The sequence below is a fragment of the Sphaerodactylus townsendi genome, linkage group LG03 (genome assembly GCF_021028975.2).
Source record: "Sphaerodactylus townsendi isolate TG3544 linkage group LG03, MPM_Stown_v2.3, whole genome shotgun sequence".
Classification (NCBI taxonomy): domain Eukaryota; kingdom Metazoa; phylum Chordata; class Lepidosauria; order Squamata; family Sphaerodactylidae; genus Sphaerodactylus; species Sphaerodactylus townsendi.
The window spans coordinates 71,047,123-71,175,694 of NC_059427.1; the positions used below are offsets into that span (position 1 = coordinate 71,047,123).

Below are 128,572 nucleotides of genomic sequence, written 5' to 3' on the forward strand. Positions count from 1 at the left end.
AAGCCAATTCCCTACCAAACTCACAACTGCAGAGCATCCATCTGTCCAGGGAACTGTCCAGGGTGCTGTATGCACAGGTAGTGAAAGGAGGAGAGGAAAGTCCTTGGCTTTCAAAGGAAGAACGGAGGAGACAAAATTCTGGGAAGCCATTCAAGTTATGTGAATTACCTGGGGTGTTTTGTTTGAGTTTGTGTTGTGTGGAGGGGCCCAAGAGGGAATCTTTGTGATGGGGGAGGGAGTAGTGGCTCTTAACTGCCCCATCAAAGGGTCTCTCTTGCTAGCATTAGCTTCACATTTATTCAATCAGGGAATTAAATTACTTACTGCTATTCTGGTGTAACTGCTTGGTGCTCTAGGGAAAAATATCAGATGATGTCAGAGAAAGGATTTATTCAGGGAAAGGATTTATTCTCTCTCTCTCTCTCTCTCTCTCTCTCTCTCTCTCTCTCTCTCTCTGAGACTACCCCTTCCTTGCAGGATTGTTGTGAGAGTGAAATGATGGGGAAGTCTTGTATGCCATTCTGAGTTCCTTGAAGGAAACACAGGACAATAAAACAAGATGCTTGGTGTACTCACACCCACTATATCCAAGAGACACATTTTTATATTGGCAGTTGCTACATTTATTGAGCTGAAAATGACAAAATCAAGCTTTAGACACCTGGCCTGTTACTAACATGCGACCATCAACAGGATTCTTTTTCTTTGTTTCTTCTTGCATGCAAATGACATACTTTACAGTTACATTTTCACCACAGTGCCCCCCAAAAAATGTTTTGCCATTAAACCTAATACACTTCTGATTTTTTTTATTTGTGTCACAGCCCTGTCACAGATGTTTTGCCATGGGTTTGATCATGATTGGATATTATATTGTTGTTATTGTTGTTCAATTATCCCACTCTTCCCACCAAAGCAGGCTCGGAGTGACTAACAATTTAAACAAAATACAATTATAAAAGAGATGCTGGTTCCATACAGATAAGGGCTTTAAACGTTAAAACTAGGACCTTGGAATGGAAGTGGGCTCCCCATGGTGTCCTGATAAAGACCTGAACGGGCACATTTTGGACCAGCTGGAGCTTCCGGATGAGGATCAAGGGCAACCCTGCACAGATCAAATTACAGCAATCAGGTCTGGAGGTGACTGTTGCTTGGATCACCATACCCAAGTCAGGGCAAGACAGATAAGGTATCAGTTGCCTGGCCTGGCAAAGATGGGGAAATGCCAGTTGGGTCACGTTTGTGACCTGAACCTCCACTGAAAGGGAGGAAACGAGACTCACACCCAGACTGATGGCTTCAGCGCTAACTGCACACTGTCAAGAGCCAGGAGCTGGTAACCGCTCACAGACCCTGCTCAGCCTCTGTCTTCATCAGATTTAGCTTCAGCTGGCTCTGTTTTATCTGCCTCAGCACAGCAACCAAACAACTGGTCAAGTTGTCTGGAGTGACAGTTGGTCAGCCACTGATCAACAGATATAACTGGGTGTCTTCAGCATCCTGGGCTAGAAGGCATACATAGATGTTAAATAGCATTGGGGAAAAGATTGCTCCTAGAGGCGCCCCACCCACCCATGAGTGGTGTGACAAGGTCCTCTCTCCTAAAGCCATCCCTCTGTCCCTGAGAGAGAGAGAGAAAACAACCACTGCAAGGCTGTTCCTCTTATTCCACTGCCAGCAAAGGTCACAAGATGGTAATCAACCAGGTCAAATGCTGCTGTAGATCAAGAAGACCCACCCTGACCCAGCAGTCTCCAGAGATCGTTCCCACAGGCAGCACATTCCATTGCCCTGGGACAAAAGTGCAAACAGCAAGCAGACCGAATATAATTGTATGTATTTTCTTTTATGTACACTGAGAGCATATGCACCGGAGACAAATTCCTTGTGTGTCCAATCACAATAAAGATTCTATTCTATTCTATTCTATTCTATTCTATTCTATTCTATAACTTTGGTGCTGTAAAATGATTATCAGTAGTAGATGGTGTGGATTATCTTGAACTGTCCAGAAATAATGGAGTGGGCAAATAGTAACAATGCAAATAGTTTATAGCAGGCCTTATTCATCTGGAGACAAATCAGACTCCGGAAGCCAAAAGGTGGCTCAACTTATCATCGTTTGGTCCTGAACCCGAGAAAAGTGAGCTGCATCAATTTTCAAAAGCCATGGGAGGAGCTCAAAGTTTCTGGGTGACGTCAGTTGACAGTGGCCCTACCCTTCCTGGGCGGGTCCTTGTCAGTTTCATCCTTTGTAACTTTCCCACTTGGAACTCAACTGAGATGCTCAACTTGCGAGGAGCCGCGGAGCACCGAGCGCTCTCGGCTCCAGCTTCAGCCGACGGGATCCTAAAGGCGGATTGCTACGCAGCAATTTCCCTCGCAGCCCGTTAGCCACCCAAACGCCGGAAACAACCGGAGCGTCTACCGAAGCGTCCGGATCGCCCTCGGGAAGGCACGAGCGCCGCACGGAGAGGGCGAAAAGTCATACACACGCCCCCCCCCCACCCCCGAGGTGTTCGAGGAAAACCCCCCGAGGCTCCCACACCACTGATCTCTTCCAGCGGTCGGGGCAGATCTGCAGGTGAGTGGTGGCGCGGCGCGGAGAGCACATGCTTGCTGCAGTGTGGCGAAGGGAGGAGGGCGGTTGGAGCTCGCGTCGAAGGAGTGGGCTGTGGATCGACATGTGCTGAGTCCAGCCTGGAAACTATTGGTGCCCCGAGGAGAGGGACGCAAGAAGGGGCTGCTGGCGGCGGGGAGCTTCGGGCAGGGGCCTGGCGCGCTAAGCTTGGGAGGCGGGAGGCGTCCTTCTTGCTGCGGTCCGACCTGCGAGCTTGCTGGGGCTGGGACGCGCGGGGTTGATTCCCTCCGCCTGGGCAAGGCACTCTCGGGAGCTGCAGCTTTCTCCCCCAGCGGCGACTCTCCGCTCCCTGCGCGATCCCGGCAAACTCTGCCGCTAATCGGGGCTCGAAAGCGGGCTCAGCGGGGAACCGAAGGGGCGCTGTCTGAGACGGGGAGGGAGCTCAGGATCCCCGGGGGAGTACGGGGGGCGCCCCGTGTCCGAGGAGAGTTCGAGCGGGCTCCTCAGCTGAAACTTGGTCCCCGGCGGCGGGGGCCGAAGGAAGACGCGCCAGGGCTGGAGCCGCTGCTGGTGCGCCTGAGAAGGCAGCGGCAGGCGCTGCGCTCTCTTGCAGGCAGCTGTCCCGCAGATTTCGGGCCCAGCCTTCGGGGTGCCTGGTGGCTGCCTAGACTTGCGCAAACACCCCCAGCCCTTGGAATGGGGCAGCCCCCCCCCCCCCAAGCGGCGCAGGAGGGGGGAAACTCCCCCCCCCTTTTTTTTCCCATCCCAGCCAGGCGCCGAAGAGAAAAGCAGCCGCCTGGCTCGATCATCTCCGAGGAGGCGGGCGGGGGTCCGAAGGAGACTAGTGGCTGCGGACGGGGCCATCTGTTGAACCCGAACCGGCGCGGGTGACACCAGCGGCGGCGAGCGCAGATTTCCCACACCCCCTTTCCCCCCCCCCCGCCCCGCCCGGCAGCTCCTGCTATTTTGATTTCCTCTCCCCGCCCTTTAACTCACACTCGGGCGCTCATTTCCATGACAACAGCGAATGTCACAACTCCAAGATTGGGGCTCAGTTGCGCGACGGGGGTGGGGGTGGGGGGGGGGAGAGCGGGAGGCATTTCACGCTTCCCTGCAGATCCAGGCTCCAGACTCCCGCGAAGGGCAGAGCTTTCGCCGGGCTCTTCGGCAGATCTGGGCGCCGTCCAGACAGGACGGGCGTCGAAGTGGAGGCCGGGGGAGGGACACACACGCCGGTGACTGGCCATGTGCGTGGGAGCCCCAGCCCGCGTGTTCCCGCCGCATGCGTGTCTCTCGCCTTGCCGCTGCTGCGGGCGCCTCGTGTCCTGCCCCAGGGCTGAAGCGCGTGGCGCCGGCGCCACCGCAGGCTCGCTGTGTGGCTACAAGGCGGCAGCAGCAGCAGCCCGCAGGCGTGCTTAAACAACGCCAGGAGGGAGGGGGCCCTGGGCGCCCGGCCCTGGGGGGACGGTGGGGTCGCTGCCAGCTGCAAGGGTGCCCGGAGAGGAGGATGACTCGTTGACCCCGGCCGGGGCAGTTCACTTTGGTTCGTTTGGGATGGGAGCCCGCTGGCCTTTCCGTGGCTTAAGAAAGTGAATCAAAGGGGAGGAAGCGCGGAGCAGTCGTTTAAATTAGATTTGCATCAGAAATTATTCCTTCGGAAACGGCGCGGTTTTGATCCGTTCATTCCTGCACACTTTTGCAGTCCCCGATAATCAAACGCCTTTGGTTGATCGAGAGCGGTTGTGCCCGTTTAAACCACCCTCCAAATGCCACTTTGTTGAGCCCCTCTGTTCATGTTGTTTGCACAGCAATTAAAGGCCAGGCAGTTGCTTAACTACCATGCGAAAAGCGCTAATTGGCCCCTGACCCTACTTCTCCTGCGGGCTTTCTTTCTCGGTACCTGCTGGCACTGGTTTGAAGCCATTCCTTTCGACTGAGGAAGGAACTGTTGTTTGGAGTACAATATCTGCTGGAGAACAATCAACTCGAACATCCCTACTCCCCAAAAGAGAAAAATACTCCTTGTCTGCTACTAACCCACATGGACTCGACTCTGACATTGTATTTAGCATGTTTTGACTGGGTTGGGGAACTGGGGGGAGAAAGAGTTGCATAGGTAGGAAAAACTCCACATTAGCTCACCTGGGCATCGGAGACAGATCCCGACAGCTGCGAGTGGTGAAGGGTTGTTGTTGTTTTCATTCTCATTAGAGCTGTGAACTAATTAAAGACTTTTTACTTAACTGATCACCTGCCTTTTAATTAAGTGATTAAACAGTTTTGTGTAAATAAATTTACATACTGTCAAACATCATAATAGGTGAATTTTTGAAATGTGGGTAAGATGGCTTCTACCGTACATAAAACTGCCTCTCAGTATTAGAAGGAAAGGTTGTATTTAGTATCTTCATTTTCAGTCTCTATCACAGATCCCAACATTTTCTTTAAAAATAAAGGATACTCTTAATTTGAGGTCCCACAGATTGCCCTTATTGATTAACGGTGATCCCTCAATCCCCTGGTTCTCAACATTCCTAATGCTGCAACCCTTTAATACAGTTCCTCTTGTTGTGGTGACCCGCAACCCTAACATTTATTCATTTTACAGATGGAGAACACTGATGCAGAGAGTCTTAGGCAACCCCTGTGAAAGGGTCATTCAGCCCCCAAAGGGCTCTCGACCCACAGGTTGAGAACTGCTGCCTTAATCTATCAATTAAGTGGATTAAAGCATGTAACCCAGGTTTTGTACTTCACACAGAACTACAGCCTTTAGCTCATGCTGCTTTCATAGCAATTCTGTCTACTTTGCTCCATCTCAGCAATCCTTAAACAACTATGAAACTATGTGTGGGTTACATTTTAAAAGTGAAAATAAAAGTTTTATTTTTAAAAATAAGAGTTTTATTAAGAAATGAATTTCTACTGTGACGTTTCCTTAGAGACACCCCAAAATGTTCACAATGAAATAGTAAGATGCTGTTTCCAAACACAGAACACTAGCATTTCAGATGAAAGAGACCAGGATTCAAAACTCTGTTAAGAAGCCCATTGGATGACCTGAGGCTAGCACTTTTTCTTGCCCTAGCGCCTATTTCACAGGATTGTTATGAGGATAAAATAGGGAAGGAAGAACCTGAAGTTTTTGAAGGATATGATGAAAATGTAATAGGTTACTTACTAGAGCAGTTTGATGCCTCCCTGACTTCAGTGAGTCCCACATAAGCAAGTGCAGGATTATTAAACAGCCAATCTTGCCTTGCTAGTATCACACTGGTGTGCCATGTAGTGAGTGGATTTGTCCTTTCGTAAGTAACCCTTCCTTGGAGAACTCATTACCAACATGATGGGATCATGATGCTTCCTGTGGCTCCCCCTTGAACAAGTCTGATAATCCTTTCATGAGAATGTTTAATTGTTTTAACATAATGGGCAGAACTGAGCCCTTCTATGAGCCTCTAGTTTTAAAAGAAAAGAGATTAAAATTTTACATGTGCATATATAAACATTCAAATGGACCTTTTTCCTGAGAAGTTATTTGGGTCAAAAGATGGAATCCACAATTTCACATTACTTGGGGTCCATGCCCCATAGAGATATATTGCAAGCTCTTTCATCCGACACGTTCAGCATTATGTGTGTGTTTTCTCTCTCTCTCTCTCTCTCTCTCTCACACACACACACACACACACACACACACACACACGAAATGATCTGCATATGGCTTTATCTTTTCTTTGGACCCTGCAACTAGCATATATCAGCGAATCCAGAATTCTCCATACCTGCCTCCCAGATTACGCTCTCAAAATCTAATGTTGCAGGGATAAATGTAGGAAATGGCATGCAAGTGAAAAAGCATAATATCCAGTTGCAAAATCTATGTGCATTCACAGAAAAGACCCATGAACAGGAATGCTACTTTTGAGCTGAGGATCACAACGGTGTAGTGGTTGTATTATTCAGTGGTTGAAGTTCTCATTTGGCTGCAAATCTCACTGGGTGACATTAGTCCCCCTTTTCTGTTTCTCAGTCTCACCTATACTTGCTGGATTGTTGTAGAATAAAATAGAGGGGCTGAATCATGCTCTTGGATGAAGAGTGGGATAAACAATGAATAGCTTTCAAAGTTGCGTTTTCATGTATGAGAGAAAAAATATATTACCTTGGTACTGATACTCCATTCACACCATCGCCTTTGACTGAACCATGAAGCACAGCCTTGGTACCTGGGCTTAATTTGTCCCCGGCCTTTTTCCACCAGAGCAAAGGTAGTATGGCAGTGCTGTCCTGTGCAGAGTTGCTTCAGCCAAAGCCCACTGAAAACAGTAGCTTTATGACTGAAGTAAGTCTGCATGCACAAACCCTACTCTTTCCTTGACCCAGCAACTCAAGTAGCCCCAAATACCCGATTCCATCTTTCACAGAAATGGTTCCCCTATTGTTCAGCTGCACATTCTTCTATGCCCCTGGTCCTATATTTTTTTTTTCTCACTCCATCATCCTCTGTTATGCATAGCAGCTGAGCTGCGTTCATGCGGATGGTTTGCGCTTTTGGCACATTAACATGAAGCGGGCTGAAAACACATTTTGTGTCCCCAATGACATACTACTGCAGGGAAGAAAACTTGTTCTTCTCCTTCCCATTCTCTTTAAAACCAAACCTACAGTATATTCAGTTTTACAAATCTTGGTATATTTTTCATGGCACTGAGTTTTCATTTCCTAAGGGGCTTAGACAAATACAGTATTTGTAGTCCCTTTTACACATTCACAGTTCCTCGTTCCAATGAAAGGCTGCCGTCAAAAAATAATTCCCACCACCGTCACCACCGAAGATCATTTGAAAGAGACATCTCTGCTCATGGGGTGGACTCTTCGCCTTTGGAAAAGTTTTCTCTTTCGGAAACAGGTGTTTCACGTTTCTTGAATTATTTTGAAAACCTCTCAACCCATGTGGGTCAGAGTGATTAGCAAGACAAAAGAAATGTGTCTACCCTGTGAGAAGCACTGCCTTATTCGAACCATTTCATATGCTATTTAAAAGGTATTCTCAGTTTCCAAACTTAGTTGATGGAGGATCAGAAATGATCCCACTTGGGAATAGCTCTTGGCATCTCTTTTGATCTGATAAGGGGAGTCATTTCCCTCATGGAGCCCCCAGAAGCGTTATCAGTTTAGAATGCTTGTTGGATGGGTTTGAAGGCTCAGTCAAAAAAAGTGGTCCCTTTGCAATCGAACCTTTAATTTTGGGGTTACATCACTGTGTCTCTGTCTCTGAAATTGTGACAAAATCATTACAGGTACAAAATCAATACTCAAGGCTAACTGTACTATGAGACAGGGGGAAAGCTTTTGGGAAAGCATTTGTCAGCCATTAAATGCACTGAATTTTAACCACCATAATTTGGATTTTGGGCCAGAATACATTCGGCCTACTTGACAGAAGTCAGAGGAACCCTGTGTGGAAGTATCTCATGAATTCATCACTTGGTAGCTGAAAGTTCCAGAGAATCCTAAATACAACAAGGAACACATAGGGTGTGAATTTGTACATTGATTTCATTATTTTTATTTATAGTCTGGGACTCAATAAATCCTGTTCTTCTGTACATCAGGCATTCAGTATAACAGTTCCTATGTGTAATCTTGCAGGGGCATATAAGTGAAAAATGGTTTGATAAGTCACAAGCATCATGCTCAGTTGGGCTCTGTTCCCATGGAACATGTAATTCAGGTCAGACTTCACAGGATAATTTGGAGCAGCAAAGGTCTATTTGATGTTCTTCTTTCTACAAAAATCTAGGAATTCTGGCTGCAGTGTCTGAACAGTGATGGTTAAAGAGGTCCAAAAAACGAGCATTTGCAAATCTAAGTGTGAGCTGCTTTTTGAAAAGAAATAGTCAAAGTAGCTTTTCTCTTGAGAACAGATAATTGATCAACAGTGGTAAAGATCAAACATGCCAACTACCATCTGATTTTCTAGAAAATATCACTCTAAGAACTTCATGAAACCCTTGATCATTTAAATTCAATTAAAGACAACATATCAGCGTAATACTGCTAAGTATAGATAGATTCAAGGATGTCCTGCTCCAATTATGGACATTCCTTCTATCATGTCAACTAAGGAAACTGCAGTGAGAAGACCCAGGAAACAGATAGGAACCACACAATAGATACAAACTTTTATTCAGATATCTTGTGTGCATTATGGGAAGATGGGCTCAATGGCTTGGATCCCACCGAAAATCTCCACTGATAGAAGGAATGTCCATAATTGGAGCAGGACTTCCTTGATTCTCCCACCTGCTCATCTCAGAAATCCAGCCACAATGCAGCCCTTGAAAGACCGGGGACCACAGAACAGCATGGGGGAAATCATGGGTCTGCAACAGAAGAGGGGGCCATCAGTGAAAATTGCCTACTCCCTTCCATTAGCAGAAATTACCTGTGGGCTCCAACAAGGTTGCTTGCTCAACTAATTCTCTGAAAATTGAGATTGCATTTCTTTTTATGTTTAAATGCCAGCCATGCTCTTCAAACTCAATTATCTTCCTGAGGTGCATGATTCAGATATGTACTTCAGTAGAGAGAGCTTTGCTAGGTTGTCCACTTGCTACTATTATCTGTTATTGGTAAGCTGCTCTGTGTCATGGATTTTCATAGTTTCCAGTTTTCTTATTCTACAATAGCACTGGGCTGACTCACTTTTTCAAGTGAATTAAGATTCACTGTGCCTGTTTTCATCGCATGTTGGACTTGAAATACAGGTTCAAATCTCTGAGACTCGTGATGTGATCTTGAGGTAGACAAGACTTATTTAGATGATCTCTCTGCCCTTTCTCAAGAGGCCCGCTGAAGGCAGCTAACATGAAAAAGGAACACTTAAAATAATAGGAAACACAAGTTAAACAATCAATCAAGGAAAGTATTCAATAAAACTACTCTCCCAAGCAATAAAAATCATCCCAGATTGCCCAGGTGTTTTCTCATAAAAACCACATTCCATCAAGTCAACAATATCTCAATAGCTTAAAGCAATCATAGGAGCATCAAAGGAGGTCATAAAAACATCACAAACAAGAAGCTAATGTAGACCAAATTCATAAAAATAACAAACTCTTAAAAATAGGGTAAGATATGGCTATACAGACTGTATGTTTTCGACTTAATTCTGATTTAAATATCATGCTTCCCCCAAAGAAACGAGACTATTCATAGTTTAGTGAAGGTGCTGAAAATTCCCTTATCAATCCTTAATAACAACCCACTTCATAATTACATTAATATGCATTGGTAGCGTAGATTTCCTTTGTCTTTCAGTTGAACTTACTTCACAGTGTTTTTGTGAAAATAAAATGGGGGCATCATCTTCTTGAACTCTGAGGGAGGAAATGGATGAGTAGATAGCTCTTATTCATCTCAAAATGAATAGCTAACATTTCTGAGGGAAGAACCAGCTTCGTCAATGGGAATTATGGGATATCCTCCAGTGCATAGGTCCAAGCAGAAGTAGTGATGTCATCAAAATCCATAATTACTGGCCTTAGAATGGAAATTTGCTCTCAAAGAAAACGCATCCATACTGAACCAATTCTGAATCAAGCTGAGGGCAATTCACCACCAGTAACCGGAGAGGGGTAGAAAACGAGGGATTGAGAAGTATAGTTCTTTCGCTGTGAGAAAACTTGGTGTTATAACCTGGCTGACTTTTAGCAGCTCTGTACTCTTTCTAGCCTTTGTACTTCGGCAGTTCTGGGAAAGGTGGAAGAGGCAAAGGCAAAGCTCAGATAAAATTATCTTAGCAACCATGAAAGTAAAGGGTTGTTGTGAGAGGGGTGTTTTTGTTCCACTACTAAGTGTGGAATAGCACTCTGGTTTGTGATTACTGATTATGAACTGGATAGAAGTTTACTCAGTTCACAGTATTGAGGATAGAAACCTCACTCTAGCATTTCACAGCACTGAGGACCTTTTATTAATTCAGTGATTCCAAGCATTTGGGGTGGGCAGAGGTGTATCTAGAGAAAATGTAGTCCAGGGCAAAATCTGAGTCCCCTTCACCATGGGTGGCCACCCTCCCCCACCACGACCAAACGATTGTTTGCAGCAGAAGGGGACAATATTTCAGCTTTTTCTCTCTATCTAGAGAAAGAGGGTGTGTAGAAATCCATGACCATTGTCTGAATTTGAACCCAGTCCCTGGTGTAGTGGACCGGCAGCAGCCATCTCCCCATCAACGTGGGAACTTTTTGGCCAGCGAGAGGGATGCACCCTGGCAGGGAGCAGAGAGGCCTGCAGGGGTCCATGGGCCAGAGAAGGCAGGTGAACAGGCAAGAAGTGGCCCCTCCAGGAGCCTGAGCGGCAGGAGCAGCAGCCAGACCCAGGGTCCCTGGGCAGGGCAGGATGCATCGCCTCCTGGTCCTTGGAACAGGGGGTCTTCCCTGCCAAGCCAAGCCATGGCGGGAGGCCAGGGAGGACCCAGCTGAAGCTCAGTCAACCCCAGGTAGAACACCTCATGCATGGCTGGCCAGTGCAGCACCTCCAGCCGCAGCTGTGCCATCTCCCACTTGGCCTCCAGCGCCTGCATAGCGTGCCCCCTCCACCTCAGTCAGAAGCACGCCCACCAGGCCGGTCGAGACAGGTCTGCAGCCGCTACCTTGTATTGCCGCTGATGCAAGGAGAGCCAGGCCAGGCTAGAAGTGTGTGGGGTGATTTTCCACCACCCCCAGTGACTAAATGGGGGCCACCCGGGGACATATGACACCATATGTCCCCATGGGTGGTACACCTCTATGGTGGGGCTCGTTTTTGCCTATAGTTCAGTGCCAAAATACCCTAAAGCAGGCCCTGACTAGAACCCTGGTATTCATATTCTGTATGTAATCATCTACTCACATTGCCCTGATGCCTGTCAGCACGCCTGCTACCTTTTCTCTGCCTGTTCCCCTGCTGCTTAGCCCAAGATAACAGTAACCAAATGCAGTATTTGAAGTGAGAACAAGCTGCTGATTGATAGAAGAGTGTCTTTTCTGTATCATTCTCTTTAATACAGTTCAGGATCTCACTTTCTTTGCTGTTGGTACTGCTGTGATTGATGTTGGCAATACCATTAGATTGAGAACAGGGCTATTGGAGAAGGTTTTCTGGAGCCCCAGCTTGTGCATATTTCCCTCCCTCTGGTCTTTTGAGCAAAGTGGTGTATCATATGGCTGGAAGACCTGGGACAATAGCTAGCTAGGAACATCAGTACAAAGAAGGCAGAGTGGGGGTGCTAATATGAGGCCTATGCTGATCCATATACTGTGCCACAATCCTCGCTTTCACTCTCTTCTGACCTATATATGCCAAACTCATTGCTTGCACTCATCTGAGGATACCCAGGGCCTTTCAGCATGATCACATTATGTATACACATTCTTTTTAAAAGCACAATTTTTTTTTCTTGTTTCTTCCATACAATCTGGACATCTTCCCTTGGCATTAGCCTTTTTCTCCGGGATATTTCATTTTCCTAGCATTTTTAATGGCAGCCTTTTGTATCTGGGCAAATATGTCATCCCCCATACCTTGCGATAGCATATTCATTACTATTCCAATTGTAGAACCACAGGCATCTCCTGGACATTTGTTGGTAATTTGATGAGTGCTAAATGATACTATCCCCTATACTAGTGAATTCGTGAACTTTAAAAAATTATATAATTATTTGGGGATTCTGCTTTTCTCACTGTAAAACAATGTTATATTCCCCCACCCTATGCAGGAAAGCTCAACATCTGTTACCTTTCTTTTTCAGTATAGAGTTGTTCTCTTTTTTTTTTGATGGATTTTGTGTATTACCTTTCTTTCTTGGGCTAGCCTTTTTATACTGGGGGGCCAACCTCAGCCTAGTTGTTTCCTGCAACACGACTAGCCTCCTCTGCCTGGTCTATTATGTCTAAATGAGATATCTTAGTATTGTTGATGAAGGAGAATTGGAAAGAATTATTGTACTATGAGTAACATATAGTTGGAAAACTCTCTGGCCCTGTGTACACTTACAGTTTGTGTTACAGCTCTGTGCCTTGCAGTGGGGTCTCCCACCATTTTCTCATTTACGTGCAAGGAGGTGCCCTGTTGCTTCCTCCAAACCTGGCAGCCATTTTGCCTGACCCCGTTTCTGCGTTACGAAGTCATTCACTGTCTCTTTGTTTGTTTTTTAAAAAGCCTATTTAACAATTTACTGCAGGAGTGATAGAGCAAAAGTATTTTTCAAAAATTTAAAAAGAAGCCCCACTGATCCCTCAGAAATGCTCATGGGGGGTGGGCAGAACTGCTTCTGCATGGGTAGGGGAAAGTTGGGAGAAGCAGAGAAGGTGAATGAAGCACAGCACACACTAGTGTGCTTTGCTTTCCCTGCGCAGGCAGGGAGAACATCACAATTTGCCCATTCTCAGAAACCATAGGGCTTCTCTGATCTGCAACTTGGTGAGCTCTGAAGAGAAAAAAATACATGCAGAATTAAGAATCTGACCCAAAGGTAATGTATGCTTGACTCAAAGAGACCAAACATGCACCAAAGGCCTGGAAAACTGGAAAAGGCTTTAGAATTTTCTTAATCTTTCCATAATCTGTATCTTCCCATGGGTGGTAGAAAGAGTATAACCATTCTAGGCGGTTATAGATGCGGTGAGCCTGTGGTGTTTTGAAAGTCCTTTTGGCTGCAAGAAATGATGGGATAGTACCTGTGTCTCTGCAGCGTAGAAGGCCGTGAAAGCCTTCGACAATACATTGAACATCTCTACAGGGAGAAATTGTTCCAAGACACACGGAAATTGGAAAAACTACGGCTCAGGAAAGCACACTTACTGTGTTCTCTAACCTTTCTTCTACGCTGCTCCGGCCGTGAAAGCCTTCGACAATACATAGTATAACCATTGTTTCAAATAACTACTCTGTTATTTAACCATTGTTTCAAATAACTACTCAGCTGGGGAAAGGGTCTTCTGTCATGTTAAAAGAGTAGCCAGCTGCCTTGCTAATTGTAAACCAGGTTTAGGAAACCTCAACAAATTTCAGTTCTGCTATGGAGTCAGTTGATGGCCTAAGCAAGGGACTCCCCCTCACCAACTGCTAATAGATTTTCCTGTAAGTTTTAATTAAATCGTGACCAAGATCCAAACATCTGAGCTACCATTTTCGTGATCCACCAATGTTCTGTTAAAATCCTACCAAGTCTTTGAAGAGTGGTTTGTGTTTTGGCATAAGAATCTGGTGTGGCCAGATTTTTTTTTCTAGTGGCCACCCAAAAGCCCTTGAGAACACCAAAAGCCATACTTTGGATCCTGGCTATCATATGCAAAATGCTTTGACCGCCTGAAAAGTGCTGTCTTTGTCAAGACAGTGGCAAGTGCAAACTGAGTGCCATGAGAGATTTACTGTCTGGTGTGATCCTCCCACATATGATCACAAAGATTCACTTTTTTGTGCCATCCTAAACAATCCCCCATTAGAAGTTCTCATCCATTCTACCTTTTGGACTGTAGGAAAGCTGCTTTATAAATACTTTGGTAAGATTCCCACTGCAGCAGGTCATTTTTACTGTTTTTCCCTTCCATTTGTCAGTATCTTTTAATTGAGGCAAGTCTGAGACTCAGCCTGATGGTGCAGTCACACTAGACCTGTGAACAGAGCGGGCTGCGGTTTCTCACATTTATGGTAGAATGCTTCTGAATTAGCAAAATTACACTGGCTTTTGTGTTTCTTCCCGCCACCACCCCTTCTCACATCCCTAGAAATGCAAAAAGAAGATTTAAAACAAAACCAAGAGCCTTTTTCAGACAATTAGCAGCAGGCCACTGCCAGTGAGGTAGGGGTACTGAGAGAAGGAAATGAGTGCTTGGACCAGTCTGATTCCTGCCTATTTTGGGATACTCATGTAATGTTTAAAGGGAGCAATGATAATGTTTGCATAGCACTGGAATCCTCAGGCTGTAAGCATTTGTGCCATTACTAATCATCCCTCCCACTCTTCTGCAGTTGTTGGTCACGCTCACTCCTTGTGTCTTGTTCCAAGCAAAATGGTAAATAGTTGAGGACAAGATGGCATTCTTCATGTACGAGGCCATGTGTGATTCCCTCAAGCATATTCATACATTTTTCCTGCCTCCCATAGCACACAAATTGTGCAGTTACCCCAGTGTGTTGACTGCCATTCTCCTGCAAGGTTACTTTGAAGCCCTGTCAGTCTTCCCATTTCTTTTCCCCCAGAGAGGCACTTCTGGAAATCTTGCCACCTTGCTCCTAATCTCTTTTGGCTTTTTGGACAAGTTTCTGTTTACACTGTTCCCCACCTCCTTATGTTTGATATTTGCTGTTTGATATTTGCTGTTTGATATTTGCTATATAATTAGGTTGCCATTTGCATCTGCTTCCGGATACTTTAAAAAGGTATAAATGAGACTGGGACCTAACCCTGATCTCTGCTGGGTTCCTTTTCTTTTATCTAATACATTAGTGGTAATCATTCTGCAGCCATGGCATTGTCCCTGGAAGTACATCTGAGTTCATGGAAAGAAGGAAGCATTAACTTCTCATTATAAGTGAGTTTAGATGACGGATTGCATCTACAGTAGGAACTTTCCAAGCCAACTCAGATTAATTTGACCCATGACATTCACTTTAGATGCTCTCAAAATACTGTAGTAAAATTCCAGACTGTAGCCCTGTCCAGCTTCTACTCAGCTGTAATTACAGAAAAATAAACACTGTCAAATTTTCTAGCAAGATTTATTCCCAATAATATCCTTGTATTAGTTTTGGCTCAAGGTTCTCTTATCTTCTAAAACCTTGGAACTGGTTCCTTGGTAGAGCAAATGTATTAGATTTGCAGGGAAACAATGGTCAAGGATCATTGTCCATTGCTGTCTGGAAAATCAATACTTTCCTTAATTAAATCTAGCCTTCTGATCCCCAGTACACTCTTGCTGGGGGAAAAAATTGTGCCCCATGAAAAACAGCATTTTTCTGACTAATATATCAACAACAAAATGTACATGATATACAATTTCTCTTCTGGTACTAACACATCATGGAGACCTGGGTATACAACCAGGAATGATGGTGCAAGCGGAGGATATAATATTCATTTGCGTCTGGTAATTCACTTTAATCTTTGCTCAGTTGAATGGTCAAACTAGCAAAACAAGAACCATACATATAGGGCTGTATATTTGAAGCTACTGAAAACTCAGAGCCACTTGAGGTTTCACAGGGGTACACAGGAGATGAGTGCCAGGTACACTGTGAATTCAGTAAACACATGTTTTATATATACTTGTATACAAATAATATGAAATTTTCATCCGGCAGCCTGGGCTGGCAATCATGGATACTTGAAGACAAGCCTGAGCTTAAAGCTCCAGAATGTGCGAAACGGCCCTTATGTTAAATCTGCAGAAATCCTTCACTGACTGTATTGTCTACTTCCCCCACTGCTGCATATTAGAAATACTTTAGTCCTTTTCACAACAACCTATCAAGTTTATTTTTGAATTTCCCATTTCTGTGTGATGTCAAGCCAACCCAAATTGTACATCTTCAAATGTTCACATTTTTGCCATTCTTAGAAAACTAGACCCCCCAAGGCCTGGATGCTTTATGCTTGCATGCAATCTGTTAGTCATTTGTGTTCATCATCTCCTTGTTGCACCCAATAGAGCTTTGGTTGGTTTTAAATCTGAATGGGACTTTGGAGGAAGATACAACATTTCTGAGATGCAGAGAAACAACAATGGCAGCTGCTCATTCAATTCAAAGAGTAGGTCTTTGGTTTTTCCCTTCTGGTAAAGATGGCTAAGATATAACACACTGTGTGGGATCCCTTTGGAATGTAGTTCTGGCCTCATGTCTGGTGGCTGGTCCTAAGACCGTTGAAATCAAGATGGTCAAAGTCAGTGTCTCGTGGCTTTCAACAGACTCCAAGCACAGCTAACTTGTTCCCACATTTGTTTGCTTCCAGTAAACTCGGAGTTTGAGAAATACCTGCAGTCAGCAAACCATCTTCTTTGTGCATTTTAAGTTTCAATATTGTATGGTATTTGTGTTTTGATTTCTATCCCGCCTTTCTTCTGAAGAGCGTGGGGCAAGAGCTTGGCTTTTTCCTCCTCCATTTTGTTCTCAGAATGATTCTGTGAGGTTTGGCTGGGTGAGAATGACTGTGTCAAGATGAACAAATGAGCTTTGTGGTTGAGTGGGGATTCAGATCTAGGTCTCTCTCCAGTCCTAGCCCATTGTATTTCTGGGTCTGCAGTTGTCGCATCAAAATGGTAGTTTAGAAGTGACTTCTGCCTGTAAAAGTCTGGCAGGCACTGTGTGGAGAAATGGCTCCTTCCCCCGCCCCCCTTTTTTTTCTCCTTCTCTTCTCCAATCAAGTATCATAGATTTGGAGGAATTAGAAATGCCAGAGGGACATCAGGAAGAGCTACCTGACCTAGGGGGAAAAGATATCTTAACCCAGCCTGACCAGGTCAAAAGAGGGTGGGGCCAAGGAACTTATAAATTGCTGGGAAGAGAGCGGAAAGGACTCTTTCTCATTCTGCTGGGTCACTGAAGGGAGCAAACTTCTTGCCGTGGCTGTGCAGAGAACAGCCGTTTTTGACCCATGTGCTCATCCAGGGAGCTCGCTCAGCCTGCCAGGTAATGAGAACTCTTTGAGAATTGCAACCTACTAAGCTTTAAGGGCCTATCCTATTTTCAACAACTATTAGGGTATGTTTAGCGAGAGGGACAGAGGAGTTGCATTTGTATCTCCTTTGTTTTGGAAACCCTTGCTGAATCTGGTGCAGTGCTAAAATATACTTGTAACCATTTTATTTTTAATAAATACTTTTAAACCTTAGATGTGGAGTACAGTTTTCTGTACCACGAATGCCTCACTGTTTTGGATGAGCTATCTTAATAGGAGTGGGGAGGAAGGCTGGCAGCTGGCGAGCAGCTTTTTCTCCGGGACCTCCAATCTACCCTATGGAACCCACGAGAAGGAACCAAGGGGAAACTGAGGCTAGGCTTCACGGTTGGAAATAAAGTTGGGAAGCCCTGACCCTCCCCAGGTGGTGGCAGCAGTTTACCCAGAGAGAAAGCTTGCTCCCTCCAGGAAAAGTTGGCAACCCCTGGGAAAGGCTTGGGAGTGGAATAGGACTTGCCAAGCAAAGCAAGCCCATTCCGCCATACACTGCAATAGAGAATTGACACAGTTATTTATGTGCGCATAAGGACCAAAGTTCGTGGTGGGATAAAGGTGGCTGAAAAACAATGGCTTAATTTAAAGATGTAGTTTGATCTTATGCTGCATGCCATTTCATGGTTGCATTGCATTTCATGGTCACACTAGAAAGTAACATAAAGACTTGATCCAGGAATTTTCTTATATGGTGATGGAGAAGAGGGTAGTCTGGCCAGATTAATACAGTCTTTATGCTTAGTTATTTCTGGCCTGCTTCTGTCCCTTTTACAGAGATTTGATATTGAAACTTCTCCTGAGTGGAGCTACACAATATTATCTGCTAGTTGCTGAAGACCAAAAGGACAGTTACAGAGGCCAGACAGCAATTCCATGTGTAGTTCAGTAGTAGTTACTGTGCCCACTACTGGAGATGAAGGTGCTGCAGGTATGAGCATCCAGAGGTTTGTACCTGTTCCCCAAAAGCTCCAAACAAAGCTTGTAATTATTTTCATAGGCTGCAGGTAGACACACTGGTAAAAAGCAAGATCCAAAATCAAAAGCCATGTCACATCTATAATTAAGATTATTCAAAGCATGCAAGGTTTTGAGTTCTCCAGAACTCTTCATCAGGTAAGATCTTCGGGTCTCCGATCCTCCTGTATTCAAATCCATCTGACTAGATGCAGGTTGGAGCCTTGAGGTCAGGAATGAAAGATGTTTTCACCCCCTCTTTCCCTGCCCCCATTCTTTGTTTTTTAACATTCAGTCTGTTGGACAGTTCTAGAGAATGCTGCTTTGTGTTATTTTAGTTGGTTTTAATTGAAGTTATGATGTAGTTTTGCTTGTTTTTCCCCGTTCCCTTCCAATTTTCAGTGTTTGGATAGTTATTGTCAGGGCCTCTCCATGTTTGAAGATTTGCTCTAGGGTAGCCCCATAGAAATTACCAAGCGGGATCATTGCTACTTGACTCAATCATGCAGGATTCCTGTTCTGCTGTATTCTTGCATGTTTGACTCCTCTTGAGCCCTTGTGTCCCTAACCCTCTCCTGCTGTAGCTTGAATGCCTTCGACAAGCCTTAACTTGGTGCTGCATACAGGTGCCCCAGTCTCTCTTTGCTCCTCACTTCCCATCTTTCACATTTCGGTGTCACTTTCTAACCCTGGCAGTGTTCTCAGCCCCCATGTAGCCATGCAATCTGTCTGTCTTGGTTTTCCTCTTTGGAAGAATCTGAGCTAGCTGCAGCGTAATGAGACTCTGCTCCCTCGAACAAACAGACTGCAGTTTAGCACTTCCTCCCACCCCTTTTTTTTTAATTCACACAATTTATTCTCAAAGCTTTCCAGAATTCTGGCTCACTTGCGGGATCGTTTCACGCAAAGGTCTCTCTATTCCTTCCAGCTCTGTGGGAGCTCCTCTAAAGTCAAGCTTCGTGTCCTTGCTCAAGAGGACAAAAGAAAAAGCATTCTCTTTTCGTTTTTTTTCAATTGGGGTATCATGACCAGAACACAACAAGAAATCCAATGAACATTCTGTCGAGGATCAGAGTAACTGAATCAATTTAAGGCAAAGCTTCTGGAACACAAATAGTTGCACAAAAAGAGGGATATCAGAAGCAGCAGCTAGTTTGGCAAGAGTGGAAAAGCAGCTGAAATTATTAGTGGTACGGGACCCATGTTCTCCTTTGTGTCTGGACATAGAAGAGAACAGAGATGCTGCCATTAAATTGCTGCCTCCAGCTGTTCACCTAGAGGTCATGTAGATCGTGTTCCTGACATCAGTCACAGCACTTCTTCACTTTATGGCTATTACATTTATATCTTCCTTCATGGTACTCAAAGAATTCTGGTCTTCTATCCAAGTACTGACCAGACTCAGACCTGCTCAGTGATAACAAGGCTGCCTCCATCCATTCCTAGCCACAAATGTTGCTTTTTCCAAAAAAAGACACCCTTGCTGCCTTTGCTGATGCTGGCTGCAGCCACCATAATGAGGACTAGGAGGGGATGTAGGGGAGAGGAGAAGGAAACAGAGCCAGAGCCAAGGAGAAGGAGCCAGCATATGGGTGGGCAGGAGGGAGGGAAAATGCTACTGGAGCAGTCTTGAGGGAGGGGAATAAAGAACAATCTTCAGCATACCCATTTCATGCTTAAAGGGATAAAAGGCAGACTGGATATAATAGTCACCAGGACTTTTGCTGGGGAGCTGTTGGTCTCCCCCCCCCCCCATCTCCCCGCCCCTGCATACGCACACACAGAAACGGTCTGGGCCAGCCGAGCAGCAACAAGGGCAGTGCTGGACTTGGCCAAGCCAAGCAGATTGCTAGGGAAGCAGCATGTGCCTGGCTGAACTGAACAGCTCAGTCAAGGAGAAGCAAGTTCATTCAACAAGGCAGGGAGAATGCCATGACACCTCTTTCCTTCTAGATGGTTCTTTCCCTGCCTTCTTTGGGTGGGGGAGGGCACAGGCCTCCAGTGGGGCCCTTTTCCAGGGCTGCTTTTTTCCTTTTGATTTGCTTCTGCAAGAAGAGTCACTTAAAACACAACACTTAAACAATAGTCCAAAAATTGGAAGTGGAGTCTGACCAGAACAGGAGGGGCTAGTTTTGAACAGCAGCTGATTAGAATATGTTCTGAGTGCTAGAACTCACCCCCAGAATATGTGGACTAGTGCAAAGGCCATAATCGAAATAAAATTGGAATTATGTTTAATGGGATGAGACCCACAAAGCTTGCCCTTTGCTCATGCCTATCTGGTGAGTAGAATCATCCATTTCTCATCAAATATTTTCTGCACTTACTGCTGGAAATGAAGACTGGTGGTCAGAAGGCATGTTTGGAGGTCAGACTTAACTCTTTTAAGGACCCCACTTGAGCTTTTACGTTTCTTCCTTGGCCTGACCTTTTAAATATTTTTTTCATAAGACATCTATCTGTAGATTGACCTACGATCTATAAGATGGTAATAACAATGTAATATTTCTTACTTTAACTAAATGGGCCACTTCCATGTGGATATGATGGATCCAGAAATACAATATCAATATTTTAAAGACAAGAAAACAAACTTGATCATATTCACTAGGGAGCAAGGCCCCATTTATATATGCAATAGAATCAAGCAGTAAAGAAAGGGGAGGGGGACTGATGTCTTTGGACTATAGGAGAGGAGCTGAATGTCTGCATGCCCAAACCAACTCTCCTCGCAGGTAGAAAACTAATATCTCATGATACAAAGGTTTCAAAATAGCCTTCTCCATGCTATCTTTCTGTGTGCAAGAAGCCTCTTTATAAGACAGCTTTTCAACATTCACCCCTCACATACACACATAAAGTCTGCCAGGGGGTGCAATCCAGGAAAAGCTTTCCCGCTTGCAAACCTTAATGAATAAACATGTGATCAAATGTCCACCACTTTACCTTCAAACAAGAGACTAGGCTCCCTTCATCCGCCAACTAGTACAGATAGGTTATGCTCCCTGTTTTATCAACACTCCTTTGCCTTGCCAGAATCTGCACTCTCACACAACATCAGTACCCTGGACAGAGCACTGTGGGGAAGACCAAAATAGACTACTACACTATGGTGGTGTAAAGTGCCATCAAGTTACAGCAGATTTATAATGACCACACAAAGGCCAATTATTCACAAGGTGTCTGCTGCACAATAGGGGGAGAATGTCCGTCGCAGCAAGATTTCTTGCATTGACCTATTTCAGTGGTGGCGAACCTATGGCATGGGTGCCAGAGGTGGCACTCAGAGCCCTCCCTGTGGGCACGCGCAAACAGAGTGCCCCCCCCCCCCCACATATCTAGGCTGGCCTGGGCCACTGGACTCGATTATTAGCATTAAACCTGAGACCTAGTTTTGGGGAAGCAGTGTAGGTAACCCTGCTAAGCGCTGTTAAACCCCACTGATTTTCATGCGCTGAACTAAAGTGCGATCCTTTACCTGGGAGTAAGCTCAGTTGCTGACAATAGGGCTTGCTTCTGAGTAAACCTTCCTAGGGTCTTGATTCACCCGTTGGAAGAGTTGCACGGTTGCTTCAAAGCAAAGCCACCGACTACCACCAAGCTTACTCCCGAGTAATGCCTCGGAGCCAACCATTTTTTCTAAACTCAAACCTCAGTATTCAGGTTAAATTGCCATGTTGGCACTTTGCGATAAATAAGTGGGTTTTGGGTTGCAATTTGGGCACTCGGTCTCGAAAAGGTTCGCCATCACTGACCTATTTCCTGGAACCCTGCTTTCACTATCATTCTCTTTGCGGCAGGCAAGACAACTTCTAGCATGACTTTTTATTTGCTTCACTACCTGATCAGGCAGATGTGTCAGTGAGCACAGTTTTGCCTCAGAGATCTTTCCTTTGCCTCTTTCCTTTCCTCTGCAAACCTTCCTATTCCCTTGCATTGCCATCCACACCTTCCCCCTTGCACCCCCCCTTCCATGTTGCTGACTCTTTCCTGCTTCTCTAAATGCTCATATCGATATAGTGATATATCAAAATTAAAATAATAGAGAGTTGATTTTTGCAAGGAACAGTTCCACTCCACCTCCCCTTGCTGTTCTTCTGCCTTCCCCGATAACCAGGAAGGCTTTTTAAAACTTTATTTCACACAAGACCCTAGAATAAGCCTCTTTCCTCTTGTGGCAGCTGTGGCAGGAAGAGAGAGTGAGAGAGAGCATGGGGGGGGGAATATCAGCTCTAGACTTTAGACTAGTAGGTGTGATGAGATCTGTGCAGTTGAATAGGCAAACTATGCTGTGGGCTGCTTCCTCACATGTATCAGAGAAACACAAGGAGACCCCACTAAAAGCCCACTGTGCAGTGAAGAACCCCAAGGTAAGCATTCAATGTATAATGGGCTAGAGTTTTCAAGGCAAGAGATGTTCAGAAATGATTTGCCATTGTCTGTCTCTACATTGCAACCCTGGACCTCCTTGGTGGTCTCCCATTCAAATACTAACCAAGGCCAATCCTGCTTAGCTTCTGAGATCTGATGGGATCAGGCTGGTGTGTGCTATCCAGGTTATAAAACAGACCAAAATAAAATAGAAATCCAACAAAACAGAAGTCCATAGAAATCTTAAAGGCTAATAATATGTATTCAAACATGAGCTTTCATGAGCTAGAGTCCACTTCCGCAAATGCAATATAATTTCATTGTAGTTATCAGGAAAGATTAGAAGGGAAGGTTGGAGCTGAGGAAGAGAGGAGCCTGGTTATCATAAATCAAGTGTGACTCTCTAGCCATTTATGAATGCATTACTTACTTCATGGCTGGGTGCTTCGGGGTTTTTACATGGTCTTTTGTTTGCAAAGACATTTTCCTCCTGTGAAGTATGCCTGGCTGAATTGATCCACTATTTTCCCTGCCCGCCGCTTCCTCGTTGTTTCTGTCCTGCCTCCATTTGGAAAGGTTGCCTGCTGCCTTCTTTTGAGGGTGCCAACTAGCATTAGTTTGCTAAACCATGTCAATTTCTTGTCAGTTTCACTTGGTCTAGTGCTCCAATAATAGACCTTCAGTGTGATTTTTTTTTTTGAAGTCCTTCTGATCCTTCTGAAATGGTGGCCTGAAGAGTGGGAGGAACTGCTGTGGTGCGGGCAGGAGAAGTGAGGAAGAGTGAGAAAAATTGAAGAAAGCTAAATGAATGCAGATCTCCTTCACTTTACCTGTGAAAGAAGAGGAAAAGTCACAGTTTCAGAACTTTTAGAAACTGTGGAGATTCTCTGAACTGAAGGTGGGGTGACTGCCAAAGAGGGGGAAAGTACCAAGTATCAAACCCGAAGGGAATGTAAATTTGATCTCATTTGATCTCACGTTATTTACCATAGACAACCACCCAAGAAAAAGAACATCTTTCACAGGAGACTGAGACAATGGAATCAGAACTTAAAAGCTCCAATGTGTCTAAAACATTTGATGTAAAATTATAGGAATTAGAAAAGAATGTTAGATCATTTAGGGACAAGTTCAAGGATATTAAAAGCAAAAAGTTTAATCAAGATTGCTGGGATTATGAGCAAAAAATGATCTATAAATGGTGCTGAGATGACTTTAAGTCAGGCAAGCGGGTGAGATGGGTTGACAGACAGGGTAGTTCTTCTGAGCTGGAAACAGAGGAGGCAGCTACTAGTTCTGAAGATGAACACTTTGAAAATAGAACTATGCAAAGAAGAGGTTACTTAGATTGTAACGGCAAAAGACAAGCAAAGGAACCTGGGGGTTTTCGTCCTCCCAGACGGGAACAATACAGAACATAGTTATTATTCTTTTTGACAGATCCCTTAACAAAGACCAATTGCATGTTTTGAACTTGAGCATGGGTATGTACCTGTACCACATAACAGCACATTCCCAACCAGAATAGACATTTATAAATTGATGTGCCTTGTCAAACTTAAAGCCTTCTTTGGTAAGAGAGTTCTGACCAGATTAATCCCTTTAAGATGAAGTTGTCTCCCCCCCCCACCCCCGCCTTCAATTAATAATGCCAATTTACTAACATTTGAGAAGCTCTTGTTGAGGGATATTGAGATTGCTGAGGGCACCAACATTCCCTATCCCCACAACTGTGTAAAGCTAAACTTTACAACTTTACAAAGATAAACAAACTCTGCAACAGCTTGCCACTGACTCAAAGGCTGTAATCAAGGGGGCAGACAAAGGAGGGAGAGTGGTCATCCTTAATACCTCAGACTACCTCCTCAAAGTGACAACTGAGTGATAAGTTATGTTTTCAGAAAATAGCAGAGGACCCTACTAATCACATAACAAATCTTGGGAGAATAATTATTGATGGGCATCATTGGCATCATTGATGAATCTACAACTAGGGTTTGTTTATTGCCAATACCCAAGAATCCCAATTTTTTATATTTTGCCTTAGGTCCACAAACCTGGCAAACCTCCCCTGGGTCTTTATGGTATACAGCTGCACTGTAACATCTTTATCAAGTTATATTTAATGGAGCATTTTTCATTTCATTGTAGTTGTTTTTCTTCACAAACCAGTCACTTGAGTGTAGCAGGTATTTTTTGGTTTAATTAGTTTGCTCTGCTGCACACACACACCTTTTTGGGGAGAGGGGTTGATCATAGCAGATCACCTGAAATGCTGCTGTAGCTGTTTAGAAACCGTGACTTGTATTACAGCTTTAGGAAAACATATATTCTTGGTTCACAAATTCCAGCTCTTTTTCTGGGATGTGCAGGCATGTCTACTGATGTACCTACTTCTGATTCTAGAACTGGCATGGACAGTGGAGGAGGTAGGACACCAGGATCCATGAGATTTCCTGGGAAGGAGTTATTAGTCTCTGAGACCATTAGGAACAAAACATTACTGGGGCAGTCCCTGGGGATTCATTTCCACTCATGATCTGAAGGGAAAGATTCCCAGATGGTGACTTTGTAAAGGGGCCTCCAGTCCCTGTGCCCAAGTACTGCTCCTTTGATTTGAAAAATAAATATTCACAGCTTGAGCCATGGTATAACTGCAGTGCTGACTCAACTGCAGTGCTGACCCTGTTCAGCAGTGGAAAATTTTCATTCCTTCTGGACAGGTTGCTGTTCCTTCAGCAAGACAAATGGGTGAATCTTCCTTCTTTCAACAGTCTCTGAGAAGAGCAGAGAAGGGATCCACCATATAGGTATACAAGAGGAAGGAACTGCCACCCCCATATGAGGGGCCAAAAAGAGTTTCCATAACCATGCAACAGCAGTAAAAATGCAACATCAGCTCCTGCTAATCCATCCTGGCCAAGAGCAGAGGGTAAGGCGAGAGGTACACAACCCCTGTCAGGATGCTCTCCAGCAGATGTCTTCTCAGCTGGCTGCTGGAACAAGGCTGTGAATCAGTTGGAAATGTCAAGTGTTGTAGCATGTTGTTAAGCAGTTAACCTCTTTGTGTTAGGCTAAACATGTTAACCTCTTTGTGTTAGGCTAAACATGTGCAGGAAAATGTAGTTTCAGGGAGTCTTACTCTAAAACAAGCACAAAACGAAAGATTATACACAATCTATATTGCCCACATGGTTCAAAAGCAGTGACCTTATCCTATAATTTCTGTTTTGAAAAGTATGTGAGTTCAGAAGTGCCTCAACACAAGCTTTTTATGTTGGGTTGGCAACACTGTATTTTTCCCCCTTGACTTTTCACAGAAGATCAACAGCAATCCTATTCAAGCCAAAAACAAGATTTTTCAAAAAGCTTAAAAGCTAATCATTTCTGTGCCAAAATACATGTTTAGGAAATAGCGCATGGCTGGTTATATTTGATGGAAATTTAAAACACACTATATTTTTTGCAGTATTGCACTATTTTACCCACATTCTATTTCACAATTGCACAACAAAAAGATTCCAAATAAATATTCCTATTTTAAAAACTTTTCCTTGCATTCTTTATTTTATTTCCCTCCCCCAAATAGCCAGCTCAGCTGCTGCAGTTCAGGTTGTCTTCCCTGTTTTTGGATAAGCAGGCAATCATCTTTTCCTGGTAGGATAAACGCTCTATAAAGAAGGCTTGCACTCTTTGCCTGCCCTTACTTAAATGGTTTATTTTAAAACTGGAACTCATAAATTAATAAAGTTATGAGTTCCAGTTCCAGTTCTACTATGAATTAAGGTGCATATACAACTTGGGGAATGTTTGTGAATTTCTGACAGAACAGAAGAAGAGCCTGCTGGACTAGACCAGTGGGCGATCCTTGCTGACCACACTGTTTCACACAGCAGCCAACACCAGTCACCCTAGAGGCAGAGGCAAACAAACGGGGCACAGAAGCCAAGATCCTCCCTTGTTGCTACTTCCCAACACTACTGTTTGGCGGTTTGCTGTCTTTGTAGATGGAGGCTCCCTTCAGTCACCATGTAATAGCCACTGATGGACCTCTTCTCCTTGAAACTGTCTAATGCCCTCTCAAAGCTGTCTATGCTCATGGCCATCACTGCCTCCACTAGCACTGAGTTCCACAGTTTAATAACTTATTGAGTAATTTTGCCAAGAATTTCAAGTTCTAGTATTATGGGAAAGAGAGAAAACGTGCCCTCTATTTACTTACTCCACTCTATGCATAATTTTAAAAACATATATCATGTCTCCCTTTAGCCTTCTTTTTTCTAGACTGAAAACATCTAGACTGTTTAGCCCTTCTTCATGGGAAAGATATCTCAAAACCTTTGTCACCTTTGCTTGTCCACCTTTGTATTTTTGCAGTTCTGCAATGTCCTTTTTGAGGTACAGCAACCAGAACTGCACACAGTATTCCAAATGTGGTCTCACTGTAGCTTCATAAAAGGGCATTTTGACCATTTTATTTTCAATCCCCTTTTTTGTTGATATTCTTCCCCTCCCCCAAATAAACATTTCAACTGCTGAAGTTCAGGTTGTCTTCCCCAGAGAGCCAGTGTGGTGTAGTGGCTAAGAGCAGGTAGACTCAGATCTGAAGGAACTGGGTTTGATTCCCCACTCATCCACTTCAGCAGTAGACTCTTATCTGTGTTTCTGCACTCCTACATTCCTGCTGGGTGACCTTAAGCTAGTCACACTTCTTTGGAACTCGCTCAGCCCCACCTATCTCACAAGGTGTCTGTTGTGGGGAGAGGAAGGGAAAGGAGTTTGTAAGACCCTTTAAGTCTCCTTACAGGAGAAACAGGAGATGTATAAATCCAAACTCTTCTTCTTAGTAATTCCTAGCACGAAGTTTGACTTTTTCACCCCGTCACACACAAGGTCAACATTTTCATTGAGCCTTCGACAACAACTTCAAGATCCCTTTCAATCTCAGCCCAGACCCTATTGTGTATATTCAGAATTAAGAGTTTTTGTTTCAGTATGCATTACCTTATACTTTTACCTTTCAGTATGCATTACCTTATCAACACTGAACACTTGCCGTGTTCTTGCCCACTCACTGAATCAACCTGTAGCTCTTCACAATCCACCTCAGTTTTCACCATCCTGAATAATGTGGAATTATTTGCAAGCTTGGCTACTACACTGCTCATCCCAATTCCAAATTGTTTATGAAGAAATTAAATAGTGCTGGTCCCAATACTGATCCTTGCAGGACCCCATTGCTCCCTTACCCTCTTACTGTCCATTTATTCCTGCTGTCTGCTTCCTGCCATTTAAACACCTTTTAATCCATCAGGGGATTCACCTCTTATCCCACAACTGCTAAGCTTACAACTGCTAAGCTTCCACAGGAGTCTTTGTGAAAGTCCCATTGCCTTTTGACAAGATACTTCACCAAAGATTTGCAGCCATGGAATAAGATAATGGGTCTTCTTATGGGTTTAAAGTCGGTTGAATATAAATCTGATCAAAGAAAAAATGAAGGTATATTTTAGATTCTGAAAAGTGTATCACAAACTTGTGAACCATCAAGATCAAGAGGTAGGTGAGGCTGAGAGAGTTCTGAGAGAACTGTGACTAGCCCACAATCACCCAGTAGAAATGTAGGAGTGGGGAAACAAATTTGGTTCACCAGATAAGAGTCTGCTACTCATGTGGAGATGTGGGGAAGCAAACCTTGTTCTCCAGATTAGAGTCGACCTGCTCTGAACCACTATACCACGCAGGCTTGACCAGCAGAGGAGCTATAACCTCACTACATTGGCAGGTTTGTATGGGAGTAGGCAGTCCTTTAGATAGCCTGCCCCCAATGCCATAAAGAGTTTTATTGATCATAACCAGCAGTTTGAATTCAGCTCAGAAGCCAATGTAGTTTTTGCAACAGAGAGGCCAAATGATCTCTAACTAGCTCCTATCAGCAGTCTAGCTGCAGGATTTTGTGCCAGGTGAAGCTTCTGAACACTCTTCAAAGGCAGGCTCGTGTAGAGTGTACTACAATAGTGACTTTCTTTTCTTTGTTGGAATTGTTGTTATGTTACTACATGCATTTAACATATTCATTGAATAAATATAACCAGTTTGGCAGCATTATATTGCTTCAAGTAGATTCTCTGTGCCATATCTTAGATTGATGAAACAAATTGTCTGGATTTTATAATTAATAGAATTTTCAGGCATTTTAATGGTAGATCATTGGAAACCTAATGCACCTTAACTACCGGTATACAGGAGCTCCTGCAGCTATATAATCCATACCTAAATAAGGAACCTTAAAGAACAACAATTTACTTAAGGAATACAAACTAGAACAAAACTCAGCTAATATGAAAACAAACACAATAACAACATACTAACTTTGTCTTAGCTGGTGACAGAATTTTCTACTCCAAGACCGTTCCTCATGCAGAAGGTCTTAGGTTCAATTCCTGACATCTCTCCAGTCAAAAGGATCAGGGAGTAGTTGGTGTGAAAGGTCTCCTCCTGAGATTCTGGAGAGCAACTTCCAGTCAGAGTAGACAGTTCTGACTCTGATGGTCCAATGGCCCACTTCTGCCTGAGGCAATTTTGTGTGTTGGGGGAGAAAATGTAGTTTCTGGAACAGAATGAGTTGGATGGCTCAGAACTAGCCCAAAAGAATGTCAGTTCCACTTCATATTGGGTACAAACCTATCATGTAGGTTTGATCTCAGTTAAAAGCCCAGTGAGGGGAAAAATAGGAAGAATTCAATTCTCCCTGCCAGGAAATATTGCATTGAAGGGGTAGTTGTGGATGGCTCTCACCCATGGGCACTTCAGGCTTCCTATCTCAGTCTAGGAGTTTAACTTTTTCTGGAAGAGTCAGCATGATACAAAACGGACTCATTTTAGTCATGAGAAATATTAAAATGAATGACTGTAGAGAGCAGTGCAAATCTTGTCTTGGTCATACACATTTAGGCTGAGCCTCCAAATATCTTTCCTGATGTCTTAAGACTTAGGTCTAATTAGGTCATTCATTCTTACCTTAGCATCAGTGTTACACAAGACACTGATTTTTATTATTGCCATTTCTGTGGCACATTACTTATGTAGCACCATCAGAGCTCATAATAGGCTTGCTGTTAATGGCAAAGATAAGGAGATAGGGAGATCCTAGTATGTGATGGAAAGTGTGCATTCTGCCTTTCCTTCCCCATTGCACTCCTCATAGAAACACTGTATTGTCTACCGTTCCTCCTACTCTCCAGTTCATGGTATTTACTGGATGAGTCACTTTGGATGACAAATACACCAACAGCATCTCTTAACCCTGCTTTCCAATCATCATTGTTTTGTGCAAAATGCAGCATAGCATAGCCATAACAGCTGTGGCATAGTTTACAGTATACAAATCAATTGTAGATTAAGCTCCTGTCTAAAGCATCTTAAGCCAAGGCCAGAACAATCACAATCTCAAAGGGACTACTGTGCACAGGCATATATCATGTCCATACAGTTACTTTCTAATGCTTCAGGAAGGTGTGGGCTTCGGCTGGATAGAGATGCTCTCCCAGCAGCCCCATATTAATTTAATTTGTTCCATTATGTACCAGGATTCTTCTAACTATGGAAGAAACTTTTTCTTCTGTTAAACAGAAAGCTAGGGACTGAAAACTGGGACCAGAAAGATTGGTCACAGCAGAGCTCCAGTAATAAATGGAGGATATAAGCTTGACCGGGCATGGTACTTGGTAGGAAAGTAATTTGTTTTCATAAGGTGTCACCCTGCATGATCTCCAGGGCATGCGCGTGAGATGAAGTGGGGCAGACCCTGAGTAAACCTGAAAATATAATTCCACTGATATTTATAGGCTCAGGTTCCTCGATGCAAAAGAGAAAATACATGGGGGTTGCATTACTGGTGCAAATTGGATAATGGTAGGGTGTCGAGAGTGATATTATTTATAGTCACGATCTCGTTGTCTATCATATGCCATTCACAGGTCAAATGCCCAGTGAGCATGCAGCAGTGTCCTGTCAAGCCATCCCGCTCTCCCCTTTCAGCTGTGAAGGGAAAGGCTATGCCATGTGATCAACATTCTCCAAACATCAGTTATCACAAGTGCTTTGTACTCTGCTCTGCTCTATCCTTTAGGGCCTGTTTTTAATTTAGACAGACTGCATATGGCTACACCAAGAATAAGCAAGTTGCCTGTGCTTGTTGCTCACTGTTACCGGTAGAATTTATTCTACTGAAATGATTGCAGTAATTGTCTCAGACTGGCATTCATATACTGTTAAATGCGCGAGAGAAGCTGTTGCCTTTGATTATGCCAGCATTACTGGGAAAACATTAATTTAGCGTTCTTCACTATCCAAACCACCAATGATGAATTGCCACCATTTCTCACATGGCAGGCAGCATCTGTTTCCGTGAACAGAAGATTTTGGCATTGGAATAATAAAGCAATCAGCGTTTGGATGGCACAGAAACATTTTTACATGGCCATGTCAAATGACGAGCTCGCTGTCACAACAGGTGCAGAGATTCTTCCCAAGCAAACTATACGTATGATGGGAGCTCTATTGGGTACTGCCAGAGCTGGGCTGGGGGAATTGACAGCCATGCCTCAATCAGATTGCATGCTGAATAGATGAAGTGGCCTTACACTGGAATTAGACCACTGGCCTACCATGGTCAGTTTTGTCTACTTTAATTGACAGCAGTTGTCCAGGGACTCTGGTAGAGATCTTTTACATCACCCACTACCTGATCCTTTCACTGGATTTGCCAGGGATTGAACCTCATGCCTTTTGCATGCAAAGCACATGCTCTACCACTAAGCCATAGCCCATCCCCTTTAGAAGTTTCCTTGTTCTGTAGAAGTGTCCTAGAGATCAGTGATTTCCACCAGCATCTGAAAAATATCCAGCTGAAAAATCACTCCATTGACTAGGTAAAGGAAGAAAACTGGACTCATACAAGGATAGGCCAATTCAGCAACTTAATACCTCCTCTCAATCTAACCTGTTATCCCATCTTCACGCAGTGGGTTGGATCCAGACTAAATTCCTAAAAAGAGAAATGGAGCTTTCCTACCTTGCCCTTCCATGGCAGCCCACAAAATGCTGTTGTTGGGAATACAAGTTCTTGAGAAACTGCAACAAAAAGAAGGAATTGGTAGAAATTCCAAATTTAGTTGGGTCCAGTCCAATAGGCATATGTGCTAAATGAAAATCGGGAGAGTGAGAAAGAATGTCTCAAAAGTACTCCCCCCTGCTAACCTTTCCTACTCTCCCACCCACCTGTGCATGTGGTCATAGTAGCAACATGTTTCTGCAGCAACTGCTCTCCCCACTGCTGCTGGGGGGCTTCTTTCTTGCTTGCAACCTTCTTTGCATTCCTGCTTTCTTTCTATGGTGCTTCTCCAAAGACCAGCTCAATGGGATTCACAAAGTAGAAATGATATAATAAAATCACTAAAATGACAACCACAAAATTATCCATGTTAAAAGAAGCCATAAGAGCCATATTAAGTGGCCTAGTACTATATCCATTAAAACATTTTACCCACAAATCGCCAGCAATGCTTCCTGTTCTTGCTTTGGCATCCCATGAGTAGTTTAAAAAAATGGTGGCCAGGAGCAGCAAGGTGATTGGTGTTTGGAATATGCTGCCACGGGAGGTGGTGATGGCCACTAACCTGGATAGCTTTAAAAAGGGCTTGGACAGATTTATGGAGGAGAAGTCGGTCTATGGCTACCAATGTTGATCCTCCTTGATCCCAGATTGCAAATGCCTTAGCAGACCAGGTGCACAGGAGCAGCAGCAGCAGAAGGCCATTGCTTTCACATCCTGCATGTGAGCTCCCAAAGGCACCTGGTGGGCCACTGCGAGTAGCAGGGTGCTGGACTAGATGGACTCTGGTCTGATCCAGCAGGCTAGTCTTATGTTCTTATGAATGTGATCACCATGACTGAGAAGTAAGCACATACTATGTTTCTGCTCATGACTTACCTGTCTACCAAAAAAAAATTCACTGAAATCTCTTAATTGTTCATCCTGTGATCAGAATGGTGAAATGGACAAGATTTTTGGCTCAGCAGCCACCTTGGATGTTTCAGAAAGCCTTACAAACACAGAGAGTTAACGCAGTCCTTCATGACACCCACTCATAGCCGTCCTCCATTTAAAATACATTTTAAATTCTCACAATTTCTGGCTCTGAAGGGTGTTATGTATGCACCCCCAACTCTCCTTCTCTTCCGCCCAGACACATTAATAGTTAATGAAACACTAAATTCATTTCATCTTCAAAGTCTTCTGCAAACATTAGTTAATTAATCCTCACAGCTTGTCTGTGAGTCACTATTATTTCTACAAGCACCGCAAGCTGCTGCCGTTGCTGTCCACCCTGGACCTGCTTTGCAGTTTAGTTTACCAGGCAGCCTCCATGGATTACTTTCTTCACAGATATATTTGCTGCCTGTGCCAGTTGCCATCTTCTGCCTGCATTTCTCCATCGACATCCCTCAGTCCAATTCATCTGCTGTTGCTGAGAAGTACAGTTCCTTCCATCCAAGAAGTCTCTGGAGTGGAGGAACCATTAATTTTGACCAAAATTACATGCCATACACATAGAAAGAGACCAAAGTTGAGGGAAATAAATATTTCCCAGGGTTAACGACCTCTCTGTGGAATTTGAACCCAGCATCTTCCACATTACAAGACGCATTTCAACCACATCAGCTAACCACATCTCTCTCATTAGGCTTTAATAGTTCAAGTTCAAACTTAAGTAGTTGTTTTGATTCCCAGATATATTGAATGTCCCCTTTTCTAGCAGCCTTGGAGCTTGCAAGTGAGCCAGGCAAATGAGCTTATACTGAAACATCACATCTGAATTTCTTTCATTTCCTTTTTGGAGTGATCAAAACAGATGTATGGTTTTATGCTTTGGTTGAGTCTGCAAGGGGAAGAGCAGAATATAAATATAAATAAATAAATCTAGGCAAGACTAGCTTAGTTCTCCAGGGAAAGTTGATTCTTCTTTGTGTAATATGGCACCTTCCTATTTATTAAACCATTACAACTCTGGTGTTTGATTGCTTAAGAGCAAGTATGTTTTGAACACATTAGCCCTTGTACTGGGTATTTCCTCTCTTGCTGTAATGTTTTGTGTACTGAGCCCGTATGCTTAATACAACATGACTTTGAAGTGAAATATGCCAAACAGGTATTCTGAACTGAGGTTTTATCTAACCACTGTGAATGCTCCCACCCTCTCACATCATACTGTCACTCTGGAAAACAAGATTCAAGCAGATTCTACTGTCTTCAGTGAGGCCAATTTATGGATGCCATGGAACTTCTTTCTAATCCTATTTAAAATTAAATAGAATAGAATAGAATAGAATCTTTATTGGCCAAGTGTGATTGGACACACAAGGAATTTGTCTCCGGTGCATATGCTCTCAGTGTACATAAAAGAAAAATACATTTGTCAAGAATCATAAGGTACAGCACTTAATGATTGTCATATAGGTCTAGTAAGCAATCAGGGAAATGCAAATTCAGTAGTAATGAAAAACATAAAATGTAAAATCATAAAATAAAATAAAATAAAATAAAATGTCGTCGCTACAGGCTATAGCGCAGTCATACAAGCTCATAAGTGGGAGGAGATGGGTAAATAGTAGAATGATGGCGAAAGAAAGTAGTGCAGTAATTATGACATAATAAGTATATAATAAAATAGTTTAACATTACTCGAGGGAATTCATTTGTTTAACAGAGTGATGCAGCATTTGGGAAAAAACTGTTCCTTATGTCTGAAGTTGTCTGGTGTGCAAAAATGCTCTGTAGTGCTGATCGCTTAGAGGGTAAGAGTTGGAAACAGTTTTATGGCGTCCAGGGATGCGTAGAGGGGTCAGTAAATATTTTCGACAGCCCTTTTGACCCGGTGCAGTATACAGGTCCCTCAATGGAAGGCAGAGTTAGCAGCAATTCGAGCCTTTTTTTCTGGTAGTGTCTGATTATTCTCTGAAGTCTGTGTCGATCTTGGCCTTGGGCTGTCAGTAGAAATCCCGAAACCACACAGTTATAGAGGTGCAGATGACAGACTCAATGATTCCTCTGTAGAACTGTATCAGCAGCTCCTCTTGCTAGGCAGTTTGAGCCTCCTTGAGTTGGCAATACAAGAAAGAACATATCCCTTTGTTGTGCTTTTTTTTGATGACATTTTTGATATTAGGTGACCATTTTAGGGTCAAGTGAGATATGTATGGAGCCCAGAAATTTAAAAGGTCTCTACTATTGGATACTGTGTTGTCCAGCATTGTGAGAGGAGGCAGTAGGATGGGAGTGGTTTCTCCTGAAATCTACCCACCATTTCTGTACTTGGTTTTAAGTGTGTTCAGTTTCTAGATTGTTCCAGTGGCACCACGAGGCTAGTTGTTCAACCTCCCGCCTGTATGCGTTTCCTTATCAAGCAGTTATACCCGAATGAGTAACCAATTCCATCGCTGTTGTATCATCTGCAAAATTTCACTATTTTAACAGATGGGATCTACTTAAAGTGCAGCCATATGCAGAGAGAAGAGAAAGTAAGTGAAAGTACACAGCCTGGGGGCCCCTGTGCTCATTTTACAGGTGTCTGATGTAATTTTTCCTAGCTTCACCTGCTGTTTCCTATCTGTTAGGAAGCTTGTGATCCACTTGCTGGGGTCATATGTTCGGTAAGTAAAATGCCTATTGATTTGTGCAGCAAGCCACTGCATGAGTGGCTGCTTGAAATGCAGGTCCTTTGACAGAGCTCTGAATGGCATGAAGTCTGTAGGAGTGCACTCACCCTTTCCCATGCAATTTTTGGCCATTCATCCTTCATCCCTCTCTTATTCAGTGGCATGTGCTGGTATGGCAAATGCAAATGGCTTGCTGCCCAGAGCTGCCGCTGCATATTTGCTTCCAGTGGCTACCATGTGACTGCTGGGTTTGTTTTACTGGTGCCTTCAGTTAAAAATGTGTGTTAGCTGAAATATTTCAGACTCCTGAACCCTGTGTCTGTCTTATGTCACAGTACATTGTGAGTTTAAAGATGGTTACCAGCCCTGACATATTGATAGGCTGCATTCCAAATAAGTCCACGTTTGCTATTCAGATATATCTTGAACCCTTTCGTTCTGAAATTATTCTCCATTTTGCCAGCAATGGGCAAAACCTGGAAGAGAAAATCCATGCATAAATCCACACACCTCAAATTCAAGGGCAGATGTCTGAGGAATTTCCAGCTCTTCATCTCAAATTCTGGAAGGGAGGCAAACCATGGATAGTTGCCACATCAAGAGTTTCCCTCAGAGGCCCCATCATGACGTCTCTAGATACTGGAGGAGTCTCCAAATTCAGGGTAGGTGACCCAGCAAATTCCCCTGTCTGAAATTCCAAAAATAAACCCAAATACTACTTTGGCAGAATGTGCTGTGATTTCATTTTATTTTTCTTCTGAGATATCCTGGTGAACCCAATTAAAAGAATATCTCATTGGTTCTATTTCTTTAATCAATTCAACTGGAACATTTCACTGTGTCCATTAACATCTGCCCTGGAATATATTTCTTATGGTCACCAAAAGGGCTTTCCCTTCCTCTTGAACATAGGTGGAGAATCCCACCTGGCAGTTCTGAGATAGGAAACTAGATTGTATCCCAGAGACTTCATTGTGCTTCCTTTTGTACCAAATGGAGCAGCATTGAGAAGCCACCTTTTATCAGAGGCGTAGCTCCAAGGGGACTGGGGGCGCGCGATGCACCGGGCGCATCCCTGTGGGGGTGTGGTGAGGGCGTTCTGGGGGTGTTCTGAGGTGGAATGGGGGCATTCTGGGGTGGGGCAGGGGCAGAGAACACACTGGTGCACTGGGCGCTTTCCTCCCTTGCTATACCTCTGCCATTTATGCCTACCCTTTTCAAGGTTTTCATCCTCTTGACCATGCAAGTTAGTGCTGTTCAGATAGCTGAGTGTGTGATTTGATCAACAGGATACATTTTAATAAACTGAGGTTCCTTTTTGGGCTATTTCACAGGAAAATGTTTTTGCCATATTGGCAGTGCATAGTAAATATTATTCCATTATTACACCAAAATTAGCATAAGCTAAACTCCTGCCAAGTCAATGAATAGTGACAAACTGCTGACAAGTTGTTGTTAGATTGTAAGTACTGGTCTTTGCATACACAAACTATCAAAACATAGATCAGAATGACTCAGGAAGTTTCAGTTGGTTTGTCTGCCTAAGAGCTTTCTAGTGATGTGATGAAATTGTGATAATTTAGCTTCTAAAGGCATTCTGAATAGTGGTGGAGCACCTTATAATTCTAGGATAAGTTATGGATTACGATTGGTTTCCTTATCAGCCCTTGCCAACATGGACCAATTGGCACATGCTGGCAGGGGCTGATGGGAACTGTAGTCCCACAAACATCTGGGAGTGCCGTGCTGCCCGCTTTCACCACAAGCACCGAGGAACAATCCCTTCACATGAACACAGAAGAACAGATCTAAGGATACTTACAGATATATGGGGCCTATGTACCTTTCAGAATGGTTCCTTCCGTGTGTTCTTTCCCATTCTCTTAGGTTTATGGAGGAAACCTTGAACCACATCCCTCCTTTCTCAGAAATGAGATCTGCAAGGAACATATTTTTATTGTGTACTTGGTGCTGGTCCCCATAAATTTAGATTACTTATAGACTGCTTTTCTAGAAATCTGCCTGTTCACAACAGGAATAAAATTAATAACGCTAAAAAAAATAAAGTTACTAAAAGCATGCAACTTATTTTTCAGAGCAGTTTAAAATATCATAAATTCATAACATAGCATATAAGAGACAACTCTTTTTGTGGGAAGTGTGTTGAAAGCGGCAAAATACGTGTGCTGAAAAAAATTAAACATCCAGCTAATCAAATAAAATTCAAAACGGCTAATGGATAAAACAGATTCCACATTAACAGCATATTATCCGCCATATGACAAAGTAACCAAAAAAACCCAAACCCCACTGGGAAATGAAAGTATTTTCACGTGGCTCGCTTCTTAGCAACTATGCTATTGCAATTTCAGTGTCTACTTAAATCTGTTCAGGCAACATTTGGAGATATAGCTGTTTCAGGGGACTTGGAAATTTCTAAAAGAGTTTTTACCACTCTTCCAATTCCCAACAGAATCACCCACATTCTTTGGCAAAAAAAAGTGACAGTTAGAAACGAATACGTATATTTATTCCAGATATATATATTTGAAGAATAGCTTTGCTAAATCAAATGAGAATGTGTAACTCATCTAACCAAGTGATGCATCTAGAGCGTTTATATGCTTTCAGCCATTTTAAGCTGACACGCAATGATGAGATAAAAATTCTCATAAAATACGTACAATAAATGAAGGGGTAGAAAAGTTGTGTAGCAACTGGAAGTGTCAAGAAAGAACTTATTCTTAGTTGAGCATTGTGCACTGTTATCTATTGTCGTGTTTGAAAAACCAGCTCTTTAATTAAGCACAACTTGAATATTCACTTTGTGCAAACCATACACGGTTCTACCTACTTCTAACCCCCTCTACTTTTCTCTGTCATTTTTTTGAGATTTTACCGCTATGTGTTTTTAGATTTATCTTCTTCATTTTCAGAATCGTCCCAAACATTTTTTGCCCTTTTTGATGGGCCCGAGAATCTTCTTTTAGAATACTGGTTGCTAGAATTTATTGAAGTAGACATATGACTGAGCTTTATTTTTTCCTAGTGTGCATCACTTTGCATTTACAAACATTTAATTTCATCTGCCATTTCCATTGCCCTTTCTCCCAATACTGTGAAAGCCTTCTGTAAATCCTCACAGTCTGCTTTAGACTTAACTGTGTTGAATAATTTAGCACCATCTGAAAATTTAGTCACTTCACTTGTTCATTCCTCTTTCCAGGTCATTAATGACTATGCTATAATGAGAAAGTTTCACACAGATTTGGAGACATCCTCTAAATCTTTTTCTACAGACATAATTGACCATTTGTCAATTCCCGCCCTACCCTGTTTCCAACCTTTCAAAGAAGTATTGATCTAGGAAAGGATACTATTGCTCATACCAAGACCGCTAAAATGTGATTTTGTTATCTGTCTATTTGTAACATCAGAGTCAGTTTTGGAGAATGATTGTTCTGCCCAGAGACGTATCTAGGGGAAATGGAGCCCAGGGGCAAAATCTGAGTTTTGTGCCCCCACCCCATGGGCGGCCACCCTCCCCCATCAGGACCAAACAATGATTTTTTCCACCAGGTCGTTTCAAAGTCACAATTATAGAACATGCACCAACTCACAAATCTGAACACAGCAATGGGCCATGTCACACAGCAGAAATAAATTTTTTGAAAACATTTTCAAAATGCTTTCAAAATGTTTTATTACTGCTATGAAAACATTTTATGGTGTTGTATCCAGTCCCCCTAATTGGGAAAAACAGCATCACTTTCAATGTTATTTAAACTGGGAACCCCAGATTCTCCCTTTAAGATGGATTTAAAAGGAGAATCTGGACTCCCTTGTTTAAACAAGTGATGCTGGAATCCACCCCCAAACAGCATCATTTTCAATGGTGTTTAAACTGGAGAGCCCAGATTCTCCTTTTAAATTATTAAGATAAAAGCACCAACATTTCAGAGTATCTTTAGGATACCACCCAGGTTTGGTGAAGTTTGGTTCAGGGGGTTCAAAGTTATGGACCCTCAAAGGTGTAGCCCCCATCTCCTATTAGCTGCCATTGGAAACAATGGGGAATGGGAGCACTCCCTTTGGGAGTCCATAACTTTGGACTCCCTGAACCAAACCTCACCAAACCTGGGTGATATCATTAGGAGAGTCTCCCGAAAAAGCCCTGAAATTTTGGTGTTGCTAGCCTAAAAACGGCGCCCCCTGCAGGCCAAAAACAGAAAAAACACTAAAAATACAAAAAACCCACAAACAAACCTGCATTTTTGGCGCCCGCCACAAGGGGGCACCCGGGGCAAGTGCCCTCCCTTGTCCATTGGCAGATACGCCACTGGTTCTGTCACAAATAGAAAAATGAGATATCAAATTGAAGCACAGAACACAGAGAACTGAAGAAAGGCCGTGGTTTTTCCAAGTTTTCTCCCCAAATCCAATACTATTTTCGGGGGGGAAGGGAAAGGGGAGGGAGAAATATCCCATTGGAATCAGTGATGCTGTCTAAAGAAACAGCCAGAAAGAAAGAATTAGAATCCTGTGATCAATTCACCTTAATTGGTTGCTAATTCCAATAACACAGGATGAAATCCAGACAAAGTTCAGAACCTTCAAGCGGAGGATGACTCCTAAAGGCAGTAAAACAGTTATACAAAAGTGCAAAGGATATCTTGCTCATTCATTCTCAGTAACTAAATTAAAGAAAATAACTAGACTTGTTTATTTCATTTCATCATTAGTTTTACATTGAAATAATACCACTCCTTTCAAGATGCTGTGATTTTGATGTAATTAAACAGCACTTAACTGGTAGATTGCACTGAAGCTGTGTGCTCCTGTTAGTATTGTTGGAAATGCAGAAACATAGAGCTAGAAAACCTCAAGACCTCATCTGGTCTGCACAATGCAGGAAATTCGAAACTGCTCAGATGAAGACAACAAAACCCCTCTAGGACCCTGACCACTCTGGGCTGGAAGAAAATTCCTTCCTGACCCCAAGGTGGCAATCAGCATTGTATGTAGAGTTATCATTTTCTTGTTTCAATTGACAACTTGGATACCCAGAAATTAAAACTCATCTCTGGAAAAAAAAACACCCTTTCTTTTCTCTTCAAATGATATTAGTCACAATGCATTCTCTTTCATTTTTATATGAGTACTTATGTACAGATGTGTGGATAATGCAAACAAATCTACTTAGCAGAAGCCAGCCAGTTTATAGGACTGGAAACAAGTTGTAGCGGTGAAGCACATGAAGGATTGAATTTCAGCAAAAGTAATGCCTTGACTGAGCTTTCACTTGTGCCCAGTTTATTTGAAATTCCTCTAGTTTCTCTGCTGCCATCTTTACAACGGCATTGTTATAATGTCTTACTTGTTCCCTGCTACTTATGATTTTTTTTAAACTTGGCTCTCTTTGTATGAAGAGTAGTGACATAGTGGCTTATTTAGGAAATAGCAATTGCCACTCACTCAAGCACAGTCTCATTTTGATCAGTGACACTATAGCTCAATTAGACAGAGACATCATTTGCATGATTGCCAAACACAAAAGGTCCTGACCTGGATGACCCAGGATAGCCTGTTCTTGTCATATCTGAGAATCTAAACAGGGTGGTTCTCGAATGGGAGACCAGCAATGAAGTCCAGAGTTGCTGTGCAGAAACAGGCAATGGCAAACCAATGCTGAACACTTCATGCCTTGAAAACCCTACAAGGTTGTAATAAGTTGGGTGCAGTTTGATGGTGCTTTCCATCACTTTAATCGGCAGTTCAGCATTCTGTAAAGCATAGGTCCTTTCCGCACAATATAAATCAAACACTTTCAGGAAGGAAATAAAACATTTCCTCCATGGAGTTCCGTGTGGCTTTTAGCTCAAAACATTTTATTTTCTGCCTGAAAACGTTTTATTTGCATGCTGTTCCCTAACAATTTTTTGAAAATGTTTTTATTTGCTGTGTTATCTCTTTAAAACATTTCCCATGCCTCTCCGCAGTCCCCTGATTTCCTCATTGGCACCATTTTCTCAGCTCAAACCAGCCATCTCATGCTGTATTTCTGTCAGGTTTTTTAAAAAAAAATTGGGGGGTCGTGTCAATATAGCTATGACCCCGAGAAAACTACAGCATGACGCTTTGAAGCTTCATCGCTGCAAACCTTAAAAAAAGTTTAAAAAACTGGAACCACCACAAAATGGCGGCCAGAAATGCAAAATGGCCAATTTATTTTTGTTTTGTTTACATGAAACTAATTGGTCTTCTTTCAGGCCCCCCAGCAGAATACTTAAAGGGCATTTTCAGCCCTGGCTCTGGCCTGGTAGAACTCTCTATCAGCTGACACCGGGGCCCTGCAGGACCTCAGTCAGTCCCACAAGACAGAGATGTTCCACTGGGCCTTTGACTGAGGCAGCTATGGCTCTTATTCAATCTTGCTGGCCTCCTGATCTACCCCTCCTCTCCACTCCTGATTTGTTTTATTATTTATAGAGTGTGGAAGAAAAAAATAGGCTAATTTGGAACCCAAAATGGTCCCCGACGTGATAAATTGCTGCTGCCATCTTTAGAAATTGTAAGAGGAAAAGATCAAACTTTTGTTGTTTTAATTGCTTGCTATGTTTTATGGCATTTGTACTCCATTTATTATGCATGTGAGCTACCCTGAGCCCGGCTCCAGCTGGGAAAGGGTGGGATAGCAAGCCCAATAAATAAATAAATAATCTGACAACACCTAGTCAGGCTCAGTGATTATCATAGCTTTGAGAAGACGATTTTGAGGGCACTTTCAATATCTGTCACTTACAGTGCAGTTCTCGTAACACCAAACAAGATACAGGGTGATAAGGAAGAACTCTACTCTGATATCAGCTTATGTCATTCAGGCATTGCAACCCTCAGTGGCACTGTTTCATAGACATCCTTCTGCAGTGCAGATGAGCAGGACTGGGCTCAGCAGAAGAAAGCAGAACTCTGCTCCCCTGAGATGAAACAACCCTAAGTGAAAGGAAGAAGGTGCCGAATAGCAGCTTATACAGCAAAATAAAAGTTTATATATAGACAGACGAGTTAATGGACTGTACTATTTTAAAATGTTTTACTCTCTTCACTTATGATCACTGTATGCCTCTATTTTCCGATACTGCAACACAGTGTCAGAGTTGATCTTCGGTAGAATGAGAAGGGCTGAAGTCATGAGCTCTTGCCAACGTATAGAGGTCACAAGGAACTGGCAAGATACTTGCCTCATTGCCACCCCATATGCACAAACAACGTGTTCATTCTAAAGTTGGAGTTGACAGATCAGCTAGCTATGACTGTGATGATCTATGAAGTAAAGCGTGTGTTAAAACAGGATATCAGAATGGATTGGTGAATGGAACTAGCTGGAAAAATGGTTCAAGATTATAAGAACTTTATATTCACTGCTGCCAAAGAGCAGAAAAGATTCCATTTTCCATCCTTCTTCTGAATGCAATACAGAAACCTTGATTGTGGATTTTGCCTCTAGCAATGAGAATATTTTTTCTTTTTGGCGTTTTAGCAATATAGCAATAAATTAATATTTGAGGAGGATGGAGAAATAATGTTCAGAAAGCCAGATTTTCACTGTATTGTATGGACCTACTTTTTGCATATGGATGCCTGCATGGTGCCCCAAATTGCCAGTACTGAGTACATATTCTTTGACTGTCATTTAGAGATTGGTAAATGTTTCATTCTTTCAGAGCAGCTATTTATGCTATCTGTACCTTGTAGAATGTGTTTGTGTTGACAGCTTTCTTTTTTAGAAGCGTTTTGGGCTCCACAAAGAAAAACATAGGAAAATGCATTTGAAATAATATTTCTGCATCTGGAATAATTCCCCCTTAGCCTCGTAATCAGTGTTCCTCTGTTTACTAAATTCAAGGCACAGTGGCTATCTTAAAAGTGATTATTTCTGTTCTGATTGTCCTTTGTGTCACAGCCCCACAATTCCCAAAGGTGTCCCCATATGGTAACCATTCTCCTTTATTCCTTAAACAGAGAGCACAGATTCATAACCCAGCAGCCAAAGCCTGTGCTTTTGCTAGCGGGTATCTGACATGGCAAATAATTTGTATTGCAGTGCCCTCTGGTGTCCAGCTGACAAAATTTTATCTTCTAGGGTTAAACAACCCTGACCTGAATAGCCCAGACAAGCTCCTTTAGATGAGAGACCACTGAAGAATACTAGGGTCACTGTGCAGAGACAGGCAATGGCAAACCCCCTCTGAATGTCTCTGGCCCTGGTTGCCATAAATGAGGTGTGCTTTGATGACAAAGCAGGGGGCTGAAGGAGACTTCTGTGTGGAAAATTGGCAGGACAAGGAGCCTCTCCCCATGCACCAATCTTCCTCATCAGAGTATAGCCTCTAATGGCTGCTGGGTTTGGGGGTGGGGGGTGCTAATCCGGACAAAGTTGTGTGCAGCTGGATGACTGCATGTAACATAATTTGCCTCCAGATCACAGAATCTTTCCTGTCTGGCTAGTGGCAATCAGAAGCTTCAAGGTGACCAGGGAACTAGGTGCAATGGCTATGTGTAGCTCATAATGAGCTGTGCTGCTTCTCTTTACTTTCAGTCAAATGTAAATACTGTTCATGTACAGAAATGCACCATCCTTGCAGCAAGACATGTCATTGTCAACCTTCATTAAAGGATGGAATTTGAGATTAAGGTATGATGGGCAGCACAGGTGGTTCCACACTGATAATTTGTCCTAAATGGTATGCTTTTAGGAAGTAGAGTCCCACCCGTCCCCATCTACTCCCCTGAACAGATCTGAGCAGGATCAGGATTCTGAGCATTGCTTTCTAAGTCATGATCTCAGTACAGCGTGATCTCTGCAAGTACCATGTCTAACGTCCTCAATGAGATGTTGAGGCCATAGTCTTTTCAACTCCCTTCTGCCTGATAAAAATGGAATAAAATGTGTGGGGGTCTCTGTGGTTACTCAGTGATGAAGGAAATTCACTCTGCTCCTGGTCAAGGACACTTCTGTCTTCATACATCCTAGACATTTGGGTCTCCCATTTTTGTCCCTCCAATAATCTACCTTTGGACAACATTGGAATGCCATACTTTATAGAAAGAAGGAACAACATCCTAGAATTTTAATTGAACTGATTTTATACTAAAAGTGATTTTATTATCCTTGATTGTATTATGACTGATGGATTGTAGTATGCTGGAAGCTGCCCTGAGCCCAGTTTCACTGGGACAGCAGCATAAAAATGGAATAAAATAAAACATTTAAAAATTAACAACAGATATCAAGGTTGAGCCATTGTAAGCCCTGGGATAAATTAAGCCTCTCATAAAGTAAGTAATATTTTATGCACTGAGTCATATTCCAGCTCTACTGCTGCAATCTGCTCCATGTGTAACATGGGTGAATGACTGCCACAGAACACGTAGATTTGAAAAGAAAAGTTGACGAAGTGGCTTTTTATGCAAGCCTTTAAGCTTAGGTGTGAAACAGTCATCAACATACTAGACCACAGGTGTCAAACTTGCGGCCCTCCAGATGTTATGGACTACAGTTCCCATCATTCCCTACCAGCATGATGCTAGCAGAGAACTGTAGTCCATAACATCTGGAGGGCCGCGAGTTTGACACCTATGTACTAGATCTTTCTCAGTTATAGTCCCTGATACCCAAATCCCTAATACTTGTGAAGCCCCTGTGGCTAGCAAAAGCATCCTTCTGCTAATAAGGAGAAAACACATTTATTATGTGGTATTAGCCACCGAAACCTTAACATTTGCTGTGGCATATCTCTCCTATCCCATATGGGGGATTCTTGGGCCGTTCACGTTTGTTTTTTGGGCTTCCCACACTGTGGGAAAACACTTTGGAAGGGGAAGGGTGGAGCCAGAGTGTTGCCGTCCTTGCCCACCAACCTACTTAGGATTGGGCTGTAAAGATCTGAAGGGGAACAAGCTTCGTAAACAAGAAAATTCATTTCTAATAATAAAATAATATTAATAGAAAGAGAATCAAGTTAAATCAGATACATAAAAATAGAGGCACTACAGAAAGGAAATAAATGCTCATGTGAAACACGGTTTAAACCTTTTCCCTAACAAACTACTTGCTACTAAGAGAGGAAATAAAATGGGAGAAGCAAAGACATACAAGTCTGCTTCTTGAAGATGGTGGGGCAGCTCCAGAAAGGTAAATTGATCAAACTGGAAACAGCTACATGGTGGTTCAGCCTTCCTGGGGATGGTAGGAAGACCGCTGCACTATTATTTTTTGTTTGTTTTGAGATTGTGCAAATTTACTTCATTTAAATGGGAATTTGTATATAAACAGACTGAGTGATTTGGGTGCTGTGTGGTTTCCGGGCTGTATTTTATGGTCAGATATGGTTAACAGTTTCATCTTCATTTTTAAATAACATTATTGCCCAAATAGAGTCCCTTTCTAAAACAAGGACGATTCAAGAGTCATAAACAAATACACATATACGTATAAAGACAAAAAACCCTCGACTGTGCCTGGGGCTGGAATTCATATCCTTGCTGTGAAATGAAAGAGCAGCACTTGGAGAAGGAACTGTCAGTCTTCCTTCCTGGTTCCATTTAACATTTTTGTCTTCTGTCACCACATATTACCAGTAGAATCAAAATCAAAGAGAGCTCCTGTTGATGACAAGGGCCCTTCTCGATAAGCAGGAATAGTGACCCAGGGTAAGAGCTGCTGAGGACAACAGAGTTCCAAAAAGTAAATAGTCCATGGCTCGTGAAGGCATTTCACATGAGGCATTTTTTAAACACAAAATGAATTTTGAGAAGAAATTGATTGTATTTCGTGGTATCTTAGATTTCGTGCAAGGGGAATGAAAGTTGAAAACATGACAGCAACTACAGCTGAAAGGAACCTCCTGTGAATAGTTTACTTATCTACAGTTAAATGAGAGATTTAAAACAGATAAAAAGATGCATGTCTTTGATGATATTAAGATGGAATCTGAGGCTGAATTGTGTACAAATGATGAACGTATAATTGCCCAAATGTGTAAATTATTGTTAAGATTGGAAACAGAAGGAGAACAAGTAAAGGAGTGTATGATAAAATGGGCTATACATTTTGGATATGACATTCAGTTAGAGCATGGGAAAATATGCGGTCAAGGGGTCTTAAATATACATTATGCTCTAATCTGAAAGAAAATTTTAATAAAATGATATACAGATAATATATGACCCCAGATAAATTAGCAAAAACATATAAAAGTGTCTCAAATAAATATTGGAAATGTGAGCACCACAAAGAGGGACATTCTATTATCTGCAGTGGAATTGTGACAAGGGCAGAAAATTCTGGGGAATAATACAGTCAACAATCGAAAAGATTTTAAAAATGAAAGTGAGAGCAGAGGCCTTTTTGCTGGGGCTAATAGAACTTTGGAAAGGAAAAAATATGGACTTATCTATCCGTATAATACATAAATGTACCTATTTATATTTCTAAGCTTTGCAACCTGCTTGTTCTTAAGTTGCTTTTAGGTATTAATAAAAAATTTAAGCATCTAATGAAGGTAACAACAACAATCCTCAGAATAACTATTCCTCAGAATAATTGAGTATAATGAAAAGTTGGTTCCTTTGAATTCTACCAGAGAACATCAAAACAAAGATGTCTATAACAAGATAATTTTGGCCAGGAACAGAAACTCCTGTGTCAGTTCCTGCAGCCCCCGTTTAGGGTATCAAAAATGAAAAATGGGGGACACACCATGGTGTCCTCTTTCCATATGCAGTTAAGTTGTTGAGACTGGTTCATGAAGTGGAAGTATAGTCACATACGTTAATGGTAGAATGAATACTGGTGTTCCATAAAATTGTGATTGGTGCTGTGCCAATTTTTGATGCAAAAGTTACCACCACAAATGGGGGAGGTAAAAAAGTGCCCCCTTAAAACAAACTTAGACTGTCCACAGTTTCACAGTTATTACTTCTCTGCACTGCCGCCTTGATGCTTTTTTTAGAAAATACTTGGAATGGTATACGATCGCTGTGTGATCCCAATCCAATTATTGGAACTGAGGAAATGTATTCATAGGAACATAAGATTATAATAAAAGCCATGATGGATCAGACCAAGGCTCGTCAAGTCCAGCAGTCTGTTCACAAAGTGGGCAACCAGGTGCTTCTAGGAAGCCCACAAACAAGACAACTGCAGCAGCATGATCCTGCCGGTGTCCCACAGCACCTCATATAACAGGCATGGTCCTCTGATGCTGGAAAGAATAGGTATGCATCATGAGTAGTATACATTTTGCCTAGTAGCCTTGGATAGCCCTGTCCTCCATGAACATGTCCACTCCCCTCCTAAAGCCTTCCAAATTGGAAGCCATCACCACATCCTAGGGCGAAGAAATACTCTGTTGGTCTGTTTTGAACCTCTCACCTTCCAGCTTCAGCAGATGATCCCACATTCCAGTATTATGAGAGAGGAAGAAAAGCTGTTCCCTGTCCTTTCCCTCTTGTAGCCCAACACTGCCCACCTTGTTATGGTTTACTGGCTACTGTTTGCCGGAAACAAGGCTTTTCGCCAGTTCATGTTTAGTCACGCTTTGCTATGCATCACTAGATGAAACAGATGGTGGACTATAGGGTACATGCATATCCCTCCAATGCCCATACCACGAATATGTTTTTCACTCTTTTACACAGAAATCACTAAAGGGGTGGGGGGCATGTGGGGGGCTCATTTGTTTAATAAGCCTCTCCCCACCACAACCATCTCATTTCAGCTCCAGATTAGTTATGCTGTCCTGGAAGAGAGATAGCTTGTTATCACAAGCACCCTAACAGATTGTCATTTAATTAAAAAAAAAACACAATGAGAAGTGCGAAATACATTCCCCATCTCTTCTAAGCCTGTCTGTTGCGATCTGAGGTCCATTGGGGAATGTGTTACTGTTGATGTCGTGGGCAAGTAATGCCTAATGATAATTAGCATTTATATAATGTTTTAGGATATTCAAAGTACACCATTCAGATTATCTCAGCAAGCCTTACTTTGCAAATTAATTCAATAATTTTATATTCGCATTGCAACAGGGGGCAAATATTAAGAGACCACAGCTTGGTAAGGCTACTTAATGATTTCCAAGTAGAGGTAATATCTGAACTGTGGTCTTTCTGGTCTCTGTCCTAATTACCATGCCACACTATCTCTAAGTGCTTAGTGCCTGTGACACCACTGTGACACTCCCAGCATGCTCAAGCCAATTTGTGAACTTGTTTTTAAAATTAAGGTTCTATTTATATGCTTTTTGAAAGAAGTCTTCAGAGGTGGGACATTCCCTGCAATACAGCTCCACTGCCAAAATACTAATGTATTCTTCTAAAATTAGAGGGAAAGTGACAATCAGCAGCAATTCTCTGTTGTTGAGTGGAACTGTCCCCTTTCCTCTTGTAATGTTAATCTGTATGCTCTGCCTTTCCATGACTGAAGCAGAAATGGGTCCTGTACCTGGCCTGGCAGTCACACAGCTAGAGCTGCAGTCATGTCAGGCCAGGCCAGGCCAAGAGAAGGAGCCTCCAGAGCAGCTGTGCAGGGCAGTGGCAACGCTGCTGGGACTGGGGCTGGCCGAGGGCTGCTGGTGCTGCTCAGTTTGGCAGGGGGAGTTCGGCCAGGGGGGTTAGGCATAGGGGGAGAAGGGGTGGGGGACAAAAGGTGCCCCCCACATGACCCAGGAAAATGGTGCCTGGGTCAAATGACCCCTCTACCCCTCTAGATCAGGGGTAGGAACACCAAACTCTCCAGATATTTCAGAACTGAGAATTCCCCTTGGCCCCTACCAGCATGGCCAGTGGCCATGCTGGTGGGGCTGACAATTGTAGTTCCTGACATCTGAGTCCCTGCTCTAGATACACCAGTGAATACTTCAGCACTGACAAACAAAGGTTCTGCTCAGAGCTTTACATTCTTCCTTTGCAAGCAAGGCCATTCGTGTGACTTTGTGCAGGCAAAAAGCTGTGTAACAAATGTCACTAATCTTGTGATAGTATTGGAGTCTGCCAGTCTCCATAAGAATTTGGGTGAGCAGTCATCTTTGCATGGGAAAACATCAAGGCTGGAATATGTTTTCAGCATGTTGCAAAAGCCTTGGCACCACAGGGCCCCTGAGAAGTTCTGCTAGGTACATGGTTAAGGGCAGAGACAGTTGTTCACTAAGTGGTCTTTGTCATTGTCCCCAGTCCCCTCTCCCACTTTCCTTTCACTTTTCTTTCCTTTAGTTGTTGAAATTATTTTTTTACTTTCCCTTTGTTGTTGCATTAGTTATTCCCTTCCCACTCTTTCACCTCCAACTGGCTCTACATGGTACGTTTTATGGTGCCTCAGAATAATGCCCTTCAAGACATTTATGGTGCCACAGAATAATGCCCTTCATACATTTGTAATGTATGATTCTAATGGTTGTGTATGATATAAGCTGCCCTGAGCCCAGAGTGGTCGAGAAGTGGCAGGTTAGAAGACAGACAGACAGACAGACAGACAGACAGACAGACAGACAGACAGACAGACAGACAGACAGACGTGTAGATTCAAGGTAACCTCACAGCTGCATTACAAGCTGAATTAGGATGAAAGACAACTGCCTGCCAGAGGCATACTGGCAGAAACTGGCAGAAGTATATGCATATGTAGCTGTATTTCCCCAGTTTTCTGGTCATTCAAAATTCAAAAAGGAGAGAAGTGTTCTCTTATGGAGCAGCAGTGGCGTAGGAGGTTAAGAGCTCATGTATCTAATCTGGAGGAACCGGGTTTGATTCCCCGCTCTGCTGCCTGAGCTGTGGAGGCTTATCTGGGGAATTCAGATTAGCCTGTGCACTCTCACACACGCCAGCTGGGTGACCTTGGGCTAGTCACAGCTTCTCTGAGTTCTCTCAGCCCCACCTACCTCACAGGGTGTTTGTTGTGAGGGGGGATGGGCAAGGAGATTGTAAGCCCCTTTGAGTCTCCTGCAGGAGAGAAGGGGGGATATAAATCCAAACTCTTCTTCTTCTTCTTACACTCACACTTGTATGGACTCATTGCCTTTCTTGTAGGATTTCCCCACCCTGCTTTTCCCTCTCCCCCATCAAAAGATATTGGGAAAGGTAAGCTACCCATCACAACCCACTTTCCTTTAATTCAAATAATCTGTTCTGTGGCCCCCATCCCTTTTTTGCCTAAGAAAGTCTGGACCAATATAAGATGAAAACAAATCATAGCATAGGAATTTCCTGTTAGTCCAATCCTTTTTTAATGTATATATCAGCCTTACTCCCAAGTAATGTTGCACAGGTGACTTCCTTTTCCTTTAACACACCTTCCCTCTTTTACTCCCCACCTCCTTTTCCACTCATAGAATCTGAAGAAGTGGGCCATAAAAGCTTTTGTTGGGATACACATTTGTTAGTTTTTGATGTACCACAAGGCTGTAACAGTTGTAAACTCTGCTGTACTATTTTCCCTTTCTCACTTTTCTTTCCCGTAGAGATTTCAAAGATGGGGCTTCCTCTGTAGTCCCACAACACCAGGAAGGCTGTCTCTATGAGACACAGTATTTGTATTGATTTTAGGTTGGTTATTTTTAATGCCAAGTAAATACAAGTTATCTAGATGTCAAATTTGCATATCAAGTATGTCCTGTCCAGCTTCTCCCAAAGGTGTTTTGCATGTTACCCCAAACCTGCCTGTAAATTCTACTTTCTAAATACTGTTCTGCAATCTCAGATGTATACATCTTTCTGCTTGGAAATTGGAAGGGTCAGAAAGGAATACCTCGGTAAATTGGGTTTGCTAATGATCCCAGCAGAAGTGGAATTATCTTCCTTTCCATCATGTGAGCGTACATCTTTTAGGCACATTTTTTTTCCTGCAATAATAGCTGCATCTAATACTTTCATCTATTTCGTACAGTGTCTTCTCTGGATTGGGGCAAGCATGGTTCAGTGGCACAGAATATGCTTTGCATACAGAAGGTCCCCGGTTCAATCCCCAGCAGCTTCAGTTAAAAGGATCAAGGAATCTGTGGTGTGAAAGATCACTGTTTGAGATTCTGAGAGCCACTGCCAGTCAGAACAGATAGTTCTGACCTTGATAGATCAATAGCCTGATTCAGTGTAAAGCAGCATATTGTGTTCATTATTTTCTGTTCTGAAATAAGGCTCCATCTCTGGCTGAATCTTTCCATAGAATGTGTTTATTTACATTTATAGCACATTTGAGCCACACCAGTGCATAACTCATGGGATGCAGGGGTAGCACACTTGCAAAAAGAATGCGGCCGATGGAGGATGTGAACACATGAAGCTGCCTCATACCAAACCAGACCCTCAATATATCAAAGTCAGTATTATCTACTTGGACTGCCGGAGGCTCTCCAAGGTCTCAGGCAAAGGTCTTACACATCATCTACTGCCTGGTCCTTTTAACTGGAAATGCCAGGGATTGGATCCAGGACTTTCTGCCCTTGAACCACATTCTCATCCCTAAAGGTTAGAGCTTTGACAGAGGTTAGAGCATCACCACTTCTGGAGAATGCCAGTCCCTTCCTCTCTTAAGGTCTTTGCCCTGGAGACGCCAAGAGATGTGATGCTTCACTGAGCTGTGGGCTACCATCTCTCCCCAAATACAAGTTCTAGCAAAAGTCACACATTTAGTTGTACTATTTCTACTTGTGAGATTTTTCACCATAATGAAGATCTTGCTTCATTTTGCTTGGTTGAACATTTGAAGAACTGCATTTGTTTTAGTTTCTGTGCTACTTAGCACAGCAAAGAAATGTTTCATTTTGCTTTCTTCAAAGGATTCTGAGATTCTCAAGTACTTTCAGAATTGAGCATCTTTTTAAAATAAAGAAGTTATGGTAATCCTTGAGTTATGACAGAATTGTGACTGCTGCCATTTCTGGTGCTCAGTTTATCACACTGCAGTTCAGTGCACTTGTGACTAATTACACTTGCTGGAGATGTGTTAATGATGCACCTGTCACTATCCCTGTGTGATAGTGGAGAGGAAAGGAGGATGACTAATTCAAATCCTGATCTGGGTTTTATCCTGTGCTTTATTTGTGTAAATGTGGTTTTACAGCATTCCTAGATCTAGGTGTCTGATAGGGAGAACAAAACCTGAGTGATGCTTGCCCCCTACAAAACGCTACTAAGTTATGCAGAACTGCCTACCACATACAGACATAATGTGAAATGGTAAGTGACAACAGGTTCCATCTTCAGTTGCCAATAGACTTGGAGTAGCATATCCTGTCCCTTTAATAAAAGCTTAATGGGATGTGATTCACCAAATGGAGTTTTCTCAGTGCTATAGCTTCAACTGCCCATTTCCACATATTAAAGGGACAGGACATTTTCTCTCTAGACCTGTTGGAATCCTTAGACACCATCACTGTCTGTTCGCAGCTTCCCCATTGTTATAACATATAGCCACTGTCAGGTCATGTGGTATAATGGTGAGAGTGTTGACCTAGGCCTGAAGATAGAGACATTCAAATCTTTCCTCTGCCATGAAACTAATTGGCACTGCAGTCCTAAACAGAGTTATTTCCATCTTAGTCCACTGAAATATAAAATGGTGTAACTCTGCCTAGGTGGCCTTGATATATATTCACACACACACCTTCAGGCTTGTTGTGAAGATTAAATTCCAGAGGGAATAGCCACCAATGAACTCCATGGAGGAAAAGTAGGATAAAGGTGTACTCAAAATTGTTAGTGTAAAATTTTAAACATCTAGTGTAGCTTCTAATTTTACATCGATCCATTCAAAAATAAAGAAAATATTAAGATGTTCCAATTAATGTGGGGTCTTTGGAGACTATGCATAATCCCCTGGAAATAATATCAGGTATCTGTGGAAAGTCCAGTTAATATGCATAATTTCTATGTTGTTTTGCACGTATGATCTTACTACATGGAAGCAATGATGTAGGAAATTTTGAGCAAAGCAGCCCTCAGTCAGTAGAAAGATTCTTAAAGCAGATTCTAGAAATTACCAATGTCAAATATGTTTAATTAAGAACAACCCTGGTCCACCAAATGATAGTTTGAGCAGAAAAATCTGACATTGTTTCTTGGAGATAATTGATATCCCACTAATGATAACTACTTTTGTGCAACATTTTTGCTTTGATTGGGATTATAAACACCTGGGAGCAGACAATAATTAGTACATCTGTACTATAAATGAGTTTTACTGAGTTAAAGCTACACCCCAAACTTGGCAGGAAGGATCCAGACACAGCTGAGCAGAGGATGACCACCCAGATCAGACTACTGCTACGTGCTTTATGTTGGACTGCCTATGAAAAAATGTCTAAAATACAGATGGTTCAAAATATAGCTGCCATGCTAGCATCAGGGGTCAAACATACAGGTAAGACTCTTCCAGTTCATAACAGCTATATTGATTTACGGTTGGTTTGAGGCCCAGTTCGAGGTGCTGATCATACTGTCTCCTAGCAGCATAATTCTAAATAGTCATACACTTCTAAGCCTGTTAACTTCAATGAATTTAGAAGGGTGTAACTCTGCTTAGCATATCTTTGTAAATGGTCTGAGATCAAGCCATATTAAGGACTTCCAGATCTTCCTATACATTTAGGTAATTTTCATAATCTTGTTTCATATTTTTCCATTAACCAAGGTATGATGGGCAGCAAAACCTTGCAGAGCCTTTTTGATTGTAGAGTGCCCCCAAGACAGATTTATGTAACTCTCTTGCTACCAGAATTTAGGAGGCAGCTGGATATTTGTCCTATTTTGGCAAACTTTTAAACTTACTTATGGCTCGACAGCATGTAGTGTTGAAACTGGTACTATGACTATGGCATATATTAACTGGATTTGCTTCATCTTTGATTTGATATTTTGTAAGCTACTTGGAAGACTGGAATAGTTAAGAAATGTGTGGGATGGATTATTTAATAAAAGCTTAAACAGAACAGAGTTCACTTGTAATGCAAACTTGCCCTGGGACAAAGAATGCGGAAGTGTTCTTCTGCTATCGCAGTGGCATCTATTTCCCTAAGGAATGCTTGTTGATAGGCTTTTGGGAAACATAGGATTTGCAGAATACTCCATATATATAAGATTACTGCTTCTCCTAAACAATGACAACAAGGTGCCATTCCATTTGCATACAAAATAGGGCCTCCACCTTTTTTGCCTGACCCAATTCTACTAAATCTTTCTGTCCTGCCTGCCTGCAGTCTTATTTCCCTAGTGCTGTATAGAATTTAGAGAGCTTAATTTCTTGCTGGCAAGAGAAAGAGCATTTTCATGATCTATATAATTATGTATACTTAGCTCATTCGCATGAAACTGCATAAATATGGCACATACAGAGTCAGGGACAGCCAGCATCCTCATTATTAGTATTGTTCAGTACTACCACCAGTTTTTTCTAGCACTGTGCAGAGTAACATAAGCAAAAGACTCAACCCTGGGAGGTTTTGAGCTTTGAGACTGGTCCAAAAGGAAAAAGCAGGACAGTGAGACATTCCATAGCATTGGGGCTACAGAACCACGGAGAGTTCTTGGTATTTGTGAAACTTCTTGCCTGTCTGAAGAGAATGAGAACCTGCACTGCTTTCTGGTGCTCAGATTTAGCATGAAATAACACAGCCTTGGCCTGTGGAAACTAAGCAACACAGGATGAACAGCCCCTAGAAATGCTGGATTTTGTCTTGTCATGTTGTAATAATTATGATGGGATCCAAGGCAGCTGATAAATCATCAAGATGGATTAGATAACCAGGAAGAGAAAATTACAGAGCATGGAACAGTTGGCTATAAATGGGTTTTGTGACAGCAGCTCTGAGTGGTACAGTTGGGGTTAACTGGCAGCAGTATCTTGTTCTCTGAATGGTGGTTATTGATTCTCACTTGTGGCTCCCTTTTTAACCTAGCAGTAATGAAACTGGATTACATATTTGGCCAAAACTTGCACCTGTCTTCTCCTTCTCACTTCAGTCTGCTCAGTGGTAGTATACTGAGCAGATCTCCCCAGTTAAAGAGAGTAGGAATACCACCTCATTCCAAGATCAATGACCTACAGACTTTCTGTCTCTCTTACCTTTCAGTACTGGGTTGGCAATGCCGTTTGGATGTGTTACCCTGGGAGATAAAAAAGATTACAACCAGCCCTCTGAAGTGACTGACAGATATGACCTGGGGCAGGTCATCAAAACGTAAGTATCATATTAATTTTCTCTGTACATTTGATCAGAGACTGGAAAGGTCCATTCATAACTGTATCATACATTAAGCCAGTGCTGGTGAAGCAATGCAGAAATTAGAATAGCAATCAATATAATGGGAGGCTAATACAATAATGGCATGACTTCTGCAGTTGGTTTTAGCAAGGCCAATTTACAAGTTAGTGACATGAGATTCTAAAAACAACCTCGCCAAGTTGTTTTCTCTCTGTTGTTCCCACGATGTGAAATTTTACTTAGCCACTGCATGACATCATACCGTGCATTTCCCCTATCCTTGGCTACTGCTGGCAAGAAGTGATCAAATCACAATAAGTGAAACTGCATTTTGGGAGGATAGGAGGCCCTTTTCCATATATGCCATAAACCAGGAGTCTCCAGCATGCTGCCTGCCAAGTTTTATTAGAAAGCGGGCAGGGTCTGAAGGGGTTTTGGCACAGAAGGGCTTCACATTGGCTGAGCAGGTTTTTTAAAATGTTGCTTTGGAAGCAGCTGCCACCGCGCTATGGCATAAGGATCTTCACTGTGTAACAAAAGGTAAACTGTGTGTATATACAAGAAAATGTTTTAAAACAGCATGTTCATTTTAAAAGGCACCCTGTTACACAGAGTGTCTGCCTCAAATGTTGATGAGTTAGAATTATGCATAACCTCATGCCCTGGCATTTTGCTGTTGGCTCCACCTCCTGTCATGACCATTCTGCAGTTGGTTCTGCCTCCTGCAATGGCCATTTTGTGGTTGTGCCCACCACCCTGTGCCAGAATTCCAAAGGCAGGATTTAAAAGGTTGGGGATCCATAATGCAAGCTGTAGGTTGGAAATTAATTAAAATTAAAGGTGTTGATTCCATTAGGGGAGTTATTTTCCTATGCTCTGACACAGACCTACGAGAACATATGATGTGTGGTGGTGGAATTCATTCACTGTTCCCCCCCCCCCCACTATACACTCACAAATATATATATATATTACCACTTTACCCAAAGTATCCTAATTTAGTTGGGATCTAAAATGATGAATTTGACAAGAGCTCTGTAAGAAATTTATGGGAAAATCTGAAAATAAGAATATAGATATCCGCATTTCTCTTGGGAGAGCAGCTCAAAAAACAAAATTATTGACTACTGGGCTGCCTCTCACCTCTTGCACAGGAACTGTTTAAATGTCTGGTGACTGTTCTTTCTCCAGAGAAGAGTTCTGTGAGATATTCCGTGCGAAGGAGAAGTCAACAGGGAAGCTCTATACATGCAAGAAGTTTCTGAAAAGGGATGGGCGCAAAGTACGGAAGGCCGCCAAGAATGAGATCATCATCCTGAAAATGTGAGTTGTGAATAGAGGCAGTGAAGCTTGGCCAAGCCTTTGCTTCTTTAGTTGCCCTGTTGCTATCTTTACTTTGCCAGCAATCTTCTTCAGACAACAGGGCATACAGCATGAGCGTTCCACACATTCAACTGCACATGCAATTTGTTCTTCAGTATTCCTAATTACGCAGAGACAGCCATGAACACTAAGGATTTTTTATCCATCCTTCAATCAAACATGCACAGGAGGGGGGCAGAGCTGCTGCCACAATGCCATTTTCTATTCCCCACACACTCCCTCTATGTATCCTGTTGTCAGAAAAGAATGAGTGATGAAAGGACCATATCTGCTTCACAAAGTATAAACATAACTCATTCTAGTAATCCCACTGCTAGACGAAGCCTCTCACTTAGATGTGAAATTGTCAACAATAATCTATAAGAAATTGTAGTTTTTCTTGAGCAGTCCATGAGGAGATTTTTCCAAAAGTTATGGACATGGCACACTAGCTCATCGCACAATCCTAATGACCCCAGATCATTCACTACATGACTGACTGCTCATCTTGCCTATGTTTACTGAATATATGAAGCTGCCTTATAGTGAGTCAGATCATGCCGCTGTCTATTCTAACTGGCAGGAGTTCTCTACAGTCTGAAGCTGATGTCCTGCTAAGACTTTTAAGTGAAAATGCTTGGGACCTTCCACATGCAAAACATGTACTCAGACACTGACTACATGCCCTCCTCTATTGAATGTAGGGCTTCTTCTGGATTGTCATGTGATAGAGCAATTGAAAAGCATTTTGCATTACAGAAATATCAAAATGAACTTTTCCTAGGAGAAGTTATGTTTCATGGCTAGTGATATATACCATGCAGCAACTCCCAGGATTCCTTATTTATTTGTGATACTTTCAACCCGCCCTTCTCTAACAGCAATTCAAAGTAACAAATAACGTTATTTAAAATCATCATAAAAGGGTAAACATACAACAATATTTGAACATAAAAAAACAGAACATCAGAAAGCCCAAGTTTATACACACACACATTAGGTTTCTAATCTAATTGTAAAAAGAATATAGGAATGGAAAAAGTTACCAATTAGTGTGATGTAAATCATCTTAAGATTTTTTTCAAGAAAAAGCTGGATACAGTTGTCAATATATTACTTTGGCATATATTAGCTCATGAAAGAGCAGTAGAACACTATCAATAGTTTGGTTTTTTCCTTCCTTTTCCTGCAGGGTGAAACACCCCAATATTCTGCAGCTGGTGGATGTGTATGTCACCAAGAAAGAGTACTTCCTCTTCTTAGAGCTGTAAGTTTTTTTCACCCAGAATTTCTACAATTTCTCAAAGATATATGTATCTCCTCACCTTGCACTGCCAGGGTCCCAGGTTACCAAAGGTGGCCATTTTGTTGGCAGTACAAAACAATTTGCCAGAAACATGTTTAACTTTCCAAATAGTTATCAGAAATGCCTTTGATTTTCAACCAATGTAAAAACCTGGCTGCAGAAAGACGTACCTGGAAACATACTGGGTTCATTTGCTGCAAGATAAGCTCTGCTCCCCCCCCCCTTTTCCTCCCAGCTGATTATATATACATTGTATATGTGTGTGTATGACAGGAAAGGTGGCATGGTATAGCCAAATCTCAGCATATCTTGGAAGCTAAGCAGGATTGGAACATTGAAGGGAGACCACCAAGGAGAGTTGAACAGAGGAAGGCAATTGCAAACCACCTCTGCTTCCCAAATTTTTTGAAAATCTCTTTTATGCTCACCTTATACTCTAACCACAACCAGCAAAACTGTGTTTTCATGGAATTTAGAAGCATCCTTTGCAACTCCCTGGTGTAAGTGCTGGATACTCAATTTCCCTTCTCAATGTGCAACTTTGTCCCTTCTCTCACCTGCAGAGCCACTGGCCGGGAGGTATTTGATTGGATCTTGGACCAAGGTTACTACTCAGAGCGTGACACCAGTAATGTCATCCGGCAGGTGCTGGAGGCTGTGGCATACCTGCATACGCTCAAGATTGTACATAGGAACCTCAAGGCAAGTTGGCCATTAGTCTTTGCCACACAGATATCTGAGCTAATCACCTCTCCATCCTCCATCTGCTTTTCTTTCCACTTAAAAATAATCATGAACTGACCTTCCCTATCTCTTTTTTCCACTTTCACTATTCTCTGTGGCTCCATGAAGCCCAGTTCATGTATCCTTACCTTCTCCTCAATATGGTATCTCTTGTTCTGCACCAGTATGTCATATCTTTGTGAGTATAAGGGAGTTGTATCTACATTCATCAATTTGCTAGTAAGGAAATTAGGTTCCTTTCTCCCATCCTTTTTCATATCTGCATCTTCCCCCTCACTCTGTTTCCACAGTTAGAGAATTTGGTATATTATAACCGACTAAAGAACTCCAAGATTGTAATCAGCGACTTTCACTTGGCCAAGCTGGAGAATGGACTCATCAAGGAACCCTGTGGAACTCCCGAGTATCTTGGTAAGAGATGGACCGTTGAGCAATATAAGGGTGATACTTTTATGCAAGAACCATCAGGGGGTAAGAAGTGATGTCCATCCAACTATGCTATCCTACTATGCTCCTTAAACACACCCTCTCACACAGATGGGTATAAACTGTACCACTCTGTCCAAGAGATCTACATCTTTGAGAACTGCTTGTGAGCTTTCATGATGAAAAATCAGAACTAGATTTAGACAGTCCAATGAAAATTAGTTTTCACCCTTTCCTGTTCTCATGCACAAAAAGTATTCATTCATACAATTGAGGCAGCTACAGGTTTCCATCAGTTTGACCTCCCCAACCCTTATGTACTTATCTGTGCCATCAGGCCTAGAATGATTTTAAACGTTTTTATGTGTAAGTATATTGATTTTACATGTTACTGAATATGCTGTGAACCACCATGAGCCATCAACAAAAGGGTGGCATACAAGACATAGTAATAATAATACAAAGTCTACATTTCTGTTTCTTATCCTCAGCCTGGCTACCCTATGTATTGATTCCCTATCAATATTTGTAACTGATAATCCATCTCTCTATTGTTCCAGAGAGAGAAGACTCACTGTAACTCAGTGGATCAAATATTGAAACTAAAAATATTGAAACTAAAAAAATCCAGATTCAAATTCCTAATGTCTAGAGTATGCAGGGCACATCACTGGTTCTAAGCCTAGCCTCTCTGACAAGGTGAAGTGAAAACAAAACACCATTTTGTAAAGGCATGATACAAATATAACAACTTAATAAATACCATGCAGTTATTCTCTTCTCAAGAATTCATACTCCATCTATTCTCAAGAGGTAGAGAACAACAAGTCCCTGAAACTACAGCATACCTATATACACTCAAGATCATACATAGGAACCTCAAGGCAAGTTGGCCAACCTCCAGTAGTTGCCACAAAGGCCCCTTCCGCATGGAGGCGGAAGGGGTTGGGTCGGCATTACCCACGCCGACCCGACGATGCTGGGACCGTCTGCATGTACGGTCCCAGAACCGGCTGGGACGACGTACCAGTCCTGCGGCCCTCCGGCACGTTGCCAAGGCCAGGGGACACGCCCCCCTGCCCTGTGCGGCTGCTCCAGGGTCGCAGGGCGAAGGGGGCGTGTCCCCAGGCCTCGGCGATGCGCCGGAGGGCTGCGGGACTGGTAAGTCGCCCGGGGGGGGAGGCGCTTGGAAGCCGCTGCCGTTTGCACGGCAGCGGCTCCAAGCCGGCGTTCCTGAAAAACCACGCTGGGGAAGCGTGGTTTGGGAATGCTGGCTTCGCACTGGTCAGGCGGCGCGGCTGCGCTGCAGCTGCGCCCCCTGTGTGAATGGCGGCCCGTGCGGAAAGGGCCAAAGATACCTCAGCCAATCACCTCTTCATCTGGCACTGTAGATTAATTATTATTTTCTGCAGATTCTGGTGTTGAAAAATGTAGCTTTGGACAGGTGACCTTTTCAACGTTTAGTGGTGAAAGGCACCGTCACTCCTACTATTCCCATGTAGCTACCTCACATTTGGACAACTATCTATATGTGGGACTCTTCATATGCAGCTTAATACACACAGGCTCAGAATGTCTTATTTGTAACCTGAAAGTGAGAATAAGTTCAGTTGAGAGTATTTCACCACATGGGTACTAAATTGGCTGAGTTATTTTATCTTTTACCTTTTAACAATTTAGTTCCATTCCTCTAAACTTTGTTTACTCTGCCAGTATGTTGGGGGAAGTCTCATAGCCTGACCCCTCTCCCTGACATCCGTGTTTTCTATTTGCAGTGAGTTTGCATCATTCAAATATGGAATTCCACAACCTTCATTTTAAAGTGGTATAGTTCTAGGTCTTTACCCTGAGTTAAATTCTGATCAAGGCAAAGTTCCTGGTATCATAAGACTGAAAGTTTTATTTCCACCTTGAGTCCCAGTGAGAAAGGTGGACTAAAAGTAATATAAATAAATAAAAATTTAATTGTGATTATTTCAGTGAGAAAGAAAGATTTGTCCATGGAATAGTATTCACCCCCTACTTCTGTACTTGCAGCTCCTGAGGTGGTAGGGCGCCAACGATATGGGCGGCCTGTAGACTGCTGGGCTCTTGGTGTCATCATGTACATCCTGTAAGTAATAGGGGGAATGAAAAGTGCTAGGCATCTCAATTTATCAAAATAGCTACTTGGGGGGGTGGGGGGGAGACCAGCAAATTGCAACAGATTTCTTGGGAGAACAGTAACTGTAGAGCATGCATCTAGTTATAAGAGATTGTAGCAATTATCATCCATTAGAAGAAAATATTCCCTTCACCTTCAGTGCTCCCCAACCATCTCTTCACTATTGAAGAGATGGCTTCACTATTCCCTTCACCTTCAGTGCTCCCCAACCATCTCTATCCTTTAGTTTGTCAGGGAACCCACCCTTCTATGAGGAGATGGATGAAGATGATTATGAGAACCATGACAAAAACCTGTTCCGTAAGATCCTGGCTGGTGACTATGAGTTTGATCCTCCATACTGGGACGATATCTCCCAAGCAGGTAAAGCTCCTTCAACTGAAGGTGGGGAAGTAAAATCTATGGGAAGCACAATAGATTATTTGTGGGCAGGGGAAGTCATTTTTTCCTCTGCCAGGTTGTCAGCCCAGGAACTTTGGAGGGATAAAGATTCAAGACAGCATAATGCCGCATTGCTTCTTGTTGTCTGCCTGGAAGTGACATAACATTATACGACATACCAGGGATTTCCCAGATTTCTGTGGCTTTTACCCTAGACATTTGTTAAATTCCTAGAGCATCACATAATGCCACTTCTGGGTACATAAATGAAAGCAATGTCTCCCCACTCCCCATTTTGCTCACACTGATCCACTGAGTACAACAGGAAGCTGCCCACTATAGCCGCCACGACCACTACCACCCCTCACACAAACACGCTTTGCAGATGGAAAGGCTTTGGGAAAATGAGAGGCTTAAGCAGGCCCTTCTTTTACTATTCCTTCCATCAAATTGGTTTCCTCACATAGCTATTTCTCATTTTAAAGACACATTGCAAAATCATGAATAAAGGTTCCACGCCTAAATTGCTTCAGGTAATTCCCTCACAGCTGTTGTAGTTCGAGTTACCAACCTCAAGGAGGAGGCTGGAGCTGATCTCCAGGCTACAACTCCAGACCCAGAAGAAATGGCAGCATTAGAAGATGGACTTACTATAGCCCCACATGGTTGCTGAATTCCTTTCCTTCCTAACACTTCTAAATCACCAGGAATTTCACAAGCAGAGCTGGCAACCTTAGTTGATGCACAGAGTCAGACTTTTCCCTCCATCCCATACAATCAATACATAACTTCCTTTTTTTTGTTTTTGTTCTTGCAGCCAAGGATCTGGTAGCCCGTCTGATGGAGGTGGACCAAGACCAGAGAATTACAGCAGAGGAAGCTATTTCTCATGAATGGTAAGCCTTCACAGTTATTTTTAACAAAACAGAAGAGAATGTTCTTTTAGAGTGGCAAGAAAAGCAGAGGTACAGAATATCTAAGATTAGCAGGTACTCCTTTATGCCAGAGAACAGAGCCTACCTGCAGAATGTAATGGAGTGAACCTGATGAAAGGGAAATAAACAAGGTATTCCAGTGTTTTACAGACTGATAATCTGGATGTCCATGGGTTGAGATAGAAGACTGTGGTAATTGCAGGATGTGGAAATGAGGCCTTCCCATCTACACTGCAACAGTCTAAATGAGTAAGACTAGAAATGTGAAAGCCCAGAAAAAATTATTGCTGTTTTGTTTTTTCCGAACCATTTTTTTCAATTTTTTTGATGAAAAAATAGAAATTTTAGAGAGTACTGAAAAAACCTATGATTTTTTCTTTTAGATTGGTGTTCTTTTTAAAGTTGACATATAAGCAGAGGTGTAGCTGGGCCAAACTGTGCCTGAGGTGGACGCTGTGTTTTCCGCCGCCCTTCCCCTCCATGCCCCCCCACACCCCTCCATGGAACCAGGGTTTTTTGGCCGGCTCAGTGGGCTGGCAGGGGATCCCGAGGGGCTTTCCTCCCACTGTTGGGCTGGGAGACGCTATCCCAGCATTGTCATGGGAGGGAAGCCCTTCAGAATCCCCTGCCCTCCCATCTAGTCGGCCAAAAAAACCTCCTGGAGCAGCCAGGAGCAGGGAAGCCAGGCCAGCGCCCCTCTCCTCCCAACACCCCCCCCCCGGCCGGCTCCCACTGCAGAAGCAGCCCTGCCCCCGGCTGCTGTGGGGTTTTTTGGGCAGACTCTGCAGGCCGGCAGGGGATCCTGTGGGGCTTCCCTCTTGCGGTTGGGCTGGGAGACACTCTCCCACAGGAGGGAAGCCCCGCAGAATCTTCCGTCAGCCTACCGAGCCAGCCCAAAACCCCCCAAGAGCAGCCAGGGGCTGGGAAGCCAGGCCAGCCACCTGCCTCCCCGCCTCCTCTCCCAATTGCCCACTCTGCCCGCGTCCCAGCAACAGGTCCATGTTGCAGTCTGGCGGCTCCCAGTCCGGCAGCCTGCTTACCAGTTTTTTTGTCCCTCGGTGCAGGCTTCGGGCTCTAGCAGCACACATTCTGGGCAGGTGCAAAGGCGTGCCTCGCTCATGTGCTCCGGGGGTGTTGGCGCGTAAGGAAAGTTTAAGCGGCTCCCTTTGCTGTAGCCTTTCTCTGGCTGCTCCTCTCGCCGTTTGCCAGCCTCCAGGTCACGCACAGCGCCTGCACAAACTGCGCACCCACCCCCTCTACCTCCCCACCCCTCAGGCAGTCCACCAGGCCTGCCAAATGGAGGCCTGTTTGGGCCATGTCCGCCCAGGCATGCCGAGCCACAGCCAGCAGGCAAGAAGTGTGGGAGGCAATTTTGCATGCCCCCCCACATGACTCCACGAGGCCGCGCCGGGATCAATTGTCCCAGGATGTCCCCATGGGCCCTACGCCCCTGCATATAAGCATATGCTATAGGTGTATGAAGTTATTAAATCCAAGACACATTTCTGTATCTTAAAGGATACCACATTTTTATTAGGGATACAAGGAGGCCTTTAATTGTTTCTCAGTAGTTGCATGCCTGCTGTTGTCCTTTGGACTGTCTCACTCATCCTTCAAACCACTGTGATACATTTACCCACAGACTGGGTAAAAAGTACTCTACCTTGCAGGAGGGAGGGGGAAAAGATCAGAAGGCAGTTGGCAGAAACTGCAGCAAAGACAGAGGAAATCTGAAAGATTCGTTAAGAATTTAGCTCTCTCTATGCAGATAGCAAGAATTAAGGTACAAGTGCATAAAAACACAGGGTGCAACAGTTTGCAGTTTGTACTCAAGTACTGGATATATTGGCAATTTTGCTTGTATAAAACTAAAACATTTGTAACTTAAATTCCATAAACACATCAAACATTGCAGTTTTCTATGACAAATTATAAATGACGCATTTTATGTTGATAATGCAATAAAATTAATTTAGGTAATAAGATAGTAAATATTGCATATTTCTATTTCTCCAGAATTTGTTCTTTTGTAGAAAAAAAAGGAAAAAGCTTTTTTCCATGGCTTCAAAAATTCCAGGAATTTCATGTCTCCAAGTAAAACTAAACAAGAATATGAAATTAAGGGGGTTTTATTGCCAAGAGGTCCTTCTAATTATCATGTTTTCTGTTCCCAGGATTTCTGGCAATGCTGCTTCAGACAAGAACATAAAGGATGGAGTGTGTGCCCAGATTGAGAAAAATTTTGCAAGGGCAAAATGGAAGGTACTGTTGCACCTGACCCTACCAGCACGATTTCCCACTTGCAAAACAGAAAGTTTGAAATTGCCTCAAAGCTTGGAGAGACATCTCCCCCTTACTGTAAGACTCACCTATCGCTTCAAGACCTGTTGGCTTTATTCTTGAAAAGCTAAAATTTTTTTGTAAGAAATGAAGTCTAGCTTCAGTGCAGCCAGTTAAGCAAAGGCAATGCCATTATCTATTCCCCATAGCACAGGGTGTGATAAATAAAACAGCTAAATTGTTTATGGGAAACATAGATTAAAATCTCTTTCCCCCCCCCCCTTCACTCTGAAGCACAATAAGTGGCTTTGCTTGCTGAAATTAAATCTATCTACATAATCACTACTTCAGAAGGCTTTTACAATTATTTTGTCATGTCCCAGGGCTGTTTTGCTTCAGAAAGGGCAGGAATTAGGTGCAAATAGAAACTTCTCAGATTCAATGAAGTGGGGTTTGTGAACTGCCAGCACCTTTACACAACTGTTGAGAGTTTGTGGTGGAGGCCAGGAACCATGAGCTGGACTCATGAGCTTTGATTGGGGAGAGGGTAACCAAAACTACACTGGACTTTCTGGCAGCAGCTCTGAGCGTGAACAGGTTTTTGAGATCTGCAGCAGGCCTGGAGGCATAATGGAGCCCCAACATCAAAGTCAGCAAGGGGGAGTTGGGGACTGGGGAGCCCTGTCAAGCTCACTGGAAACTTTTGGAAGTCACAGCAGGCCTGGAGTCGATGGGCTGGCCAGCATCAATGTTGGCAGACTGGGAGGCAGAAGCGTGGTGGGACCTGTACCAAGCTCGCTGATGACTGCAGCTGTGGGGTGGCAGGAACCACAATACTTGTAGGGAAGATCCTCTCCTCCTCTTAGCTTCCACTGAGAGCCAGTGTGGTGTAGAGGTTAAGAGCAGGTAGACTCTAATGTGGAGAGTTGGGTTTGATTCCCCCCCCCCTTCCACATGAGCAACAGACTTATCTGGTGAACCAGATTTGCTTCCAAACATTTACACTCCTGTTGGCTGACCTTGTGCTAATCACAGTTCTTCGAAACTTTCTCAGCCCCACCTACTTGACAAGGTGCCTGTTGTGGGAAGAGGAACAGAAAGGAGTTTGTACACCTCCTTGAGTTTCCTTACAGGGGAGAAAAGGGGGGGGGGAGTATAAATCCAAACTCTTCTTCATTTGACATTTAAAGCAAAGTCATGATGGGCTGTTGCCAGTGATCATGAGGAGGTTAAAGCTTAAAAAGGGAAGGGATCCTCTCCCTGTTAGTATTATGAATCCCCACTTGTGCCATATACTGGAAGCTATAATGATGTTGGAATTATTATGATATTCCATATACCCAAATTTGTTGAGGATGAAAAGCAATAAAGATGGTTACTACTACGGGGTGACAAGTGGTTTAATATTTAATATTTTTAAATGCTGTGCTGTATGTCAGAGTGAATAAAACAAGGCTTGATAATATTTAAAAATATAATTGTTAAATTAAAAGCCAGGCTGTTAACAGAACTAAAAACATCTTTAAGTGGATGTTAATCCTACATTGTAGCTTTAAAAGATTGCAATCTAGAATTCAGAGAGGAGTTAAACTACAAAATTCATGTAGTTGGATTAATCACCATGAGGTGTAATGCAAAGTACACTAGAGGTGTTGTTCTTCTTTCCTATTTGCTTGCTTTCTGATGTTAGCCTTGCGGATATATTGCAGACATTCTCTCAAGACGTTGTCTGCAGTCACAAGCACAGAAAGTGCACTTAAAATAAAACTGACATTCTCTGGTGCTAAGATACCAAAGTAAAAAAAAAAACATACCAAGAAACTCTTAAGACAGTTGAAGGTAACGTCACGTTCTGGAGGAAAGAGAATGTATGGCAGAGATGCAGCTTCTAGACTTCAACCCCATAATAGATAGCAGAAGACTTCAAATTGCCATGTTACCAGTGAAGGGTATGACAGATTTGCTCTACTTCTGTTTATATACAGGTCAGAAATATTTGGCACACAAGAAACTTTTTTGAAGTAAAACGTAAAATGGTTGTTTGTCTCCTTTGAGGGGAATGTCAAGGCCAGGTTCATAAAGTCAGGTACATGAATGTAGCTTGTAACAGAACAACAGGACTCAACAACTTATGATTATATACAAGGGATATTTTGTAATTCCAGATGTATCTAAGGTGGTTCATCACTTTTATTAGGTACTGAGATTGATTTCTCTTGGCAGTCACTGCTTTGTTTCATAAACATATGCTTCTTCAAACAGTAGTTCTTCAGTTGGAGGATTTATTTATTTATTTATTTATTAGATTTTAGAACTGCCTACCCCCAAAGGGCTCTGGGCAGTGTACATCAGACCATAAATCAACACTAATACACAATAAATAAATAAAATTAAAATCATACTACAAACTCTATAAAAACATGGCAGCATTACATAGACAGTACAATAATGGTACAATAATGTGGCGCCCAATCCCAAGGCCAAGAGGGGACAGGCAGTGCTAAATAGATGTTATATCGGGCGTGTCAATGATGGTATAGTACACAACACAGGGGCATCCAGGAGGGGGAATCCATGGCCAGCCTCACTAAAGTTTGGAGTATAAACACAGTTTCCCAGTGTTCTTCTTTGAACTGGACTGAGATCACTCTTTTCACTAGAGCTATTTCCTATTAAACATTTAAGGATCAGCCTCTCAACACTAGAGATATTGCCCTTCATAACTGCTTATGGATCCTTCTTGCCTCTAAACCAAAGTGTGTTCCTCTCACACCAGAAGAGAGTTCTCTACAGACAGCTTGCAGCTCTCTTTGCTGTCTCCAACCCTGTCAGTTAACAGCTCTCCTTCAACTGTCAATTCCTATCCATTTTCTAAATGCCATCCTTAGAATTCAATTCAAATTTCCCTTAAATCAAGGGGTTTTATGACTGGGACAACTCTTCAGAATGCAGCTGTCTGTCACAGAGGTCATCTTTTGCATTCCAATTGCAGAAAGCTGTTCGAGTGACTACAATGATGAAGAGACTTCGAGCATCAGAGCACACAGATGGAGCCAAGCCAGCCACTTCCACTGCTGCAACAACAGACAGTCCTGCCACAACAGAGACCACCAATGCCCCACAGGCTAAAGCTGAAGCAGATGGCACAGCGCCAACCACTACCACTGAAGCAGTGCCAGCAACAACAGCAGTGGCTCCAGATCCTGCGGCAGCAAGCTCAGAAACAACGCCAGAAACTCCCGCAGAAACTCCAGCAACAACATTGTCAGCGCCAACTACGTGTAATGGGGAAGAAACCACTACCCCTAGTGCCACCCCAGAGTCCCATCATGAGGAGACTGGCTGAGTCAGGGGAGTAGGGCAAGGGTGGGATTGCACCTCTTTGTTATATCTCTCTTTGTAAATAATCACTGGCATGGTACCCCAGTCTCTCCTGGCTTCCTAAACAACCCCTCTGCGTGTGGCTGTCAGTCTGTCTGACTTTACATGTCTCCAGCTAGATTCCGGCAGAGCTTCTGTTTTTTAATGTGACAGAGTCCAGAATGGCCCAGATAGGCCCAAGTGAACAAACGGTTCTGGAGACCCAGCCCATTGCATGAAATTCTATCTCTGTGTTGCTTTCCTTTTCTTTGTCATGTTTGGTAACCTTTGTTAAATTTCTTTTCTTACTTCTAGCGGTCCAGGGCATTCTCTATCAGTCACTCCTTCACTTGCTACCCAGCTTTCTCAATCTGGCAGCTTCACAAGATACTGAAGATCTATGATCAGAACTCCAGATATCTTTTCTTTAAAAATAAACAACAAGGGCCTAAATCAGAGCTATGGTGTCAGTGTAGGGGAGTGACCCTTTCCTACATGGATTTCCCAAGAAAACACCTTCTGAAGGGAGGATTAAACACCCATGGCTCTGCCACAAAGAATTCAAATTGGGGTCACCACTGCAGATGCTTTTAAAGAAAATTAGAGATACTTGGTCATCCAATCATGGATCTTTATCAGTTGCCTTCTGAACCTAGTTGTGAGGAGTTAGGGCAACCAGATCAGACATAAGAGCCATACCCTTCAGTTGATTACTCTGCTATACCCTGGAGGTAGGGAGAATGGAGGGTCAAAGGAGGGGTTGGGACACAGAGACAGGTCCAGGTAAGGCCTTATTGGGTGAGAAAGAGCTCCACACTCTGCCATATTAGAGCTGCCACATTAGACATACTCATACAGGACACAAGTGGAATCCATGTGCTTGGGTGCAGGTGAGTTCTTCCATAACAACTTACCTCCATGTCAGTCATATGGTTATGTGTGTACAAAAATATGTACGTCTGTTTGTGCTGCCACACAAGGGTCAATTTATGGACACAGCTGAGGTGTGCTGTTCCTGTGCTTGTCTACATGGATACAATCCTGTCTGGAAAACTAACTTTCCTCACTCAATTGGCTGCCTTGCAAGTTTAAAGGCAAATGGGAGGTTGCATTATATTTCATGGTTTGCTATCTTATCCCAATAATTCAAGGTAGATGATCATATATGGGAGATCCAAGAGGGAGTTCTCGGTTACAAGGAGTTGTTAGTAGAAGTCAGTGCTCAAGAAGTAGTGAGGTTATATATCAGCAATAAAAAATTTGCTTTGTATGTAGAAGGTCCAGGCTGAATCCCTGTCATCTCCAGTTAAAAGAATTAAGTAACAGGGTTGAGGTTAAGTAACCACAGGTTTAAGCAGCAGGGTGAAAGACATATGCCCAAGATCCTGGAAAATGAACACTACAGACCATGAAAAATGATCTGTTTGAATAAGTATAGGGCAGTTTCAAATGTGTGCTGAAGAGGCTAAAAGCTTCACTGATTATCATTGAAGACAGATAGATCCTAACCCAAGACAAACTCTATTGGTGAAGTCTACTGGTGGGCACATTTGAATGAAACTTCATAACTGCATTGTTTGATTCAAACCGTGAGAGCAGAAGTGTGAGGGGTTTTTTTTAGGGGGGTGTTGAAACTATAAAAAGTTGTGTTGAATAGGATGAGCAGAAGCAAAGGACAGATCTCCTGTCCCTTTATGTTAGCAGAAAGAATCTCTGCAGCAGTTTCCACCTCTGAGTGACAGAATGTACCATTCAAAATTGTTCAGGATAACTAAAAAGTACACTGGTAAAAAAGAAATATGGCATTTTCAGTAGGATGGATTTAAATAGTGAGTTTGAATGGCAACAGCAGCAAAAAGGGGTCACAAAATCAGCAAGGTGGAGTGGAGACAGGAAGAGGATGAGCAGTAAAATGATCTGCAGGAGTCAGCAGCTATAAGAGAAGGAAACAAACTGGCACAGTATAAAAAGAACACAACCTTCTACATGCTGTGAACCAGATCACAGGCCTTCCAAGAGCTGCAGTAGGCAAGCAGCTCAGGTACCAAAGGTGAAAGTAAAAGCACATTCTCTTTCATCCTGAAAGATGCTCACTGTGTTCCAAAAGCCAGCGTTTTCAGCCTGTGTAATAAACAATGGAATTCTCATTCTGTCCTCATTCTGTACTGCAATTCCCCTGTCTGCAAAACAGAGATGAAGATGCCTCTCGACCTCACTTGTGAAGATAACTTTGTTTTATGCGCTGGAAAATGTGATATTTCTATGTTTCTTAGTTGATAGGCTAGAAAAGACATATATGGCCACACATGAAACATTAATGACTAGCTTTTCAGCTACTTTGTGAGCAAAGATGAAAACTACTGGGAGTGGGGATAGAAACCTTGAGAGGTCAGATCAACGAGAACATTATAATATATGTAATATGAGAGCTAGTGGCTTGATCCTAAGGTATATTTATTCAGGAACTGCAGTAAGTTCAACAGGACTTACTAGGAAGTTCGCATGCATTGGATAGTCAAATGGTAGCAGACCCAAGTCTTGAAGCCTCAGTCAACACCAAACACCTGAAAAATGGGGGGAGATTTTATTTGGAGCAAAAACCATAGTAAAGGCCATATTCTCATTCCAACACGAAGACAGTGAGACAGAAGCTACCATCTTGTCTTTCGTATTAAAAAAAAAAAACATGGCCAGGTCCTCATGTTTCTTTTGATATGCAAGAATGTCGCCATGGGGCTTACTGTGACCACTCTACATGGCAAATTCTTCTTGAATGCCCCCTCGATTGTGTTCAAACAAAATCAGCTTTCAGCATTTCCCCCCTTAACATGGATTTTACCATATAAATGAATCCATCATGAAAATGTACTGCTATGGAGGGTCTGGCTATTTTCATCATGGCACAACAATTCTATTTTTGCAGTTTGCCACTGCGCAGTAAAAAAAAAAAAACCAGAACTAAGCATGGAACTACTCACACAAGCAATCACCATGTGGTTGCTTTTCAAGCAGCAGTAGTCTGCTTTGACAGCACATGTAAACAAGATGTGTGGACTACTCTACAAAAGTCTGTATCTTTCTGATAATGAGAGTATTGTTATGTCAATTACTTGGACCTTCATGGGCTAGCTACCTTCTCTCCCCACCCTCATCACAGGAAAAAAAACCTGGCATTTTTACTACAGTGACAGCAGCCCACTTCTGGGGCAATATTCTGCTCTGTATTGCAACCTCCTATTGGTCCAGCTGTGAGCAAAAAAAAGAGTCTGCTGAGACTGGCAGGGGTTGGTATGATGGAAAGAACAACCCCCAAGCCTAGATATCTTGTTCATTTCCATCTTACTGTAATCACCCACTGTCAAGGGCTAGAAACATTTGTTCCTGCTGAAAGCTGGTTCCTGAGCCCTCTTTCTGTGGGTGTCTGTCCAAAGAAGAATGTAAGCCCAAGAGAATGTATACAGCCAACATGGTTCTTTCTTGGTAACAGACAGCTTTGCTGTGTGAAAGAAAACTGTGGACTGGCGATGTTCAATGTGTGTGATTCATACAGTAAGTAGATATATGCAAGATTAAGGCATCACTCTAACAAGATTAGTGGTGTGACAAAGTGAAGACATGATTTGTAGTGTTTACACATGCATCTCTGCTTTGTATACAAGTTCATGTCTTGCATTATCACTACGTTGTGTACTTGTACAGCACATTGTGTTACCATAAAAATGTTTCATTATGTCTTTTAGAAACAGCTCAGGGCAAACATCAAGTTCTTGTAGCATTGGGGTTTGTTCTAAGATACTTTTGTTGACAGGGTTTCAAGAAGTGGAACTGTACTGTGCTATCAGGCTGCAGAGGTGCCCCTTGTCCTTAGGTAGAGGGGACAGAACAGAATAGGTTACACTAACAATGCAATCTTTAGAGTTACTCCAATCTAAGCCCATTCATTTCAATGGACTTAAACTGGAGTATCTGTGCATAAGATTGCTCTGTTAAGAACCCCAGTTCTGGTCCATTCTTGCCTCTAATAATCAAAATTTTACAAAGAATTGCACCAAAAATTATATGCTTTCAAGTTGTCCTGTGTCTGACTATTTTGAAGATTCAAATGGTAGAGTCATTTATTTCAGCTGCTGGTGAAATACAAAGTCCTTGAAGGCTAAAAGGTTTCCTTTGTTTTTTCACCAAATTCCCATGTGGGTTTTTTCCTATGTAAGGGTGTGAATACTTTCTTCTCAAGGAGATTCCAACAGTGCAATCCTATGAAAAATCACTCCAGTATAAATCCAGGGAGTTAGACTGAACTACCTCTATAAGTTACCACTGTAAATTTCTCTCAAGGCAAGTTCCTGCTGAACATTACAATTTTATTTTATTTACTCATTCAAAAATGTACACCCCATTCCATCTATCCTAAATGGTGAACTGTGCTCATTCAACCATTAAGAACTGCTTTAATATCTCTTTGTGGAATTTTAAAATCTAGCTTTGGCTTAAACTGTACTTTAAATGGAAGTTGTTGCTTCTTGATAGACTGATCATAGAAAAAAAGCTACTTTCTACCATGTGCATGTGATAGTATGACAATAGGTCAAGCAGATGCACAGCTCACTTCAGAAACAGGCACATAAGGCAAGCACATCCGTTTCAGGAGCATTTTATCCTCATAATGGAGAGGTCTGTAGAACCCCGATGTACAACTGCTCAGTATAGCTCCCCTGAGAGGAGCCCAAGGTCAGACATGACTTGGGATGCCCTTTCCTTTGCCAACAGAGGGGCCTTGCCTTTTAACTACATAAGCTGTAGACATTAGTAGATATACCTTCCCCTCACCACTGCATGTTAATGCTAAGAAAAGCTGTTGAATTTGTCCATTGCACTCTATTTAAACACAACCCCTCTGTCAGAAAAGTAAGGGGCAATCCACAGCATGAACCATTATCCCATACACCTTCAATTACTGGGCCTTGCTCTCTCAGCCATAGCTTCCCACAGTGCACACCAGAGGATGTCTGGCTTTGTCTATGTGGCAGACCTTCTCTTATGAGGCCTTTTCACCCACCTGCCTCCCTCAGTTCCTACCTTCAGCATTTCTTTCCCCTTCTCCTTCCTCACAAGCAGCTGCATGTTTGTAAGTTTGAGTTCAGTCGATGAAACTGTTTTATTTCAATGACAGCCAACTAGCAATTCCTGTGTAATTGCCACACTGTAACACATGGAAAAAAAATAAAATCCTTTCTAAGGATAAACAGAGACCACCTGCTTGTGCCCTGTCTGCCTGTTTGTATCATGTCCCCCTTTGTGCCACGTCCCCCTTTTAATTGTCTGGGTTGAACCCCAGCCTCTTTGGTTTGGCCTGTGAGGGAGAGGTCCTTGATACTGTTAACCCACTCAAAGGCTTTCTAGATTATGGTGCAGTGGAAAATATTGTTGGTTTCTAAAAAGGACCAGAACAAAAATGAAAACATAAGTAAGATACATCACAATCCAACACCTGGTTTTAAACTAATGTACACTTTTGGCCCACTTCGAATTCTAAGAGAAAGCTATGTGGGTTGCACTAGTCTGAAGTCAATTTAATTGTGTAGTGTAGACATGCCTTAAAGTATGCCAACCAGGAATCCATTTTTATCCAATGAATCTCCCAGCTTTGATTTTAAAACCATGCATGCACCATTTTCAACAATATCATCTTACATTAATTTTAATCTTAAGGACACATTGACTGAGATCCCCGCGATACATGATATGTCAAGCCTAGAGGCAGAACATTCCCATATCCCTCCCTCCATGGGTTTGTAATCAGACACAGGAGACAGTGCCTAAGACCTGGCAAGTGCATTTCTGGAAGGAAACCCACAACAATTGCATTTCTCAGCCATTTTCTTTGCTATTTGTGTTCCATAGTAGCTTTCTTTAATTCCATATAAATTTGACACACTGCAACAAGAACAAGCAGATACATACCCCACCTCTATACCCATACTTCCAGAGTAGGGATGAGAGGAAAACAGAGGAGGAACAAGCTAATCAAGGAAGGCTAAGACCAACATCACACATGCATGGTTAAGTGATTTAATTATTACTTAGAAACCGTCTCCTGCTTCAGCTAATGTTCATTACAACTGCTCCCAAGTACACTCTTCCAGCTACCACACAAGACCCTCTGGATGTTGGACCAGACTCCCTCCAAGATTAGTAACACTGTGTACTCCCCCTTTCTGCTTTACCTGCCCCATTCCCATTCCCTTTACTCAGTGGCACATCAGAGAAAAGCCTTCCAGATTCACCAAGGACCAGTCATGTTTGAATTGGGAAAGAGAGAGAACAGCTATTTTTAGAGGAAAAACACATCTGTGAACTAGACATGACTTTCCCACGCATTTGTCAGTTTCACTAGGGAGATATATACTGTGAAGGATGCAGTGTCCACCATCAAAGAAAAACAGAAGAAATTAGATGTAAAAGCAAAACCTGTTAACAGTCAACAGAGACACACTTATGCACACATAAAAGAGAATAAAATGTTACAAGTCATACCAAATAAGCATAAATCTGTAGGGAAATGGTGAGTTGGAGGATTAAACATGCAATTCAGAACACATCTATTCTGAGGCAACATGCAGAAAGGCTGCAAAGCTATTATAAAAGTATCCCTCCTGAGTGACCAATCAATTTTAAAAAACTGGATACAACTATATTTCAAATTATTTTGCTTTCACATATGCCTACCAGCAGCAGGACAGTAGACAAAAAGCAACTCAAGTAAATCTGTCTAAGATCCTCCTAATACTAAAATTACAGATGAAATATGCAAGTGGGTTGCCACAGCTATTCTAATGTCTATTAACTACTTTATGTTGCACATTACAGAATGCTGGGAAGTTTCCATTTGCATCTCTGCACCCTCTAATTTCAAATATTGCCCTATAAGACTGCTTTCTTTTCCAGGTTTCACACTCAAGCTGTTAGGCTTTGCGACCTTACATGCAATTCATGACCGACAGTTCACAACAAAATTTAATGAAGTGAGAAGTGTGCTGAATTTCAAATTCCCACAGAAGTTTCTTCACTAGTTGAAACTCATCAGACATACTGCTCTGCAATTCTTTGGGCAAGGATATACTTTTACCTGTTTATACTTAGCAAAGCCCAACACTTCTGTAGTTTCTATTAATAGCACTGTTTTCCACTGCAGATTTTCCCCAAGATTTGTACCATGTTATTAGGTATGACACAGATGGAATGTGACCCTTTTGTCTTCAGGCTTTGAAAGTAAGCGGCATCTGAAGCAGATAGTAAATTCATTCAGTTCAAGACAGTGTTCTTTTTGGGAAACTGGTCAGTGAAATAACAAAATAGAAAAAACATAGATGTGACTCATAGCTATCCACCATGCGTTCCTCTAAATCTTTTGCATGAACCCCCCAAAAGCATGCTTGAAAATGGTTTAGACTGGAACAGTATTTTGGGGGGGAAGTTCTAATATAAAATTATAGAATGGAGGGATATAATGTTTCTTTGGGGGTTGAATTCCACAAACCTTAATGGCACTAGACTACATGAGTCACTTTCACACTCTGTTTTCACTCAGGGGAAACTGCTGATTCTCATCAAACCATCCTTCTCTTTAGCTCCTAACCTTTCAAACTTGATGGCATTTGCACAAAATCATGCTTGTAGCCAAATACATTAATCTGGAAGAACCAAAATCATTCCATCCATGCATCCTCTATCTACAGCTACTATTTTAGAGTCCAATCTAATTCACATTTGTTTACAAGAACCCCATGCTCTCTTCCAAAGTATTAAAAATAAGACTCATTTTAAGTCTTCCCACTTCTGCCTCCTTAAGTCTAACAAGTCTACTCTAACAATATGTTTGAGTCCTGATGTAGGACGAGGTTTCTAGATACGGTAACTGACCATGCATTAAAGCAGCTGATAATGGCACCAAACAGAGGTGTAGTATTTCCAGATTTGATTCTGTATCAGAGACTAGGATCCTTACACAAGATTTAGATGCTGTTGCACTGACTTGGAACAGTGACCATGATACCATTACTTTTAGGATCCATGCCACTAGAATGATACCCCAAAGTCTAAAAAACAGTCACTTTACATTTCAAAAGGGGGAACTCGGCAAAAAATGAGGGGAATAGTAAAAAGTGAAGCAAGTCAAATCCCTCCAGGATGCCTAGAAGCTATCTAAAATTGTACTAATAGTGGCACAGATGGACTGTATACCTCAAGTCAAGAAAGGCACCCCTAAGTCTAAAAAGATGCCTGTGTGGTTAATATCCCAACATAAGGAAACCATAAAATGCAAAAAGGCTTCATTCAAAAAGTAGAAGGTTTGCCCAAATGAAGTGCACAGAAAGGAGCACACAGGTTCTGGAAAAGAAATGTAAGTGGATAATAAAGTGGGGGGGGGGGAGAGAATTTGAGCAGCAGGCAAAGAAACACTTCTTTATCCAACAATTAATTAAATTGTGGAATTAACTGCTAGTGGCTACAAGCACATATGGCCTTGAAAGGAGGCTAGGTAGAACCATGGAGGATAAATCCATCAATAGCTACTAGCCATAGTAAGGGAACCTCCATATTCAAAGACAGTAAAACAGGATCCTACACTAGATGGACCACTGGTCCAATCCAGTAGAGTTCTTCTCAAGCTCTTAACAACATTCCCTACCTAGTACCAACTTATCTCAACTCTGTACTCCCTGCAAGTTCACAAATGTTCCATTTCCAGAGCCGTAATTTCCCATGCTTTTCTTCAAGTCTGTTAGGTCCCTTTAAAACTGCCCTTATAACCCATTTTAGCAGCCAGTTGCTAACAAATTTTTAATGCAATTTCAGACACAATCGTTTTGTCTCCCAGCTGCTGATAGATTATTCTTACCTTCCACTCTATTGGTACCCCCAGGGTCAAGCCATTCTTGATTAAAACTACTGTCTCTCATTTCCAGTTTTTCCTTGTGCTTCTGAATTGCTTGCAGTGTGCTGCTTAAAATGTCTGGAGCACTTCCAAAAGGTCTGCTTCCCCGCTACACACACACCTTTTTCTGCAGTGCATTCTTTTTTGCCCCATTTTTTAACATTCTGAGATTTGCAATATAGCACCATAGCAATCCAACACATCCCAAGGTTGGTGATTAACACTGAATCGCTATATCACCAACATTCCTTTTTAAAAGGGGGTGGGGACAAAAAGGAACATGCTGAAGAAAAAAGTGGAGCTATTTAAAAAGGCCACAGTACCGCTGAGCCCTTTAGAGATCATTCATAGACAGACTGAAATCAGCTCTATGAAGCACCCATTTTTCTGTTGCTTTATTCAGAAACAGGCTGACAATAAATTACATGATCCAGTTCAGAATAGTAATCTGAAAGGAACATTGTTTTTCACCCCGTGTACAAGTTTCACAGTGTCAGCTCTCATCTCTTTTTATTCAAATCCTCAAAGCTGGGCAGAAGAGAAAATCTGCAGAATTCCAGGGAGAAAATGCTCCCTTCAGAGGTGCACATTTTGTTTTGTAAAGAGACCCACCCCACCCCAGGTCAGGCATAAGGACAACTGATATATAAGGAACAAACAAGAGCCTCTCCACGCCCTTCAATCACGTCTCATACGACGTTCAGCTGATCCTGTCCTCACATCCCACTGAAATTAAAGCCTGCTCAGTAAGACAGTTCCTGGGGAGGCGTTTTGCAAAAGGAGCGTAATCTGTTCGGTCACAACCAGCACCCCGCGGGTTACAAAACCTATTACAAATGTTGCTTTCTCTCACATTCCCTTTGCTTGACTGCTTCCCCCGTCCGAAGAATTTCCGCTGATTGACTTTTAAATCCCTGCCTCCTAACGTCTCCTGTCTTTCTAGGGAGAATTGGGCTGCTCCTCTTCCAGAAAAAGGGAAGGAGGCTCATTTCCAGAGTACGCAAACATATGACCGCTGCCTACACACACACACACACAAAATACTGAGGATAATAATGATATTATTGCTTTCTAAAATCCCGGAAGAGACTCGACGTTCCCCCAACGCCAACTTGTCTTTACCCTCGCCCTTTGGACTGCCGTCCCCGAAGGAACGGAACTTTGCCTTCCGCCCGCGACTGGGGCGCTTTTCACTGTAGCGTCACTTCCTGTCTCTGCCGGAAAGAGCTGAAAAAGGAACCGAATTTGAATCCGGTAATCAAGCGAGGCTTGGGAGCTTCACAGTGCTAAGTGGGGTTGAGCCTGGAATCGATTCTTACGTGCTGCTGTTTGGGACACGAGGGAGTTTGGCTTGTGGTTACTGCGAGGAGGAGCAGCCTCTGCCTTGCGTAGCTGCTTAACAGGTCGATATCAGCACGCGAAGTTCTGCCTGGGATAAGGGTGTAAAGATGGGAAATGCTTGACTTCTTCGTATGCAAGTTTTAAGGTACACCTCACAGTGAGTAACTCATGATTAATGTGTAGATAAGGTGGCCATGCAATGTTGAGTATCTCTGTTAATCTTGCAGTAAATGTTTCCCCCACTTCAGTGACTGGCTGTGGTAGTGGAAGGGCTCCAAAGGCAACAGAAGACTCTGAGGAGGGAAGGTTTCTGCGGGGCTGATTGTCCTCTTTTGGATAGGCAAGAGTTCTTTTTATAGGGAATACTCTTGGCTTGTGGTTGTGTTGGTTTGGGTACCAAGCAAAAATTGGACTGAAAGCTCACTGGGCTCAAGCCATGTCATTCAACCTAACCTTGTTAACAGGGTTATGATGAAAGGGGAAAATGAGATGATGTACTCTGCTACTTGGAGCAGGAATGGGATAGAAAAACATTAGTAGATAAAATTGGAGGAACCTCCCATCCTCATGGGGAAAAAAACACATGGGTTTGTATTGTGTGGGGTTGTGCATGTCTTCTATGGGAATTTTGCCACCTGTACTGGGTCTCCTGTTACTTCATCTGCAGAATGCTGAAACGTTAATATAGACTCTATTGTTTATATTGATCAGATGTATCAAGTGGTATGCAGAGGAGGAGGATTAGTATGGAGGTATACTCTTATTCTTCTGTTCTGTTATTGAGTGGCAACCATTCCAAGGTTGGGTTTCCTTCTACAGAGAGTAATTCAGTCATTGTACTGTGGTATTGTCTTTGATTTTGCAGTTGAAAAGGATGCCTATTCGTGCCCACTGTACCATTTGTTCTGACTTTTTTGACAATGAGAGGGATGTGGCTGCTATTCACTGTGGGCACACTTTTCACCATTTGTGGTGAGTATAACAAGATGGTAAGAGTGGTGGAGCAATGTCCTTGAAGAAGTACTGTTGCTGTTTTTCCTCATGTTTTTTCCTCACACTGAAATAATGCTTGGTGCCATTATACTTGTTTTGTTCTGTGCAATCTTGCTATATCCTGAAAACCAAGGATTATCAAAGGCATTGAGACATGCTTTTTGCGTGCCTGACATGGGGGTGGGGAGTGATGATCAAAAAAATACAGACATGAAAGCGAGAATATGTCCTCTAGGATTAGGGCAAGATGATCAGAGTTGTGGTCCTAATTAGGAGATGTTCTTAAACACCCCACTACAGAAAAAGAAAATACTGATCAAAACAGAGATATGGGAGCTCTAGTCTGCGTAGAATCAATACATTGGATGCCTCATTATCAGTGGAGGCACAGGTCACTAAGGCAACCAGGATGGTGTTTTTCCATCTGCGCCAGATCCAGCAACTGGTCCACTATCTAGTTCGCCCAAATCTTACCACTGTGATCCATGCAACAGTTACCTCCAGGTTAGACTACTACAGCACGCTCTATGCAGGGCTACACTTGAGACTGCTCTGGAAACTCCCAGCTGGCCAGAATGCAGGTCCTTTTGAGGATCCCTTGGAGAGCACATAGCCTACTAGCACCTTGCCAGTTGCAGTATTCCCAGATGGAATACTGAATCACATTCAAGGTTTTTGCTTTGATCTTTAAGGCTCTAAAAGGTCTGGGATCTTCATATCTGCAGGACTGCCTCTCCTGATACTGCCCCCCTCCCAGTGTTTCGCTTAGCTGGAGCCAACCTAGTGGTAGTCCCTGGCCCAAAGAACATCCAGCTGTCCTTGACCAGTGCTTGGGCCTTTCTGGCTCTGACCCAAACCTGATTGAACTCTCTAACAAGTGAGACCCAGGCTCTGCAGGATCTGATGCAATTCCACAGGGTCAGTAATACAGAGATATTCCACCAGGCCTACAGTTGAGGACAGCAACAGTTTTCTTTTAGCTGGCCTCCCTGCTCTGCCTTCCTTCCCCTTCTCTTTTGTTCTTTTTTATTATTATTAAATTTTTAAGTTTGCATTCTTTATCATTAAGTAGTTGTTTCTCCTTCTCCTCTGATCCCCCCCCCCCATTTTTGCAACTGTTGGGGCACCTTTATGTTTTTTATCTAGTGCGGGTTTTAATTGTAATTTTAATGTTGTAAGGCCCTCTGAGCCCGACTTGTCAGAAACTATGAGATGTGAATTAAATAAAGAAATCATCATCAACAACAAATCCATCATTCTAATAGCATATCTGGCAACAAGTGCTCTCCAGCATTTTCGGTCTGGGGCGAGTGTTTCGATCTCTTCCCATGCAAGAGGGGGAATATCGGTTGTGGTAGTATGGAAGGAATGCAGAGAAGCTATTTATAATCTTTTTTTCATGTTTCATAGCCAGCTGTCCTCAACAAGAGCCAGGACTTTTAAAATCCTGGCACCAGCCTGGTGGAACTGTCTTTCAAGTGAGACTTGGGCCCTGCAGGACTTAGCTCAGTTTTGCAAGACCTGTAAGACAGAGATGCTCCACTGGGCCTGTGGATGAGGGCAGTGACTGCTGTACATCAGTTGGCTTCCCTGCTGGACTCTCCCCGGCTGCTTGTTTATGCACTGTTTCTCTTATGCTATTATACCTAATTACTGCTGCTGCTTTTGTACCCCTTTAGTGTTGTAGATGTATTGTCAATCTCTGGTTTTATAGTTTTACATTGGTTGTATTGGCTTGTGTGCTCCATTTTATTCTATATCGAATATTGTTAGCTGCTCTAAGCCCAATCTTGTTGGGAAGAGTGGGATAAAAATGGAAATACTACTAGCAATAGTAACAGTACATATTGATCTCTGTGAAATGAGTTTGCAACTCCTCCTTCACTGTGTCAGTCATTTATTATTTTTCATGTTGCTGTGTCACAGATGCTTATCGTAGGCCTTTTTAAGACGTTCATCTAAGAGTCTGGAAGCAATATTAAAGCAGGGTAGCTAAATCTTTCTTTTAATCTGTATAGTAAATTGTGTGGGAATGAAAAAATAGAGCTGCGTGTTGCAGTGATATGTTGAATTGTCTTTATTGCTCAATATTAAAGTAAGCTCTTACATTTCTTTTTTTATATATCTGACCTAACTTATATCCAGTCTTTTGATCCTTTAGCCTCATCCAGTGGTTTGACACTGCCCCAAGTCGGACATGCCCACAGTGCAGAATTCAGGTAAATCTGAAGAGACTTTTAAGCATATAAACTGCTTTATGACAGTGCTGTACGTTTATATTGCTTGTGTAGTTGAGTGGACAGTGGCTGGCTCCAGGTATAAATTCCGCTTCAGATATCTGTGACTGTGGTGACCCATATCATAGAATCGTTATGGTGTCATTCATGCTTGTAATCATAAGTAATTTTGCTTATGAGTTAAAATAGTACAGAAATCTAGCTATAGCTAATTATCTCCCTCAAGCATAAAATGTGTATCAGGATATAACAACACAAATCTTAGAGAAAGTAAGGTGTGCATTGTTTACATGAAAGACTTGTGTATACTTAGGTGAGCTCTTGGGCTAGTGACCATAATGTAGTAGCTCTATTGATGTAGTAAAAATTGTAGCTGAGTCTTTAGTGTTAGCTTTTTCAGATTTCTTTGCCATATCGAATTGCCAGGAAATCTGAGCTTGCAGGTGCCAGGCTGCACGTGGCCTTTTTGCTTTGCTCCTGTCTCTTTCAGTCCTTGCCAGGTCTTGCCCCTTACTGCTCTTCTGACTTGTTGATTCTCTCTGTTCTTCACAGCGTCTTGCATCTCCGTTACCATGGAGTTATAACAAAATAACATCTTATGTAGCAGTAACTATGCAATTAGCTAGTGTCATGACTGTATATAATACTTAAAACACAAAGCTGTAGCTGCATGGGGGAGGTGGGGAGAACTATCAAATTCAATTTCAATGATTTTTTTTCATAAAGCAAGCAGCATGTAGTTGGATTTGGCACAGCATGAGCTCAGCCTCAGCTGCTGAGCTGAAGCTGCCAAAGAACAAACTGCACTCATTTCCAAGGTGCTTTGGGGGTTTTTTTTGTTGTTGTCAAAATTCCAAGCTCTGTGTTGGAATGATGGCTGCAAATTTGGAAAGTCTCTTAGTGGAATGATGAGCCAAAGGGTTTCATAATAGTATTAGCCATGTGAAAGATATCATCTGCTATCGAGTGTCACTTCAGCACGCTAGACAGGATACATTAATATCCCTTTCTGTGCGTGATCTACCAAATGATTGTCATTCTTGCAAATCCTCTACTATAAAATCAGGCTTTCTTATTTTACATCCAGGGAACTTTAGTTTTTATATATCTTCTGAAAAGTCAATCTTTGCCTTGCCTTTCAATAAGGTGGCACATATTGAATTTTATCCTTCCTTGCACTTGGAGAAGTTCTGCACTTAGCTACCCATTGTTTTATGATTTCAATTCACAATTATGTCTTTGTTTTTTCTATTTTGCATTTAGGTTAGCAAAAGACATATAATCAACAAACTCTTCTTTGATGTTGCCCTGGAGGAGCAGTCAAGCCTGGATGCAGAAAGTCTACAGGTAGAATTGCATGCAGTAACTTATGTCTGTAATTAGGGTTAATTACCCCCCCCCTTTCAATTGGACATGAGATGTTATTGCTTCAGGGGAGGTCAAATGTGCTTCTGGATGCATTCCTTAATTCTGTGTGTGATTGGGTTCTATGATCTGCTCAGTTTTAAGCACTTCTGCACTTTAAGCACTGAAATAAAAGCTTTCAGGAAATTCTTCTAAACCAAAAGGAACTCCTGGTTGCCAAAACTCTAGCCCAGCCCCAATCAGAGTCTCCCTCCAGCCCTGCAAGAGTAGCTAGGGCTTAATTGGTAGCAGGTTGACACTAACACACCAAGGCACTGGTATGGAAGCAAAGAACAAACTGGAAAAGGTTGAAAAGTTTATTTAAAACAAGTACCAAGTAATGCAAGTAAAATGAAAAACTGGGAAACAAAAGAACAAAACTCCTACTCCCTCAGCCAGGGAAATAACTGCAGACTTCTAGCAACAGGTTCAGGCACAAGACATAAATTCAAGAGTTTACCTTCCTGGCTCAACCCTATCCAGATGGGCCTGAGCAATCTAGCCCTCCCTTGTCCAAAGGTCTAGATAGTGCCCTCAAACCTGCACTAAGGCTTTTCCAGGAGTACACATTGGTCCTAATTCCTTCCCCTCATACCCCACATTGGTATTAATCTTCACCCATTTAGAATGCAGGAAGGTTTACTCTGACCATTGCCCCCCTCCCTGCTGAATGACACAGCAATTCATTCTACCAGGGGCAACAGGAAATTTTCTGCAGCTGGCCATTAGCACTTGGGCCTCAGGAAAGGGAGTTATCACTTTGGAATGTGAAGCAATTAGCCTGTTCAAATATGTCCGGGCAAGCCTAAAACAAGTAGAAGACCAAAAGAAGGTTCAATAAAATAAGAGGCTTTTAAAAAAACAACGTTTATTTATTTGTTTATAATGATCATTCACAAGTTTATCTGTCTTCTGAACAGTTAGGATACAAGGCACGTCATAGATTAAAAACCATATAAAACACAAATCTTAAGACATCAACCTATTGAAGCTGCCAATAGAAACCTTATAAATGACATCCATAAGAGTCCCATGTCCTTAAGAACCAATAGACTGAGGAAGCCATCAAGAAACTCTAGATGTTCTCTTAACAACCCTTGCAAAACTGCAGGAGAGATAGGAGCTCCCTGACTTGTTTTGGAAGGCTGTTTTCAGGGTCAAGCAGCTATTGAGAAAGTCCTCAAGCAAGCACCGGAGGAGCATAGTCCCACGGTTTGGGAGAACTAACAGGAACTGCTATGTCTTATGATAAGATGGCACACATTGAGTTGTACTGTTGCCATTCCACATTCACATAGCATTCACTTCATTTGCCATTAAATATTGTATGGATCAGGGTAACTGAGTTCTAAGAATGCCAGCTGTTCAAGTTGTCTTCAGATGAGAGTGAGAGAAGGTGGCTTGGAATCTTTGCAATTACTATTAGACAGAAGCATTTCAACAAAATGTCAAAACTGGAGCGTAAGGTGTTTATAAGAGGAAGAGCTTTGGTTCTAAAAGGAAAAAAACAGCAAACAAATCTGTACCTTAACAATATTCTGTTACAATTTTGTGGGAAAGTATATAAGAAATACTGTTCTGGAGGGTTTTCTGGGCTGTGTGGCCATGGTCTTGTGGATTTTGTTCCTAACGTTTCGCCTGCATCTGTGGCTGGCATCTTCAGAGGTGTATCACAGAGAAAAGTCTGTTTCTCACAGTGACCTCCAGAACCAGTTGAATCCGGCCATGAAAGCCTTCGACAATATAAGAAATAATTACAGTTCAGTCCTCAGCAGAGTTATTCCAGTCTAGGTCTACTGAAATCAGGGGGCTTAGACTGGAGTAACTCTGTATAAGTCTGCACTATAATCTAGGAATTAATTCATATCAGTCCTTTAATGTTTAGTACTGTGAGCTGGCAATGAAAATCCTGCATGGAAAACTACATGTGTTCTCTTGACAATAATTTAATCTTAGCTAAATGCTATTTCCTTTATTTTGAAACCATTGGGAGAGAAAACACCATTGACCTTGGTATAATGGGACTCTTCTACCCTCTTGTGTTGGAAGTAGGCATCTGCAGTGGTTGCCATAATGAGCATTGCCATGACAACAAGGTGCATATGTGCATGCAGGACCAAAAAAACAAAAAAGGGGCACAATGGGACCAAGTACAGAAAGCAGGGATGTGTTTACAAAGCTGAGGAAAGTCCCAGGTTTGCAGAAAACTCCACAAAATAATTCCTTCAAAAAGAGAAGCAGTGTGTGGACTTGAGAGTACAATCACAACTTCAAAAAAATTCCAGCATAGGTTGAGGTCTCTGAAGATCACAGCAGGCATTATAAAGTTGCCTAGCAACTCCATACATTCAGGTATTTGAAAAAAAATACAGTAGCCCACAGGAGGGGGAGAAAGCAACAGCAGGGTGGTTGCGGGGAGGGAGCAGAAAGCACTGGTGGCAATGGGGGGAGGAGAAGGAAATGCCAACAGGGAGGGAGAGGATGGGCAGCAGCAGGGAGAGGTAAGGAAAGGCAGTGGAAACAGGGTGGGGGTGTGCAAGAGGAAGTGAGAACCAGTTGGGATGCAGTTTCCCTTCTCCCGTGAATTCTTGCATTTCACTTGAGCGTGTATGATTCCATATAAATGGAATAAATGTATAATTCCCTGAGGGTAGTAATAGTTCCATCAAACATGAAACTAATGCTCATAAAGAAGAGATTAAAAGCAAGTGTCTATACTTCTTGAACAGTTTTGGCTCTAAAAATAGTATAAAGCCCATCTGGACAGTGGTCGGGCAGCTCAGCCAGCTCCTCCTTGGCCGCCGCCTCTGCCATGGCCCAGCAGCAGGTGAGCAGCCAGCAGAAGGCTCTGATGCTGGAGCTGAAGGGGCTGCAGGAGGAGCCAGTTGAAGGTTTCCTCATCACCCTGGTGGATGAGTCCGACCTCTACAACTGGGAGGTCATTTGGAGTACTGTGTTCAGTTCTGGTCGCCACGTCTCAAAAAGGATATCGAAGAGATAGAAAAAGTGCAGAGAAGAGCAATGAGGATGATTGAGGGACTGGAGCACCTTCCTTATGAGGAGAGGCTGCAGCGTTTGGGACTCTTTAGTTTGGAGAGGAGACGTCTGAGGGGGGATATGATTGAAGTCTATAAAATTATGCATGGGGTAGAAAATGTTGACAGAGAGAATTTTTTCTCTCTTTCTCACAATACTAGAACCAGGGGGCATTCATCGAAAATGCTGGGGGGAAGAATTAGGACTAATAAAAGGAAACATTTCTTCACGCAATGGTGTGATTGGTGTTTGGAATATGCTGCCACGGGAGGTGGTGATGGCCACTAACCTGGATAGCTTTAAAAGGGGGCTTGTACAGATTTATGGAGGAGAAGTCAATCTATGGCTACCAATGTTGATCCCCCTTGATCTGAGATTGCAAATGCCTTAACAGACCAGGTGCTCAGGAGCAACAGCCGCAGAAGGCAATTGCTTTCACATCCTGCATGTGAGCTCCCAAAGGCCACAGTGGTTGGCCACTGTGAGTAGCAGAGAGCTGGACTAGATGGACTGTGGTCTGATCCAGCTGACTTGTTCTTATGTTCTTATAAGACATAGTGGGCCAGATCTTCTGATTGGCCAACACCACAAGGGCAAAAATGTTGGTCCTCTGAAAGCTTCTGGTATCTACTGTGGAGATGTTCAGGGAGAAAGGATTGAAAGTGAAGGCTAGTAAATGCCTTTCTTAAGGTGGCATTAGAGCAGTGGTGGTGAATCTATGGCACTCCAGATGTTCATGGACTACAATTCCCATCAGCCAATTGGCCATGCTGGCAGGGACTTATGGGAATCATAGTCCATGAACATCTGGGGTACTAGAGTTGAACACCCCTGAGCTAGATATTGGGAATAGATTTTATTTTTCTTGGATGTAGGATACCACATTGACAATTTCTAGCCAGTAGCCCTTTCGATATCTTGGAGAGCATCCATTTTAAACCACTCACAAATTTTATTGGTTTCCCATGGTTTAGCTGTCTCAGTTGATGGCAGAGAATATAATTGTAAACTGGGAGTTAATAAATTGGTCCATTTATTACCCTTCACAAGATGCCAATAACAGAACTTGACTTAGTGGTTCTCAGAGATTTTTTTTTTTGTAATAAATTAGCAATCTGAGATCAATCCTTGTGAAAATGGCAGGTAGACCCACCTCCAACCTTAAAAGTGTAGCTGAGGTAACCTGGGGAAGACCCAGGATCTTCCTCAGAAATTTGTTCGGAATAGTTTCTAGCTGTTCTACCAGACTCAAATTCCATTCCCATGTTTCTGCCCCATAGAGAAGTTGGCCAATTACCTTGTTCTGGAATATTTTAAGAGCTGGTGCAACTAGCTGGTGGCCCATTAAGTAATAAAATTTTAATAAGATGTCTATTGTGCTTCGTGCTGTGATAAGTTTTGCCTTGGCCTGCTATATTAAGGTAGACTGTAGGTTTATACCCAGATATCTGAAGGATGAACTTTGTTCTGTTTTGTGTCCTTGAATAGTCCATTTATGCTTGGTTATATTATTTCCGAAAATTACTATTTTAGTTTTACTATCAGTAATTCTTAGCTCAGTCGTCTCACAATATTCTGCCAACCTCAATTGTTATGGTGACGATTCTGGCAACAGGGAGCCATGACCTGCTGCCTCCAGCGCCGGTACTTAGTGCCCTGCCTCTTTGGCCAGAGGGGAGCAGCAGTAACCTAGAGGAAATTCAGCAAAAAAAATAAATCTATACATTGGGGGGCGGGGAGCAGTTTAGGGAAAAATACCAACCTGCGTTTCTCCTGTTCTATGGATCTTAGCTCCTTTTTTCCTTCATTTTCACATCCTTCCCCATCCTGTGTGGACCATGTGGCAAGAGATCCCTCCACCAAACATCTTGATTCTTGCATCCTTCCTCAGCCCATCACTGCATTCTGATTTTTCTTTTTTCTGAAAGAAAGATGCTTCCCCACCCCCCTTTCCCCTCTCCTCTTCAGGAGCATTCACAACACAACCAGGCTTGCTCTTTGTTTAGGTTCTTGAGTTAAACACAGTCTCAGAGCAAACAGGCATTGGTTTTTGTAAGAATTTTCAGTGTTTTAGTGATGAGCTGTAGAGAAAATCGGTCTGGAAAAAACAATTATCTTGTGAATAAGTCTCTTCATCCATGTTTCCCTTATTCTGTTAGAATATTTTCTGAGTTGTAGTTTTCCTCCATTCTCCAATGAAGTCCTATTCCGACAGCTGAAGCATTCCACAATGAAAAGCTATTATGGATAAGGATTTTTGAGAGTTAAATGCCTGCGTGTTTCGACAAAAGCTTTCCCTTCCTGCTTTTTCATGTCTTGGCTACAAGTGTGGTCTATTAACAACAAAGGCTGAAAGACTGTACCAGTGAATGATAATACTAGCATACTTGGGTAGCCCAAGAAAAGGGCTGTAGAGTGCTCGGAATTGCTTTAACATGTCATGTGTTGAAAACCACATTTCTTTTCAGGATATATAGAAAACTGTTGTGTGATTCCTGTTGCAACATCCTACAGCAGGACATCAAAACAGTTGAGAATGTAACGCTCAGTATACCTAGAAATATCCTTTCATGATCCAGTTTTCATCTCTGGAAAATATACATGTTCTTCATGAGAGATAGGGTTATTTTACTAAATTTTTATCCCTCCCTTCCTACAAGGAGCACTGGGCAGGGGACATCAAATGAAGGAGGGAAAATTGGTGTTCCCAAAACTTCTGCCAGACCTACACAACATTTTGCTTTTTCTCATAAATTTTGAACTATGCCCCATCCATAATTCATGCATGACATTATTCTTTTTGCTGACCCAAAGTGAGCCCTTGGCTGCTTCTATATCTGCAGCTTCTGGAACCAGAATAACCTGGGAGAGACTTTGTTCCCATTCTCTGTCATTCCAAATCCATCACCACTTTCCCCCTCCATCTTTTACTCCAGGATTACTCCCTCCAATTCTTCTACCTTGACACAAGTATACCAATGGAGGCAGGTACCAGCTCTGCTCTCCTCCCTCCTGAATCTCCCTTTCTGTAAATGGTTGGACTCTCATCTGGTTTATATTGCTAGCCTTCCTGTAAAACATATCTCTTTACTTTCTATTTTTGGTAGAATGTTCAGATGTTCTTGGCATTGCAGACATATGGAGAAATGGGGAAGCCTCAAAATCCCCAGTGCACACACCCAAGCCTACATACAGCCAAACTATTTCTATAACTATATTTCACTCATTAATTGAATGTCTATACTTTGACCATAAAGGGGTTCCTGAGATCTATCTTTTGTTTTCTGAACTCTTCTGCTTGGCAGTAGGATTCCACAGATCTGCAGTGTTCTAGAATTCACCATGAATGACACTATTTCAGTGTCTTGGGCGGATTCCACATGGGCCAGAAACAGCAGTGTGAAAACAGTGTAAAATGGTTTACACCATTTTCACACTGCTGTTTTTGGCGCATGCGGAATCTGCCACAATGTCTTAGCACAGTTTAAGTACCTCTGGCATTTTTGCCTTTCTGTTACATTTGATTTTTTCCATACTTATTGAATCTGCTGCGGATATGTCCCCCACCAAATATATATCTACCAAAAAGAAAGGGCTGTTTTCTACCAATCTCTATCTACTATGTTGGATCTTGTTAGTGTCACAAGTGCTGTCCCGTTTAGTATGCTGCGTTCTTTCTCTTCCAGTATTAAATATGTTATGTGCTTTCTTGGCACTTCTTCCTCAACTTGGTTCCAGTCAGCTTATCATTGCCTTTTCATCAGCTGCTGCAATAAGTCAACATCTGTATCCAAACTCATTTAAATGATTATTAAATCCTTTCGTTTGATACTGGCTCAAACACTTTAGTATAGCTCTGTCCAAAAGCATGTGTAAATTGGTTATTGCTTATTAGACTGTATTCATATATTGATGTTACAACACTTATAACACTTATGCACACAAGTGTATTATTCTTTAGCTACCAATATAAGTGGCACATATTTAGTAATTAAATTCTGTCTGTCAGGATCCCCAGCTTTATTACCTTGTTAAAATGGTATGGAAATTCTTCCACAATGTCTTTCCTGTGAGACTCCTAAAGCTGTTCACCAAAAACATAATGACAATGTGAGAAACAAGAATAACAAAGATAAGACAAAACAGAGTTTTTTCTTGAAATCTTCTGCCTTGAAGTTTTGCCAGATTTGATGCGTTTGTGCACATGTACACACAAACAATCTGTTCTAGTTTAATACTGTCATATTTATTATTAGATGATCCAGCTTTTAATTGTCCATCATATTTGGACACTCCTCATGTGAAGAGTGTTTGTATAAGATTGAATAGAGTTACTTAGCAGTATTTCTAAACTATACTGAAGGTTTTGAGTTGTGGTGCGAACTAATTCGGTTCTCTGTGTACTGTATTTCAGAATGAATTGGACAGGGTGAAAGCCCAGCTAACTTTGAAAGGTGAGTTGGAAAATAGAGTTTTCTTATACATCGAGATCTGTAAGGAAAACTAGGAGTAACCAGTTGGTTTGTGTAGTGGTTTTATTCTTAAAGCTGTATTTCAGATTGAGAAATGGAGATAAAGCTCAGCCCATTGGCTGAAAGGCTTTGGGGCCCTTTCTGACCAGGGCTGAAGGGGCTATGCTCAGCTGTACGGTTTCTATGTGGCCCAGCAAAGATTTGAACTAAAATATGCCAAAAGCTGAAAATTACTGCCTTTTTTGAAGCAATTCTTAGCTACCTAATGTAAGTGGTTCTTTTGTGGAAAACTGCAACAGGGTTGCATACAACTGAGAAGCCACATAGGAGATTGGAAAGCAGGGGGAAAGAGGATTTAGTCAGATGTCCAAATGACAGTCCATGTGTCTGCTTCCATTGTCCCACTGCCATAAAGAGCACAGTAAGCCTTAATTTTTGAAATGGTTTATGGAAGCAGGTTAGTGAAAACCTTGGAGATTAGTTAATAGCTTTAAGGCAGTGTCTGTAGGCAACTTGCCTTGAATGTGAGTAATAAGCAGTGAAAAGAAAATGTCACTTGGTTTGAATGATAGCAGTCTTAAATCATGAGATGGCTGTCTGATTCGAAAGAACTTTGCTCATCACTGAATGTTGTTGCCTTTCCCTGAACGTACAGATTAAGAAGCCAAAAATACGTTAAGGTTTTTTTCTATCTAAAACAAAGAAGGGTTTGAATACTTTTCCCCATGTATTTGTAACTGGTGCTGTTATCAGATCAGCCCATGGTGGGTTGAGAGAGCCCTGTTTTCCAGCTCGACTTTTCAGCCAACCCTTGGGGTGCCTAGCAGTGCAGTGCCAAGATGAGAAACCCATCTCTGCATTGGCTAATGTAGCCACAAGAACAAAAATCTTGTCTGGATTTCCTTTTGTCCAATATCTGCCTTGCAAAATAGCCTGCCACTCCCTTCCTAAAGGGATTAAAGCACAGGTGTCAAACTCACAGCCCTCCAGATGTTATGGACTACTCCATAACATACTCCATAACATCTGGAGGGCCGTGAGTTTGACACCTGTGGATTAAAGGAAAGACAATACCTGTATTGTGGGAGCACGCTCCCACCTCCAGCCCTGAACTATCTGCCTCGCTAAAGACAAAGAACTTGCTAATGTGTTTGCTCCTAATGTCCCTGCCAGTACAGCGCTCATCTTAACTTCTTCCACAGACTAATTTTTCTCTGAAGACCACCTTCTTTACATTCCCATTGTTTTTCAGATGTGATTGAGTCAGCTCAGGCACTCCCTGGCTTATCCTTTAACACCAAGTGCCCAAACATTAATTTCAAATGCTGCACTTATCAATTTGAGCATCATTGCTCAAGTTGATCACTTTTCTTTTGTCTTTCCCCAGAAAGTCAAGGCTCCCTTTTGTCTTAGGAGATGAAGGGTCGTTCTGCAAAACACTGCGGGTCCCTTATTTCCTATAAGTAGCCCCCTCTCCCAATAACCAGTGTTCAATATATCTGGACAACTCTCTGTTAATATTGTCACCAATGCATTGCTTCTCCCACCAGAGCTAGTGCAGGTCACTCAGGTCTGTTCATCAGACCTAAAGCCAATTCAGGATCTGGTATAGTATTACCCCCAAAATTCCCCCAATTCCCTACAGCTGTCTCCAAATGTAATCCCCTCAACACTACTTATATCCTAGGACTGTGTGGGTTCTGCTGCTTTGATTATTGTGTGTTTGTATGTTTATTATTTTCCCTTTAATAAAACTGTTAAACTTTGTTTTGCTTTCCTGTGGATTTCTTGCAAAAGCAACTTTTTGTATATATAGGCAACCAAGATTCCGAGTTGGCCCGACCTCTCGCTAAGCAAAAAGTCTGCTCTCGCTAATTCTGCAACCCTAAAAGGGACAGACTCCCACCACTTTGGGTAACAGTGCAACCTCAAAATAATACTAGCGATACTGTAATACTTTGCTACGCTGAATTTAGCAGTACATTGATCCTCACCCATTTTTCTAAGTGACCCTTGTCATGATGCAAAGAGTGTATTTGCTTATGGTTCTAGGTTTGTGACATAATTTTGCCTTTCGTGCAGTACTGTGAGAGACCTTGATGGTAGTGTAGATACATAAACTGGAGTAGTGTTTGTTTGTGTATTTACCTGCTACCACACCCAGTTGCAGAAGTGGTTGTACTAGTGAGTGACAAAAATAAAAACAGATCAATACAGTAGAATAGTGTTGGTACTCTCACCATTCACAACAGCCTCCAACAGTCTTCCCAATGTGCACCAGCACACAGGAATTCACATTGCAAGAACAAAATATAGCACCTTCCAAAGCCAGGAATCAAACATTTGGTTCCCAAAAGTGTTTAGTTTGTGATTAATGCTGGTTTCTTGAACAACAGCCCAGTGTGCCTGTTTGTTTTGATCTCAAGAGTGAAGTGGTGGCTATTGTGCTGGTGTTGGTAGTATTAAAGTATGGAGCTTTGAATTAAGGTATAGAGTTGCTCTGGAACCAAAGAAAGGCTTGCAGTTTACTGGAGCTATAACAAAGATTTTTTGATGTGGCATTGTGTTTTAATTCTCAGATTCAGTGATGTCAACCCAATAACTTGGATAGCATTTCTAAATCTTTGAAAAGTTCTATGTGTTTCTTTCACAGGTCAGATTCCTGTCACTAGTCCAGAGGTGTACAGACAGACTGATTATAAGTACCATGTTTTATTTCAGAAAAAGAGCAACGGGATTGCCAGTCTGTTGTGGACTCACTGAGGGAAACTCTGGATGTTCGGAATGCCACCATTGAATCTCTTCAGAAAGCTGCATCTGACATGGAGATGTTGTGTTCTACTCTCAAAGTATGTCCAGTTTTCTTATACTGACGTTAAAGTGGTTGGACTTGATTTTCTGTACAGATGTGAATATAGCACTATTTCCCATATTTCTAGGACAAACTGAGAGATTATATAGTAATTCATATCTTGAATAAATTGCATGGTATCACTTCTAACTTGCAAGATCAGCATCCAGGGATAATACAACTTTTAACACTTGGCAGCATATATAAAGGATAGGTCCACTAAAAGCCAGGCTATTAAACCTTCCATCTTAGAGAGACACTAGGTCATTGAAAAGTGCTGGCACTTGGATTTGTTCCCACTTGACCTAATATGAAAAACCCCTGTTCTGCCTTCCTGTTCTTGGAAGTCTGATTTTAGGCTGCAATCCAAAAATGGGGTGGGAGGAGCCAAATCTGCATTGGATGTGGCATGATCCCATGCTGGCATCAGTGCCATCAACACCGCGCAAAGAGGCAGAGACACTAACTAGGGGGGCACGGGGGAGACACAGGGCTCTGTGATGCCAGATGTAAGCCCTCTGACCAATCCTATAAAATATATATATTTCTCACAGCAGTATATTTCTGCTTTAAAATCATATTGGCAAAAGCCAGTTGCCAAAAGCACTCCTATGGGTGTAGGTAGCAGCATGTCAAAAGGTCAAAACTACTTTAACAAAAGCTAAGATAATGAGTTACTCCAGCATAACTTGGAGGCCTCATTTGAGTCACGAGAATGCTTGATTACCACACCTTGCTATAGAAACTGTTAAAGACAAAGAAGATGGAAAGCTACATTAGCATCAGTTGCTGAATTTCACTATCTCTTCTAGCAACAGATGGTTCCTTCCTTGCATTTCCCCAACCTATAGATATGATCTCCCTACAAGAAGACCCCATCCTGAATCAATCAAGCCTCATTCAAATCTGAATACTGAAGGCAAAGACTGTAAGAGTTACTTTGCATAAAGCCATTCTGTGCTTCCTGACTTAATCTAGGACCAATTGACTCCCATTGTCCCAAGGTGTAGAACAATAGAAGAGTCGCTAATTAGCTCACCCAGCAAGCCCAGCATGGGAAATTCCAGAGAATTTAGAAAAAAGGAAATTTAAAACTCATTTGTTCCCGCCTCTTCCTGGGCAAAAGAGTATAAAAGGTCAGTTCACCCTAACACATGTGCTCATTACTAGCCTGTACCTCTCTTGGTCTGGTCAGTTTGAGACACGATATCGTCCTTCGCTTGGATTCAGATGCTGGTCATTTGAAATCCTTGCCTTCTACAAGATCTTCTTCAGCTGAATTTAGGTAACGTATTTCCCTGAAAACCCCCCTCCATTTCTATCATCCAAATCTATCTTTTAAAACCTTTTTTATATCTTAGGAACTTGAATGTATGTGCTCTTGTGTCTCACTGTGTGTTTGTATTTTTAAACAAATTTATATAAATATTTTAAACTCAATTTGGACTCTTGCTTCTCTGTGGAATATCAATTGCCAGAATTCCTTCCCCGTAGATACAGTCTAAAAGATCCCCTCTCGGCCCCTCTCGCTGCCAACGTGAGCGTTCATTCCCCTTTGCTACTTTTAAAATCCTATGTGTGCTGTTTACACTTTTAGCAGCTGGTGGAGAATCCCTTTAATAAAACCCTTGCCCCTGTTAAGGCCGTAACACAGAAGTCTCTCTTCCCCCCCAACCCCCAGTGCAGTTGCTTCTGCACCAGAGGAGGCCACACTGGCATAAAGGGGGCTGGGGACGGACCCGACTTTAGTCAGCTTGCAGAGAAGTTTTGGACCGGGAGCATTCCCCTTCAGCAGCGCAGACTTATGCCACCAAAAAGTGTGGCCTAAGCTATATCCTTCTTTGGGTTTTCCAAAGAGAAAATGAGTTTTTCCTTCTCCCCCAGCGCCCATGCCACCAATTGCCTCTTTGGAGGCATCACTGCCGTGGCATCCCCAGCCACTGCTCTACCACCACCACCCCTCTTGAACTGGGCTGCCTGGCTTCCACTGAAAAATGATGTCACCTTCTTAGTGACAAATGCTGCTTGTCAAGAACCGAAATGGATAAACAGAAAATTTAAAACTCATGATGAAATGAAACCTGCCCCTTGTACCAAACTGACCTTCTGGGAAGATAGTTAATATGTCCCTGTACAATGTTATGATTTTGAGATGGAAAGGAGAAGCCGAAAATATAATTTATCCATGTGAAACTTGAAGACCTTTAAATGAGAACTGCTCCAACAATATGTGCTTTTTTGCAGTGATATGAATGAAATGTTAATTATAACTACTTGTTTCTTCATTTAGATGTCTACTAATAAGGGTGCTATTTACTGAATTGGCCAGAAGGACAGGATTTGCTTGCTTGTGTTGGTTTTTAAATGATGTGGCATTTTTAGTGTACACATTTGGAGGGATGCTGGAAGGGGGAGGTCTCTCATGCTTATCATTCCTGCTTCCATAATGAAGGGATACTGGATGCTGCAATGAGATGCACTTTATTTGGTAGTTTCCCTGGCCAGGTAGATGCTGCTGCAGCTTTTTGAAAGCACTGGGAGCTATAAATGCTGCTAATTTAATTTCTGACCAACTCTTCTCCACTTAAAATCTATTCCTATTCTGTCCTATTCCTGATATTTAGAACTGTAAGCAAATCTGTTCCAGTACTTGCCGTCGTACTGTAAAATAGATCCATTTTTACTTTTGATTCTTGCTATACTGTGGGATCCATTTCTAGCAATTACAGGAATTAAATCCAAACTATCTGTCTGGTCTGGCATTATGGGATGTTAGGGATGCATCTCACTGCAAGATGTTGAATTTTTAGCTGCCAGTTGAGAAGCAATAAAGTTGCCACGTTCAAATGAGTTGTAAAAGCTGTAGGGGAGTAGAAAAGAGGTTCCACCTGTGCCAGTCAGCATGAGCCCTCATCAGGTTGTAAGCATTTTATGTTTGGTAACTGGATGAAAGGCTACGATGGTCTGTTGCCAAATGCATTTTAGATTCCATCACATTCTGCACCGACAAGAGCTTTAATATCTTTTTGCACAATTTCTAGTCGTTGATGAGTCTTTTCTCTGAAGTCTGATCAAACAGCATTGCTCTTTTCTTAGTTTTCAGCGCTGAGGGAAAGCAGACAAGGCGCCTTTGAAGTGTGTGTTAATCTGACCAGCCCAATCAAAGCCTGAGAAATCACAAGAGTATTGAAGAAGATTTTCTCCCCTTCAAATCTGTCAAATCTGTGCAGGTCCCTTAAAGGAAACTATGGTGGATTCCACACAAGACAAACATAACAGGTTTAGGCACAATACAAACCAGAGGTTTTTTGGTGGGGGGCTTTGCCCAGGTTCCGTCCCCCAAACGAGCCTGCCCTGTTTTATGTCCCTCAACCCTGGATTTTCAAAAATCACTGAATCAGCTATCTTTTTGCAAAATCCTGGGTTGGAGCTGCTCTCACGCAAACAGCCAGGCAGGATGCGCTTTATTTTCCTCCTTTCCACCACGCCGTCCACATTTCAGGGAGAATCCATCTACCATTGCCCAGCCATTTCAGGGAGGCCCCTTTTCCTTTTTTTTTTTAACTTTGTGTGGTGCACATGCACAGCTATACAGGTGCAGCCAATCATATTGTGGGACAGTCAGCATGGCTGCGGGGGATCATTTCTGCATGTTGCAGGAAATTTAAAAAAGAGAAGCGTCTCCATGTGAAGCCACAAAAGCAACCCGGATTGTTTCCACAGGGTCCAGTCGCTGCCTGCATGGCACACATGTGAACGGGAAAAAGGAAAACATGTTCCTTTCATAACGACAGCAACCCCTTACACATTTGCTGTGCAGAATTGACCTATGCCTCAGTATAATTTTGCAAGCTGCTGTTGCATAATTTAATGCAATTGTCACTTGAAGACTTGGAACTGATTTATGTGTTACCTACAAATAATTGTTAAAGCACTATAATGTGGTAGTGATTTATTCATGAGCAGTGGAAAGAGAACTTGAGCAAGCTCTTTTCCTGATCACAAACGAGGAAGGAGCTATAATTTTGCATCTTTCTTCCTAACATATTGTGCTTCTTCTGTTGGCTATACCACTTGCATGAGCAGTTATTTGTAGATAATGTGTGAATCAGTTCAGTCTTCAAGTGGAAATTCCTTAATGATTTTTCTTACTGTATATTGAAAGAATTGGGATAGAAATGGGATGAACAACCGCACAGATTGGAAGGATCTGCAAAAAAATAATGTGTCCTTCCTTCCTGGAACTGACTGTCTCACTTCTGAATTGTAACTTGGATAATTACCTGTTTCTGAAGATGTCATGGTGGATCCAGGACTTAGAGTGCACCAAGTTCAAGTATGGAAAGCAGAGAGGATGATTTCAACTGTATGGGATTTTGAAGCCATCTTGATCCTGGTAGCAGGAGCATTGAAGGTGGCTCAGAGTTCGATAGTGGGTTCCCATGGAGCTGCCTTCCAGGCACTGATGGTGTGTCTCCTTCTCAGAAACAGATGAAATATCTGGATCATCAGCAAGAGGAAGCTAAGAGTGCAAAAGAAGAAGCCCGAAAACTGCGAAATAAACTGAAAACTCTGGAGAGGTTAGAACATGAGCTTTGCCTATCTTTTTTTTTTTTTTTTGTATGTGTGGTGATTAGGTCGGGATAACATTTTCACCTTTCTGGACCACTTTGGGTTACAACCTATTGGAGTTACAGTTTTTTAACAAATGGCTTTCAGTTGGGTATTTGCACATAGGGGCAAAAAATCCAAACTTCACATACACGCTACAGGGGTCAGTTCTATCAGTCACAGACCAGGAAAGGGATTTGGGCGTCTTAGTTGATAGTTCCATGGGAATGGCAACTCAATACATGGCAGCTGTGAAAAACTTTTTGCTGGGGATAACTAGGAAAGGAGTTGATAATAAAACTGCAAGGATTGTCATGCCCTTATATAAAGCCGTGGTGCGACTGCACTTGGAGTACTATGTTCAGTTCTGGTCACCACATCTCAAAAAGGATATTGAAGAGATAGAAAAAGTGCAGAGAAGGGCAACAAGGATGATTGAGGGACTGGAGCACCTTCCCTATGAGGAGAGGCTGCAGCGTTTGGGACTTTTTAGTTTGGAGAGGTGACGTCTGAGGGGGGATATGATTGAAGTCTATAAAATTATGCATGAGGTAGAAAATGTTGACAGAGAATTTTTTTCTCTCTTTTTCACAATACTAGAACCAGGGGGCATACATTGAAAATGCTGGGGGGAAGAATTAGGACTAATAAAAGGAAACACTTCTTCACGCAACGTGTGATTGGTGTTTGGAATATGCTGCCGCAGGAGGTGGTGATGGCCACTAACCTAGATAGCTTTAAAAGGGGCTTGGACAGATTTATGGAGGAGAAGTCGATCTATGGCTACCAATGTTGATCCTCCTTGATCTGAGATTGCAAATGCCTTAACAGACCAGGTGCTCAGGAGCAACAGCCACAGAAGGCAATTGCTTTCACATCCTGCATGTGAACTCCCAAAGGCACCTGGTTGGCCACTGCGAGTAGCAGAGAGCTGGACTAGATGGACTGTGGTCTGATCCAGCTGACTTGTTCTTATGTTCCTATGGCTGTAAATGGAAGTCAGGAAGTTGCAGTTGAGATATTGCCTCACTACTGCAGGTGTGTGTCACAGGACAACCTGCTCTAATTTCCATTTGTGGGAGGGCAGACAGTTCAGCAGTGGCTGTATGTGCACATTCTTGTGCATAGTTTTCACAGGTAGAAAGATGAAATAATGTACAAAATCTTGTACAAGTACTCAAATGTTGTTTGTTTTGTTTTACACAGGCTTGCAATAGTAAAACTTTATCCTATCTTTGCAGCAGTCACAGTGGAGATGAAACTGATGAGAGGTTTTATACCTACTGTCAGTTCCACTGCTTCCTTGTAGCTTGTGCAGCAGAACTACATTTAGCCCTGTGCACAAACAAATGGGGGAGGCGATTGAAAGGGCAGAACGCATAGAAGAGAAGCAGTTGCACAGGAACAATGCAGATGTTAGAAACCTCCCTGAAGTTTCTATAGGCATCCAACAAGATGGGACTGAACCGCAGAAGACTCCCCAGAACTGTTTTTCACCAACCCACACCTGTTCTTGTATGTTGTGCTGTCTTGTATATGCAGCAAAAGGTTCCACAGAAACTGCAGGTATAAGACAGATAGTGGACATCCTTGCTTAATTATTTTTAATACATTGTTCCTTAATTCTGACTGAAGCTCTCGTTTGTGAACACCTAGCCATTATCCATTTTAGGAAACTGATACTAAAGTTAAACGTTCTTGAATGATATACCGTAATAAGAACTTCTAATCTGTCACAAGTTCTTTGCGGAAATAGAGCAACTGGCATTTTACTTTAACATCATTTTTAAAAAATATTTGATTATATTTATACCCTCCCATTCGCAGCAGAAGCCAGTCTCAGAGCAGCTTACATGCAAAAAATCAACCATAATTCCAATTATGTAATATAAAATTCCCTATCTACACAGGTGGCAGTTTATTGGGTATCCAAAGGATCCCAGCTTGCAATTTATTTTATCCTTCTCCTGACATAAAATTCTTTCCCAATTTATTGAGTCAGGGAGTACACAAGTTGGAAATGTACTAGGTGAAATTAACAGGATTGCAAAATAAATTACGAGTTAAAATTAACTCATTAACCCAGCCAGTTGAAACCAATCAGACTAACAGATAGCCTCAACCAAAAGCATGGTGAAACATCTCTGTCTTGCAGGCCCTGCAGAATTGATTAAGGTGTCCAGGGCCCTCATGTCAGCCGACAGAGAGTTCCACCAGGCTGGAGGCAGAGCGGAAAAGTCCCTGGCTCTGGTTGAGGCCAACCTGATGTCCTTGGGGCCAGGGACCGGAGGAACGAAGCACCCTCTGTGGGCAATACGAGGAGATGTTTTGAAGATACAAAATTAATAAAGTTAATGCATAATTAATAATAAATAATTTAAGTGTGTCTGATCAATATTAATATTACCTTGCATATAATCTTGTTGCTAAAGTAGTTCACAGAATTTTATTTTATTTTTTTTTATTTATTAGATTTTTATACCGCCCTATCCCCGAGGGGCTCCGGTGATAGTTTAGTAAGGGTACCAGCAGATACGATTGTAAACTAGATTTGGGTCTCATCATGCATTCCTCTAAACCACCTCTGACTTTCTGCTTCTTATATCATAACCTCTGACATTCTACTAGGCCCTCAATCTAAATATATCCTACACTGTAGGGAGTCAGTGGAAGGAACATGGCTCCAGTTGCCTGTGATGTCTGATCCTTCATCCAAAACCTTGGCAATGTAAACTACATGATACTCTTTGCTACAGACAGCCTCATGTCTGATTTTGTTTGCTGCAGGGACTTTATTTAATATCTATAATTTCTAATCTTGGGACAATGTAATTCCACACATAAGAACATAAGAAATAGCCTGCTGGATCAGACCGGAGTCCATCTAGTCCAGCATTCTGCTACTCGCAATGGCTCACCAGGTGCCTTTGGGAGCTCACATGCAGGATGTGAAAGCAATGGCCTTCTGCTGCTGCTGCTCCTGAGCACCTGGTCTGCTAAGGCATTTGCAATCTGAGATCACGGAGGATCAACATTGGTAGCCATAGATTGACTTCTCCTCCATAAATCTGTCCAAGCCCTTTTTAAAGCTATCCAGGTTAGTGGCCATAACCACCTCCCGTGGCAGCATATTCCAAACACCAATCACACGTTGCATGAAGAAGTGTTTCCTTTTATTAGTCCTAATTCTTCCCCCCAGCATTTTCAATGAATGCCCCCTGGTTCTAGTATTGTGAGAAAGAGAGAAAAATTTCTCTCTGTCAACATTTTCTACCCCATGCATAATTTTATAGACTTCAATCATATCCCCCCTCAGACGTCTCCTCTCCAAACTAAAAAGTCCCAAACGCTGCAGCTTCTCCTCATAAGGAAGGTGCTCCAATCCTTCAATCATCCTTGTTGCCCTTCTCTGCACTTTTTCTATCTCTTCGATGTCCTTTTTGAGATGTGGCGACCAGAACTGAACACAGTACTCCAAGTGCGGTCGCACCACTGCTTTATATAAGGGCATGACAATCCTTGCAGTTTTATTATCCCCAGCATAGAGTTTGCCTTTTTCACAGCTGTCATGCATTGAGTTGCCATTCCCATGGAACTATCAACTAAGATGCCCAAATCCCTTTCCTGGTCTGTGACTGATAGCACTGACCCCTGTAGCGTGTATGTGAAGTTTGGATTTTTTGCCCCTATGTGCAACACTTTACATTTTGCTACGTTGAACTGCATTTGCCATTTCTGAGCCCACTCACCTAATTTATCAAGGTCCACTTGGAGCTCTTCGCAATCCTTTGTGGTTTTCACCACCCTACATAATTTGGTATCATCTGCAAACTTAGCCACCACACTACCCACCCCTACTTCTAGGTCATTTATGAATAAGTTAAAGAGCACTGGTCCCAAAATGGATCCTTGGGGGACACCACTCCCTACATCTCTCCATTGTGAGAACTTCCCATTTCTACCCACCCTTTGTTTCCTGTTCCTCAACCAGTTTTTAATCCATAGGAGGACTTCCCCTCTTATTCCTTCATTGCTGAGTTTTCTCAACAGTCTCTGGTGAGGAACTTTGTCAAAAGCCTTTTGGAAATCCAAGTAGACAATGTCCACCGGTTCCCCCTTATCCACATGTCTGTTTACACCCTCAAAGAACTCTAGTAAGTTTGTAAGACAGGACTTGCCTCTACAAAAGCCATGCTGACTCTTCCTCAGCAGGTCTTGCTTTTCTACATGTTTCATAATTTTATCTTTAATGATAGATTCTACTAATTTACCAGGAACAGATGTCAAACTGACTGGCCTGTAATTTCCTGGGTCCCCCCTAGACCCTTTCTTAAAGATTGGTGTGACATTGGCCATCTTCCAGTCTTCAGGGATGGAGGCAGATTTCAGGGATAAGTTGCATATTAATGTGAGAACATGAGCAATTTCATGCTTGAGCTCTTTAAGAACTCTTGGATGAATGCAATCTGGGCCAGGGGATTTGGTAGCATTTAGTTTATCAATGGCTGCCAGAACTTCTTCCTTGTCTACCACTATCTTCGCTAGTTCCTCGGATTCACCTCCTAAGAAGCTTGGTTCAGGTGCAGGAATTTTCCTCACCTCCTCTTGGGTGAAGACAGATGCAAAGAATTCATTCAGCTTCTCTGCAATCTCCCTGTCAGCTTTTAGCACACCTTTTGTTCCTTTGTCATCTAACGGGCCTACCGCTTCCCTTGCTGGCTTCCTTCTTTTGATGTACTTGAAGAACTGTTTGTTGCTGGTCTTGATGTTCGCAGCCATGCGTTCCTCATAATCCTTTTTTGCCTCCCTTACAGCTAACTTGCTTCTCTTTTGCCACCATTTGTGTTCTCTCTGGTATTCTTCATCAGTTAAGTTGGACTTCCATTTTCTAAAAGACATCTTTTTTTCCCTAATAATTTCCTGAACCTCCCTTGTTAACCATGGTGGCTTTCTTTTTGACTGGGTGCTGCCTTTCCTAACCTGCGGTACACATTCCAGCTGAGCTTTTAAGACTGTGTTTTTAAATAACCTCCAAGCACCTTGGACATTTTTGACTCTCTTGATTTTCCCTTTCAGCTTCCTGCGCACTATCCCCCCTCATCTTTGAGAAATTTCCCTTTCTGAAGGCAAATGTAACTACATTAGTAGTTGTCACTTGTTCGCATGCAGAGATACTGAATCTGACAGCATTGTGGTCGCTGTTCCCTATTGGCTCAACAACACTGACTTCCCGCACCAGGTCCTGGGTCCCACATAGAATTAGATCTAGGATCACATCTCCCCTAGTTGGTTCTACAACCATCTGCTCTAAGCCACAGTCATTTAGCATATCCAGGAATGTTCTCTCCTTACTATGACCTGAACATGCATTTTTCCAGTTTATATGGGGATAGTTAAAATCGCCCATTACCACGACATTTTTGCTTTTGTTGGCCTCTCTAATTTCTTTTTCCATCTCAGAATCCTCTTGTGCACTTTGGTCAGGGGGACGATAATATATTCCTAATGTTAAACTATGCTTCACCCCTGGTATTGATATCCACAGTGCTTCTGTAGAGGAATCAGCTCCCTTTGCATTGTCTATTTTATGTGACACTATGCTCTCTTTGATGTAGAGGGCCACCCCACCCCCCATACGCCCTGTCCTATCCTTCCTGTAGAGCTTGTAACCTGGGATAACAGCATCCCACTGGTTCTCCTCATTCCACCATGTCTCTGTGATGCCCACTATATCAATGTCCTCCTTCAAAACTCTGTACTCCAGCTCCCCCATTTTAGGTCGAATGCTTCTACTATTAGCCTAGAGACACTTGTATACTCTGTCTCTGTCCCTAACCTGGGATTTATCTGTTTTGCCCTCTAGCCTTTTGTAGACACTATCACTTATCACATTGCTATGCTCCTCGCTTGTATGTGGTTGATTTAGAAAAACCTCCCCCCATGGACTCTGTATTCCGAACCGAAGTCACCTCAGCTCCTGTCGGCTTTCCCCCAAGGATCAGTTTAAAAGCTGTTCTGCCACCTTTTTAATGTTGAGCGCCAGCAGCCTGGTTCCTCTTTGGTTAAGATGAAGCCCGTCCCTTTTGTACAGGCCTGCCTTATCCCAAAAGGTTCCCCAGTTCCTGACAAATCTGAAACCCTCTGCCTTACACCACCTTCTCATCCACGCATTGAGACCCTGTATCTCCTCTTGCCTAGCTCACCCTGCGCGTGGAACAGGTAGCATTTCAGAGAATGCCACCTTGGGGGTCCTGGATTTTAACCTTTTTCCTAGCAGCCTAAATTTAGCTTCCAGAACCTCCCGGCTACATTTCCCAATGTCATTGGTACCAATGTGGACCACAACTGCTGACTCCACCCCAGCACTGTCTAACAGCCTATCTAGACGAGCGTGACATCCGCAACCTTCGCACACAATTGAAGGACATTGCTGTGTATCTGAGCCTAGATATGGTGAGAGGAAAGTTCTTAGTATCCCGTCATGGAAGAAGAAGGGGAGGAGTTTGGATTTATACCCTGCCTTTCTCACCTGTAAGGAGTCTCAGAGCGGCTTACACCCTCCTTCCGTTCTCCCCTCTCAGCAGGCACCTTGTAAGGCAGTTGGGGCTGAGAGAGTTCTGAGAGAACTGTGACTAGCCCATGGTTTCCCATTACACTTCATGTGGTGGAATGAGGAATCAAATCTGGTTCTCCATATCAGAGTTCACAACTCTGAACCACTGCACCATCCGCAATAGATGTCAAACTGTTGTTACATTTTGCGTAACACAGCTTGGCTGCCATGGTACTACTAAAAGTCGCTAAACCTGTCTTCCTTCCTTCCCTCCTTCTTTCCAGGATTGAGCTGTTACTGCATGGCCAGCGTCCAGAAGTGGAAGATATGATTCGTGATATGGGAGCAGGGCAGGCGGCAGTGGAGCAGCTTGCAGTCTATTGTATTTCACTGAAAAAGTAGGCACGGGTGTTCGCATGTGAATTCCCCAAACCAGAAGGGCAAAAAAAAAAAATCAACAGCTTAGGCAGCATATTCGGTTATGCTCCAGATATATGGTCAAATATAATTAAGGTGGCATAGATGGAAGATTTCAACACAGCAAGTCTGCTGTTGTTGCTTTACTGACACATTCATTGCTATGGAAACAGCCTTCAGAGTTTTGCTGGAGTGCTTAGGAGGTGACTGTTTGATGCAAACCAAGGGGACAAATGATGGTCATGATTCTAAGGAACTGTGGCCCCTGAATATTTCTCCTATGCAAAGCAGACTATGGTGTAGCCTCCAGTCCAGTCGTGTTTGTCAGAGGTCTTTCTATTTATACCGCGCATATTTCACAGTTTGTTCAGGCATTATCTCACAGCGAATGGGCAATCACGACTTTTATTACTAAGCTTCAGCATGAAGTACCTGCATTGTAATTAGTAACTTCAGTACTATTTTATAATAGCATTAAAATGTTTTCAGAACCACCTTTTTTTTTAAAGGCAAGTGTTACATATCACTTCAGTAAGGAGGCTGCACATTGTGACAGAACATTGTTCAAACTCTTTGCATCTTGACATAGAAATATCACTTCTACTGTTTTGGTGGCTGCCCAAAAAGGCAGAGTTTTGCCTTCCCTTTCTCCACCCCCCTTCTCCCCCCGCCAAAATGCATGTTTTCTCATGTGCTTTGTAGTGTGGTCGTGTTCCTAACACTGCGTACATGCGTGTTGGCTTGTTGTGCACTGTTTTCTCTCTAAATGTGCATAATAGAAACTTCTGCAGCCTCAACTTCTGCAAACTTAAGCTGTGAATTGACTATCTTCAGTCTAAATTTGATTACTGGCTCTAGGAAAGAGCTTCTTGCTTGGAAGCCTGTATCACAGATTGACTAATTTAAACCTTTCCCAGGGAATATGAGAACCTGAAGGAGTCTCGAAAAGCATCAAATGAGAAAATGGAGAAGTTGAGAAAGGAGTTGCTTTCTTCAAACCACAAGGTAACAGGAGAGTGACTGTGGTGAAGACATATTACTGTGGCACCTGTGTACAACTGTTACACAGAATCATCACCTAAATAAATTATCTAGCACAGTTTTTGTCCAAACAGTTAATAACTATGAGAGAAGCTAGTGGTTTTACCAGGAAGTTCAGATGCAGTTTCCCTATGCCTGATGTGTGGCAAAGGCATGTTGAGAAATCTGCCTCCATAGCCCAGTAACACTGTTGCTATTCTTTAGTATGGATTCCTCCAGAATAAACATCAAAACAGCAAAGGCGCATTATTATGCACAGAGAATTGCTCAAGGCCAGCCTTCTGTCCTAAATCAAAGAATATCTGTTTCTCTTCTGCTGAACATATTATTCTGTATTAGTATCAAGAAATTGTACAGCGGGTGCGGGAATCTTGGAGGAGAGAGCAAAAGTTTAAGGATTGTCCTTTTGATTAGCTCTTCTCTGGAGTCTGATGAATTAACTTAGCACTCCCCCTGCAGGTGGCATGAAAGAATGAAACCTTGGGCAAACCTTTCACAAAAATGCTTGGGTTAACTACCAGATTTTTTTGAAAAATTGAACTTCAGACTCTTAAAGGTGTCACATCCATTGTAAATATTGAAGTGAAACCTTTGCTGTAGATTTGCCCCATACTATGTTCTGATACCTAGTTTTTGACTTGTAGATACAGAAAACTGTTCTGGAATTACAGAAAACAAATGAAGAATTGAAAAGTTCCCAGACAGATCTGAGAAATGCAGATAAAGAGATCATGGTAAGAACATTTCTTAAACCCATAGTAGATGCTCCGTGTTTGAGACCCTACAGTTGCATTCTTGCCCTCTTCCTTTTTATTTTTGCCACTTTTTAAATGTTTTGCCTCGTAGAGTTTTCAAGGGAAGAGACTTTGGGAGGTAGTTTGCCACTGCCTGCCTCTGTGTCAAGACCCTGATGTTTCTTGTTGGACTCCCTTCCAAAAACCGGCTAGAGCTGACCCTTCGTAGCTTCCAAGATCTGACAAGATTGGGCTGACCTGGGCCAATCCCATTAGGGGTCCCACCTTACAGTCCAGCTTTTTTTTCTAATCTTGCTTCATCACGGAGGGAGCAATCTTTTTCTGAGCATATTCTCTCTTTGTGGTTTTACTTTTCTTTTAGAGTCTGAAGAAGAAGATCGAAATCCTGCAGGATACCCTGAAAGTACCATCTGTAACCAGGGAAGCACTCAGTCGGCTTGTTTCTGAAAGGTTTGCATTGCGAAGATGCAATAGAGAGAAACGATGCCAACAATACTGTACAAAAGAAGGAGAAAGTTGGATGCTTCAGAGCAGTCCCCCGAAACACGGGGTTAGATCTAGTGGTTTTTTGGCTGCACTCCCTTCCCTCAGAAGTCCTTTCCAACCCTAGGAAAAGAATTGTGGGACCCAGATGGACTAGCAGCCACACAGGCTGGAGGGCTGTAGTGAGGAGAGGGAAAGAAGTGTTCTCTTCTTTTCCCTTCCCCCAACCCCTTTTTTCTTGGCAATAGATGTAGCTGGTCAATCAGTATGACTTTTGCTGCTTCTCTGTACAGTAACTTGGCAACTGAACTGAATCAGGATGCTTCGTTGCAACTTTAAGTGTTATCTTGGAAGTGGTAGTCCTGACTTGAATGGGGCTTTCTACTTTTAGATAGATGTGTTTAGGATCAAAATAATGATTTCCTTCCAGGCTTGAGAAACTTAGTGTAACTACAACCATCTTGAAGGGTGGGATGCGAATGTTTTAACAAACAATATTTCATAATTTTTAGTAGCCTGTCTCCTATAACAAAATTAACTGAATGTATAATTTTCCCTAATCCTTGATCATGTGCTATCTCAGGCTTAACATGTACTGGTAGATTGATAAGTCAGGTAGATACAAAACCTAACGTGGAGCTATGATGTAGGCTTGACACCATATAAAGTAGCCTGGAAATAGAGAAATACACTAAGTGTAAATTTATAGTGTACAAACTAGTTGAACTACATGTTAATGGTGTTTTGGGTGTAATTTGATCTTTCAGCCCCACTCCCGTGGAACTGCTCAGTCCAAAGCTCCATCGGCCAGCTCACAGTGATGACATTGATCTGAATACCACTTTTGATGTGGAGACACCAAAGCACCAACCTCAGAAGATAGCCCCTGTGCCAGCCAAGAAATTCAGACTGGATAAAAAGTCGTGAGTCATGTTCCTTTGCTTCTGTGTGTGTCCTTGGTCCGACTGGCACTGCTGTTTCCACGCATTCTGCAAGCCGTTCTCCAGCCGTTTTGTGTTCCATGTTCATTGCTTTCAGCTGGAACATGTTGTTCAGAAGCTTTTTCATTTTTGCAGAAGAATGAAAGAAGCTACTGTGTTCCCAGGCTGCTGTAGATAGAAGCCAAACTTTTCTCCCGGCTTGGTTGCCTTGTCTCATTATCATTTTATTTATCATGCAGTTAGGGAAGAATAAGGAGTAGATGGGGAGGAGAAAACTGTAAAACTGAAGTTGTATTATTTGCGTATTCAGCAAACCTTCGGCCTTGTGCTAAACTAGCGTTTTTAATTTATGTTGCTTTTGACAAGCTCTTTCTGTCTTCTAGCGGAAGACAAAAAATATGAAGGGAGAGCCTTTCCTAATCTCCTTAAAGGGATGTAATTAGAACTTCAAAAAAATAGATAAGCGGTATTTTGGGGACAGAACACTGGAGCTCTCTACTGCTTCCTTTGCCTGTCATTCAAACCAGAAACTCCATTGGCTGAACAAAACGGGGGGGGGGGGGGCAGTTTTTTCCTGAGCAACCCACATGTTCATTATTTGTTTTTTAAAAAGCAAACATTTAAAAAGAGAAGATGTGGAAGCTGGGGTACATTTAATTCATACTTGAATTTTCAGAAACAATTACCTGTCTGAAAGTGGATCGGGTGATGTATTTATTTGTGTCTGTGTTTTTTTCAGGGCCTCTGTGACAAATCTATCAAGAGTTCTGAAAGCAACAGTAGAGGTATATTAATTTAGTAAAAACAAGCAGGGGTTCCATAAGGACTCATGGACTTGTTTATCCTGCTTCCCCATCAGACCTCATAGCCTCTCCCCTTTTTCTGTTCCCTTTTTTTCCTCCCCTCAATCAACCAATCCAACTTTATTTGCCTTCCCCAGTCATAAGCCTGCTAAATCCAAGCACTGGCATTCAGAAGTTCACTAACTTTGGATATAGAGGCTTCTACTGGTAGACCTCTCCATGAATCTGTCTATATATGTTTGTGGCCATCACTGCCTCTCTGGAAGTGAATTCCATGATTTAATTACTTGTTGAGTGCAGTAGTCTTTCTTTTTGTCTGTTCTTGACCAATTTGCCAAAAATTTCATTGGGTGCCATCAAGTTCTAGTATTATAGAAGAAGAAGAAAAAGCTCCCTCTATCCAGTTCTTGACCACATGCATAATTTGATAAACCTCTGTAATGTTTCCCCTTAGTTGTCTTTTTCTGTAGACTGAAAAGTCCCAGACTGTCCAGCATTTCCTCATAGGAAAGATGCTCCAACCCTCTAATCATCTTCGTTGTCCTTCTTTGTATTTTTCCAGTTTTACAGTGCCCTTTTGAAGAGATACAGTGATTTTAAAGTCTGGATCCGAGTACACTTTAAGTCAGATTTTCATAGCCTATTGTATCAACTGCTGTCAGAATCATGTCACTCTAAGTGGATAAGTATAATGGAAAAGAAATTAAACTCTATGGGTTTATCGCTGGACCTATGTTTCATTACTTCTGGCCCAGAAACCTATTATCCTATAAAAAGAAGCATCCTAGAGAATGAACAACATGAATTGTTGAGAGAAGCGGGCGCGAGTTGTTCCCCTGTCTCCTTAGGAATTAAATTATCACCAGGCAAAATGGCTGAATATTTATCTCTCCTTGAAAATCCAAAACATTGCAGAGTTTATTCATTGTTTTAATTCCCTTCCATCCTTTATGTTATTCGGGAGATTTCAGAGAATAGTACACATTCTGTTGGTCTGTCCAACTCACAGAGCATTGCATGAAAGATTGATCTCTCCTATCCTTGAAATAAAAAAGGAATATTGCAGGGGTTGAATGGATAAATTGTCTCCTCAACAATGATACAGCTGATGTTTGTGAAAGAGTTGCCAAGTTTTTGTTAGGAGCTACAGATAAATGTTGTACGTTATTGTAACAGGTTTCATGGATGGTTCAATTCTATGAACTGATTACATGTTTTGCACTTTTGTGCTTTATATTGATTTTAATACCAATAAAGGCTGAACGAATGAATCTGAGATACAGTGATCAAAACTGCACACAGTATTACAAATGAGGCCACCCCATAGCTTTATGAAAGGGCATTATAAAATTGGCCATCCTGTTTTCAATCCTTTTCCTAATAATTCCTAGCATAAGGTTTGGCTTTTTTCATTGCTGCCGCACACTGGGTCAACATTTTCATTGATCTCTCCACAGCATCCCCAAGATCTCGTTTGATCTCATTATCTGTCATTTTGGACACTCAATATGTCCTTTGACTTACAGAAACCAGGGCTTGAACAGCTTGGCGATATTATTGTGATTGCATAGCAGCCCCCAAATGGCCAATAAGATTTCAAAATGTAGTCTTTTGAGAGTTCAGTGGGCATTCACTTCTTAAAGCTATATATGCTGTTTATATTGGGGGAGAAGGTAAACCCCATTTTTATTTTTTAGATTTCAGGGTTTTTTTTGCACATCTGGGGATTCCTTCATGTTTGTAGAGTCTTTCTAATATCTAACCTTTGCTCTTTGTCCCTAATTTCTCTTCCTCGGATTTTTCAATCCATACTCCATGACCTGATTAATCTTTACCAGTTCCCCCTCATTTGACAGAGGGGGACAAGAATTTTCCTCATGTTGTTCCAAGGCAGCATTGGGGGGGGGGGGCAGTTCTGACTGGGGGAAGCAGAGAAGCCATGATCTATAGATGCAAATTCCTTTTATCCATGGAAAACTTCCAGTGGATCTGAACCACCAATATCTGAGCCAATGAATTCCACAAACATGAAAATTATCCCTTTTATTTTTTTTCTAGCAGCATTTAATATTCCCAGATCTTACTGTTTAATTTTACAAGGTAGACCAATTTACTTCATGCCTACTTCTAAATGTGTGCTAGCATTGTTAATGTCCATTTGGAAATAAAATTCTCATCATATGGGCGTTTATGAAGAATCATCAAAATCTTACACCAGACCTTATAGGAGAGAAGAGATTGCAATTAGAAACATGCATCCCCTGACCCTAATTTTACACACTGTGTCCTCCTGACTTTCTTGCTCTTTACTGGTTAAATTTACCAAAGGCTTGAGCGAAACTATTTCTCCTTTTTCTTTTTCATTGTTTTTGTATCCTCCCTTAATTGATTCTCAGTAGTCCTAAACTTTCCATGGCTCTTGGAGGCAATAAACAAGCCCAGGGAATCCTCAGAGTGTAAAACCCTTCTACCTTGTCCTCTCTCTTTTTCTTTTCTTTTTTCTTTATGCCATCATGTCACAGCTGACTTATGGTGACCTGGTAGGGCTTTCAAGGCCTTGGGAGGTGGATGCCATATCCTGCCTCTGCATTATGACCCTGGTATTTCTTGGAGGTCTGCGATCCAAATACTAGCCAGGGTCAGGACTGAGTGTGTGTGACTGTCCCAGGGTTACCCAGCAAGCTTCCAAGGTGCAAGTGGGGATTTGAATCTGGGGTTCCTAAGTTCTGACACCTTTTCCACTATACCACATTTGCTCTCACCTTGTCTAAAGGTGGGCCTATTTTTGGTGATATAGTTAGAAGATAAATAGTATAGATCTAACTCTTAAACTGCAGAGCTCTTCCGCTGATGCAGAAGGTGAACATCTAGAAGACTTTCTTCCTGCTTTCATCAGAAATTCGGTCCTGCCCAAGAGACCACCTGGGAGCAGCCAGCTGATGCCACACAGGAACATAGGAATTGTAAGTAGACAAGGGTCTGAACTTAACTAGTAGTCCTGTCCACTCATGTATTCATGCATGATGCAGTCAGGTAGAGACACAGGAGTTCTTCCCTGTGGGAATCTCATTCCCTGTGGGAGAATTTGCAGTTTTTAATTTTTAAATTTTTTTAAAAATACAACTCTCTTGTACAGAAGGTTCTAGTTATTTTCATGGTGTTGTCGCCTACTGTATAACTTATCATTTGGCTACACTCTAGGAGCTGTTGCAACAGGAAGGGAACATATCTTTTCCTCACAAGTTTCTGAAAAGGCTGGTATACAGGGAATTCTTCATTTTCGAGTGTTCTGGCTTCTGTGAAGCCCTATGATACATCGCTGATGGGTTTCAGTTAGCTTGGTAGTATGGCCAGAACTTCAGAAGGTGACTTGGCAGGCCTGGTACTTTTATTGCATAAAGTTTGGAAGCCTGATCTTGGACCACGCTAATATACATCCATGTTCTGTCCGCTAGGCCTTTGACATTCTCCAGCTTGTATGCCCATATCAACAATTCAACTTTCCTTGTTATGTTCAATGATAGATAGTTCTCTACAAGAAAGGACATGATGGTGTCTGCATTTATAACTACTGAATTATCTGTTTTGCAGGTGAGAATGGGCTATGATGGCCTAGGAGGCAGAACCAAATTCATACAGCCTGTATCCTTTTCCTAAAGGCTGATCTGAATGCAGTTTTAACTAGTGTTGAATCTAGGCTGAATTATACTTTCAGTTAATAAAATAAATGACAGAAAGTGGCATTTATGTAAAACAAACTCCAGCTTGAACGAAGGGATTTTTATTGCTGGAATTTGAGTGGTAAAGAGCAGCTGGGGGAAATGAATGTTTGAAACAAGCCCTACAGAAATACAATGATTAAAAATGTCTGCAAGGTCTGCAGTCTCACAATACCAGGATAAAGGTTCAATACCCCCTTATGAATTATTAGGTTATAAGCTTGTTCCCGCTGTGAAGATTGTAGAAGTGAAGTCCCTCATTCTTTAATTATGTAAATATATTTCCTAGTTGATGAAAAATAAGCACAGGCTGGTTCTAGCTCCCAGCTTCTACAGCAAAAAACCTATAATGAAAATTGGAAGCAAATTCTGTAGTAAGGCATATGTTAACTTCTTCATAGATTTATCATAACTGCACAATTTCAATTAAAGACTTGCTTTACAAGAAGTATCCTTTCTAGCAGAGCTGTGATCATAACAGGGGTGAAGGTTCCCTCCCTCCCTGGTCCCCATACAGACCAAAATAGCACTTAGCTCCCTATAATAAGCGACAATTTAAAGATGGCAGTATGTGAGGCTGGCAGCGGCAAGGTAGCACAAAGGCTATGATGGGGCTGTCAAATGATGCTTCAGGCAGATTGAAATAATGCTAGGTGAATGACTTGCCCAGTAACATCTCTCAGCAAGCCCCTGGCTGGTTGAAGAATGCTTGGCCACATTAACAGCAAAAACTTGATATTTTCCCCCAAATGGAGGCTGCGACTTTGATGTTGGTGGAAGGATTGGGAGGGGGGTGGTCTAATCAGTGCTCTCACGTGCATGGGGGAGGCGTTTCCAGTTTCTGTTTTCTTTCAGTTTTCCTGGAATACCCAGCCATCCTTTTCCTTAAGCTATCTAATTTCAGAGTATCCCTGCAGACATTCGCCCCCTGCCTGTGAAGGGCAAGAAAAAGAATGTTTCTAAGCAAACAATAGCAGCAGCTTCTGCTTCTGGCATCAATCAGGCTAAACTAGACTGTTTCTTTAAGTAACCATGGATTTCTTTAGCTGAAACAGCATCAGAGACCTGGAATCATCTGGAACAGCAGACGAGCATCATGGTGACCACTGTGCAGTGGACAGAACCCAGGAGAGGTTGAGGACTACTATGCTCCCCAGCTTTGGGTTCACATGGCATTTTTTTCCTGCAAATTGAGCATAGAAGAGCTGTCCTCCTATGCCGCTCACACTTATAAGGAAAAGACTAGACAAATTCAGTTCCAGGATTTCTTGGGCCTTTGAAGATGAACCATAGGAATGCAGCTCAGATAACTCGGACAGCAGTGTTAAGCTACAGAAGCACACAGATGCCATCAGCCACATCTATGCCATGGAATGCACTTCAAACTCTATAACAGGGAGAAAATTCTGCTGGCAGCTATCAAACTGTGCGGGTCTTTGAGTGACCTGAGAAAAGGCTCAAGACAAGCACTTGGGTAGTTCTTTTTCTAACACTACAAGTGCAAGATTATGCCTTCTGCCAAAAACCTTTCATATCTCTCTGAGCTGGTCAGTAGCCAAGAAAATGAGATTTGGGCTATTCTGGAGGGATTATTTGATTAGTAATTTATTTCTGCCTTCCTCTCACAGATCTGGGGTTAGAAATGCTGGTTCGTGCTTCAAAGTTTGTGCATCAGTAGGTTGGAATTCCTGCTCACAAAGTGAGACAAGTTTCATTGCAGCAAAATTCTTCTCTGGCTTGGATGGGAAATCTGAGCAGGAGAAATACCCTGCACCGTCCTCTTCTCTTCTGCTCCAGCTAATCCATTGCCCTGATGGGGTTTGGGGGGTGGCGGCAGCTGTGGCAAGAGGGGTGTCCTTTCAGTGTCCCCCCAGTCTTTTTATTTCTGTCTCTTCACTTCCCCAGCCACTGCCACAAGGCACGGTTGAATGATGTCTCCTAAGAACAGGAGGGCAGGTAAGGTGAAACAGCAGGAAAAACAATTGTAGATGGAGGGACATAGAACTCTGTGATGCTCTGAATGCATCAAGAACTTTGATTTCCTGCTCTGATAAAATGAGCTTTTGAACTATTTATCATCAACATTTTATTTTCTTTTACTGAAATTTAAGGAGAGCTGGGGAAGCTTGCCTATCTCAGGGGTGGCCAGCCTATGGCACTGCAGATGTCCATGGACTACAATTCCCAATTGGCCATGCTGGTAGGGGCTGATGGGAATTGTAGTCCATGCACATCTGCAGTGCCATAGGTTGGTCACCCCTGGCGTATCTCATCAACCTATTTTAGTACTGACTGCCCTTTCTGCAAGTAATTTATAATCTTTTTCACAAGGAATTATTTAACTGCTGAAGGAGCTCTTTGGACATAAGGCTTCCAGTCAAGAAGTGATAGTCTGCCCCTGTGGTAAATATAGAAGACATCTCCATTATATGTTGAAGTTTTTTGGTTAAATTCAAACCTATTCCAACCCTCATGGGTACCTCAACTATCTGGTTCTCCAGATACACAGCAGCCTTTCTGTCCATATTTTTCCTCTCCTTAAATTAACAGTGAGCTCTGGGTGTAGTTGAAGGTCAGATTTCTTTTTAGCTTGTAACATCCTATTATATTGGTTTGTTTTCCAATGGATTCTTTTCCTGGATTTCCTGCCTATGGCACAGAACCGTGAATGTATAAACTACCATTTTGCAGTTTATTTGCTTCATTGTCTTCAGAGAACATAGAAAAACATGCTCCACAAATTTTTGTGCAGTTCCTGAGGGATCCTCAATCAGTATTTTTCCTTTGTGATAGATTTGCAGGAGTTAGTGCTGTGTCTTTAAGCTACAGGAAAATGGGTTCCTGGCTTAATCTTTCCATAGAAATATCATTTGTATGAAGCAAATCTCCTTTGTGACATTGGTCAGATTCTCTTTCACTTGCCTTAAGTGATTCTGGCAGAAGGCAGTACTGGCTTTAGACTTAACTTAATTTTTCACATCTTACAGGAATTTTATAAACCAACTCCATTATAGTCGGAGAGTCACTATTTTTACAATGAAATGAAAAACTAGGCACAGATCCAGCAATCTTGTGTTTGGAATTCCTAGCTGGACATGCGTGCTCACACTAAATAAATATTGCAGAAAATGTGCCTCTTTGTTAAATTGAAGAAATGTAGACTTAAGCCTTTTGAGTCACTGCCACTGTATGCCATGGCTTTGCAAGCACAAATGATGAAATATACATCAGCATTTATGACAAAAGACTGTATAGCCTTCCTCCAAATGAAAATTTCTGATAGACTGAGGAACTAAAATTCTCTGGGAGCTGGAAAAGACCAAATGCCACTAGACTAGAACATTCCCTTTTCTTTTCATCACCATCCCTTGTAGAAAGATCAGTCAGTCAATTTATCTTCTTCCCAAAGTGATCAGGCACTGAATGGACACCAAGCCTGTTTGGGTTGGGTCCTGAAGATGAACTAGAGTTAGATGTTATCTACAAACTAGAGGCAACAAGGAGTGTACCTGTTTTTCATCAAATGATCTTGTGTATTCCTTGAATATGAGGGCTACCACATACAGACCAGAACCCATACCAAAAGTCTGGGTGGGGCAGACTGAAAATTAGGTCTATAAAAGTTAATAGACCACAAAAATCGTATTAGTCTGCCCATATACCCATATCCAGCAATTGGACAGTCTGCGGCACCCTGGTAGCCAAAAATAAATTTGTTTCCAGCTTACACTCTTTCCTGCCTAATTATTTAGTAGCAATTCTCACTGTATACTACCACGTGAATAGCTGTTTACATTATCATTAATTCCTCTAAGGAACCTGTAGTAATATACATGTATGTTATGCCATTTTAGCAACACAGCAATCCCTCTGAAGTAGCTGAATGATTGGAGGCAACCTGGTGATCTCTAGCTTACTACTTGCCTGCCCACTGCTAGGTCTTCTCAGTTCCTTTGCACATTAAGATATTGTTACATCCAACAGGAAGAGGGAGAAATGCTAAGTAGCCAGTTTTGAAACATCCATCCTGAGGAACAATTAAGTTATCCTAAAAATACCCGTTAGTACCTATTGTCCCATCAATACCTTTCAGTTAAGTATTGTGTTCAGCAAATACTAATAGATAGGTAAGATGTACCTATTCTTACTAAGTACTTTGTAGAGTCATACAGGCGCAATCAATGTCATAGCCAGGCTAAAAGGCCATCTGGCAGGAAAATATAAGCATATGACTGTTGGAGAGAAGGTGACTTCTTCAAAAGAGATTTAGAAACAGGATAATATTGGGAACCCACCTTAATATTATTTGCAATTCCAAGCCAACCCCCCCCCCCCCCCGGATAATATATCAACAGTTGACAGAAACAAATCAACTTTATTAATTTTCATTACAAAAGTGGGCTTTGCAGGTCATTGTCCATATGCTCCCAAGCATACTTACCAGTGGGAAAGTGACATAATCATGATGAACTCCTTTCCCCTCCAAGGCCTCCTATAAACCGGAGCTTATAATCTGGTTGTAGGGTGTGCTTAGAAACTGCAGTTAAAATAGCAGGACCATTGAGGTCTCTGCAGCCATCAATGTTACTGGTTATCCTAGTCTATTCTGCATTTCAATTTATTCCTATTTCTTCACAGAATGAACCAAGCCCGAGACATGAGATCTGACAAAAGGATCTGTTTCAGAAAAGGCTATTGTTGCCTTAAGGACAGTGTAGTTCTTCCCCCCTGCCCCCAAACAATTGAGAGTAATTCCTAATTATTTTACAGAGGATGAAATGAAAAGGTTGAGGTCTCACGTAATCTCTCTAAACCTTTTATTTGAATCTTAAACATTTTCCTATTCTGACTTTGTTGGATTTGTAGAATACTGAAGACAGGTCAAAACCAAAGAAAAGCAAACCTGTTCCTCTTGCACAGTTCAATGCTTAAGAATTGCTTTTTTGAGGAACCATATCCCTATCTCTTTGATCATGTACCTCAGTGGGGTCCTATGGCTTAAAGCAAGAACTGCTTTTAGACAAAATCTTGGCATTTTTTCCCTGCACTTATCTTCTTTTGCATCTATTGTTGGACAATAAGGTGAATTGAGATGGAATGGGATATTCAGGATCTGCTTTTTTCTTAAATCAATGACCATAGGCATTTTCTGTTGCAATGAAATTACTGAGACAAGGGCAAGCTCAGTTTTCACTTCCAATAAAATTTCATAACCTTTTTTTTCCAGACTTGCATGTTTTTCTCGGTATTGACTCATCTCTCCTAAGGGGAAGCTGTCAACTCCCATTTAGCCTCAAACCTTAAATTCTTCAATAACCAATTTTTTTAGAGCTGAGAGAAATCTTTGTTCAGGAAGAAGAATTAATATTGTTTATCTGAGCATTTGTCTGCAGTCTCAGGTGCAGAATCTTTAAGGCTTTATAGAGAAGCCAGAAAGGTGAAACAGATCAACTCCCCATACCAAATGGGATAAATTACAAAACTTGTATCATTTTGCTTTTCATTGTCAGAGAAATAATGTAGCTTACAAAAAGACCAAACTAATGCACTGCTTTCTTTCAATCTTTGGTTGTTGAGAATTCCACCATAAATTACCCACTCAACAAGAAAATGTCTTAGAATACTCTATAAATATATTCTATCCATACAGTGAACGAGGCCCCTTCTACACATGAAGAATAATGCACTTTCAATCCACCTTGCAGCAGGATTTAACTGTGTAGAATAGCAAAATCCATTTGCAAACGATTGTGAAAGTGGACTGAAAGTGCATTATTCTGCATGTCCAGAAGGTGCCTTCGTGAAGACATTTACCTGCTCTTTTCCTCCTAAGTTACTACACTGGCCTGGTTGGGAGACAAACTGTCAGAAGCCAAGGGAGATAACAGAGTAGCTTTGGTCTGTGATGTTGCAGCCCTAAGCAGAGTTAATTCTTTAGAAGTCAATTGGTTTAGAAGGGTATAACTGCTTAAGGACTGCACTATAAGTAACCTCATACAGTGGAACCTTGTTGTTCACCGGTAATGTGTCTGGCGATGCACAGTAAACACTGAAATTGGTGTACTCTGAGGTACACTGGTTTCACATGCACAATGGCACACCGGATTTTTGAAAAAGTCGCCTCGGAAGCCAAGGCAACCGACGATCACCAAGGCAAGGAAACAGCCGGGGGCAACTGGCGAAGACTGAAACAGGCGAACACCGACGGCAACGTATACCGAGGTTCCAGTGTACTGTTTTTTGCCCCTCTCTGATTGGTTGTGTACTGAGGCTGTACTGAGGCTTTGTGACATCACAATACTATGTCCCATCCTTTCCCCAAGGCACTCATGGCAACATACATGGTTTTACCTTCATTTTACCTTTTTGTATGGCTTGCATTCCCTCATCCTGCCGCAATAGCTGAAAAGCTAGTTGAATCAAGAGGCTGCCAAGCTGTTCCTGTATGCTGAGGACTGGGGTCAGTTCCGTACCATCAAGGAACTACTTTACCCACAAATAGGACACTGAGGGAAAATTCGTTTGAAGGGCTGAAAATTTTGTCCATAAAGCGATCATGAAATTCATTAGGCAATGCAGGCCTGGAAAAGGACCCATGGAAGAAGGTAGGTTCAAGGGAAACTGGGTTAGGGAGGGAGATGGAGCCTGAGGAAAGAAGAATGTAGGGAACCAAAGAAAAACTGGAAGAGGCAGAGATTAGAAAGAATAGTCAGGTAAATCCAGTTGGAAATAGAAAGTGGTTAAGGTACTAGCTTACCCCCTCCAATACAAATCTTTATTGCCAGTTTCCATACACAGTACTTTCATTTTGGTAGACATCTTGCCAGCATTTCAGTGCGCACCAACAATTTTTATTTCTTCTGCTTCATCTATTCATTGGAGGTCAGAAAATTGAGTTGACTTTTTGGCTGCCGGTATGCCTACTTAGCCTTCAAAACTTCCTCTTGCTATATTGTGTGTATAATTGTCTTTTTTAAAAAAAAAAAAAAACCAGTATTGCCAGTTGTGCTGTTAATAAAAGGGGTCAATAGCATCTGAGTTTACAATCAGAGTAGAAAGGTTGCATTCTTCCCTGTTTGTAACCATCTTCTGGCTTCAGAGGTATACTGCTTCTGAACATGAAGGTACCACTTATGTCTTCCTATATAGATAGGCCTACTTTCCATAAACTTCCCATCCCGCTTTAAATCCATTTCAGCCAATGGTCACCACCGCACTAAACCATGAATTCCTTACATTAATCCTTTATTGAGTTAAAGTATTTCCATTTGTGTCTCCCATCAATCAATTTAATTAGATGGATGCAAATAAACATCACTCCATTAATTCTTAATGCCACTTACATCTTGCAAGCCTCTCTTGTGTTCTCTTTTTGTACTTCTTGCCCATATTTTGTCGACATTAAATATCCCCAAATGTTTTAGTCTTTCTTTATGGGAAAGGTCCTTTTTTCTTATCCTTTTTCGACTTTCTCATACCACTTCTGTATTGGGGTGATTAGAACTGTATATGGCACTCCTAATGTGGCTACACTATAGATTTATATACCGGCTGTTTTATTTCCAATCCCTTTTCTAATATTTCCCAGTATGAAATTTGTCTCCCTCACTGCCAGTGCAGCAGAGTTGATATTTTGATACGGCTATTTGCTGTGACCTCCATTTTTCCTTTGAGCATTGGTTTTCTGTATTCTACTTAATTCTGTACTATACTTGACTGTAGTCCTTAGTTTAATTTTTGTAACGGCTTCAGATCTGTCTTACACATGCATAATAGCATTCACTATTTATTTGTTATAATTCTGTATTTCATGGCCACATTTGACAGGACCACTGTCCTCAACCTTTCGTGAGTGCATGTGAGGTACAGTGATTCGAGTGCTGTATCTGGACTGAGGAGGCCTGGCTTCAAATTTCCTTTGAGATTATATAACTCATTTGGTGAGCCTGCCACTCTCTCAGCAAAACTTAGCCAGGGTTGTAAGAAGAAATGAATGTATTTCAGCTTCTTAGTATAAATGTGAGGAGTGAACAAATGACAAAAGGTTCTCTGCAGGGCTTCTGGAGTTGAGGTGGTGAATTATGAATAAGCTAGTTGGGAGACTTATACAACCAAGTAAATTCAAAGGGGTCTGTGGGAGAGATGAGAAATTGTAAGCACCCTTTTTGAATAATGAGGTGCTGGTGCCATCTCGTGGCGTATCTAGGAAACAGATGAACAATATGTATTCTAGTGTAATAGGGATACACATTTTTTCGTGGCCAACCTATGGTGCTCCAGATGTGCATGGACTACAATTCCCATCAGCCCATCAGGGGCTGATGGGAATTGTAGTCCATGCACATCTGGAGCACCATAGGTTGGCCATTCCTGGCCTATTCTGTGCCTAAGCACCTTAGATAAGCTGCTGGACATTATGTCCACCCAGTACCCATCCAGTTGCCCTGGAAGACCAACAAAACATCACAGGCTGGAGACCACATATCCACAGGCCTTTAAAAACAGTAGATTAAAAATATATTGGAACAAGTGAGGACCAGGAAGAAACCTCCAGGAGCAGTCATCCCATTCTCCCTCGTTTTGTTTGCTCCCCTCTCCTACTTCTCTCACACTTCTCTCACTACTTGTCTTACACTTTCACCCTCCTGCCACCTCTTTTATTATTCTCTCTATATCTGCCACTTTCTGTCACACACACCCACACCCCATCACCCTCCTGGCTGCCCACCAGCTTCCTTCTCCCTCTGCCCTCAGCAGGAGCGGCAGCAGCAGTTTTCTCAGGATCAGAATGCATCTGCCAACTGCAAATATTAGTTCCCTTTAGGGTTGCCAACTCCAAGTTGGCACATTCCTGGAAATTTGTCGGTGGAGCCTTGGGAGGGTGACATTTGGGGAGGGAAGTAATCACAGCCAGGGCATACTGCCATAGAGACCACCCTGCAAAGCAGTCATTTTCCCCAGGGAGACTGATCTCTGTCATTTGGAGAGCAGTTGTACATCTGGGTAAATTTCAATTCGCCCAAGAGATCAGCAACCTTAGTTCCGGTGGAAGAAATGGCTTTTTTGGAGGATGGAATCTAGGGTATTATAACTTCCTCCCCTCAAGAACCACACTTCCCAGCCTCCGCCCTCAAATCTCCAGGAATTTCTCAACCTGGAGTCAGTAACCGAATCTCCTTCCCACCCAACGGCCAACCTACCTTTATCTGCAACTCTTTCTTTTCTGTCTCCTCCTCTACTGCAGCCTCTACTTTAAAAAAAACTACAGTCTTTCTCCATAGCAGGACCAAAACAGCTTACATTACTCTCATTTCCTCCTTTTTGTCCACGCAACACTGTGACATAACTTAGGCTGACAGTAAATGACTGGTCCAAAATCATCCAGTGAGCTTCCACAGCAAAATGGGGATTTGAACCTGAATCTTGCAGACCCTGCTCTGAAGCTAACTCAGGGGTTAGAGGGCACTTCAGATGTTCATGGACTACAATTCCCATCAGCCCCTGCTGGCATGGCCAATTGGAAATTGTAGTCCATGAACATCTGAAGCGCCAGAGTTGGACACCCCTCTTCTAACTGCTCCACCACATTGGTTTTCATAGGGTAACTATTGCTGAACAGTAACAATTAGCCAGGCCTAGTTGAGTCATGCAAGTCAGGTGGTATCATGTCACCCAGAGGTTGCAGCCAAGCCTAGAGTTCGGATCTGGAGATCTCCCAGAATTACAACTGAATTCCAGACAACCGAGGTCTTTCCCTCAGAAGGAAATGGCTGCTTTGGAGGATGGACTTTATGGCCTGCTGAGGCCTCTTTTCTCCCCAAACCCTGCCCTCCTCCAACTTTACCACAAAATCTCTAGGATTTTCACAGCCTAGAGCTGGCTACTCTTAGTAAGGCCTATCCCCAATGAGTTCTCCCTCAAAGAGCAAAACAGGCCTACAAAGGACCCTGCCTGTCCCCATTTTATTCACAGAAACTCAGTCCTGGAATGTTATGGTTGCCTAGCAAAAATCATTGAAGGAATCCATGGTTTAAAACTACAGGTGATAATTCTGATTGCCAGAACTTGAGTATTGTGCAAGCCTGTACTTGCGTCCCTACTGAGCCCCTTATTTCAAAGCTAAGAACTGCATGTGAGCAGCTCTTTATTAATGAAGCCACCCACCTGAAAGTATAACATTGTGGGCGAATCTCACAGCGCACTTTTCAGTTTGAGACAGTCATGACTTTCAATTGTAAATTTCCATTTTACAAGCACTTCCCCTAATAGTACATACAACATAACTGGAAGGATATGTAAAAACGGAGGGGGGGGTAATTTCCCCATGGGATCAATCTCTATTGTGAGCTTTCTTTAGTGAGTTTATTTTAGATAAGCAAGTAATGAGCCCATCATAATTCCCTGTAACAGCCAACCACATAGTTCATGGTCAGGATTACATGCTGGTTTCAGATAAGGTGGCCAGCAAAACTTATGTTTTTCTGAAAGCTGAATGTCTATTTTTCGATGTTTTCCCACAGTTGATCCTTTACCTAATCCAGATAGTATGTTAGATAATTGTAGCTTAGCCTTTTGTCTTTCCAATGAACCATAACTTGAAGAAACTAATTTTGATATGCCTGCTGAAGTCAGGCACATGAAAATGGCTCCACATTATGTAATTTTTAACCAATGTAACTGGACAATAGTGATTTTGTGTTACTGCAAAGAAACAACTAGTTTAGTGAGTACCGCAACTGTTCAATATGCACATGCTTTAATTTACAAATGCTACACTATCATTTCATAACTGCTAACGTTTAATATTTTATTCAAATGTTTTAAATGTTCACCATCACTACAGTCATGTTCTGAATCCTCAAATTCAACTGCAAAGTTCATATCTGGGGCCCTTTCCGCATGGGCCATTAACAGTGCCCTGGGGATGGCAAAAATGCTGTCCCCAGGGAGCTGTTCGCACAGGGGGTGAAGCTGTTGCGCAGCTGCGCCTCCCGAGCGGCGCGAAGCCGCCATTTTCCAACCTCGCTTCCCCAGCGAGGTTTACGGAAAAAGGCGGCTTCGAGTGGCTCGAAGGCGCCCTCCCCCCCTTTTAACTGTCGACCTACCATCTCCAAAGCCTGGGGACATATCCCCCCCCCCTGCCCTGCGACACCGGAGCAGTCGTGCAGGGCAGGGGGGCATGTCCCCAGGCCTTGGCGACGCGCCGGACGGCCGCGGCGACAGTAGGTCGACCGGGCGATGGCGCTCCGCAGCGCCATCTTCCCAGTTGTTTCTGGGACCGTTTGTGCGAAAGGTCCCAGGGGGTTTGGGTCAGTGTCGTGTACGCCGACCCAACCCCAATCGTGGCCATGTGGAAACGGCCTGGGTGCTATATGTTAGTTGATTCACAACAGTGCAAATAAGTTCATAGGGACCAGCAGTTTGACAGCTGACAGGAAAGCACACACTGGCATGATGACATCTCCAAAACTGCAACTGGTGCAGGCATTTCATGTATCCACTTGATGACAAGATTGCCACCTCTGTCTATAAGGTACAATTTGGTTGGCCTTCATCCTATCTCTTCTCTGGTTGATAAAATGTGTCCTGTCAGTTTTTTAAAAAACCCTTTCTCTGTAGTTTCAAGGATGTTAACTCAAAAGCACTCTAAAGTGTCACAGCCAGTAAAGGCATATAGTCCAACCAAGGCGACAGCCACATTCTGTCCAAGGGAACTTCTGCATTTGCTTGGACCAATAAATCTTATGCGACTCTTTGTTCCACATTTTACAAACATGTTCACTTGCAAATCTACTACATAGTATGAGTACCTCTGCATCTTCTGAAACAACAATGTTATTGGTTGTCATGGGTTTTCTAGGCTGTGTGGCCGTGGTCTGGTAGATCTTGTTCCTAACGTTTCGCCTGCATCTATGGCTGGCATCTTCAGAGGTGAATCACAGAGAGCAGTCGGTTACAGACTGGCCGTGTTGAATCTGGCCGTGAAAGCCTTCAACGATACATTTGCTGCATGTTAAGGCCAAGTCCAGTTCCACTGTAAAATGAGCATTTAAGCATAAATTGATATAGCTTTTTTATTCAGTTGTGATTTATATTCTCCTGTAAGCTCTTCTTTTATTGATCTCACTGCATGTAGCAGCACCCTAGTGTCAGCTTCGTCGTGTAAAGTTCAGCTCACAAACTTCTTTCCAATAGCCTCTGCTGATCTTGAAACAGGCCTCCTCAATTGCTGCATAAAGAATAATCTACAAAACTGTCTAATATACTTTAAGTGAGTATCTGGATTAAGTAAAGCATCATCTGCAGCAAATGGTACAAAATATGAGGGAAATTGATTTTTTTTTCCTTGATGAAAAGCTAATAGATGGATTGTTATTGTAGAGGAACCTTTTAGCTTTCTAATACTGCTTTAAAATTTTACAGTGGTCACTTGGTTTACAAGTTCTAGCTCAAATTACAAAAGGCTGGAAAAATGGTTTCAGCCACCTTGATGATATCATAAAAAATATCTAAGTTACCAATCAGAACAGGTTATCACATCATAAGATACACATGGACATACAACTTTCAGAAAAACATTCAGAAGTTTTATCACCTGACACCAATGTCAAGTTTTAGATCTGGCCCCACAGACGGTCAAATCTGCAAATGGCTCCTTTCACCACCAAGTCTGAGATTTCGGCACCTACGTAGCATTGAAAAGTGTTTGTAAATTTTAAAATAATTCCTCACAATAAGCTCGGATGAGAACCGAGCAGGCTCACAATGCTCAGAATGTTAAAAAGCAGTTGAGAGTTAAAAGCAGAGGAAGTATATGTAATTGGTCAGTTCAAGCCCCTGAAAGTATCCTGAAAGGCAAAGCTGGTGGGATTGCCTCCAGTTGATTATTATCTCTCTGTGCATTTCTTCATGGGTCCCCAAGTTGTGATGTATTAATACACCCATTTTCTGTCTTTTTTCTAAAAAGTTAAGGCATTCCAAATCACACTGAGAAGGTTTGGAGCAATATCTTTAGCTTATTTTTGTTTAATCTAAACACAATGGAAATCATGTAGTTTTCTGGAACTTTGTATGTTTAAGATCTGGATCAAATATTAGGAACCTTATTTTTCTTCTCAGAGGAACCACTCTCTCTTGAATGGTATGAGTCTGCTTATAATAGTCACAGATTTGTCTTCATATGTCCATATTATATGAAGTACAGGAAATGTATACACAAGGTAGAGCTAGGCTGAATTCCTTCCAAAGGAAGATTTTCCTTAGACCTCATTGTTGACTTGCTGACATCCGAAAAACAATATGAAAAGCAGTTGCTTGTTTTTATTTAAACCAAATGAAAGGTTTTTATATCAGCTGGCTGAATCAGTTTCTGGTTTTGTACTTCTTTTGTGTTGTTACACAAATGTAAGGTGGAATATATAAATATATATTTGGCAGAAGTCAGTTTAGACAAAAACAACAAGCAGATTTGACCCCTCTGTAAACATTTTAATTCATTCTCAGTTTTACTGGTTTCTCTGGCTGTAGCTGTTTTGGAGCATACCCACTAACATTTATCAAAATCAACATGCAGCTGACAGAGAAGTAACAAAAGTTGTTTTTTTAAAAGCCTCCCCTCAAACAATAATGCCATCTCTCACACCTTGTATTTGTATAAACAAATGGAACTAGTGTAGCGTCTTTAGAAGATAACGAAGTAGCAATTCCTAGTTTAAATGTCACCTCTACTACAAACTCATCACATGACTTCAGGGAAGCCACTGGTCAGCTCCATGAGTCATAGTACTCTATTGAGCAGTAAAGCAGCAGGCTCATGTGGGTGATTCACGGAAAGATGCAAAATAAGCCCCTCAGACAAGGTATCTAGTCTCTACCTTCTTGGGGAGCTCCCTGTCTATGCACATTTTTTGTAAAAGGTGAAAGAACTAATAACTATTCTCTAAATTGTGTATGTCATGTCATCTCTCTTTTTTTCGCATTATCTTCTAATTTTGCAAACTAATCCTATTGCATTTTTACATTTGCAATCTGCCTTGAATGAGAAAGGTTGGCTGCAGTAAATAAATAAAATACTCCAGAAGGGATGGAATGATGAGGCTAGTAAAATGACACTTAAATGAAATTTATGCAGGGGGAAGGGAGACAAATTGCTCAAACTCTAGAAAGCTTGTCAATCCTTGGGAAGGAAATATTAAGTACTAGAACAGGACTTTAAAATTGTTGATACCTCCAGTGTTTTTCTTGTATGACTGTCCTTCATACTCACAGGCCAAAGTTAATGTTAAAATTCTTCCAAGCAAGGGTATACCTTGATGAGGAAAAGCATTTTGTACTGCCACACTATGCTGTTAATTTTGCTGTAGGAAACAAGTAAATCCTTTTGCATATACTGTTTCTCTCTCTGTTTTACTTTTGCTCTTAGGACATTAATAAGTATCTTTTTAAAAGGTGTACGGTGCCATTTTATCTCTCCCTTCCTTCAAGGAGATCAGAGCAGCATATTTGGTTCTTTCTTCATTTTATGTTCACAACACTGTGAAGTAATTTAGGCTCAGATAGTACAATTAACCCACTGACACCCAGGAAGCTTTATGGTACTGTATTTTGGGGATTTGAATCCCAAGTCTTCCAGATTCTCATCTGACATTATAACCACTACACCACACTGGCAACTGTGTTGCTGTTTGTTTTTTGTTACTGATGTTTTCCATTGGCTTTTACATTTGTTGCTATTTTGATTATTGGTATATGGGTTTTGCATCATTGTGAAATGCCATGGACATCTGTAGTGGAGGAGCAGTATACAACCATTGTAAATAAAAGCATCTAATCAAGCTTTTCATCTCCCTGACATCCGTAACAATCTTCAACCTCTCTATACTTAACAAACCTTGTTGAATCTGTCCCAATTACCCCACTTTTCAAGTTTCAAATACTAGTAAGTACTAATTGCGCGATTGGTATTATTCCCTCATTAAACTATACTTTTACAGTGAGGGAAGAATGTTATACCATTTCAGGGTAATTTTAGAAGTTTTTTCTTGTCAGGAGGCAAAATAAGCTTCTGTTCCAGAAACCGCGCAACAAACAGAACAGATCCCGTCCGGAACCATCGCTGTTCACGGTGATCACGTAATCATCACTGCATCGTTCCCACGACCGATCAGACTAAATGCAATAGCGAAAAAACGCGTACGATCGTCCACCTACGAGTGCATTAAAGGTTATCGTCAGTTGTCAACATTCTACTGCAGTTGTTGGTTCGCTCACACATCACAAGCGACTGAGGTCAGCAACTTGTTTAGGAGCACCCAAAGAAAGAAAGAACCTCCAGAGAGGAGGGAGAGTTGTTCCTTGGGGCAGCCCGTGACAGCCGCGTCCGTGTGAACGCAGCCCAGCCCACCTAACACCGT

At 42.3% G+C, this 128,572-nt stretch overlaps 2 protein-coding genes across 3 annotated transcripts; both read left to right on the forward strand.

Annotated features, from left to right (window-relative positions):
- The first annotated feature begins 2,242 nt into the window (after positions 1-2,242).
- CAMKV (CaM kinase like vesicle associated) lies at positions 2,243-73,816 on the forward strand. Its single transcript, XM_048489874.1, has 11 exons — positions 2,243-2,587; positions 55,478-55,585; positions 56,801-56,932; positions 58,164-58,238; positions 58,841-58,979; positions 59,312-59,432; positions 61,485-61,560; positions 61,838-61,974; positions 62,810-62,888; positions 65,102-65,189; positions 68,200-73,816. Exons 2-11 carry the CDS (start codon positions 55,491-55,493, stop codon positions 68,551-68,553), a joined length of 1,296 nt encoding a protein of 431 aa, XP_048345831.1. The 5' UTR covers positions 2,243-2,587; positions 55,478-55,490; the 3' UTR covers positions 68,554-73,816.
- Positions 73,817-78,642: 4,826 nt separating this feature from the next.
- LOC125429949 (TRAF interacting protein) lies at positions 78,643-118,377 on the forward strand. Of its 2 annotated transcripts, none has more exons than XM_048491563.1 (16): positions 78,643-79,000; positions 79,709-79,815; positions 81,998-82,055; positions 83,337-83,420; positions 90,928-90,967; positions 93,707-93,834; positions 98,322-98,416; positions 105,285-105,398; positions 106,335-106,422; positions 107,103-107,192; positions 107,575-107,663; positions 108,464-108,619; positions 109,377-109,422; positions 112,278-112,403; positions 113,032-113,082; positions 114,064-118,377. In XM_048491563.1, the coding sequence occupies exons 2-16, from the start codon at positions 79,718-79,720 to the stop codon at positions 114,187-114,189; spliced, it is 1,389 nt and encodes a 462-aa protein (XP_048347520.1). In that variant the 5' UTR covers positions 78,643-79,000; positions 79,709-79,717; the 3' UTR covers positions 114,190-118,377. The 2 variants fall into 2 exon arrangements, with proteins under 2 accessions (XP_048347520.1, XP_048347519.1); XM_048491562.1 differs by having other exon boundaries at positions 78,647-78,988.
- The last annotated feature ends 10,195 nt before the right edge of the window (positions 118,378-128,572 follow it).

Excerpts from the sequence above, each read along its gene's own strand:
- CAMKV (XM_048489874.1), top strand. The coding sequence starts at position 55,491 with ATGCCGTTTGGATGTGTTACCCTGGGAGATAAAAAAGATTACAACCAG. Across the intron at positions 59,433-61,484 it reads TGGAACTCCCGAGTATCTTG|CTCCTGAGGTGGTAGGGCGC; the intron begins GTAAGAGATGGA and ends CTGTACTTGCAG. Across the intron at positions 61,561-61,837 it reads GGTGTCATCATGTACATCCT|TTTGTCAGGGAACCCACCCT; the intron begins GTAAGTAATAGG and ends TCTATCCTTTAG.
- LOC125429949 (XM_048491563.1), top strand. The coding sequence starts at position 79,718 with ATGCCTATTCGTGCCCACTGTACCATTTGTTCTGACTTTTTTGACAAT. Across the intron at positions 108,620-109,376 it reads TTCAGACTGGATAAAAAGTC|GGCCTCTGTGACAAATCTAT; the intron begins GTGAGTCATGTT and ends TGTTTTTTTCAG. Across the intron at positions 113,083-114,063 it reads GAACCAAATTCATACAGCCT|AGTATCCCTGCAGACATTCG; the intron begins GTATCCTTTTCC and ends ATCTAATTTCAG.